Raw genomic sequence first — 144,179 nt, forward strand, 5'->3', positions numbered from 1 at the left:
TTCAAGAATTCTTATTGCTTCCCAAAACTCCAGTGTGTTACAATGAAGGGAGAGGGCTCTATTTATAGTTGAGCCTCCCCAAATCCAACGGTACAGATCAATTACATCAACGGTTAAGATTAAAGGATATCTACAAATTAAATCTCCAAGATTACAAGATCATATCTTCAAGATTGCATATCATATCTAAGATTGCATATCATATCTAAGATTGTATCATATCTAAGATTGCATGTCATATCTAAGATTGCATATCCTTAAAGATTATATTTTCATATGAGTGAAGCTTATAAATGGACATTAAATCTTTTCAAGTAATGGGCCATTCCGATTGGGCCAAATTATATGTTTGTAATTTCGTACTGGACTTGGACTTTGTTTTATTTTTATTTTTTTGGGGTTTATTATTTTAAATACTGGAATGGGCCGGGCAAAAATGGGCTATTACAGCTGCCCCTCTTTGCTCATTATCGTTTAACGAGAATAGAGCAAAAACTATAAAAGGACCCATTTTGCCCGGTCTCATCAGCTTCAAACTTCATGTTCCTCAATCTGCTCCTTGCAAACTTAGGATTATCATGTTGATGTTTTCAATCTTCTCTCCGTCAAATACAGAGATGTCAAATCTGCTACCTTCGATTCATTCCTTGACAATACAGAGATGTCAAATCATCTTGGATCTGCTTCAGCGTAAACACCTGAAGGTCAGATCTGCTATGTCTTCAATTTGCTCCTTGTAAACACAAGGATGCTAAATCATCTTGGATCTATTTCAATATGAAAATATCCGAAGGTCAGATCTGCTATGTCTTCGATCTGCTCTCCGTCGAATATGGAGATGTCAAATCTGTTTATTCAATTTGTTCTCTGACAATACAGAGATGTCAAATCATCTTGGATCTGCTTCAGTATAAACACCTAAAGGTCAGATCTGCTATGTCTTCGATTTTCTCCTTGTAAACACAAGAATGCCAAATCATCTTGGATCTGCTTCGATGTGAAAACATCCAAAGGTCAGATCTGCTATGTCTTCGATCTACTCTCCATCGAATATGGAGATGCCAAATCATCTTGGATCTGCTTCGATGTGAAAACATCCAAAGGTCAGATCTGCTATGTCTTCGATCTGCTCTCCATCGAATATGGAGATACCAAATCTGTTTCTTCGATTTGTTCTCTGACAATACAGAGATGTCAAATCATCTTGGATCTGCTTCAGTGTAAACACCTGAAGGTCAGATCTGCTATGTCTTCGATTTACTCCTTGTAAACACAAGAATGCCAAATCATCTTGGATATGCTTCGATGTGAAAACATCCAAAGGTCAGATCTGTTATGTCTTCGATCTGCTCTCCGTCGAATATGGAGATGCCAAATCTATTTTTTCGATTTGTTCTCTGACAATACAGATATGCCAAATCATCTTGGATCTGCTTCAGTGTAAACACCTGAAGGTCAGATCTGCTATGTCTTCGATTTGCTCCTTGTAAACACAATAATGCCAAATCATCTTGGATCTGCTTCGATGTGAAAACATCCAAAGGTCAGATCTGCTATGTCTTCGATCTGCTCTCCGTCGAATATGGAGATGCCAAATCTGTTTCTTCGATTTGTTCTCTGACAATACAGAGATGCCAAATCATCTTGGATCTGCTTCAGCGTGAACATCTGAAGGCCAGATCTATTATACTTTAACCTGTTACCCTACTGCTTAGGGGGTTAAGGCGCATCTTCGATCTACTCCACTACTGCTTAGGGAGATAAGATCCGCAATTTTGACCTGTTACCCTACCGCTTAAGGGAGATAAGATCTGCAAATTTAACCTGTTACCCTACTGCTTAGGGGATTAAGACGCTGAATTTTGTAATTTTCAATCAATCTTGCTACATTGTCCATTGGGGAATCCACCTGTAGAATTGATTTCCTGAAATTTATGCTTATGCCAAATAATTAAGATGCCATGATCGAAATGAGTCAAATGCTCCTAATTAGACATATTATGATGCAAAATGTTTATGAAAATAACTCCTATTTCGAACGTCATCACTCATTCATCTATCGAGCTTTCCACCTCGTTCTTCTCGACATATCAATCATACTCTCAGTATGCCTCGAATCTTCTCCATCAATTTGGTCACCGTACCATTCCCCAATGTTACGACCCACGAAGATGTTTATGAAATGATCCTTTCTTAAGATCAATATTGCTTAAAACGTCCAACCACCTTTTGGACTGAAGAAGAAAATCTCTCGAGTATCTCCAACCCATACATATGAGAATTGTGACAGCCCTAAATTGACCCTAGTCGGAAAGTGGTTTCGGGACCACTAAACCGAGTCATAAAAATAATTAATTGTTATATTCTATGCTTACTATGTGTGTGCATGCATATGTGGAAGTTTCATTCTCTAATTTTACCAATTTTGTGAGAAATTATTAAATAGGGATCAATGTGAAACATGGTGAAATATGATAGGCTAATTTTAAATGGCTTATTAGTGCATGTTAACACAAAGGTGGAGTTGCATGTCAAATAACCCATTTCTTAAGGTTAGTGGCCGCCATGACATGATGATGGGCAAAGAAAACATGTCCTAGACATGTTGGCCTAGTGCATTATGGAAGGAAATAAAGAAATGAAAAAAAAAAGGAAAATGATGAAGAAAAATGTGTGTATGGATACTCTTGTGCCGTGACAAAACAAAGAAAAAAAGGGAAGAAAATTGGTTGTTCATCCTTCCTCATTTTTGTTACAATTGCCATGACTTGAAAAGATGAAGGAATAGGGAAATCTCCCTAAAGCAAATCGGCATTCTTCTTTAGCTAGCAAGAGGGTGATGAAAACAAAGCTTGGAACTTAAGCTCTTCTTGGCCGAATGTAAAGAGGAAGAGGGGAGAAAGACTTTCGGTCATGGAAGGAGAAGAAAGCTCCAGAGCAAAAGGGGACTAAATCGGACAAAGGAAAGGAGAAAGCAAACGAGTAGCCGAATTGGAACCGTTCTACCCTACATAATGTAAGTCATTAAGCATATATTTGGTGTTGATGTAAATGACCATAATATATACGCAATTGTGTTTAAATGAGTTGATGTGTAAATGAAAATGTATGTGTATGGAATGATGCCATTGTTGAATGTATAAAGGCAGCAAAATGCATAAGGTATTGGTCTCGGCACTAAGTGTGCGGGTATAAATGGACACGGTGACAAGATTGGCACTAAGTGTGCGGGTTTAAAATTGTACAGCACTAAGTGTGCGAGTTTGATTATATAGCACTAAGTGTGCGAGCTGAAAATATATAGCACTAAGTGTGCGGATTCACTATATGCTCTTGCATTACAATTGGCACTGAGTGTGCGACATTATTGAGTTAATCCCGGACAGCGGATCGGGTAAGTACCTTGAGCTCATGACGAATAGGCAATACGTTCATGCTCGGGGTTGAGCTTGGTAAGCTTTAAATCTATGTGATGATTGCAATTGTATGATTGTGGTGTGAATGAGTTGGTGTGTAAAAATGCCTCAAATATCTTATTGTATAGAATATGAAATGTGGATGTATGACTTGGTATGAGATTGAACCGAAAGGTCCGAGGAATTATGGTATAGTTTCGATATGGATGAAGTACCTAGCCTCGTTTATTGTTTGATGTTGTGAAAATTTTATTAATGGATGGTTGATGAATGCTTATGACTTACTGAGTTATAAACTCACTCGGTGTTTTCTTGTCACCCATTTTAGGTCTCTTGGACTCGTATTGTTGCGTGCTCGGAACCGTCGTTGAAGTCATCACACCGGCTGGAAATCTTTTGGTATTGTCTTCGTAGTTGAACTAGGAGAACATTTGGCATGTATAGGCTATTATGTTTTGTTGAATTGTGGGTTGTAAACTTTAAGCCATGTGAAAATGGCCTATGTGGTCGTTGAGTGGGATGCTAGAACCTATAGCCACGAGTCTTAGAAACTTTAATTTTGATAAGGTGGCCATAATTTGTGTCATGTATGATGGATGATTTGTAAGGCCAAGGAAAGATTCATGAAATTGGCATAGTCTACTGCAGTAACTGTTGCAGACAGCAGCAGTGATATGAGATTGAAAAATCACTAAAAATAGTAGAAGTAGAATTAAATAGTGAATAAATTATTAAATTGAACCTTGATGAATCTATTTTCATATGGACGAAACGAAACAACCATATGAGCAGTATACTGAGGGATATTAAAGTTCTCGTGAAACAGGGCTAGAACGGTTTCTGGATCCCCTGTCTCGACTTTGAAAATTTACCATAAATTATCCAGAATGAATTAGAAGTCGTGCCTTATATGTTCAGATTCCCCTTTGAGTCTAGTTTCATTAGAAACAAACGACATGAGCATTGAAGCCCTGTAGGAGAAGATATCCAGGTCGTAATGCGTGAAGGTCAGTGTAGTCGACCCCTGTAACATGGGCGACTTTAACTAATAAACTGTACCAATTGGCCCGACCAAAAATTCTAGAAATAAATCCAGGGATGGATATATGAGTCTAGTTTCAGGAAAAATTTACGGAACTGATTTTCGAGTTCTGGAACTCGAGATATGATTTCTAAGGTGACAGTGACGCAGTTAGCTAGCCTGCCTAGAACAGAAATCAATTATTTCAAAGAGAGAAATAAGGGAAGTAAGCCCGGTAACACCACGTGGTCAAATCCGGTGACGGTCACGGGTTTGGGGTGTTACAAGAATTCCTTAAACAATTGTCTTGTTTCAGTTTCTTATATTATCTAGAAATTTCCAGAGTAATATGCAAAACTTCGTTTGTGAAGATATTTTAGTTCATCTATCATTATTTCAATGCTACATGCTTTATGAATAATGGGAGACAAATAAATTGATCCTGAGGGTAATTAGATTTGGACAAATTATTGGAAGGAATGTAAAAAATATTAACCTGAGAACATATCTTTGCGAAGAAAAAGAATCCAAAGATAGTAAATAGGACAGAAATCAGATGCCCCAAATATTGCCGCTTGAACGTCTATACACCAGCTCCATGAAGACTTTCTTGAGTTCAACATGTGTTTAAAAGATCCGAAGTAATTCATTGATGCCTCGATATGTAACATACTTCACTTCTCGTCGAATCCGGTATAGCAAGGTCACTGCATGACTTTCCAAATTTGAGCTGCCCTTTCGGGTTTAAACCCCTTTGGTCTCAAGGCGCCCTTTGCGGGTTTTCACCTTGGCCTCTCCATTTTTTTTTTTTCTTTTTTCTTTTTATTTTTTTCTCTTTTTCTTTTCTTTTTTTCTCTTTTTTTTTTTGAAATAGAAGTCCCAAAGTGCCCTTTGCGGGTTTTCACCTTGGCTTCCCTTTTCCTTTAGACAAAATACTCCTTGACCGAGTCCGAATTCACTGGATCAGATAAATTCTTCCTATCCATTTCTTGTCAAAATCAGTGCACCTCTAGAGAAAGCCTTCTTCGCAAGATATGGCCCTTCCCAATTCGGCATCTTTTTGCATGGGAAGGATCTCTTTCAGCACAAGGTTTCCTTTATGAAATTCTTTTGGACGAACCTTCTTTGTCATAAGTCTGTGTCATCCATTCTTGGTACATTTGCTTAGGATGAATACTTTCAAGTTAAGTTTACTAAAGGTATTCAATTCTTGACTCCATCAAAGCTTGGAGGAAAAATCTTGATTCATAAACCCATGAGAAAGGGATTGCCCCAGCAGCAGTCCTGGCTATTGTTTGTCAAACCCTACAAAAAGATAGTTCAATGATTCTCAGCAGACAAGAATGAAGTTGCTGACTTTATCCTTCAACTTGGAAAGCTGAGGTATAGGGATTACTCCCGGAACATACATCCACCATGACTCGATGATGTTTCTGAAGCATCCCTAATCTTCATAAATTACCCCCAACTGTGAGGCTACCAAATGAGCGTAGCAAATAGGAGCCACAAAAAATATGGCTGTGGTGCTCCTTTGATACATATAAGATAGAGAATAAACAAACTCTTGCAGATCATCAGCCGAAAACCCAGCCTGGTCTAAGAGAACAAGATAGTGGGTCTGCCTCATGATTCCAATCATTCCAGCATGGGTACCAAGGTAAAAATCATTGTTCTTTGGATGGCATACTTTTTTGTCAATAACAGTACCATGTAGCACATTGTCAGGAGATCCCTACTGAAAAAGCTTGGTATGATGGTTTTTCGTACAACAATAACCACAATCTTTAGGGTTCCACTTCTCGTCAAGGAACTTGTAAGCCTTAATAACTTGATCAAAACTTGATTGAATTGAGACTCGCTAACCCCATCCCTGAAAATAATGATTTGATCAGGCTTTCTCTTCCCTGAACTTGTATAGAATTCTAAGAAAGCTTCCTTCATGATACCGTCATCCACTTTGTCAGAAACTGGTTTTGAAGAAAGAATTTATCATTTTAAGCTTCAGAGACTGTGTACGACCTGATGCCTCATAGCTGGAAATCAATGGCCACCGCCTGGAACTAACCATCGCAGCTATTGATGGCATATCAGACTGCTCAGGAAAGCCAAACAATGCACCCATTACAAGGATGATGGTTGGAACCTTTGAAACAACTGGAATTGAAGGTGTTTGCCCAGTAGTAAGCATAGAGAGAAGCGGTAGTTTCTTATGCCAATTTTACCATCTCGGTCATCTTCGTAATTTGTTTTTTCTTCTTTTCTTTTCTTTTGGAAACCTTTGTTGTACTGTGGTATGGCGCATTATCTTTGAAAAGACTGCAAACTTTTGGCATTGTGCAGTTATATATAATCTTTTTTTTTTTAAAAATAGATGACTTTTGACTTTTTAATATTGGCATATGAAGCTATCTCCCCCTCTTAATGGAGTAGTTAGCGTCCACAAAGATGAGTCATTGTCAGCTTGAAACTTTTGACGAGCTCGAACCCATAACATACATGCCCCATAAGTCTTGACTCCTTTAAATTTGGCATTCATTGTACAACTTATGCGATCCCTTTCCATGGTAGACCAACAGTGCCCCAAAACCTCATGTTTATCCTGGCAATTGCAAATCCTCCTGCATACGTCTTTGGACCACATTTTTGAACTCCCATAATAGTCTTAACAAGGTCTTGTTTTGTCTCCTCAGCTAATTCCAATTTCGCAATCTTTCCTTCCTCTAAGGCTATATTTCCTACCACCATTTCATGGGGTAAAAACCATTTTCAACAAATTCAGAAACAAGTCACAATTTCTGTCACCTTCAAAGTACTGAGATTCCTCTAAACACATATCGCACTCAAAAGGAACTCTGAATCTGTAGTATCGTTGCCCGTGTCATTAATATCTAGGGATCTATGATAGGTACACAAAAGAATATACAAGGAATAAATGAATTCAAGAATGACTATTTACATGAAATGAAAATTTATAAAGAATGTCAAAGGTCAAAAGAATCAGAATGAAAGAATATTTACTCGGATAAATAATAAAAGTATGTTTTATTGAAAATAAAAATGTCTGAACATGAGCCCACTTCTCAAAAGAAATCTCATTACTCCTAGGCTTTAGAGCAACAAGAGTTTTCTGAATATTACTCCGTAAAATTCCTAAAGATTACAGGAAGTTCTTCTGTAGTCCAATTGTTTAAAGAACTTCTCGGTTCGTAAAGACGAATGCCCTCAAGGTTCCTTTGTTCAATCCCTTCCTCATGTATGACATTTATGGGATGATTTTCATTTCTAAACACCCCCTTCTCCGGGTAAGCTATCCCTCCTGACACAAAAGTCGGGGATAAGTAAGGGAACGTTGTTAATTCCCATTCAACTTCTTTTTCACTCAGCCGTGACCCTTTTCTCTCTCTCTCTTTTTCTTTCTCTTTTTAATAACTTTAACTAATTAGGGTCTTTTTATAATTTTGAATGCAAATGATGCAATGAAATGCTATAAGATGCAAATGAATGCAAAAGGTATCGATCTCGATTCAATCTCATTTAGAAAAATTTATTTAGAAAAAGAATATCTTTACATATAAATGGATTACAAATACGCTTTCGCCCTAATGCCTAAAGTTTTAACAACAAAACAAACTCTTGGCCACGATCAGATTGTAGCTTATATTGGTGTTCAATATGTCAGTCTGTGCCGCCAATGTCTGTAAATAATCAACTGCCTCCTGAGTTTGAGCTACGACCTCATCTGTGGGGTAATCCGTGCAGCTAAGGGCACCTCTTCCAATACCTGTGAAGTTGTTCTGATTATTTTGAGATAGATTAGTGAACAGGTAGGTATCTCGTTCTGTAGTGTGCTACCTTAAAATAATATCCTATATCCTCAATGTTTCTTGAGAGCTTTCAAATTTCTACCCATGCAAAGCATCCTGCCTCGGTACCTTCGCAGCATAGCTAATCTCTAAAGGTCTTTGTATGATACGGTCTTCTTTAATCACTTTCTTTCACGCTTACTTGAGCTATCTAGGCCATCGGGGCTTACATTTCCATTGTTTCTGATAAGTACAACAGTAAACTCAAGCTTGTTATTTGGTAGCGGTCCTATAGTAAATGAGCTTTTTACCATCATAGGCAAAATTCTTTCCATCCAACTCATTTTTGTAGGTCTCATGCACTCTATCAATCACTTTCCTTCCAATACCCTTACCATCCACATGGCAACCGTCTTCATATGAAAGAGAAATGCTATAATGGTAGAAGTGTCCATCAATACTCCCACACTCACTTTGAATTGCTCATCTATCCTCCTGTCAAGCAAATACTGCAAGTCCCCTTAGTTATTGTAGAACAACTGCTTGGCTTCATTACTCCATTGATCCCATATTTCCTTTAACTCCTGGAGATTATTTTGCGCCACGCTGATGCGAGTGTAACCCCATAATTCTGATGTGTATCCTTCAGCATTTCCTTTGACCATTTATGGACGTTAACGTTGCCCACCATTCTATCAAGAAGTCCGTTCTCCATAATAAAACTTTCTAACTTAGAAACTGATCGTGAATCGATACCTTTTAAATGCAAAATGACATGCACAAAAGAAAGAAAACAGTCAGTATCATATGATATTAATAAACACAAAGATAACCTAAGTATAATTCTATCTATATTGAGCTCTTACGGTTTTTCTATATGTGGTTTGTTTCTAAAGTTTGAAGTACCCGAACCAGCAGATTCCTCGATCCTCACCCATTATAGGCTCATTTGAATCGAGTTCAGTTCACGGGAATACATTTCTCTATGGTTACACGGAGATAAAAATCTCATGAAACCATAGGTATGGATGTATCCCGAAAGTGATCAACTAACCTGCACGGAGGCGAAAACCTCACGAAGGCGTAGCTTCTCATTCCCACTTAAGGGTGTGACCGCAATGGTCATGCAAATGCAATGCGTATCAGAATATAGCAACACATGCAATAATACAAACAAATGTAATGCAAAGAGGATTAAATTTTAAAATTTTTAATTTCTGACATTAAGACAAGAGATAATCAATTACACGGCTTGACTCTCTTATTAGTCCCCGGCGGAGTGGCCAAGCTGTCGAAACCATTTTTAAATCGAGTTTTGGAAAATGAGAATCGACTTTAAGAAAAACGAAAACGGGAGTCACCACCAATCTTTTTAAGTGTGATTGGATCACCTTATAAAATGTTTTGTTTTAAAACATTAATTTTGGTCTACGAAAGTCGAGAAAATGGATTCGGGAGTCGGTTAGGTACGAGGAAGGGTTAGCACCCTCGTAACGCCCAAAAATTGGTACCTAATTGATTATCAAGTGTTTTTAATGTCCGAAATTTGAAAGTTTTAAGATGCAAACCTCTTTTAATTAGAATGTCTCAATTTTGAAAATTAAGGCTCACTTATATCAAACGAGTCAAAACATCACATCCAGTAAGTTAGGACGCAACATTTTAAAACCTTCGAAACTAAGCTCGTCTTTCGAAAATTTCTATCTCGAAACAACAAAACATCATATCCAGTAAGTTAGGACACTATGTTTTGAAATCTCGAAATAATTGTTTAAGTTTTGAAAACTCAAAATCACTTAGAAGGGTGCTTGACTATTCGAATTCAACGAGAAAAGTCGCAACCCAGTAAGTTAGGGCACTACCTTTCTCGAAGTTTCCAAACATCAAGCATTACCTTTTAATTTTTTTAAAAAAATCTTGGACTATTATTTTTAAATGACGTTTTAGGATGACATATTAATGCATCATGAAGCATAGATGTACAAAATATTCTAACATTTCCATACAAACATAAATAATATCATTATGACAAAACTAAATAACATGAACATACGTTTAATGAAAAAATCATACTAGGGTAAATATAAGATAATAAATAAATAAAAACATGAGTAAACTAAAAGAAAAACATAATACATGCAAAAATTATACAACAATATATATATCATAAAATAGCATATAAAAGAAATAATTAAACATAGCATATAAAAAAATGAAACTATGCACAAATAAGATAAATGACATACACAAAAAAATGAATAAATAGAACATTTACAAATTATAAAAATATAATGCAATAGTTCAAAATACATGAAATGATAATATAATATATATATATATATGCATAGAAAATATATATTTGAAAATAAACTATATAAAAGGTTAAATATTATAATATATAAAATACATAATCAAATGTATAAAAGACAGGAAAAAATATACATATTTGAAAAATGAAGAAATTAAAATAAAAAAAGGTTGAAAAACTAAGATAGACGAAGAATAAAATAAGAACAAACCATAGAGAGTAATAACGCAACAGAGAGAGAAATTTGAATGAATGCTTTCAAGAATTCTTATTGCTTCCCAAAACTCCAGTGTGTTACAATGAAGGGAGAGGCCTCTATTTATAGTTGAGCCTCCCAAAATCCAACGGTACAGATCAATTACATCAACGGTTAAGATTAAAGGATATCTACAAATTAAATCTCCAAGATTACAAGATCATATCTTCAAGATTGCATATCATATCTAAGATTGCATATCATATCTAAGATTGCATATCATATCTAAGATTGCATATCCTTAAAGATTATATTTTCATATGAGTCAAGCTTATAGATGGACCTTAAATCTTTTCAAGTAATGGGCCATTCCGATTAGGCCAAATTATATGTTTGTAATTTTATACTGGACTTGGACTTTGTTTTAATTTTATTTTTTGGGGGTTTATTATTTTAAATACTGGAATGGGCCGGGCAAAAATGGGCTATTACAAACGTTATCAAATTGTTACATTTTTTATCACTCGAATGTTAACTTCTGTTAAAAAAATAACAATGCACCTTAATATAAAGGGTTAATAGCTAATTGCTCCATGACCTATTGTTAAAAAATCATTTTAATATTTTTAAAATTTTCTTAATAATAATTATAAATAAATAAATCGTATAAAACACCAATTGCACCAAGACAAAACCAAAAATTTAAAAGTTAATTTTACACATCCAATCTCATCAAAACACGGTTGAAATTTCACAAAAAAATACTTATTCACTTTGATCCTACTCTTTTTTTATTTTTAATATTAAAATATTACGGATAAATATTAAAATTTTTGTTGATTAAAATATATTTCTATTAAAATTAATAAATATATAAATATATATTAAAGAAAATGATTTAATGAGAGACAAAATTCGTCATAGTTCTATTTACAAAATAATTCAGACAATCGTTGTCGTTTTTAATAAAAAATTAAATGATGAATGCGAAAAATACTTTATTAATATTTAAATAATATAATTATTTTTATAAGAGAATGTTTGTATTCTCTCCTATGTAGAAGTATTTTTTAAAAGAGTCATAAATATTAAAATTTTATGTAAATTCATAAAAGCATGATATTAGAAATTAAAATGAAAATTAATGGTTCAAAAATTAAAATTAAATAAGATAAATTCCTTTTCTTAAGTAACATAAAATTTATAGAGACTAAAATAGTTAATATCATTAACATATTTCTAAAATTATATAATGTTTTAAATGGTGGGGACTAAATGAGAAAATTAAAAAGGCAAAAGCCATTGATAGAATAAATTAAGAACACTGAGGAGTTATTGTTGCAAATAACCCCTCCACGTTTCCCATATATAAAAGGCAATTCTTTCTTTTCTTTTCTTTTTTCTTTTTTTTTTTCATGTGTAATGGGATGTCACAAGTCGTTGTATCAAAGCCCATGACGAAATGCAAGCAAATTATCCCATGGAAATCAACTAATTAAATAGAACTCATTTGACTCACTTGAATTGGTTCAATTCGTGTAACACATGAATAAGTCCATTCACTTGAAATCTTAGTGGTCTAGTGAAACACCCTAATTAAACTAGAGTTATCAAGGTAATTATTGTAAATCCTAAAGGATAAAAATGTATAGAGTTTAAACCATTTAGGACTCTCATCTTATAGATAAACACTAATCTTAATCATCGATGTAATTCAATTTGTATTATTGGATCTAGGGAAGCTCAACTATAAATAGAGATTTTCCCCCTCATTTATAATCACTTCATCCGTTGTACAATATTATTGAGTTAAAGAATATTTTTTAGAGCATTTACTCAAACGCTTGTTGTACTATTATTTTCTTGTGGCTTTTCTGTTCGACTCAAGTCCATTTGTATTTCCGAGTTGTTTTTGCTTTATTTCGATGCCTTAGAGAATTTTTGGCAGAATTCTCACTTTTTCAAGAGTAAGGTTGATTTAGACAGATTAGAACAAAAAATAAATCGCCTAAGGCTGTACAATTTGTCAAACTAAAGTTTTATTCTCGTGATAGAATAGGGTAGTTGAAAAATAAAAAAGAAAAACTTAAAGTTTCCTTATTTTTTCCCTTGCTTCATTTTGTTGTCTTTTAGACAGGATTTTAATCAAATGTAGTAAATTCAAAATTTTCTATATTCAATACCTACTCTAAATAGTTGTTTGAAAATATTGTTATTAGTCTAATTTTAGAAAATAAATAATAATTAATTAACATATGCAATATCTTGAAAATGTGTGTTTACTTTAATTAAAATATTATTGTATCATTTATTACAATATTAGCATAACAATAATTGTATAAAATCAAACCCAGATCACTTTTGGGGCAGTGAATACCTTGACCACTAGGCCAACACGCGAGATTATTAAGTATATGTAGTATAATAATTAAATGGAATTTTGTGTAGTTATTAATGTTAATAAAATTATTTTTTCCATAATTAAGAATTATGTGTGTACGGTTCATAAAAGAGAACGCCTCAACTGTACATCAGACGTATTCACCTCTTAATGGGTAGTCGTACGTAAGGGTGAGCAAAATCTGATTCGATTCGAAAAACTCGATAAAAAATTCTAATTTTGAATTAAATAGTTCGAGGTATTTGAGTTAATCAAGTTATTCGGATCAACTCGAATAAAAAATTAAGTTTTTCGGTTTAACTCAAATATAAATTACACAATTTGAGTTATCTGAAAATCCGAATAAGAAAAGACAAAATTACGTCGTTTTGATAAATGTTTACTTTTTTAAAAGTTAAAATTCAAAATAATTAAGTTAAAAGGCAAAGCTACGTCGTTTTGATAAATGTTTACCCATTAAGTTAAAAGGCAAAATCATTATATTGTTTATGCAGTTAAATAATCTTGTACTTCGTCTACTAGTTAAATAATCTGTCCATCTAAACGCAACATTAAGTATCAATAATAGGATTCGTTAACTCGACTCTATTTGACTCGAAATTTTTTGACTCAATTCGATTTGATTCGAAAAAAATTCAAATTGAGTTCGATTGCTAAAATAGGATTTGTTAAATCAACTAACTCGAAAATTTTTGACTCGATTCGACTCGTCTCGATCGAATACTCACCCCTAGTCGTACGTCCCACATACGTTTGAAGCGCTTCCCTTCGTGAAATGTATACTACTCTCTGTAAAGAGGGATAAAACCTTCCCAAGAAGATTATACTTTTATTGAGGGACTAAATCGATATCTTTAAAAATGACACTACGAAAACTTTTCTCGAAAGAGTAAATATAAATATAAAATAACTATGAGAAAATTGAATTTAATGTAATTTAGTACCAATTTATGCCTCTTACAATCTTCAAAAGCCAATGTAACAACTAATTTTAGGCGGAAAGAGGTTTAGTTGATATGATTTTTTATAATTTCATGTCATAAATTTATCTTACTTTGTTTAAGATTCAATCATGACTACTTTTAAGATAATATTTTTAATATATATTGACTAAGGTGCCCTTTAACTTTTGATTAAAATAATTCAGACAACCCTTATTTAAATAATGTATGTGAAACATACTTTATTAATATTTAAATAAATATAATTATAATTATAAGAGAATGTTTGTATTCATTCATATATAGGGTGGCCTATTTACAAAGAGGAATAGACAAGGCTTTTTTGAAGGAAACGTGTAATTCGTTCACAACAATGAATAACTTATTCTCAAGAGACCATAACTCTTACGAAAAGATTGAAGAGTTGAATAGAGGCATGCCTTTCGAGATGTGAGTCATTCGATGACTACTCAGGTAATAGAAAATAGAGAACTACCTTCTCAAGTGATTTGTTATGCTGACTCGTGTACAAAGCTAGAGGGATATAATAAATTTAATTAAAAACACTAGGATCCACTTTAAATATAATTAAAAAAAATATTCTGTAGCGGAGAGAATTGAGTTCCATTTTAGAATTAAATTTTAATAATTTATGAATACAATAAAATAAATATTATTTTAACTTACATTTTTAAAACAAAGCAAGTATATTATTTCTCCTCATTTTAATTAAGAATAAAATAAGAGTGTAATCTTTAGGAAAAATAGAATTTTCTTGTACATTTATTTCATTTTAATAATTTAAAATATTAAAATAATAAAATATATAAATTTATATTATTATAATTAAATTTAAATAAAAATATTTTAAAAATTATTTAATTGAAATTTAGTTCGGGCGAACAAAAATTTAATTAATACATATTTAATATATTTTCACTTTTAATTTTTTTATTTACTTTAATTAAATCAAGCAAATTTATTAATCAATGAAATGAATATAACATCACAATTGTTTATTTAAAGTATAATCTCTTTATCTATTTCATGGTGCAATATTACTTTTGAATTTTTTCCACTTTTATGAACATATAAATTTATATTTAAATTTTAAATAATTTTAATGTAATATATCCAAATTAATGAATGAAACATTTATGTTATTAAATATTTTTTATAAAATTTTATGAAAAATGAGGTAAAAAGCTAGTACCAATACAAAAAAAAAAAAAAGTGAAAGCTTATATGGAAATATTAAGTTTTAGATTAGTGGTTTGAGTTTAAAAATGCTTTAAGAGACTCGATTTTAGAATGAAACTAGTTTTTTATCCGATGCGATGCACGGATTAGATTGTATATATCAAATTTAAAATTTTACATTTATTAGTTAAAATTTTATAATTTTTCAGTATTATGATTTGAAAGTAAAATAAATAATATAAATGTTTAATTTTAATTTTAATATTAAGATGATATATATTATGATAGATATAAATTAAGAAAAATAAGTTGATTAAAATAAATTTAAATTAATTATTGATATTCTTTAAAATGATTAGAAATTTAGAATTCTAAAAATGAGCTTATGATTTCACTGTTTTATATATTCAATATCCCACCACAATAAAACAATATTAGGATAATACTTTTAAGCTGACACTTTTTAAATGTCGGAATAGACTTGTCGACATACGTTTTAGCTAAATCTTTATATGGCATAAGGCAACATTTAATTTTTAATATTAAGAAGATATGTATTATGATAGATATAAATTAAGAAAAAATAAGTGAAAAGGATTATTCTCGTGAGTTTTTATACATAGGAAGGATTAGGTAATCTTAAACAAGAACTGATGCAAACTAATTATAACGGTAATTTGGGGCTGAAATACTTTCCTATCACTCTTGAATCTAATATCTTCAAGGCTTCCTCAGATTTAATGCAACTAGGTTTTTTGTATTGGCTCAATGAAGTTCCTTTGGACACAAAGTAATCCATTAGTGCCTCAAAACTTCCTTGCTTTACCACCCTAATCTCCACAGCTGCAATTATGTTCCTTTTCCTATAGATTTTATATGTATAATGCAATGACTCTTCCATTTTAGAGCAACACTCTACCATTATCTTTGGGTCAAGTTCTTTGCAATGGTTGCCTTCTTTTCCCTTGATCTCCCAAAATAAGACATAGTGACCTGGTGCTGAAGAAGTATCAACATAGCTAGTGTACTCGGTCAAGATGAATCCAAGTGGATCGAGAAGAGCCTTTGCTTCTGTCACAGCCTTGGAAAGGTCTGTTTCGCTTGTTTTTTCCTGATCAACACTGAGGATAACATTTTTCCTCTCCACAAATTGGAATTGAGGTGCATTATTGTAGAAACCACTCAACATAAGTACATCTCCAACTTTATATCGATATAATCCTGAAAGGAATACCATCAAACTAGATTAGATCATTATCTAACAGGTTACTGCAGGAACTAGGAAGCATAATTCAAAATCAGAACATGGCATTTGATTAATTGATTATATTCAAAAGAGGAACTCTTACCTGCACAAGTTGTAACAACTAGTTCATAACATTGGCCAGCCTTCACATTTACAAGATCAACAAGTTCAGTATCTTCATCGTTCCTCTTCATTTCAATAGATTCATCATGTTCATTTTCCACAGGAATGAATTCAAAGTAAGCCATGTTAGGGAGAAATGTGTAGGAGACATCACAGGATTTGCATAGAGGCTCTAAGTTAATCCCACAAATAGCTTCTGAGCAAGCATAAAAAGCTGAAACTAAAGGGAGCCCTCTGCAATAGAACTCGAGTTCTGCAGTATACTGTCTCATAACGCCAGTACAAACACAACCAATATACCTTGCTTTGGGCCATAGCTTTCTAATTATTCCTTCCCATGATTTACAATTACATATGTTCTCTATCAAGTCAGCCTGTTCTGGGTTAGGCTTCATGACCAATGATGCTGCATTCCTGCATCCTAAGTCGGTGATCCAATCGCTTAATCGACCTGTTTTTATGTCATAGCATAGCTCTTGCCAGTGATTTTCTAGAAACTTGACACCTCTTAGCACCGTAGATGCAAAGAGTGAACCAACCGTGACAACCTCGTCTCGTTGGATTAAACCAAAAAGTAATTGACAGTACAAGCCCTGGTTGGGGTCTGGGCAAAAGATGGTCTCAATGGGGCTTGTGTAAAGCTTAGGCAAAATGGTTCTAAAATTACTGTCGTTGTATATGCTCGTTGAGACAGATGCTGCCTTGAGGCCACTAGGAGTTTCAATCTCTGGTCTGGCAAACATAAGCTCCATTCTTTTACCGGCTTGGTTGATGTCACCAAAGTGCCTTTAAAATTAGACGGATAAAGGCAAATAGTTAGTTTTAGGGCTGGATTGCACAGTGTGATTTCATGAGCAGCTGAAAGAAAAACTAGAAGAAAATAGGGACGGGTTCCTTACTTTATCACAGGAGACTCGTACAAGCGACGAAATAACTCACAGTTCTTAGTAACTTGAGCAGTGACAGGCGTCATCTTTGGCTGCCCGCCTGAAGTCCCAGAGCTGCATTTGATCAAACAGATGATAGAACTATTAGAAGGAAGCAAACAATACCCCAAAACACACAGGAGCAAAGCAACAAATGCATGCTTGCCTTAGAAAGAACGCTGTAATGGGTTCAGCTAAAAGGATATCTGATGTCTCCCCATTAGCAATCCTATCTATGTAAGGCTTGAGATCTTCATAAGTAACTATGGGAACATTTTTCTTAAAGAGCTGCTTCTCGGTTTGACCATGGAGGAATCCCCTTAAATACTCTGTTCCTGCATTTCTACTTAGTATTTCCCCCAATACCTCGTCTTGAATTTGCCCAGCATTTGTGGTCAGTTCCTCAATCTTCTTCAACACACCTTCATACTCATTCGTTGCCATCAACTCTATTACTGATTCCCACACAGTTCCTCAATCTCCACAAATGCTAAATATATAGTACGTTATTTGTATCTAATGGGAAAATAGTTTATATTTATTTAAGAAAATTTAAATTATATTTATAAATAGAATCCATAACTGTGTATAATTATTAATTTGAATTGATAATAATCTTAAAAACTAATTGATAATATGATAAATAAATAGCCATTAATAGATATAATAATTCAAATTATGTTAAGAGTAAATACAAAATTTAATCCAACTAATTTAATATATAAACAAATAAAGGATTAAAAATTTTGACTAATTCAGTTAATATTTCAGATAAATTTGAATTAATCAAAATATTTCAATTTGATTAACGATTAAAAGATTAAAAACTTGATTATTTAAATTAATATTTATTCGATTTGATTAACTATTTGAATAACCGTAAATCTATATATATATATATATATATATTCATAAATGTTGAAAATTTTTTATAATATTTATATTTTATTTTAGCATTTTTTAATTATATTATAATATCATTTCTACACTATTATATAAAAGAAATCCCTTACTTAGGGTTTCAGTTGACACCTGTCCAAATGTCTTATTCATGGCTTATGTACTTTTTAGAGTAAATTACACTCGTAGTCACTAGAGTTGATTATGGGTCGAGTTGGGCTTAGATAATTTTTAGGCTCATATTTCGGATCTGATCACGACCCGAGCCTAGAAAGTAGGCCTAGAATTTTATTTGGGCACATATTAAATATTTAGCTTATTTTATTAAATAAAAAATTTTAAAATATAATAAATCAAGTACATTTAAAAACATAAATGATAGCAAAACAATTCTTAAAACAATATACAAATTTAAAATGAAAGTGAAATTAGAAAAATAAAGTTAAAAATTTAAAATGATTAAAAACAAAATAAAATATTTATTATATAATTCGAGCCGGGCCTGAGCAGGCCTAGACCAAAAAAATTTACCCGAGACTTTGCCTGTTTTCTAAACTGACCTTATTTTTTTATTCAAGCCTATTTTTTAAGCTTATATTTTTACCTGAATCTTCTTATTTTTAGAATAAGCCTTCAGGCTGAGCCAAGTGGCCTGACCCATAATCAGGTTTAATAGTAACTCAAAAACATGATCTATTCTATTCTAGTTAATTCAATTATAAACGAAAATGAGTATTTTCAATCATTTCCGCTGAACATATCCACGATATTACCCTACTTTTCCTATCATTAAGTCATAATTAATTTATTTTTAAAAAAAATATTTGATGTCATTTTTATGCCAGGCGATATTTTATGTATTTTTAAAAAAAATATGAGTATATCAAATTACCTAAAAAATATTTTTTAATGATGACATCAATGTATTAAGCCGCACTGATAAGGTTTAAGTTTTTTTTTTAATATAAAAAAATATTTTTTAAAAAAAATGTGGAAAGGAAACAAAAGCATGGGAGTCAGGAAAATCAAACTTTTGTTTACTTTTCAGCCTTTTATCTGATTTTATTTTTGGTTTTTCACTTTTGTAGATTAAGTAAAAAGAAAATCATTATTTTCTTATCAAACCCGAATATTTACATTTCTTCGAGTAATTTTTAAAATATATATTAGTATTGTTTGTCACAGTGATGACATTAAAAACTAAAATTAATTATGATTTAATGATTGAGAAAAAGTGAGGTGATGCTGTCAACATGTCAAACGGTATCGATTTAAAATTGTTAAAAATATCGATTATTGTATATAATTTTTACATACTCATTTTAGTAATTATTTATTTTTTCCATTATTTTGTCAAAGAAACCCCAGTAATTATATCTGCAAAAGATTTTTTTTAAAAATAACAATCAAATTTATCCATAAAATTTGATAAAGTGTGTTCTAATTAAGGATATTATACAGAGTTTTTTCCCGCTAATTTAATAAGAATTATTTTATTTTATTTTTATGAACAATTCTCTATTAATTAAAAGAATGATAATAAAATAAAATAAAATAAACCCAAACAAAGGAATATTCTAGTAAATCATAAAAACAAATTGTCTTTATCTACAATTAATTTGTGTGACATATTTGCTTTTGTAATAAATTTACGAATTTCCACAAACTTCTACAATTAATTTGGTCAAATATCTTGAAATAAAAATTGAGACAAGTCTCGAATTTCCACAAACTTCTAGAATAAATAAAATAAAATTTTATGTAGGATAAACTACATCAATTATCCTTAAATTTTATTTAAAATTATATTTCGGTCATCCAACTTTTAAAAATTTTATAATAGCCACTAATATTATCAAATTATTATATTTTTATCACTCAGTTGTTAACTTTTGTTAAAAAAGTAATGTTGCACATTAATTGAAAGGGTTAATAGCTAATTTGATCATGAGTTATAGTCAATTAAAATTTTCTTAACAATAATTGTAAAAAATTTAAAAATCCTTAAAATAAATAAAAGAATTTATATAAAAATCAATTGCAGCGAGGAAAAATCAAGAATTTAACAGCTAATTTTTCAGCATCCAATCTCATAAAAAATTAGTTGAAATGTCACAAAAAATACCCATTCACTTGATCCTACATGTTTTTTTTCATTTGCTTTGTTGCGCTATGCTCTCTTCATTTAATCTTTCTTTACCCTTTTTTTCATGTATATCTGTGTTGGCTCTGTTTTTCTCAGATCATTAAAAATAAATATATATTTATATTTTATTTATAATTAAAAGTAAAATCTTGACTTGAAATTTAAGAAAAAATAGAGGGTTTGGAGAAGAAAAAGAGTAATTTGTATTATAAATTTAAAAAAATCCAAAATTTCAAAAAAAAATTGAAATTTAACAAAGACCCGAACAAAATAATAGAACATTTTGCTCTTCTCTTTTGCCCTCTTCTTTCTTTTTTTCTTTATAATTATCAGAAAATCTTACAAATAGGTCGTTGATGATAGAACTTTTTATGATGCTTAATAATGAAAGCAGTGTTGCAAACCTAGATTTTACATCTTGAAAACTCAAGAAGCAACAATCGATCTAATAGTAAAATCTGAATATTGCATTGATATGTATTTTGTTAGTGCTTTGAGAAATAAAATAAACAAAATTTGCAAAGCAATTTCTGGGTATAACAACATGTTGTTGATTTGATTGAAGGTGTTCATCAATGGTAGAAAACAAATAGAGTTTAGTTTGAAAATTTTAATTTTTTATATAATAAAATTTGCAAAAAATGTTAGTTTAAAATTTTTTAGTTTTAATTATAAGAATTTTTACATTTATACATATTTAATTTTTATTTTTAAAATTTATGATTTTTAATTATTTTTATAAATTTTAAATAATTGTTAACCTAATATTTTTTTTTACAATTATTGTTAAGAAAACATTAAAAATATCAAAATGATTTTTAACTATACCCAATGACCGAATTAACTATTAACCCATTAAATTGCAACGCTACTTTTTTAATGATAGCCAACAAATGAGTGAAAAAATTGTAACTAATTGATAACTTTAGTGACTATTATGTAACTTTTAAAATTTTGGTGACTGAAATGTAATTTTAAACAAAATTTAGGATAGTTGGTGGAATTTACCCTTTTATATAAGATAAAATTTTATAATAGTAAATAATATATCATTATTCTTATTATATATATACATATATTTATGACATCCATATTATCCACAATATTTTACTTGACCAGGTATATTATTTTATTAGCTCAAAGGTCTATTATATAATCAAAAGATATTCTAAATAATCTCATCCATCAATTACAGTAATATTAAACTAATGCTACTTTTTTTACATATATTGTAATTAAATTTTATTATCGATCATGTATATTAATACAACCAAGTGACATAGATAAACACGAAAATATAATTTAGAAATTACATGCATAATGTGATGTGTAATTACATGTGATAAAAGGAATCATTTCATGTGAAAAAATATTGCTATCATATATTTTTTTTAATTAGTTTACGTAGATTGAATCCTCACTTCTCGGCATCTTGCTGATAGAAGATTACTCTTGGCTTTCCTTGTCTTAACACATGCAACTACAAAATCACAAACACTGCGTAATCTGTATAGGCATAAAGTTAAATTTGTTGATGGGACACTTATCCGAGACCTCGTTTGAACTTATAGAGGGTTTGAGTAAAAATATTAAATTTGAAAAAAAAATTTGGACAAAAAACTAAATTCATTTAAAATATGAACCAGTCTCGACTTGAACATTTATTTGTAATATTTTATATTATGTTATTTTTATATATTATTAATTTATAACACATAAAAATTAAATCTACACTAATATATAACATTACTATATATAAATGAAAAATATGAACGGACTTAAAAAGGATTTAGGTTAACCATTTACAAATATAGGTAGATTTTGGAAAAAAAATTTAAACCCATATTTCAAGTAAAAACTTGGGCCTAAACTAAGTTTGTTGATAGCTAGATGAGTTTTCAAGTATCTTATTTTTCTTCGGTTAGTATTTGGTACATTAACAATTTTTTTTCTATTCCACAAATAGTTTTAAAAAGTTATCATATGTCTTCTTCTTCTTTTTTAAAAAAAAATTAGTTTTTAATAATTTACGATACCTTAATGGGACGCTTGTCAACTCCTTACTCCAGCTTGTAAAGTCTAAAAACTTCACAGACTATATATCAAATATTATTCTATTTTCCTTTGTACAAATTGATACTTATTTTACAATTTAATTGCAAACTTACATTGAGTCTTTCATTTATTTTTTGATATTCGCTTTCACACATTGGGGTTTGCTGAGGGACAATCTGACTCTTTCGGGGACACTAGTCCTCAACAATGGAAAATATCATCTCTCAAGGAAAATCATTTTGTTCCCTCTTGATATGTCGTAATTTGATACGTCAAATTAGGCATTCTAGAATACTTAATGAGTTTGTTCTCAAGTAATTTACGAGTCTCTTTTTATGCCTTTCATTATTTTTTAGTTTCCAGTATTACTAATCGTTTTTATTTGGTTTTACTCATGTTAAGACCTAAATTGACGAAATGGTGTCATTAAGAATCTAATAATGTGCTTAAGTTATGTAGGAGATGACAATGGCCAAACCTACGTTTGACATGGGTGTCGCGACACTGAGCTTCCATTACCTCGAAGGTGAAAGGCTTCAACAAGAAATAAACCTAGAGCAGGCTGTCGAGAGTGTCGCGACACTAAGTGTGTTGTGTTGTAACATTGAGCCCAAAGTCGCTACACCAAGCCTCCAAGGTCGCAATATCACTAATGGTTGTTGAAGTGAAAAAGTCATGGCCATTGTCGAGAATGTCACGACATCGAAAACCTCTAAAGCCAAGAGTGTGCCACTATCAAGGGCATCACAACACTAAAGCTTGGATGTTGTGACGCCGCTGCTTGACAAGGTGAAAAATACTACAAGAGTAGTCTTTTTTCCAACAAAAACCCAAGTCAACCCATAGACTTCAAGGGCAATTTTGTCAATTTTAGGGTTGAAATTTTGTCTATATTAAAGATGTTTTGGCTATTAAACTTAAAAGAGCCACCTTTTAATCTTTTTAGTTTAGTAGTTATTCTAACCACCATTTTTAGATTTTAGTTCTTTACTTTCCTGAGCTTAGTAGTTATAGTTGTTCATTTTATCAGTTTTTACTATAGCTTTTCTTTTCTTTGCACTTAGATACATAAACTCTACTTTGTATTTTGATTTTCATTGAAGTTCTTTAATATATTTCAACCTAATTAACTCTCAAAAGTGTATAAATCTCAGCTTTAGTTATGTTTTCTCTTTCATTGTTGTTGCTATCTTCTCCAAAGAACCCATCAGCAACCCCTAAAATTTCTCTAACCTTGTTTTTATGTTTTCTTTAATGAATTAATTGAGCATGTACTTGGATGATGTTGTTGTGTTGGTGATGGATAGTAATTAAATTTTATGGTGGTTGGTTGATGGAAATGTTGCATATTTAGTTTTTGGGTCAAGGACTAAAACGTAAAAACTAGACTAAATCGAATAAAATTCAAAACATAAAATTGACAGCTCTAGGTGAACAATTAGATAGGTAAGACCGAGAGGAGAACCTATTGGGAACCAATTCAATCGTCCTAATTTAGTTTAGTAAAATCGAGAGATACTTGGACTAAATCATCTAATTGGGTAAAATGATGACCGAAAAGTAAAATTGAACCAATTAGGAGTTTGAAGCCTTTAGATCCCTAATCCAAGAATTATGCCACTTTAGCTCTTTGAATTGATTTTTGTGCACTTTTGATTGTTTTGCAATTTAATCCTTTTAAGTGTTAGTGCAATTAACCCTTGATAATGATTTGTCGTAATATAATACTTAGTAGTGAGTAACTAGCTAAACTTCTTGTTTGCATGTATTTTCATTGTTGATCACCTTATCACTTGAACTCTCTTGAATTTAGTCCTCGAAAATATTTCGTATTTTATTATAACACAAAAAATTACAACTAACTTATCACACTTGCAAATAACCATTACGTTTCTGATTGTATTTCTGGTGCAACTCTCAAGGATGCAACTTCTCAATGTGTGCATAAATTTCATAAACTTTGAAATTGATTTTGTATTTGTATTTGTGCTGCCTTTAGTTGAGTGTTGCACGTTAAACTTGCATCCAATAGAGTTAAAAACTTTTTATGTTATGAATGCTAGATTGATGATGCTTTGTTGTAGGCACTAAATGTTTCAACAATATATAATAGATGCTTTTGCAAGTGTCATGAGACTAGAACTTTAACAAACCACACGACTTTAGACAATTCTTTTGCTTCAAATTTATCTAAGTCAGCTTATCTCTCAAAAATAAAAAATTTCAAGGAAAATTCTTGAAGACATCAAAAATAAAGCGAAAACAACTAAAAGACAAAAGAACTTGAACCGAACAGAAAAGCCACAAGAAAATAATAGTAATCTCAAAAGTATTCTCTTACTTTGAATAGAATACAAGAAATGATTATAAACGAAAGGGAAAGTCCCTATTTATAGTTGAGCTCCACCAAATTCAACCGTACAAATTAATTTACATCAACAGCTGAGATTAATGCATATTTACAATATTAGAGTCCTAATAAATTTAAACTCTATACAATCTTGTCCTTTAAGATTTACAATTACCCTAGTAAATCTAGTTTTACTAGAGTATTTCACTGAATCACCAAAACTTCAAGTCAATAAGTTTTCTCCATGAGTTCCACGAACTGAACCAGGTTAAGTGAGTCAAGTAAGTAGTGTTGACATGAATTCCACGAGTTCCATGAATCCATTAACATGAATGACCATTTTGGTCGAAAAACAGAATAGTTTTTCCTTATTGCCTATTAACCTTAGAGCAGTGTTGACACCTTATCCTTCTAAAACGGAGGTATGACATTTCTTAGATACCTGATGGTTTTATTTTCAAACAGAGGTATGCCATTACATGGAGAGAATTTTAAACAGAGCACAAACCTATTTTCCGATAGCTTTGCACTTCAACATCAATTGTGGAAGTATGTTTTGAAGGCATTGCATCTGCGGCAGCATGTTCTCTTGCACAACACTTAGATTCCAGTAATTCTCTTTCTTCCGGTATTACTGGTAAAGTGATTTCTTGTGTTTCCATCATCCTTATTTTAGATAAGGAGTCTGCTAATTTAGCTTTCACATCCTCTTCAGCTGATGGGATTTCCAATGGCAATATCCTCAAACCTTTCGGTGTTCTTCTCATTAGGGTCTGTAATAGTCTGCTTGGTAGTCTCTCAAACCAGAAATATCAACAGGCACTCTTAGTTTAGGCTGCAAGTAGTAAGCAAAGGGTAATTTATTGCTTGGAGAAAAAATAGAAGCAAAAATCAGTCCTCCACTTATGGCCTTGAAGTGATGAACTTACTCTTCTCAGTTGTTTAATATGTATATTGATCAAGTATAAATGTTGTTAGCAACAATATTTGGTGCACCGAAAATTTTCTGACTGAACTTCATAACAATAAAAAGAAAGAATTTTGATGTTCTCACCCGATTTTTAGTTGCATTTTTGCAGTCCATGTATGAAGTGTCATCGCAGACATTAGTTACATCCTTAAGCACTGCCCTTCTTTTAGGCTGAAGACCAACAGTGGCTCCAGATAATGCAAGTCGGGCAAATTTTGACATCCTCCGGCTACTCTACATAGTAAATGCAAGAGAATTCATCATATTGAATCATAAGTGCACATAAAGCTTCTACTCATAGAGAGAAAGCTTTCCTCAGCCTGCTACATATTAGCAGGATACTTCAATGCATGATAAGATAAACCGTCTTGTGTGGAGTATGGCTACTCTGCAAGACAAAATGCAATGAAATGAATTTAGTGGCACTGTACAATTCAATGTACCTCCAAACAGTTCACTGCAACATGCTTTAGATAAATCACCACTTGAATCTCAAAAGTACTTACTTCTCACAACTCTCTTGGCTTTCAAGATACAATGGTCAACAGTTGAAATGGTACGCATATCTGGCTGTATGCCCCTCCTATACATTTCCTCAAAAAGATTTAAAGCCCTTGCTAAATATCCTCTTTTACAATAGCCAGATATAAGAGTCATATATGTCGCATTATCTGGTTCTAATCCTGATTCAATCATTTGATCGAATATCCTAATTGCATCCCAAAGATTGTTTGTCCTACAGTAATAATCAATCAAAACCGTATAGCAAACAACATCAGGTTCTATTTCCTTGTCCTTCATTTCCCTCCAAAAAGTTGAAGCATCCATTATCTTCTTGTCTTTGTTTTGTGGTGCATCAGGACTGGAAAGAGATACCAAATTTAGTTTCAAATGGCTGTTAATCAAGACCGTATAAGTGATAACATCAGGTTTAATTCCTCTTTCATTCATATTATTGAAAAGAAGCAAGGCTTCCTGCAAAAGATTCATCTTGCAGTAGCCACTTATCATTATTGTGTAGATAACTAGATCAGGTGTTTGCCGTCTCGCAAATATTTGATCGAACAACAATTGGGCGTTTATGCAATTTCCTGCCTTAAAAAATGCACCGATGAGTTGACTGTACATTAGTTTGGTAGGTTCAACATTCAAATCAGACATGACCTTCAGTAACATAAGAGCTTTGTAATTTTCACCATCCTTGCAGAGACTACTCAGCAGTTTTGAGCAAGAAGCCTTCCTCACCAGAAATCCCTGATTAGCCAGCTTAAGAAACAATTTAAATGCTTTTTTTGTGAGTCTTGATTCAATATAACCATCAACTAAGGCAGCATCATTTTCAAAACACTTGTCTGGCAAACTATCTAAGAAATCTTCAGCTTCGCTAACCTTACCACCTATGCATAAACCTTTGATGATCATGTTGCGCATGACAATCTCACACTGCAAACCTTGTTTTTCTGCATGATTCAAAAGACCGATAGCCTTTCGTGCATGGCCATTTCGAGCTAAGCCCCCTACAAGGACATTGAAAGAAACAATATCAGGCTTGTGACCATTCTCCAACATCTCCTTGAACAAGTTCACTGCGTCTTCAACTTTACCTTGAAGACAATATCCATTGATTAAAGTGGTATAGTTAATAATATCAGGAGAAATCTGTTTACCCTTCATCTCATCAAGTAATTCTACAGCTTCTTCCACTTTACCTGCCTTGCAGAGAGCATCAGCCACTACATTATAACAAACCTCATCAAGAAATATCCCGAAGTTCGTAAACTTCTTAAATTGATTTACAGCTTCAAAATCCCGGCCCATTTGACACAGGCTTTGAAGAATGTAGCTCAAAATCACACAATTCGTTTTGATACCGTTTGACATCATTTCATCATGAACCTCCAAAGCTCTGTCTATATTACCGCATTTGCAGTATCCTCTGATCAAAGCACCATAAGGAAACGTATCAAGAACAATACCATGCAATTCAGCCTCAAATAAAACATCTGCAGCTTCTTCCAATTTCATCTCATCGCAGAAGCCCTTAATCACAACATAATAAGCAAAGGCATCATCAAGAGGAATCTTTGACTCCCTCCACGCTTTAAGAACTTCATAACCAAACTCTGTTCTTCCATGCATACAAAGCCCTTCGATATAAGTTGTGTAAGCAACAGCATTCGGCCTAACTCTCGCTTCATCCATCTCTTGAAAAATGCCAACAACTTTCTCGAAATTGCCCTTCCTGCAAAATGCCTTAATCATAATGCCATAAGTGTAATCATTTGCCTTCAACCCAAGTCTCTTCAACTGTTGATAAACAGCTATAGCCATATCCACTTTCCCACAACAAATCAAACGATTCATAAGAAAATTACAAGAGAATATATGTGGAATAAATCCCCGCCTTTGAGTTTGAAACAAGATATCAATAACTTCATCAAACATTTCAACACTAACATATGCCTTCACCAATGCATTGGACAATCGAACCAAAAGGTTTGAATCTTCTCCCTCAAGCCCCTCTTCAAGAATTTCAAACAAATCCATGACTTTAAAACCTAAATGTTTCTCTCTCCCAATGATTTCCAACAACACCGAATCCAATTTCCTTTCCCAACAGCACTGACACAATATTCTTATAATTGATGCATATGTACAAACATCATGAGAAAAACCATCTTCTTTCAATCGATTAAAAAATGACAAAGCCTTATCAGGTTGTTCTCTCAAAGTATTCAAAGTTTCAACAACTTCAACTCTATGTAATTCAAAGACTCGGTTAACGAAATGATTCATATTTGGGGTACCAATGATTTCTTGCTCATCTGATGAACTGGATGCTAATTGGTCAAGAGCATAGTGCATCTGCGGTGAAACAAAAATAATTACAACATTCTCAATTTCAATACATTACAAACTCGTATCTCTTACTTCTTGCTTCTCAAATTAAAAAAAGAAAAGAAAAGAAATTGCAATTAGATGCAATATATAAGAAATAAAATGAAAATTGTAAATCAACTTTTATAAAAAAAAAATGTAACCTTATTATAGATAAAGTACATAATACTACTTTTAATTATTAGAATTAAGTCATATTGTTTAGTTGTTTATCCATTTGTATTCAATTATGATTTGGCTTTCACTGTTTAACTTTTAATTTGAGTCTAGCCAACAGCCATGGGAGAATCGTAGCAAGAAAAAGAAAGAATCCTAAGACAAGCCCAAATTTCTTTCAACGATACTTAGCTCATAAACGTGGAGAAAATCACATTTTAAACAAAAACAAAGGGAGAAATGAACAACTGAAATACCTCTTTTCTGGCAATAGGAGAGAACTTTGAAAAGCTCCAAAGTGCAGGTCGTGTCTTCCACAAGGATTGCCCCAACATCTAATCAATCAAAAAAACAAAAAATCAAAATCAAAACCCAACAATTAAAACGTTGAATTATTGCCCAAAAAGTAAAAGAAGTCAGTGTGTACCAGAAGCTGAAGAGCTCGGTCGCAAGGCTGGTATTTTAAATCAGAAACTTTGTTTCAAAGATAAAAACTTTGGGATGCTTTGACTGAAATAGTTGAGGAGATGAAGATATAAGGTGTGTTAAGGGAATGTGAGGTTCCCAGGGTTTTGTCAAGGTTTTGAAATGATATGAACCGTCTGCAAACTATTTCCAAGGGAACTGTTATTTGTTAGCCGCACTAGCTAAAAAAGGGTGACAAAACATTATGATTCAAATTGAACCCTCATAAGTTTGGGCTTAATTTTAGGGCTTAATTTTAATGAATGTCTATCCAATATACTATTTAAACTTAGGGTTTAATATTTGGCAAAAAAAAAAACTTAGGGTTTAACATGTTATATGATACTTGAATTTTGTTTCAATGTTTAATTTAGTTCCTGAGGTTTTTTTCAATTTCAAACTTAAATTTGGCTTTAATATTCACTTTGGTACTCAATATATGCTCTAGTACTTAATTAGAAAAATAAAGAGTTTGAACCTTATGTGTTAGTCTAATAGTTAGGGTGTTCACCACCACATAGATGACCTAAGTTCGAGTTACGCTAATTATGTTGCTATTAAAGAACTTGTAATGCATATAAATCTTAAAAAAGAATTTTCTTTTTTAATTTTTTTAAATTTTAATAGGGACTTGTAAAATTCTCGGCTTTAAATTGTCTAAACTAGTAACTTTTATAGTCTTTCACAAAGTGCTCATAGACATCAGCGGATTTGCCATTAAACTAATGGCTTTTCTTTTATGTGTGTATTAAAAATAATCCATGAAATTAAAAGAGAACCGAAATATTGTGATTATGAACCGTGGAGGGTGTTGCAAAATGATAATTTTAAATGCTTGATAGAGGTGCTCATGAATCTAGTTGAATCGGGTTTAAGTATGATATTAATATATTTTATGTTTATTCAAGTTCGGTCAAGTTAGAAATATGGACTTAAAATTTTATTTAAACCCGTCCATATTTACAAAAGATTAACTCAAGCGCATTTTAAGCTTGTCCATATTATTTTTTTAAAAAGAATATTTATATTATAGTATTTTAATATTTAATAGTTTTATATTTTTTTTATTTATTGAATATTTTATATAATTATTTTAACATTATTTTAATGTTTACATTAGAGTAATATTATATATTTAGTATGAATTTATTTTTAATGCGTTTTAAATTACATAATATATAAAAATAACGTAATATAAATTATTAAAAACTTAAAAACCGACCTATATTTTAAACGGTCTATTTTCTTTGTCCAAGCTCATTTTCTGGCCTAATATTTTTATCCAAATTCTCTCAAATTTAGGACAAAGCTTCGAGCATGGGCAGATAACCTAGCACTTGAACTGGTGTAGTGCTCAGTAAATTTCAACAATTTCTTAGTTCTCAACCCATTTTAATTTCCAGAAATTAATCACTTTCAACAATCTTTGATGTTTAGATGAGTGTCTGAACATGTTTGTACTTCCAATCTCGACAAAGAAAAGGGATCATTCGTATTCAAAGTTTTCATGTTTACGCTTTTCATATATTGGTATTTCTGATAATTTTCATGTGATGCCCTAAATAAAAGACATTCGATTTGATTCAATTTTCGTATGATAATAACTAAATAAATTAACTAATTTATACAAATTAAAATATAATCCAACCAAATAAGATCAACTATATTTACCGGTTATTAAATACAAGTGAGTCCAACTATAATGATGAGAGGAACAGTTAAAAACGCATACTAATGAGGTTACATTGCCTGGAACATTGGTGAAAAAGTTCAAACTAAAATTCACCATATGATCTAGGAAGACATTTAATTAAGTATAAAACATGCTAAGAAACAGTTCCATCGAAGATTCTCTATTAATTCATCTATTTCTTATTCTTATCAACACTTTCATTCTCTTATTTGAAATCCTATTCAATCTTCACAAACACTACAAAAAGGTCTCCATTTTGATTCATAAAATCATTAACCCAAAGCCACTACAGCAAAGAACTAATACTAGTCGATAACAAAGATCCTGACATATATACTGTTCACTTGCATGTTACCTTTGTGAGAATATGCGATGTGCATGCGTCGACAGTTGGGAGAAAGAGAGCTAAAGCTTGAAGCCGAAGGTGCGTTGGTTTAGGGCGTGAAAGACGATAATAGTGAAGCTGTGGAGGACGAAGAGATTATTGATCTGATGAAGTACGATGGTGGCGGACGAACGGTGGGTGTGTCGGGCTGTCGACAGTAGAAAGTTACCGGGTTTGGGAAATTAGGGATTATATCTGGATGTTTTGTTTTTACTTTTTAGGGGTTTTTATTAAATTATTTATGTAATATAAATTATTTTATAATTAAATTAATTGTTAATTTACTATACTTGGGTTGAGTCGAGTTTATATTTAAAATTTTGAGGTTGGGTTTATATTATGAATTGGAGTTCAATGTAAAATTAATTATTAATTTAAAAAATCCAAAAGCCTAATCAGATGAGTTTAATTGGTTAAAACAATTTTTTGCACACTCTATGCCGCGAACTCAATCCTGACTCATCCACGATCAGTCTTTAATTTCCTAAAAAATGGTAATCATTTGTTTCCCCATAACTACCTTCCAAGCTACGTCCATAAAACAAATAGCACCCAATTGTAGGTGCAATTTCACCTTCGGCAACCTTCCAGGGACCAACAAGCATATCAGAGCTGAGCATTTGTCATTTTGACACATTGATTAACAAGAACCCATAATTAATAACAAATCTTCAACTTGAAAGATCATACCACTGACACTAATTTAAAATTCCTTCATACAATAGCTATTGACAATAATGTTTTCGGTGGAGAAAAAAACCTTGAATGTGAAAATAAAGAAAATATAAGAAATAAGCATCACAATCACTCTCCAGCTACAAACATCCTATTAAACAACATAGTTGAACGATACATGGAAAGGAAGGAATAGAGCATCAATAGTTTGCCCACTACCACATCCAGAGGGCCATCATCTCAATGGTTGTGGAAACAAATGAAAGCCATAATAGTACATCAAGATCAAAGTACATCCTCCTTCAGTGATCCCACCTTCAACACTTTCCCCATATAAACCGGACCTTGATTTCAATTTTGACACAGGACACGAAAAAGCCAAGTAAATGAAAATGTAACTCACCATCAAAGAACTTATAAAACTTAGAAGCACTTCCTGTGGACAATGGATGGACCGGACTCATCATACTCGCCCTTGGAAATCCACATCTGATGCAACAAGCAAAGCCATAATGTCAGTTTGGACAAACAGCTTACAAAAAGTGTAAAACATGGGCCAAATATAAGCAAAAATATTTCACCTGCTGGAAGGTGCTGAGTGATGCCAAGATAGATCCTCCAATCCAGACACTGTACTTTCTCTCTGGTGGTGCAACTACCTTAATCTTCATGCTGCTAGGAGCAAGGGCAGTGATCTCCTTGCTCATTCGGTCAGCAATACCAGGAAACATAGTTGAACCACCACTGAGCACAATGTTACCATAGAGATCCTTCCTGATATCAACATCACACTTCATGATAGAGTTATATGTAGTTTCATGGATTCCAGCAGCTTCCATCCCAATAAGAGACGGCTGGAAGAGGACTTCTGGACAACGGAATCTCTCAGCTCCAATGGTAATGACTTGCCCATCAGGCAACTCATAGTTCTTCTCAACAGAAGAGCTGCTCTTGGCAGTCTCCAGTTCCTGCTCATAGTCCAAGGCAACGTAAGCAAGCTTCTCCTTCATGTCACGGACAATTTCCCGTTCAGCAGTGGTGGTGAACATGTAACCTCTCTCAGTAAGAATCTTCATCAAAGAATCAGTGAGATCACGACCAGCAAGGTCTAGACGGAGGATGGCATGTGGAAGGGCATACCCTTCATAGATTGGCACAGTGTGAGATACACCATCACCAGAATCCAGCACAATACCTGTCTATTTCAGAAAACCAGTGTTTAGCTTGATTAGTTAAGAATGATCTATAAAATTGTGAAAAATTCAGAGATTTCTGTCTTAACAAACCTGTCGTCCGACCACTGGCATACAAAGAGAGAACAGCTTGGATGGCAACATACATGGCAGGCACATTGAAGGTCTCAAACATGATCTGAGTCATCTTTTCTCTGTTGGCCTTGGGGTTGAGAGGTGCCTCTGTGAGAAGCACTGGGTGCTCCTCGGGAGCAACACGGAGCTCATTGTAGAATGTATGATGCCAGATCTTTTCCATATCATCCCAGTTGCTGACAATACCATGCTCAATGGGATATTTCAAAGTAAGGATACCTCTTTTAGATTGTGCCTCATCTCCTACATATGCATCCTTCTGACCCATCCCAACCATAACACCAGTGTGTCGGGGTCGGCCAACAATACTGGGAAAAACTGCCCTGGGAGCATCATCACCAGCAAAACCAGCCTGTACAATAAGGAAAAATCAGATCAACAATGATAAAATAGTACATTTTTCATAAATAAATAAACAATAACGGGGGGAATATTAACTCAAGGTCTAGAAATCAACTAACCTTCACCATTCCAGTTCCATTATCACAGACAAGGGGTTGAATCTCCTCAATATCGGCCATCTTTTACAGTGTACTGTATTACAAACAAGGACTGAGATCGTCGGTGAAGCAAAAAGAACTTGCAACCGGTAATGATAAACAAAGTCTTACACAAATCAAGTCATATTTTCTCTAAATTGAAAAAATTGAACATTTAAAGTCAACATTAGGGATAGCAAAACTTAATCCATCTACAGAGTTAGCACCGATCTGCTCCGTACAAATTCTTTTTTCTTTATTTTTAAGTGGATGCTGGCAATGGAGTGATGAGCTTTCGTAAATGCATGGTTCGCTCTATCCCACCTCATCTTTTAGAATTATTATTTTGCACTTAAAATTTTTCAATGTAATTTTCTTTAAAGCAATTATAGGTATAACTTATATCAAAGTAGCAGTATGGACAGTTTTAACGAAAGTAGATATAACAATCCCAACTTCGCTCCATTGTCATTCCCGATCAAGTAGAGGCGCAACCAAATTCAGTCAGTTCAAAAGTTAGACAACATTCAGTCGACAGCATCTAAGTAAGCTACTGAATCAATTATCAAAGAAATAAAGATCAAATATTAGAACATAATAAACCTCAAAAATAGAATATTCGAAAATCAAGCATTGAACGGTAGAAGTTGGAAGCGCAACTAAGTTCAAAACTCATGAGATCTAAAAATTAAAATAGGAAATGTAATGAAGCAGAACAACAAGGTAAGTGCAGATCCATACAACAAAGAGAAGCAGATCAAGCTAAATCTAGCTCTAGAAAACCGGTAGAAACTTCTAGAAGCCTGGATCTCAGTTCTATCATCAACAAAACATCAAAATCAACAGATCGGTCGCTTTGAAGTCAAAATCAAAAGCCAAGTAAAAAGATTTACCTTAACAAGAAAAGAACCACGACGCTTTGGTTTTCTTTCTATCTCTCGTACAAGGTCGATGCTGGTGGTAGAGACGGAAATGGATATATATAGAGAGAAGAGTAAGGAAAAGGGGAATGTTTATATAATGGGTAATTATACTTAAAAAAAAAGAAAAAAAAAAAAAGGAGAGGTATGGAAATTTTTGAAATTTGAAATTAAATAGTAGGAGTAAGAATATGGAAATCTGAAAATGAAATCATTTCCCGCACCATGAGAAAAGATAGGGTGACCTGTCTGTCTGACAGTTTCTTTTTTTTTTTCTCTCACTCCAGCCCCATGTCTCTCTCGATATTTTTAATTTTAAATATTATGAAATTAAAATTTTGGTTAAACTACGTCTAAGGTCACTAATTATTTATAAGTTTATATTTTTGTTATTTAACTTTAAAAAATTATTAAATAATCACAAATTATTCAAAAGTTATCATTTAAGTCACTAAATTATTGAATTTTTTTTATTTAAGTCACTATGCTATTAATTTTTTTTTTTTTGAAGTTCAGTTAGCGAGCTTCAAGTGACGATTTGACGATCAATATAATAGATTACAATACCTATCAATGAGTAAAAAAACATACCTAAAATTTAAATTAATCTGACTGCTGGTGTTAAAGATAAGAGAAGAAAGGTATTTTTCATGAAAAAGAAAATTGAACTATAAAACAGAATGAAAATAAGAGCTTTTAATTGGTGTATGTGGTAAAAAAAATTGGCACTGTAAAACGGAATGAGAATAATTGGACAATTTAGGTAATCCAGATTAATCATTAATTCCGTAAACATTTTTGGGTAATAATTGTTACCAAATTTTATTGTATCTCTTCATCTCCCTTAAAGTAGAAGTAAAATGCTTAATGCGTCATTAGTGGTTGAACACTTGATTACAAACTTCACACATCCTCAATGTCGATAAATTATTCAACAAGCTTGGTCTACCCCTTTTCCTGCACGTTGATGCGGAAAATTAAAATCTCTGAATTTGGAACAAAATCGTATTCGGCAATCTCACTATCCAACTGGAAACAAAACTACGTCTATTGCAAGACAACCCAGATTCTGAAAACAATAGGCAACAGGAAAAACATCTTACAACGGAGCTACTGCAACTAGAAGATCAGGAGCACATTCATTGGGCGTAGAAGGCACGTTCCACTCAGCTGATACAAAGAGATGGAAATATTAAATCTTTCCATGTAATAGCCAATCGACGACGAGCAAAATATCGCATGGTGGGACTATATGACGAACAGGGCACTTGGATAACGAATCAATTCACCCTAAAATTATGGCGGTCAGGAATTTCTCGCATCTATATATATATATATGATAAACTTGTCTCAGTAACTCGAGACGAAATTCAAAATTTTCTAGGCACCCTACCTCTTCCGGTTATCCTAAGCAATACTCTTCTTTAACTGAATGCTTCATTTAATGAGGCAGACGTCAAAGAAGTGGTATTCCAAATCCATACGACCAAAGCACCTGGAATCAATGGGAAGGCAGGATTTTTCTATTAGAAGGATTGGGAGATTGTGGGTCCATCAATGATCCAAGCTTGCCTCAGTTTCTTAATTTGGGGCATATTCTAAAAGAATTCAATACAACACTCATTCCTCTCATTTCAAAGGGCCAACAACAACATCGTTTCTCTAATTATTGACCAATAAGCCTTTGCAATGTAATATACAAGATTTGGTCAAAAGTGTTGGTTAACTGTCTCAACTGATCATGAATATACTCATCACCTAGAACCAAAATGCTTTCATTCAAGATCGTAGCATTATGGATAACATTATTCTGAGCAACAAATTACTTCACACAATCCGAAATAAGAAAACAAGGTAAAAGCATTTTGACAACACTAGAAGTATATATGTGCAAAGCTTATGATTGGATTAATTAAGACTTCCTACTTTGCATAATGGAACAAATGGGTTTCAGTAATCACCGGAGACAACTCATCCTTCAATGCCTCAGCACAGCCTCATACCAAGTTCTCATTAATGTTCAAACCATAGTTGTATTCAAACCACATCGAGGACTCTGAAAAGGTGATCCACTATCTCTATACATATTCCTCCTATGCCAAAATGTGTTATCTTTAATGCTTCTCCAAGCAGAACAGTTAGCACAAATCCCGGGTATTCAAATTAGAAAAAACAATCAAATCCCGGGTATTCAAATTAGCAAAAACAAGCCCTTTATAAACTACTTACTATTTGCAAATGATTCCTATTTTTTTCTTTTCTACCAATACCCACACTGCCAAGGCACTCAAAACAATATTGAAGACATATTGCACATTCTCGAGCTTATCAATCAATTACAACAAGTTTGATGTTTTCTTTAGCAAGTCCGGAAAGCCTAACTAGAAGTAATTGATAACTGGTATTCTTGGAGTCACGCGCAAGTATGTGTGAGATTTGCTACTCTGAGTGTAGTATATTTGTTTGTAAATTTATAATTTTTTCGAATAGATTAATTAATAAAATAAATTTATTGATTACATTAATATATTTTGTATGATTGTCCTCAAATAGTTTTTACACGCAAAGCAAAATGGAAGCAATGTTACTCATTAGTTGTCTAATGTTTAAACTAATACTGAGCAGCATCACATTGTCAGACCATGATATGGAAAAATAATTTATATTAGTAGACAAACCTAAACATGTCCTTAGTTTAATTGGAAACGAGCAACCTGATTAAAAAATTAATATGTTATCTATCAAGTCTAATTGGGGAGATGTTTTGTCTTAGGCATAAAAGGAAATGATTCCCAGAAGATAGAGACTTAGATGTGATTAACTAGATTGACAATATATCAAACTGAACCCAAGAAGAATAGATCCTGAATTCGTTTATGAATTTATTCACTTGTGACGGTCATAGTGTGGTATACCTAAATCCTGAGTGGATGACGAACTATGATGCATGACTCGTACACTTTCATGTAAGTACAAGACTAAGTTCAAATAGATAAGAAACAAAAAAGTTGGTGCATTGAATGTACAATTTTTGCAATATATAGTGTCATTCACAACAGTGAAATTCATAACTCGAAATATGGGTAAATGATATCCTCTCATTGGCATTGCATGGTTGATGAAAAGTAAACGTGGTCATAGGTTTTTCGTCTTTGTGATGAATGACATTTCATGAAGGAAGATGTAAATGTTACAATGAAATAAAATAGGATCATATTGGGAGAACGAATATTATTCTAAAGAGATTAAGGATATCCTATAAAGGTAATACACTTATTATTAGGCCATTAGATGAACACTAATTAAGTTGCTTTCGTAATAATATGTCACTAGGGAGAGCTCAGTCACGAGACTATAGTGAAATAGCTTCGTGGCTAAATGAGTTTATAATTAATAGGCGAAAAGTTAAAACTTAATTAAAAATCGAGTCCCTCCACTGGCTCGTTAAAACCAAAAATGAATTGAATGTTGAATCAAAATGAACAGAAGGAATAGAAATGGAGAAATGGAAGATATTTAGAAATGATTATGGTTTTCTTCGAAAATAAATGTGGTCTTCTCAAAATGGAAATAGAAATAAAAATGAAAATGAGAAATGATTCATTTGCAAATGAATATAGATTTCTAAAAAATGATAAGAAAAATGAGTTATGTTTTGTGCTGTTTTAAAGTTCGAAAATAAAAATAAATCATTTGGTCATAATGAATAAGTTAAACGATTAAATATTAAATATATTTTCTCGAAATTTTACCCGGTAAAATCGTCATAACTTTACCAGAGGTAAAATTGGGATGAGAAAATTATTTGATATATATTTATTAAAGTTTATTTTGAAAAAAAAAAAATATTAGGTTGAATCAAATTATAAAGTATTAAGTTAAAAGTTCAGGAAGTACTTATAATTGACCTGATATGAAAGAGGCCCAAAAGCCCCTTATGTTAATAAGGTGGACAACAAACCCTAGTTAATATTAATTAATGTTGTCGCCACCTATACTCCTAATTAGAAAAGAAATTCATTTTTCTATTTGAAATAAACTTCTATAATTCAATAAGAGTTCTACATTTTTCTTATAAACAGATGACATCGGTAGAGTTACAAACACAACTTTAAAATATTGTTATTTTGTCGAAAAATAGAAAAAATATATTATTAACTATTAAATATACTTTTTCAGAATAACAATTATGTCTATTTCTATTTGAGAAGAGAATTTTTGTTTTCACAAAAAAAAAAATTATTTCTAGTTTCTGTATTTGATTCGATTTGTTCGAGCCCACATTTGAAGCAATTCGTGTTACGATAATAATGAAGAAGATTGTTTGGTTGAAAGCGAAGAACAACAATGATCTATCTATATGAAACACATGTACAAATTCAACTTAATATTTATTGCTATAAATATCACAAATCAAATCGATTTTTTTAAATTTTAATTTTTCGCTATGTAAAAAATTTATTTTCAAACCGGATTTTTTCCTAGATTGAACTTGGAAAATTCCTCCGGATGCCAATGCGCTCCATCACAAACAGAAAAGAGTTCTACCATTCCTCAATAGACCAATACAAAATAAACTTGCTGGATGGAAATAGTAAAATTATATTGAATATTAGAAATAATACAAATATTTTAATTATGATTTAATTTTTTAATATTATTAAAAATTATTAATGAAAAATATCATTCTTTTAATAGGTTATTTTAAAAATATTTTTATTATATTTGAATAAAAATTGTAATTATATTTAACAATTTGAATAATAGATTAAAAATTAATTACAATAATTAGAAATACATTGTTTAAAAATTAATTAAAAAATTAAATACTTAAAAATCACATGCATATATATAACACTAGAAACTAGTGTATTATAAAATGTTTGAATTTTATTTAAATTTTATTGTTAATTATGAGAAATTTTTATTTGATTATATATTTTTACAAAAGAATTTTTAGCTCGATTTTTTTACAGATTTGGAAATCCAACAAATAATGCAAGTACAAACTCAGACTTTTATTGTGGATTCAAGTATTAGACAAATGGTAGAAAATTTTAATTTGCATTTTTTGAGGATTTTGATATTCGACAAATTAACTCATAAATTTTAAATATTTTTTAATTCAATTTGAATAATTCAAAAGATATGAATATCCAACCCACTATTATCTCTAGATATGAGATAAAATATCAAATCTTCGAGAGCTTTTTTTTTATTTAGGTATAATGTCAAATTTAGCCTTCAATATTATCATTTGTCAATTTAACCTTTATGTTTTTAGCTAAATTTGATTCTTAACATTTTAAAAAGTTAAATTTGACTACCAACCTTTAAAAAAGATAAATTATTATTTATTAACGAAAATACGGGCTAAAACGTTAAATTTTTAAACATTGCTATTTTTTATGAATTATATATTATTTTAAATTTTTTCATAAATTTTAAATTATTTGTTGATATGACATATAAGACATATAGTGTAATGTCAATATGAAGTATAATGTAGATTGCCATGCAAGTTGTCATGCCATCATAACTAAAATATTAATATTTTAGTTAACATTTCTATTTAAGGAAAATGATTTAATTCTTTTTAAAAAGTGAATAATCAAATTTAATTAAAAATAAAATTAAAATTAAAAATTCACATTATCCTTATTATAAATATGCAAAAGAACATATTATATATGTAGAGAAAAGAAACATATTTTTTTTATTGTGCTAAGTGCTTATAATCACTCTAGATTTATCGTACTTGAGTTGTGACAAAATATTTTATTGATGTTGAGATTAAAACCTTTACTATATTGATGGAATTTGTCCTTCTCAACCTACGACGAATATTTATTATTTTTTTCCTTAAATGATATGATTTCATTCATTAAATAAATTAATAAATTTACATATAAAAAATTGCAAATGGTTTTCTTTTCCTTCTTTTGTGGTGGTTATAATTAACTTTGCTGGAAGTTGGATGTTATTTTGGTACCTTAAAACTAACGATTTTTGAATGACGGTTGGTTGTTTGGTCGGTGATTGTTGCCAGCTTGGACCATATATATACCTTTAACTTTTTCTAGACATAATATAATAATATTATTATCCAAATATCAGTTAATTTTTGTTAAAAAAAACACAAATGAAAATGACTAGGCACATAAACATGTCTATGTATTTAATTAATTATTTATGTTATCTTCACTAATTAGGATGAAATCAATATAACATTTAAAAATTAAGAGTTAAATTTGTTATTATATTAATTTTCCAACTACTAAATCATTTTCTTAGTGCAGTCAATGGAAATAGACAAATAAAAAAATTTCGATTAGTTAGATGACCAATTTAAAAAATTATATTTAATTTATAAAAAAACTCATAATTGGGTGACCTGTATTTATCCAAAATTAAATTGGGTTAGAGATGATATTGGATATAGAAGAATTTATAATAATATGTTTATTTCTTTTAAGAATTGATTAAATGATATTAATTTATTGGTCCATAAAATATTAATTTTAGGATATTTTATATAAATTATCCCTATATTTTTAAATAAATTTTATAATTATTAAAAATCAATTTAAATTTTGTAAAATAAATTTTAAAAAATAAAAGGCTCAATTTAATTTATTTTCTTAATTATTTTAAGAGATCTTGATTTTTAAATTATTTTATGAGAGCTTTTTCAGCATTTAAGCTTTAAAATTAAAAAAAACACTAATTAACCTTCGGTTTGATTTTTATATTTAATTCGGTTTTGGTTAAAGTTTCAAAATAAATTAAATTACTATATTTCACTAAAATTATCCAAAATAAATAAATAATTTCATTTAAATCCAATTATAAATTAAAATTTCACACACACAAACACTATTGACTCTAGTCCAATAGGTCAACCGCTTTTAAATCTGGTTTGTCATTTATGGGCTGGAAAGACTCTAGAGAACTAGAAGGGAAAAAGGGCCCAGCCCCCATGTATCTGCAAGAGAATGCCGAAGAACCCTTCCAAAATCCCCTGTCGCTACTGCCTATATAAAAATATTAGACCCTTTCCTGGGTATCCTTAAGGGGGGGTGATAGGCGAGGGCTTTGGCTTCGGTTGCGGCGGTGATGCGGAGAGTGAGAAAGACAAGTGAAGACAACACTGGAAGCGGCCAGAAACATGTAGATGAAACCAAAAAAATCTGAGGGAAACGTGATGTTCTATTTTCCAATATAGTTTTCAATCTGAATTTCGATGGCTGCTCGTGTTTCTTCTTCTTCTTCCTCTTCACTTTCCCTTAATCAACTTGGCCTTCCCTCAATGCCTCCTTCCTGGACCTTGTGATGTTTGCCTTTTCATAGCTCTGAAGGTTCAATTTTCTTCTTCTGTCCTTCTTCCCTCCTTTTTCTGGTTTTCTAATTCCAATTTGGTTTCCTTTTTTGGGTGTTTTAAAGCTCCTTTAGTCTCTAGCTATGTTTGCTTCATTTTTTTAGCTAATCGCAAAATCCAATAATCTTAGTTTAAATCAAGGTTTGAACTGTTTTAATATGGGCGGTGCCCTGCTCCATACATGCTCAAGGACTAAAGTGAATAGCTTTTAAGAGTGATTAGATTACCAGCGTTTATAAATTTGACTTACTCATCAACATTTGGAAGCTTACTTCGATAGTCTAGTGCTGTATTATAAATTTATTTATTGGTATAAAATGTGGAATTGCAGCCTGCCTTTTAGGGTTTTGGCCTTTTGTATTTATACCAAAACGGCTTAGATAAATCAGTGTAGTGAAGGGTAAATATTACATGTGAAAATGATTAAGAATGTTTTTATGTACATAGTTTTAGTTGTCCCTGTGAAGCTCAATGCTTCTATCTTTGTTATTTGGGGTTTTAAGTATGAGTGTTTGATGCTGATGTGTCTAGCATGAGTATGATCATTTTTTTGTAAGTTTTTCTATGCCTTTGATGTGTCATATTTACTCACCATTCTTTTTAATACCCGTTGGACATGGGTGCTTCAAGAAAAATGAAGTCTTGAAGCAATGCAAGGTTAGATCATGCTATCTATGATGGACTGCCATAGCAATGCAGGTCTAGAGCGTGTTTCCTATTATTGACTATAAATGCATTTGTGGGAGGGATTTGGCTTCCCACCATTTCTTTTTTGTTCATTACTATCTGATACATGTTTAACCATCATTCACAAGATTTTTATATTTAATAAATGTTGTTCCAATAGTGTCGGAAGCGTGTAAATTATTGTATTAAAAAATCACACAAAGTTCAATTTCTAGGGAAGAGAGGTGGATCAGAAGTATTTCTTAAGTACCAAGTCTTTCTTTAATCAGAATATCCCTTCTATCGTAATTTAATAGCACAATTAAATATTATTATTATACCCTTAAATATTGAAAGAAAAATAGTACAAGAAAGAACACAAGAGTTTTAACAAGGTTTGGTAAATTATACCTACGTCCTTAGGCACTAACATCAGATGATAACTTCACTATCTCTAAAATATTACAAACAAATAGAATTCTTTAAGAATTCTCAAATGGGAGAAGAGAGAAAACTAAGAAAGAAAGAATGGTTGGGATAATTTGAAATGAGTAATGAGAAGGCCTATTTATAGTTGAGGTTTAAGGATCAAACAATAAATAGCCCATTATCTCAAAGATCAAAAAGAAATTATCCCATGCCACTTTTTCAAAATTGATGGCTGCCATTATTGTTTGTCTATCTCTCTTAGTTTTCTCTCTTCTCCCATTTGAGAATTTTTAAGGAATTCTATTTGTTTGTAATATTTTGGAGATAGTGAAGTTATCATCTGGTGTTAGTGCCCGAGGACGTAGGTATAATTTATCGAATCTCGTTAAAACTTTTGTGTTCTTTCTTGTCCTATTTTTTTTCAATATTTGAGGGTATAATAGTAGTATTTAATTGTGCTATTAAATTACGATAGGATGGATATTCTGACTAAGGAAAAATTTGGTACTTAAGAGATCATTGTGATCCACCTCTCTTTCTTGGGAATTGAACTTTGTGTGATTTTTAATACAATAATTTACACGCTTCCGATTCTATTGGAACAACAAGTGGTATCAGAGTCGAAGGTTAATCGTAGTATGCTCTGTGGTTGCTGTTTAAACTTATCTTCCATATCAGAAAAGATTTCCTTAGGTATATTGAAAGATTATGGAGAAAACGGACGGTTTAAGAGCTTCAACATTGTCCATGTGGACAAGACTGACAATTGCAAATACAAGATTTGCCGTGGAGATCTTTGATGGCACGGGCCATTTTGGTATGTGGCAAAGTGAGGTTCTAGATGCCCTTTTTCAGCAGGGTCTAAACATTGTCATTGATGAAGAGAAGCCAGATGATGTACAGGAGAAAGATTGGAAGGCGATCAATTGGTTGGCATGTGGCACAATTTGATTATGCCTTTCTCGAGAGCAGATGTATGCTTTTTCAAAAGAGACTTTTGCAAATAAGTTGTGGGTGGCACTTGAAGAAAATTTTTTGAAGAAAAACAGTCAAAATAAGTTTTACTTGAAGAAAAGGCTATTTCGCTTCACTTATGTCTCAGGTACCACAATGAATAATCACATCACCAAATTTAATCAGTTAGTCACTGATTTGCTAAATATGGATGAGACATTCAAAGATGAAGATTTGGCTTTGATGCTGTTGGGGTCACTTCCTGAGGAGTTTGAGTTCCTAGAAATTACTCTACTTCATGGCAGGAGTGATATATCTCTAAGCGAAGTCTGTGTGGCCTTATACAGTTATGAACAGAAAAAGTAGGACTAACAGAAAAACTCAATCAGAGACACAGAAGCTTTAGTAGTCCGAGATCGTTCATACACTCGGAGAAAAACTCTAAATGGGAGATCAAAGTTAAAGTCCAGACTTGAAAAAGATGAATGTGCCTTTTGTAATGAGAGTCCATTGGAAGAAAAATTGTCCAAAGCTGAAGAATAAGGGAAAAGCTGTTGTAGATGCTTGTGTTGCAAACCAGTGACTCTGAACTATCACTGTTTGCATCATCATCGTTCCATTCAGATTAGTGGATATTGGATTCAGGTTTGTACCTATCATATGTCCTCTAATCGGGAATGGTTATCTGATTTAGTAAAACTAAATGATGAGTTGTTTATATGGGCAATGACAATGCTTGTAAAATTGTTGGGATAGGTTTAATCCAATTAAAGAATCAAGATGGATCAACTAGAGTTTTGACTGATGTTCGGTACGTGCCTAGTTTGAAGAAAAATCCCATCTCATTGGGAGCCTTGGAATCCAAAGGTTCAGTTGTTATTATGAGAGAGAGGATTTTGAAAGTGACATCTGGCGCACTTGTGATATTGAAGGGCATCAAGAAAAATAACTTGTATTACTACCAAGGTAGTATGCTTATTGGAGCGAGAGGCTATTTTTTCGGTAACAAAGAATTGGACTCAATGCAGTTGTGGCATATGAAGTTGGGACATGCTAGTGAAAAATCCTTGCAAATTCTAGCAAAGTAAGGATTGTTGAAAGGTGCAAAGGCTTGCAAATTAAAATTTTTGAGCATTGTGTTCAGGAAAGCAAAGAGAGTGAAATTAAGCCTCGCTATCCATAATACAAAAGGTATTTTGGAATATGTTCACTCAGATGTGTGGGGGCCTTCCAAAACACCTTCGTTGGAAGGAAAACACTACTTTGTTACTTTTGTTGATGACTTTTCCAGAAGAGTCTGGGTGTATACCATGAGAACTAAGGATGAAGTGTTTGGAGTTTTTCTTAAATGGAAAACTATAATCGAAAACCAGACTGGCAAGAAAATCAAGCAGCCTAGGACGGACAATGGAGGAGAATATAAAAGTGATCTGTTCTTCGATGTGTGCCAAGAGTATGGTATTATTCGACACTTCACAGTTAGGGATACACCACAGCAGAATGGGGTGGCAGAGCGTATGAATCGAACGTTGCTGGAGAAAGTTTGATGTATGTTGTTCAATGCTGGGCTGGGCAAGCAATTTTGGGCTGAGGCTGTGACATATGCTAGCCATCTTGTTAATCGTTTGCCATCATCTGCATTAGAAAGGAAAACTCCTATGGAGGTATGGTCTGGAAAACCGGTTACAGATTATGATTTCTTACATGTATTTGGATCCACTGCTTATTACCATGTGAAGGAGTTAAAATTAGATCCGCGGGCAAAGAAAGCTCTCTTTATAGGAATCACTTCTGGGGTAAAGGGATTTCGTCTTTGGTGCTTAGACACAAAGAAAATGATCTGTAGCAGAGATGTTACTTTTGATGAATCTGCCACATTGAAAAAGGTAGCAAATGAAGATATTCAGACAAGCGATACTCCACAGCAGGTGGAGTGTACTCCAAAACAGGTGGAGTTTGAGCAGATGGGGATTTGTCCAGTTAATAAGTTTAATTTTCCAGCCACAATTGAGGAATTAGAGGTTGAAGAGGTTCTGACTCAAGAACCGTTAAGTACACCGTAACCGATTCTTGCGATTGCAAGGTCACGGAGAGAAATTCGTGAGACCGCCGATTATCGATATGGTAGCCTACGTCATTCCCGTTGTTGATGATGATATTCCTATCACTTATAAAGAAGCAATGCAAAGCTTAGAAATTGACAAATGGAAAAGTGCTATGGATGAAGAAATGCAGTCTCTCCGGAAGAACAATACTTGGGAGTTAGCGCAATTACCGAAAGGTAAAAGGACAATCGGATGCAATGGGTATTTGCAAAGAAAGATGGATCTCCTAGCAAGAAATATGTTCGCTACATGGCAAGATTGGTAGCTAAAGGCTACGCTCAGAAGGAGGGAACTGATTATAATGATGTATTTTCCCCTGTTGTGAAGCATTCCTACATTAGAATTTTGTTAGCCTTGGTAGCACAGTTGAATTTAGAGCTAGCTCAACTTGATGTAAAGACAACTTTCTTGCATGGTGAGTTAGAAGAGGAGATCTATATGACTCAGCCCGAAGGATACAAAGACGCTAGTGGTAGAAATTGGGTTTGTAAGCTGAACAAATCACGATATGGATTGAAGTAATCCCTGAGGCAGTGGTACAAGCGATTTGATAGCTTTATGAGAAGGCAGAAGTACACAAGAAGCAAATATGACAATTGTGTGTATTTGAAGAAGCTGCATGACGGATCTTTCATTTATCTACTCTTGTATGTCGATGATATGTTAATCGCTTCGAAGAGCCAAAAAGAGATAGATAAGCTGAAGGCTTAGTTGAATCAAGAGTTCGAGATGAAAGATCTAAGTGAGGCCAAAAAGATTCTCAACATGGAGATAAGTAGAGATAGACAGAGAGGCAAGCTTTGTTTGAATCAGAAGCAATATTTGAAAAATGTATTACAATAATTTGATGTAAATGAAAACACAAAACATGTAAGTACCCCACTTGCTTCTCATTTGAAACTTAGTGCTCAATTATCTCCGAAGATTGAAAAAGAAAGAGAATATATGGCAAAATCCCATATGCTAATGCAGTTGGGAGTTTGATGTATGCGATGGTGTGTACGCGGCCTGACATTTTACAAGCTGTTGGAGTTGTGAGCAGGTATATGCATGATCCTGGAAAAGGACATTGGCAAGCTGTGAAATAGATTCTACGATATCTTCGAAAAGTCGTAGACATTGGTTTAGTTTTTGAACAGGATGAAGCACTTGGTTAGTTTGTAGTTGGATATGTTGATTCCGACTTTGCTGGTGATTTAGATAAACGTCGTTCAACTACGGGGTATCTGTTTACTCTTGCGAAAGCCCTAGTGAGTTGGAAGTCTACTTACAGTCTACAATAGCTGTGTCTACTACAGAGGCAAAATATATGGTAGTTACAGAAGCTGTTAAGAAGGCTATTTGGCTTAATGGATTGTTGAAAGACTTGGGAGTTGTTCAAAGTCACATTAGTCTATATTGTGACAGTCAGAGCGCTATTCATTTAGCGAAAAATCAAGTTTACCATTCAAGAACCAAGCATATCGATATAAGATACCACTTTTAAAGTGAAGTCTTTGAAAATGAAAATTCTACTTGAAGACTCAGGCGGCAGATAATCCCGCAGATATGATGACCAATGTGGTAACAACAATCAAGTTTAATCATTTTTTGAACTTAATTAACATCCTGAGAATTTGAGCACCTTCAGGTGTATGGTGCTCGAGAGCGCATTTGTAGGCATTACAAAAGATAGCTTTATCGAATTTGGGGAGTTGAAGGAAGTGTGTGAAGATGTGATTACCCTAATCAAATCTTTAAGGTGAAGATTGTTAACATTAATGGCAGACAAACAATAATGGCAGCCATCAATTTTGAAAAAGTGGCATGGGATAATTTCTTTTTGGTCTTTAAGATAATGGGCTATTTATTGTTTGGTCCTTGAACCTCAACTATAAATAGGCCTTCTCATTACTCATTTCAAATCATCCCAACCATTCTTTCTCTCTTAGTTTTTTCTCTTCTCTCATTTGAGAATTCTTAAGGAATTCTATTTGTTTGTAATATTTTGGAGATAGTGAAGTTATCATCTGGTGTTAGCGCCCGAGGACGTAGGTATAATTTATCGAACCTCGTTAAAACTCTTATGTTCTTTCTTGTCCTATTTTTCTTTCAATATTTGAAGGTATAATAGTAGTATTTAATTGTGCTATTAAATTACGATAGAAGGGATATTCTGACTAAGGAAAGACTTGGTACTTAAGAGATCATTGTGATCCACCTTTCTTTTTTGAGAATTGAACTGTGTGATTTTTAGTACAATAATTTACACGCTTCCGACTCTATTGGAACATACCTACGTCCTCAGGCACTAACACCAGATGATAACTTCACTATCTCCAAAATATTACAAACAAATAGAATTCCTTAAGAATTCTCAAATGGGAGAAGAGAGAAAACTAAGGGAGAAAGAATGGTTGGGATAATTTGAAATGAGTAATGAGAATGACTATTTATAGTTGAGGTTCAAGGACTAAACAATAAATAGCCCATTATCTCAAGGACCAAAAAGAAATTATCCTATACTACTTTTTCAAAATTGATGGTTGCCATTAATGGCTGCCATTATTGTTTGTCTGCCATTAATGCTAACCATTATTGTTTGTCTGCCATTAATGTTAACAATCTCCACATTGAAGATTTGATTAGGGTAATCATATCTTCACACACTTCCTTCAACTCCCCAAATTCGATAAAGCTATCTTTTGTAGTGCCTACAAATGCGCTCTCGAGCGCTATACACCTAAAGGTGCTCAAATTCTCAAGATGTTAATCAAGTTCAAACAATGATTAAACTTGATTGTTGTTACCACCTTGGTCATCATATCTCATGGATTATCTCGCCGCCTAATCTTCTAAAGTAGAACTTTTCCTTTTCAAAGACTTCTCGCACAAAGTGATATCTTACATCGATATGCTTGGTTCTTGAATGATAGACTTGATTTTTCGCTAAATGAATAGCCCTCTGACTGTCACAATATAGACTAATCTGACTTTGACCAATTCCCAAGTCTTTCAACAATCCATTAAGCCAAATAACCTCCTTAATAGCTTCAGAATCGCCATATATTCGCCTCAGTAGTAGACATACCATCAGAGATCGTAAGGTAGACTTCCAACTCATCTGGGCTTTAGCAAGAGTAAACAGATACCCCATAGTTGAACGACGCTTATCTAAATCACCAAAGAAAGTCGTAATCAACATATCCAACTACAAATTGTCCAAGTGCTTCATCCTCATTAAAAACTAAACCAACGCTTCACGATTTTTCAAGATACCGTAGAATCCATTTCACACCTTGCCAATGTCCTTTTCTAGGATCATGCATATACCGCCATAACTCCAACAAATACCAGAAATGTCAAGCCTCAGACACACCATCGCATACATCAAACTCCCAACCGCATTAGCATATGAGACTTTTTCCATATATTCTCTTTCTTCTTCGCCTTCTGAGATAATTGAGCACTAAGTTTCAAATGAGAAGAAGTGGGTACTTACATGTTTTGTGTTTTGTTTATACCAAAACATTGTAATACCTTTTTCAAATATTGCTTCGATTCAAACAAAGCTTGCCTCTCGCTCATCTCTACTTATCTCCATGTCGAGAATCTTCTTCGCCTCACCTAGATCTTTCATCTCGAACTCTTGATTCAACTGAGCCTTTAGCTTATCTATATATTTTTGGCTCTTCGAAGCGATTAACATATCATCAACATACAAGAGTAGATAAATGAAAGATCCGTTATGCAATTTTCTTCAAATACACACAATTGTCATATTTGCTTATTGTGTACTTCGCTTTCCGATAAAGCTATCAAATCGCTTGTACCATCGCTTTGGATTGCTTCAATCCATATAGCGATTTGTTCAAATTTTATAAACCCAATTTCTACCACCAAAGATCTTTGTATCCTTCTGGCCGAAGTCATATAGAACTCTTCTAACTCACCATGCAAGAAAGTTATCTTTACATTGTTGAGCTAGCTCCAAATTCAACTGCATTTACCAAGGCTAACAAAATTTAATAGAGGAATGCTTCACAACAGGGAAAATACATCATTATAGTCAACTCCTTCTTCCGAAGCAGTAGCCTTTAGCTACCAATCTTGCCATGTAGCTAACATCTTTCTTGCTAGAGATCCATCTTTCTTTGCAAATACCCACTTGCATTCAATTGCCCTTTTACCTTTCAGAATTGCGCCAACTCCCAAGTATTGTTCTTCCGAGAGATCAGATTTCTTCATCCATGGCGCTTTTCCATTTGTCACTTTCTAAGCTTTGCATTGCTTCGATAAGTGACAGAATATCATCATCAACAACGGAAGGGCGAGGCTACCATATCAAGAATCGAGCAGTTCACTAATTTCTCTCCGTAGCCTTGCAACCGGTTTTGGTGTACTTAACTGCTTCTTGGATCAAAACTCTTCAACCTCTAATTCCTCCATTGTGGTCGGAGAATTAGACTTATTAACCGGGCAAATCCCCATCCGCTCAAACTTCATCTGTTTTGGAGTATACTCCACCGCCGTGGAGTATCGCTTGTCCAATATCTTTATCTCGCTACCTTTTTCAATGTGGTAGATTTATCAAAGATAACATCTCTCGCATGCATCATTTTTTTTGTGTCTAAGATTCAAAGACGTAAATCCCTTTACTCCAAAAAGTGATTCCTATAAAAGAGCTTTGCCCTCGATCTAATTTTGACTCCTTCACATGGTAATATGCAAGGATCCAAACACATGTAAGGAATCATAATCAGAGCCGATTTTTCGCACCATACCCATAGGTGTTTTTCTTTCTAATGCGATGATGGCAAACGATTAATAAGATGGTCAACAGATGTAATAATTTCTTTAGCCCAAAATTGTTTGCCCACCCAAAGATTGGACAACATACATCGAACTTTCTCCAAGAATGTTCGATTCATACACTCGCCACTCTATTCTCTGTGGTGTAGCCCTAATCGTGAAGTGTCGAATAATACCATACTCTTGGCACACATCAAGAACGGATCACTTTTATATTCACCTCCATTGTCCGTCCCTAAGCCGCTTGATTTTCTTTCCACCGATTTTCGATCATAGTTTTCATTTAAGAAAAACTCCAAGCACTTCATCCTTAGTTCTCATGGTATACACCCAAACTCTTCTGGAAAAGTCATCAACAAAAGTAACAAAGTAGTGTTTTCCTCCCAACGAAGGTGTTTTGAAGGCCCCACACATTTGAGTGAACATATTCCAAAATACCTTTTGTATTATGGATAGCAAAGGTCTTAATTTCACTCTCTTTTGCTTTCCCAGAACATAATGCTCGCAAAATTTTAATTTGTAAGCTTTTGCACCTTTCAACAATTCTTGCTTTGCCAGAATTTGCAAGGATTTTTCACTGGCATGTCCCAACTTCATATGCCACAACTGCATTGAGTCCAATTCTTTGTTACCGAAAGTCATAGCCATCGCTTCTAATAACTGTACTACTTTGATAGTAATACAAGTTATTTTTCCTAATGCCCTTCAATATCACAAGTCCGCCAGATGTCACTTTCAAAATCCCATCTCTCATAGTAACAACTGAACCTTTGGATTCCAAGGCTCCCAATGAGATGGGATTTTTCTTCAAACTAGGCACGTACCGAACATCAGTCAAAACTCTAGTTAATCCATCTTGATTCTTTAATTGGATTGAACCTATCCCAACAATTTTACAGGTATTGTCATTGCCCATATAAACAACTCCTCCATTTAGTTCTACTAAATCAGAGAACCATTCCCGGTTAGAGGACATATGATAGGTACAACCTGAATCCAATATCCACTCATCTGAATGGAACGATGATGATCCAACCAGTGATAGTTCAGAGTCACTGGTTTGCAACACAAGCATCTACAACAGCTTTTCCCTTATTCTTCAGCTTTGGACAATTTTTCTTCCAGTGGCCTTTCTCATTAGAAAAGGCACATTCATCTTTCCCAAGTCTGGACTTTAACTTTGATCTCCCCTTTAGAGTTTTTCTCCGAGTGTATGAACGACCTCGGACTACTAAAGCTTCTGTGTCTCTGATTGAGTTTTTCTGTTTGTCCTTCTTTTTCTGTTCATAACTGTATAAGGCCGTATAGACTTTGCTCAGAGATATATCACTCCTACCATAAAGTAGAGTAGTTTCTAGGAACTCAAACTCCTCAGGAAGTGACCCCAATAGCATCAAAGTCAAATCTTCATCTTTGAATGTCTCATCCATATTTAGTAAATCAGTGACTAACTGATTAAATTTGGTGATGTGATCATTCATTGTGGTACCTGGGACGTAAGTGAAGCGAAGCAGTCTTTTCTTCAAGTGGAGCTTATTTTGACTGTTTTTCTTCAAAAAATTTTCTTCAAGTGCCACCCACAACTTATTTGTAGAAGTCTCCTTTGAAAAAGCATATCTTGTTTTTGAGAAAGGCATGATCGAATTGTGCCACATGCCAACCGATTGATTGCCTTCCAATCTTTCTCCTGTACATCATCTGGTTTCTTTTTATCAATGGCAATGTCTAGACCCTGCTGAAAAAGGGCATCTAGAACCTCACTTTGCCACATACCAAAATGGCTCGTGCCATCAAAGATATCCACGGCCAATCTTGCATTTGCAATTGTCAGTCTTGTTCACATAGACGATGTTGAAGCTCCTAAACCGTCCGTTTTCTTCATAATCTTTCAATATACCTAAGGAAATCTTTTTTGATGTGGAAGATCAGTTTAAACTGTAACCAAAGAGCATACTACGATTAACCTGCGGCTCTGATACCACTTATTGTTCCAATAGGGTAGGAAGCGTGTAAATTATTGTACTAAAAAATCAAACAAAGTTTAATCCCCAGGGAAGAGAAGTGGATCACAAGGATCTCTTAAGTACCAAGTCTTTCCTTAGTCAGAATATCCCTTCTATCGTAATTTAATAGCACAATTAAATACTACTATTATACCCTCAAATATTGAAAGAAAAATAGGACAAGAAAGAACACAAGGGTTTTAACGAGGTTGATAAATTATACCCACGCCCCTGCACTAACACCGGATGATAACTTCACTATCTCCAAAATATTACAAAGAAATAGAATTCCTTAAGAATTCTCAAATGGGAGAAGAGAGAAAACTAAGAGAGAAAGAATGGTTGGGATAATTTGAAATGAGTAATGAGAAGGCCTATTTATAGTTGAGGTTCAAGGATCAAACAATAAATAGCCTATTATCTCAAGGACCAAAAAGAAACTATCCCATGCCACTTTTTCAAAATTGATGGCTGCCATTATTGTTTGTTTGCCATTAACGTTAGCCATTATTGTTTGTCTGCCATTAATGTTAACAATAAATGGGTTCTACACATTTGAATGTTGATGATTAATGTATTGGATATTAATGGATGAAAAAGTAATGGATTGAATCTTAACCCAATTGGCGGGAATTCGTTGTCAGACCTCTTGACAACCAGGATGGCAATGTCAGGCTTACATATTCTGTAACTTCAATTAAAATACCATTAAAACTATTCCATCTACTTGTTAAAACCTCACATTCAACTTAGTGTAGGGTTTTAACAGGTAGCTGGGAACAGTTTTAATTGTAGTTTTAATGTGAGGTTTTGATGGTTAAGATGGGAACGGTTTTAATTGGAATTATTGAATGTGTAAGCTTGACCTTGCGCGAGGTCAGGCCTGACAAATTCATGACAAGTTCTATGTGATATACATTCTATAATAAAAATTAAAAAAGAAACATATTTTGGGGATTTTCCCGAGATCATTATTTTGATAAATTAAAAAATAGCAATTTTGTAATAAAAAAAGTCGAGCGAGTGATTCTAGGAGTTATTTTTATCATAAATTTTTTTTTATTGTCGAAAGTACTTACTTTTTTAGCAAAAGATATTCAATTATGGATCCTTTTATTGGTGCTTTTGCTTTTTCTAATAAAAAAAGTGAAGATAAATTAAATAGCAAAAGCACCAACCAAATGGAATCTAAGGATGGACACGTCTAAATGACAACCAAGCAGCCTTTGACAAACTCAGCTTCAGCACCTTTTATATGTAAAGCAATGTCAGCTTATATGACCCCAACATCTTTGAAATACTGTGATGTTAGCTGTTGTTTCAATATTTATGAATTATGACCCCTAATTTTAATAGCACATGGCTACTAGCACTTTTGTGACAATGAAAGGTTATGCTGTGCCCTATGTCAGCTGCACAATCAAGCCTCCTAACTCATTGGATTGGGTATCTGTATGTTATCAATAGCAGTGGGCAAAATCATCCACAAGAGAACTGCTTATCATTTTTATGCTGTTAATTTTTTGATGTATTAAATCATAAGCCATAGGTGTTTTGTGCTCCAATGTTTAATATTAATAACTTTGCCTTTGCTTTACTGTTTGGTTCCATGCCTTTTTATTAGCCTTTTGATCACATGGGAAAGGACATCACCAGCTATGCAAATTGTCATGGAGCACATGTTCATATATACAATGATGTTGGTAGCCTTCAAACTTGCAAATTAAACTACCTACTGCCACCTATGAGTCTCAACAATTGCATTCTTGTTTGTACAATCTAATTTTGGTTGCTACATTCCTTTCAGTATGGTGTGAGCTTGTGCTTCACCGCTTGAAGCTGTAGTGCTTTATGCATTTGGTCTTCGTTCTGCGATGAAACTATTAGCATCTCATATGACTGTTTGAAAACTTGATGTTATACTTTCTATGACTCCATCACAATTTACAACTAGAAATCTCTCTATTATAGTCACCAAAGAACCTTACCTTTCTTTCTATTGCCGCAACCTCCTTATTGCTTTCATTCACTCCTATTGCTACTGTAGTTTGGAGTACTTTTTCATAATGAACCATATTGGTCTATTTCACCATTTTGAGTAACTTAGCCTCTAATGAAAAACCTGACACCAAAATCTTGCCTTAGCCTCTACTCCTGTCTGAAGTGCTCCAAGTTCTTACTATAGAAAACAGCATGATGACATCCATGGTAGGCCGAGGAAAGCTGCATGGATTGACAAATTTATTCAATCTGGGCCGGACTTTGTGTATCTGGATTGACAAAATTTCTATATGCTTAAATTCTAGTATTGTCTTATGGGACCCCTTCTCTAGCTTGAGCTTTTCAGTTTTTGTAAGGTTGCATGCAGCCCCATGTAGTTTAGGTTCTCTACTGGTTTTTTTATCCAGGGAAAAGGAATCAGAAATACATTATTAAGAGTGCAATTATATTGATGTCTATTGTATGTTCTTTCTGACTATGGATTATTTATCTGCATTGCATCATGCCTAAGGTTCTTTTTGGATAATATTAAATATGAAATACTTTATTATTGTTCTCTTTTTACCTCATTGTTATAGCTATAAACTGATGTTAGCTGCAATGGAGGCAATGAATAGGAAATACAATTTTAACATGAAATTGCATTGTCAATGACATCCCTACCTCACTATTTACAGACAACATTGGGTCTCTTTACAACTAGGTTTATTTTGGTATTTGTATAAATATTTTGTTACATCTAACTTCATTATTGAAATTGATAACTAGGTCTATTTTGGTTTGACTTTGATTTTTGTTCAGATTAGACTTGAGATTGTACCACGTCATTAAATTTTTACAGTTTTCAATTTCATGAAGCAAAATGATCTAGTTATTGAGTTCAAGTATTAAAGTAGACAAAAATTAGATGTATTAAATAAACTTAGTTATTAAGTTAAATTGTAAAAATTACATTTTTATTATTATACAAAATAGTTTTAATGGGTATCATTTTTATTTTATGTTTTAAAACTAACGTCATAATTTTATTTGAGCTTGTTTAGAAATGAGTTGATTTTAGGTTTCTCTTGTTTTCTATTGGTGATATATACTTTTTTAAGGTAATATATAACATAAAATGTAACCATTTTAAAAATGCGTCTATTTTAAAATTTTAAAACTAATATATATGAAATTAGACATTTTAAAAAATTATTAAGAAAACAACAATACTATAATTTAAAGAAAAATAGATTTTAAATTCTTTAAAAAATAATTGGGCTTAAATTATACAATTTGAGATTTTTATTTTGAGTTGGTTGAATTTAGATAAATGTAAGATATGCTAATATTATAAATGGGTTTAACTCATAAACTTTTTATTTTTATTTTTTAAATAGATAATAATTTTAAATATTGTATTTTTTAATGGTTGCAAAATTCAAATAGTTATATTTATGTAACTAAACTTAGACAAATATAGATATTTAAAAACTATAGATTTTCGATTGATTATATTTTGGGTAAATTATACTAATAGTCATCTAATTTTGATACAAGTGGTAAAACAATCACTTTGATTTCAATTTAATCACTTAATTTTTGAAAAATAACAAATCATCCATTTTAACTATTTTCTATTACAAACGTAACAGAAAGATAACTTGTCATCTCATTGTGTAAATGACCCCAATTTAAAACCCTAGTTGGGTTGGGTAGTAAAAGAAAAAGAAGCAGAGAAGAAAAAAAGAAGAGGAGGAGAAGAAGAAGAGAAAAATTCTAGAGTTGTTCAACAACAGCATGAGGTTGTGGATTGTGGCGACCGCGGTGGGGCAGGCTTCACAAAGAACAATTCCGGTGATGGGAATGGTCAAGAGCTTTTCTTTGTCGTATTTGGCCAAATGCACTATCTTAGGTCATCTCATTTCAGGTCTTCTTCTTCTAGCCATATTGATAGCTTAGACCATAGAGTATTCGTACCAAATGCTTTGGACGTAGAATCTGCGATGGTTTAGGGATAAAAGGATGCGGTTGTTGCTATCACAGTTGAGTTTGAATCGATGATCGCCACATTTGGGAGGTTGGGTTGGTAATCGAAAATGATAGCTCATTGCGACATTTCACAAACAATTGGGTTGCAGTAATTGTTTATGGTTTTGGCGACACAAGATTGGAAGCTGTGGTTTGGCGACATAACAATGGCAACCATGATGGCAAAGATTGGAAGTTGTGGTTTGGATTTTGGCATGGCAGATTCTGGATGGGGAGAGATTGGAAGGTAGAGAAGAAGACAAAGAGATTAATGGTAGAGTGAAGCAGATCATCATATTTGAAAATAGTGATTGTTGGGATGGAGAAGAAGTATAAACATATTGGGTCATTTACGCAAAAAGTAAAAATATTAGGCCATTTATTAAAAAATGAAAAAAGGAAGGATGAAAAAATACAGTCACTCAACTTTGCCTGATCTAATGTGGCAAGTTAACCGGCCACATCAGCTGTCTATGACGAAAAATGTTAATGGGTGACTGATTTGTCACTTTTCGATAACGTTAGTGATTGATTTGTTATTTTTCGAAAGTTAAGTGATTGAATTGAAATCAGAGCAACTGTTTTAGCAATTGCACCAAAATTGAGTGATTGTTGGTGTAATTTATGTTTATATTTTTAAAAATAAGTAAAATTTTATTCAATTTTTTTATAAATCTCAATTCATTTTGCTAATCTAATATGGAAAATTTTTATAGTGGAGTTTTGGTTCAAATATGGGAAATTAAGCTACATAAGTGTCACCACTTTTTGATTGACAACTCATAATTATTCCTAAATTTTCTCATTTATACTTAATAATTCCATCATTTTTTACTAATTTATTATTAACTATGGAAATAATCTTTGAATTAGTTTACAAATTTTAAATAAAATTTGTTTTTATTAAAGAATATAAATGTCATAATAAAACCCTAAAAAGGTCATAGTAAATTTAAAAAAAAGTGTAATTTTCAAAATAAGTAATAAGCCAGATTTAAGGATTATTTTCTAACCTACTTAATACAGTTTTGAGTTTTTACTTGGTATGATAATTTGGTATGAAATTTTATTTCCTATAAATATGGTGAGTAAGAAATTACAATCTAAGTCTACGTACATTGACACCACCATAAAGCAATTAGAAGATGTATTGTCATATTTTGAAAAATATAGAGATGAAGACTTTACTTCTAGTATGAATATTGCACTTGATATGAATGTAGAGCCTACCCTTGCAACAAAGTGTCGTGTTATTAAAAAAAATAATTTGGTGAGAATAATCAAGAGGATGAAGAAATTCAAGCGACTAATAATTTAGAGTTGATTATTTTTTAGTTATTGTAGACATGACAATTACTTTTTTGAAGAGCAGATTTGAGCAACTAAAAACATTTAAAGGTATTTTTGGGTTTTTGTTTGATTTAAACATGTTAAAGTCATTGGATGAAAAGAATTTGAGAGAATACTGTCCTACTTTTCACTCTACCTTTTCTCATGGTGATTCATCATATGTTGATTTATATGATCTTTTCTTTGAATTGAAAGTGTTGCAATTTACTTTACCAAATGAAGTCATGTCAGCCACTGAAAGTCTTGAGTTTGTCAAATTTGCATATTGCTATCCGAATGTTTCAATTGCTAATAGAATTTTCTAACAGTCCTTTTGACTGTGGCATCAGTTGAAAGAAGTTTTTCAAAGTTAAAGTTAATCAAAACCTACTTGAGGTTATCAATGTCACAAGAATGGTTTAATGGTTTGGCAATTTTATCAATCGAGAATGATTGTTTGGAAAATATTAATGTTGATGTTATCATTAATGATTTTGCATCTCAAAATGGTCGTAGAACCTATTTTTTTTAATGATTTTTTGTGTTTTTGTAGTTGATGACATAGGAGTAGATTGAATGAAAAATATATATTTTTTAAATTTTGTTAGAAATTTTTTTTATTCTCTTAATGTCATAAAACGTGTTATTTTAATGAAATTACTAGTGTATGATTTTATTTTATTGTATTACATTTTATAATTTTTTTAAAAGGGCCCAATTTATTATTTTGCCTAGGGCCCAAAAATGTCAAGAATGAACTTACAAGGAGTTGGGGTTGTATTACAACAAAAGGGAAGGCTAATAGCATTTTTTAGCAAAAGCTTGGGAGTTAAACATCTAGCTCTGCCAATTTATGAAAAAGTGATATTGGCTATTTTACTAGCAGTGAAGAAATGACATTCATATTTGGTTGGGAGGTCCATTTTGATAAGAACAGACCATCAAAGCCTTAAATTCTTATCTAATAGGCTAGCTATCACACCTTACCAACAGAAGCAGGTGACAAAAATGTTGAGATATGACTATTCCATTGCATATAGGAAGGATTCCTTAAACACTGTGGTTGATGCTTTGTCTAGAAGATCACATGAACAAGAGGGCCAACTATTTCAATGTGTGGTCAGCACTATTTGGTCTGGAATGTGGGATAGAATTGTGAATTCTGTGTTGGTTGATACTAAGTTACAACACATGATCCAAGAATTACAACAACCACCCCATGCTCACTCCAAATTTCTTGGGATGGCACAATTTTGAGAAGAAAGGGTAAAGTAGTTGTTAGGAGCAATGCCGACCTTAGGAGGGACCTTTTTTAGTACTTCTATGCTGGAACAATAGGTGGCCACTCAAGAGTACATGCCACAAGACACAGAATCTCAATGACTTGTTTGGGGATGTAAAAAACTGATGAGGAATATCCAACATGCCAAAGATGCAAAGTAGATTTATCAGCTTCTCCTAACCTCCTTCAATCCCTTTCTATTCCTGATAGGGCTTGGGTTGCTATTAGTATGAATTTTATTGAACGATCAGGGGCGAAGCTAGATTTGTTAGGGGTGGATGAAATTTTAATCTTTTATAATCTATATCTTTATAATTTTTAAAGGATTAAATCAAATTTTTTATAATTTTAGGGAGGCCAAAGTGCAATTTTACCTTTACTAATTTAAAATTTTTAAAAATAATTAAGGGCCTAAATAACAATTTTACATTTTAGGGGGGCCAGGGCCCTTACCAGCCCCTTAGATTCGCCTCTGCGAATGATTACCTATTTCCAAAGGAAGAAATACCATACTGGTGGTTGTTGATCGGTTAGCTAAGTATGGACACTTCGTAACACTATCTCATCCTTTCATTGTAGTGATTATTGCTCAAGAGTTTTTGAGTCAAATTTACAAATTACATAGGGCTCTTAAATTTATAATTTCCAACTGAGGCAAGATATTCATCAACACCTTTTGGTAGGAGCTGTTTAAACAAATGATGACCAAATTACAGTTATCTACTGCATACCCTCCCCAAACAAATGGTCAAACAGAGATGCTAAACAAATATTTGGAGGGTTATTTGAGGTGCATGACAGGAGAAAGACTGAGTGATTGGGTGAGCTGGTTACCCTTGGTTGAGTGGTGGTACAACACCGCATACCACACTACAATACAACCTTCCCCTCATGAAACACTTTCTGGTCAAGACCCTCTCTTACACCAACCATATTTAGTTGGTTCCTCTCAAGTTGCCACTGTAAATCTTAGCTTGCAAACAAGGGAAGCGGCCAGACAACTACTCAAATTCCATTTGAAGAGATCCCAAGAGAGGATGAAATAGTTGGCTAACAAAAAAAGGTCTGAAAGGGAATTTCAAGTGGGGGACTTAGTTTATTTGAGGTTACAACTCTAGCGACAACATTCTATTAGGAGGGTGATAAGTAAAAAAAACTATCACCTAAGTACTTTGGCCCTTATCGTGTCGAGGCTAAAGTTGGCCAAGTTGCTTATAGATTGACCTTACTTGCTGGGTCACGAATTCATCCTACATTTTATGTGTCACAACTGAAAAAGCACATTGGTCAAGCCCCTCACGCTTCATTGCTACCTTTGGTGGCAATTGATGGTGGTCCTCTGAAAATACCAACTAAGATTGTGGATAGACGTATGGTAAAAAGGGGAAACCAAGCAATAACCGAAGTTTTAGTGGATTGGACGAATACCTTTCCTGAAGACTCTACGTGGGAAATTTCAATGAGCTTCGCCAAAAATATCTAGAGTTTGATCCTTGAGGACAAGGATCAAGCTTGAGGAGGGAGTAACAAAAAATATATAAAAAAAAAATACAACTCATAAACAGAAATAACAAAATTTTAAAAGACTGGACCGTTGCCATTCTGCAACATTTTGTTCCATATCAGTTTTTTTTTCATTTCAACGAAATCAAAATATTTCATTTCCTTTAACTTCCTCTAATTTCATTGACATAAAAAATTGTGTTTAAATTAATTTATGATTTTAACAAAATTAATAATGAATTTATTTCATGATCAACATGTTAGGTTTTTTAGGGTTTTTAAGTGAAAATTGTTTGAATTTTTCAAAAATTTAGAAGGAATTTTTAAAATTAATATTTATGATTATAATAAATTATAGGTAAATTTTTTTCTTTGTGCACAAAATATTAAATATAAATGCAATGAAACATATGAATAAATTTAAAAATCACTTTAAATTTTAGTTTTATAAATTCTTATTTATAATAATATAATTTATATACTTGGTAAGTAAATTAAAAATGTCAAAAATATACTTTATTATATGAACTATTTTATTTTAAATTAAATAGAGTTACAAAATTAATTGTATTGCACATGTTCATTTTACTGTTAATGTTCGAGATTTGTGAGATTCAAATGCGTCTTACTATTATAACCAACAAATTATAACCAACCATTTGTTGGTTATTCAAATAACATAATTTTTTAGCTCATCTAAATAACATTTTGTTCTTTATTTGTTATTCAAAATATGTTCTTATTTTTATTATTGAAAGAAATTTCATACAACTAAAGTATTATGAGTGGGTTTTAGCTTTTACACTAAATCATGCAATAAAAGATTTGTTGAGTAAATTTTTTTAGTATCTTATTAATGGGAACATTCGGTATTTATAGGGGCGAAGCCAGAATAATTTTTTAGGGGGGTCGGATGAAGTTTTAATTTTTTATAGTCTATATCTTTATAATTTTTAAAGGATTAAATTGAATTTTTATAACTTTAAGGGAGGTCAAAGTATAATTTTACCTTTACTACTTTAAAATTTTTAAAAAATCTTAAGGGCCTAAATAGCAATTTTATATTTTAGGGGGGCTAGGGGCCCTGCCAACCCCCTAGATTCGCCATTGAGTATTTATACATGCTATTACTATTCACGATATGACCTTACTGTTCATGACTTGACCTCACTATTCCTAGGACTGACGTTCTAAGCGGAACTCAGCCATGCTGGATACGTTTTTCACTCTGGGTTACTTGCCAGACCATGTGGTCTCCCTTTTGCGAGCTCCTTGAGTATATATGAACCGAGATTGCAAGCTTCCCTTGGTTCGTGCGAGCTCTCCTTGTGAGCTAGGTCAGCGAGCTCCCCTCGCTTTCCTCTCACGGCTTGCCTCACACTTAATCGTCTGGTGGGACCTATTCGAGTTGCGGGTAGGCGACCCGAATCCTATCTAAGATTCAGGCTGGTGATCACTGGTATATAGGGATTTTTGTTAATATAATAAATACTTATCCAATTTTACATGATTTGAGCATGCATTCTTTCTTAAGTCAATGTTTATGCATAAATAATAGATTCGTGGTTGGGTACTTCTGTTTTATTCTAAAGTATACATTTTAATTTGCTAATTTGTCATTATTTCATATATTTCAACATTACTTAAAGTTGATTACCAAATTTACGATATCAGTCCCTATATCATTAACTAAACTTTAAAAAGGTTTTTACAAGTCTTAAAAATAATAATTTAAAAAAAATAAAAACACGAAATTGTTGAGTATTTTTGTGTATATGTCTCTTGAGGCTAATTTTTCTATTTATATAATACGGTTTCTGGATGTGACGTTCTAAGTAAGTCTCTATACATACCAACACATATCTTATTTTAAGATTAACATTTATACTCTAGATGTGAGTTCGCTTACATAATGACATGTATCGTCCAAATATTGGTTTCATAGGTAGAGAGGTTAAAGAATCTTGACAACTTTCTTATTATATTATTACTACGTATTTTTACCTTAGTCAATCAAGTATATTACGAACTTGCGGCAAATGACTTGTTCTGTTGAATTATTGTTTAAGTAATTTATTTATAAAATAACTTACAACTTGTCGTTGTAGTATAGTGGTGAGTATTCCCGCCTGTCACGCGGGCGACCCGGGTTCGATCCCCGGCAACGGCGTGATATTTGTTTTTGTCATTGGTATCCCTTTTTGACTTTGGTACGTAGGCCTAAGCAAATCGAAAGCTTTCTACCCCTAGCAGAAGAGTGTTCCATGCAGAATGGAAGCTTGAGGAGTCAACAATGGAATGAAGATAGGTTTGAAATGGGGACAAGTGAAAGAAATAGCTGGGAAATGGCATTGGGACAGGCGTTTCTTTTGTCATTGAATATCCTTGATGCAGGTGAATCTACTGGATTGGCTGATGACGGGCGTTGTTGTCATGCCATTTGGTGTTGGACACCTACTGTACATACAGGGGGATCTGCTTCTGCTCTATACCCAGAGGTATTTTCAATGTTTTCCTAATTACAGTAGCATATAGGAGTGATGGAGCTTTTCTACAGTTTGGTTGTACCCAATGCTCAGCTTACACACTCTTGTTGTTCAAGTAAGTTTCTATTTCAATACTGATGAACCCTCCATCCAAATACAACATTTGCAGAAAGAGATTAATTATTCATAGGTGCTGCTCAAATCATATTTAATCTGCTTGATTTTACGGCCTAACAATTGTGACATTATTAACCATATGAATATGTTGTCATGAGATGTACTATGTATTGCATCTCTGATTTTGCTGTAATTTTGTTTCATTCTTCACTTTATTCACTCTTATTTTTCCCCATAATAACAAGCCTAATTCAATCAATAATTCGACGTCTTTTTGGTGGTACGAGAAGAAAATATGTATTTGATTCCTGTATTCTAATCAGTGATTTCAAATTATACTAAGTTGAGATGATAATGGTTGACAACTAGGATACTACTATGATACAATAAAATGTATATAATAACTTATTGTAGGCTTAAGGGTAAAAAATGAAAAAAAAAAATAATTAAGCCATTAAAAAAAGTGCATTTTATTGAGTTCTTAGTAATAATAATAATAAATCAATTGATCATTTAATAGTTAAAAGTGCTGATGTAGTCGACGACAACCACCAGAAGATGCCACGTAGCATGCCAGAAAAAAAATTAATTATTTTTAAATTATAAAGAAATTTTAAAAATAATTAATAGAAGTTACATTTGAAATGAACCAAGGCACATGATTGTCCTGGTTCATTTGATCAGGATAACTATATGTCCAGATTCGTTCTAAATGAATTCCGTTATTAGATTCAGGGACTAAAAGTTATATTAACCCATTTCTTTTTTGGGATAAAAAGAAATTTGTCGCCTTATTGGAGCCCAAAGAGAAGCGAAAAGGAAATCAGTCCACAACCCGCAATAGATTTAGAAATAGGGTTCGATTATAAAATCTCCTTAACTTACACTAAAATCCTCTTCATTCCTCTACCACCCAGCTGAAGAGCAACACCTCTCGCTGCTCTTCATTCTTCTTCTCTCTGAGGTCACCATCTTCTCTCAACTCTTAATCATATTTGTTATGGTGTTTGCCATTATCAACTCGCTATCGGTTGTCCGATTGAGGCTGACCTGATCCTCTTTACTCTGATGATGATAGCTTGCATAGTTCACTTACATGAGTTCGCACATGGAGGGTTCACATCTTTGTATGGGCTCCCATATGGTGGGTTCGTATCATCATGCAAGCTAACCCACACCTGAAGAACACCTGTTAATCTTAGAATAAAGTATGTGTTGGCATGCATGAGAGCCAACCTAGTACGTCACATCCAAGAACCCTATCATATAAATAGGGAAATTAGCGCCTTTGAGAGACATAACACAAAAACATTCAACAGAAATATTAATAATATTATAAATTAGATATTATTATACAAAAATAAAAAATTTGTATAAAAATGAATAAATATTATATTCTCTTCATCCCATTTGAAAATTGTATAAAAATGTTTATTTGTTAAAAAAATATAAAATATAAATTGCATTATGAACCCATTCACATACTTTTTACAAAATTGGTACCTAGCTGATTAATTAGTGTCTTAGTGTCGAAAATTTGAAAACTTGAAAGAATTTAAAATACGATCCCTCTTTGTATTAATGCTAATTTAAAAAACGATTGAACAAATTAAAACGAATGTTAAGGACTCTCTCATCTCGAAGTAATAAAATATCATGCCCAATAAGTTAGGACACGACATCTCGAACTTTGAGACTGAGCTTGCCTTTTATTTAAAATTAATGTATTTTAACTTCTTTTAAAAGGATATTCGGTTAGTTAGGGTGAACGAGGGAAATCGAAACCCAATAAGTTAGGGCACGTTTCCTCGAATTTTCGAACACCGAATATTGCCTTTATTTGCGAAAAATCTTATTTCGAGGTAACGAAATGTCATACCCGGTAAGTTAGGGCACCACACCTCGTATCTCCGAAAATAAGCATTTTTAAAACTCGTATTGTGATTTAAAAGAATATTCCGTTATTTAGGTAAAATGAGAAGAATCGAAACCCAGTTAGTTAGGGCACAATTTTCTCGGAATTCCAAACACGGAGTATCGCTTTTTATGAAAAAAATTGTTTTCTTCGGGGCAAGGTTAATATAACATAAGTTGCAATAAAATGAGATAATAAAGAATGCGTAAATAAATTCAAATTTTGATATTGACGGGCATAACAGAATAAACATAGAAGCAAATGTGAATGATAATAATAAGAGCTGAAATAAAATAAATGAAGAAACGAATAAAAATAGAAAAGGAAATAATAATTAAGCTAAAATATTTGAAATTTAAAACGATATATGAAGATATATATACATGTATAATGAAGTATATACAAATATTAATAATAAGTATAATAGAGGTAAAAATAATTATAACATGTACATGATATGATATTAAGAAATATAATATAGTATTAAGAATGTATACATAGTATATGTGCTAGGAACAAAATAACAGTTAATAATACTACATAAATAGATATAGTAATAGTATACATATAATATAGTTATTAAAATATATACGTAAGGTAATATAAAAAAATAAAAAGTATATATAATATAGTACTAAAGATATATACATAACATATAGAAAAATACAATATTTAAAGTATATATATATACGATACACATATATTTAGAGATGATAATAATGTTAGAAAACAACCATTAATGATATTACATAAGTATACATACATATATATTTTAAAAATAAATACATGATGATATTAAAAGTATGTACATAATATATATATTAAAATATACATACTATATAAATATATATATATATATAACACTTAAAAAGAAGAAATATACACAATATAATATTGATATATAAATATGCGTAATATGGAGCATAATACATATATATTTAAAGAAAACATTGGTGACATACAAATACATTAATAAAAACAATAATATTAAAACTATTAATAATACTATACAATATATATAATATATATATATAAGTAAGGATAATAATAATGGGACACTAATAAACAAAAATATAATAATAACAGTAATAAAATACAATAGCATGAATAATATTAAAATTAAAGTAAAATAATGAGAAAAAGTAAAGGAGGGACGAAAATCGAAACAAAAACGAATCACTACAGGAAAATAGGGCTTTAGCGGCGTTTTATCAAAAAATGCCGCAAAAATTGTAAAACACAGAGCAATAGCGGCACTTTTGTTAAAACGCCGCTAAAAATTGAGCATTAGCGGCGCTTTTGGTGAAACGCCGCTAAAGACTAGAGCATTAGCGGCGCTTTTGGTAAAACGCCGCTAAAGACCACAGCATTAGCAGCGCTTTTGGTGAAACGCCGCTAAAGACCAAAGCATTAGCGACGCTTTTGGTAAAACGCCGCTAAAGATACCAACTAGGTTCTCATCTTAGTCTCACTATTTTAAGGTTTATGGATTATGGGTTTAGGGATTATGGTTTAAAGGTAGTTTAAGGGTTGGGGTTTAAGGTTTAGGTGTTAGGGGTTAGGGGTTAAGGGTGAGGGGTTCAAGGTTCATGGTTTAGGGTTCAGGGTTTATGTTTTAGGGTTTAATGTTTAGGGATTAGGAGTTTAGGGTTTAGATTAGTTAGTGTTTTTTAATTATATGATAAATATTTTCTTATATAATTATAAAAGAGATAGTATTAATTTTAAAATATTGAATTAATTATCATTATATAAATATTTTCTTATATGCTAAATGTTTCTTTTTCTAACAATGGTTTAGTGTGCAATTGTATACATGAACTTTAATTTGATCCAGTTCTTGTAAATTATTAACACAATTATTGATATAACATCATTTTATATTTATATATTGCATACATAAATATTTATATTTATCCAATAGAAAAATATATTGATGTATTTATTTTTAAAATTTGTATGATTAAATCAAAATTAAAGTTTTAACTATACATTTAAACCACAATTAGAATTTCACGTCTACAATTACACATTAAACCGAAATTCATATATAATTCTAAGATGTATCTCTATTAAAATTTAGGTGTATACATATAATTAAATGCCATTTATATAAAAATCTAAACAACTAATGCGGACCATACTTAGAAGAATAATACTTGTATTATTGTGTCATTTTGTATTTTTTAATTCATCGATTTCATTTTATTTCATTAAAGTTTCCTTTTGTATTTTATATGATAATTTAAAAATTATAAAAATCTTCATAAAAATTTAAAAATAAAAATAAAAACTTAAAAATTTAATATTTTAGTTCATATTTTAGTTAAAAGTTCAATATTCAAAATTTTAAAAAATTCAAAAAATGATAATGTCAAGACAAAAAATTTATAAGAAAAATAGAAAAAATATGTTAAAAATGAAAAAAAAAATCAAAATTGAGCAATAATGGCGTTTTTGAGCAAAACTGAACTATATTTTATTAAAAACGCCACAAAAAACTATTATTTTTTATCCCGTTTTCAAAATCCCGCTCACAACCAAAAAAAAAATTTTGGTTACCCGCTTCTTATCTTCTGTCTCATCTCCTTTTACTCTCAATTTCTTTTTAACGATAAACGCTTCATTAGAAACAAATTTCTTTTTACTCTCAACGAACGTGAGAAGCTTCTCGAAGACATGGAAAACAAGATCACTTATCTGCAGTCTGTTATATCCACTCTTAAGGTTCAATTCTTAGCCAAGAAGCTTTGCTTTATTATTATTATGTTTTCAATTATTTTCAGTTATTGAATGTCTTTCCCTAAAGAAGCGTAGATTGAAGAGTACAGTGTACTAAATTAGGTTTATTCGGCTATGAATTTTAATTTCTATATTATGTTAATTGCAGGATGATTCATTACTTGCTGATGAAAAGCTTAAGGCTCTACAAGAGGAGGTTCGTTTTAAATGGTTTAATATAAATATAATCCCTAATTCCATTTTTTTCTACTATTGGATTCCTTGCCTGTAATGCTTGCTTTATTTGCAATATTCATCTGACTTGAGTAGTAGGCCTCGTTTTCCTAGGTACGTTTGCTTTGGGATGCTTGAGAAAACAACTTTGAACTTCATGTTTTGGAGTCAAGCACGGGACACTGAAGATAGGGTGGAAGTGTTAATTTAAAAGTTGAAAAGGTCAACATTGTGCATGCATTAATTTTATTTCGTGTAGAGACTCGCTAGTGAATGTTGAATGACTAAGCATTTCTATGTATTATTATGACCTTTATCAACTGAAAGAATTTTGATCAAGAACAGCAAAAATGCTTTAAAGACCGTCCAATAAAACTTTGTTTTGTTGATTTTTAAGCCCATCTCATCTTGCTACTTCAATGGATGCTTTACAAGGTTAGCGACAAGGATTTTTCAGTCTCTAGTATTTTGCCGATCAAAATGGTTAAATTTCATGGATGTTATTTGTTATGCCATAAATGAAGGTACTTGACATACCCAATCACCCATGCATGAACTAGTGAAGTGAAGCCTGAGAATAGAGGCTTATGTAATCAGTCCCTGTTTTATTTGATTCCTCCTTTTTCTTTCCCCTTTTCCTTTGTCCAATTTTTTCTTCCAAGTGAGTTTTAGAGAAAGATCCAATTGTAAGGGTATCAGATAGGAGAGTGGAGATAGGAATAGAGAAGATTGTAGCAAGATTTCTTTTCAAAGGAATGACTCCTTGAGTGCTTGGGGATTTAATTAGATGGTTAAGTTCAAAACCAAGGAGTCATTTGGTTCACTTGTTCATGTTTTGTTAACTAGTTTATGTCTTGTTTCTTAACTTTCATTTGCAATGAATGGTTAAAAATATAAAATCAATGATATAAATGCTATGAAGGGACAGTTCAAACAGAGAATCTCAGCTATCATTGTTCCATTACAAGCTTAGGTTTCCCTTCTTTTTGCATTCATTTTTTGGGGGGTTTTTGTATTTTTCTCTGGTCAAATTAGTTATAATTCATCAGCATGTACGTTTGACGGCCAGTGATTTCAGGGAAATTTTCGATATGTACTTTATATCAACAATTAAAGAGGTTAACAGGAGAGATAATATCTTTGCATTCTTCTCTGCAATTTGTTCATGGATTTTTGTTGGGACCTTTCAGTTCATTCTGCATTGATATCGAATTTCTTCATGTTATTTGAGACTAGCAAATATGGTGGTCGAAATTTGCAAGAAAATTGAGTAGACCAGTCTCCTGCATTAGTTAGATCCTCCAAAATTCTGTAACTTACTAAGAGTTTCACTTCATCAGTCCAAAAGCTTAACTGCTCGTCTTTCTTGTACTGGCTGCGTTAGTTAGATTCTCAACCGGTTGCATGGACTAAATGTGACACCGACTAATCATCTTTCTTGTTCACTTTATCTTGTGTGGTCTTTCTAACATTGCAATTCTATATTCATTTATCCTGGGCCTCTTCTCATCCTTTCCCATTTCCATTGCCATGTTGATGTCATCTCATAAAATTAATCGGGAAAAAGAAAGCATTTATACTTCACGGTTTGCCATCTATTTTAGGGAGAAATAAGAGCTGGCGATTAGCCTTCGAAACCTAGCTTGTCTTTCCCAAATCCTTTTCCGTTGTTTCCATTCGTTGATACAGGGATGTGCTGGAGCACTGTAACACCCCAAACCCGTGACCGTCACCGGATTTGAACACGTGGTGTTACCGGGCTTATTTCCCTTATTTCTCTCTTGATAATATTTGATTGCTGTTCCAGGCAGCCTAGCTAATTGTGTCACTGTCGCCTTAAAAATCATATCTCGAGTTTCAAAACTTGGAAACTGATTCCGTAAATTTTCCCTGAATTTAGACTCATAAATCTATCCATGGATTTATTTCTAGAGTTTTTGGTCGGGCCAATTGGTACAGTTTATTAGTTAAATTCGCCCATGTTACAGGGGTCAACTACACTGACCTTCGCGCATTACGACCTGGATATCTTCTCGTACAGAGCTTCAATGCTCATGCCGTTTGTTTCTAATGAAACTAGACTAAAAGGGGAATCTGCACATATAAGGTACGACTTCTAAATCCTTCTGGATAATTTATAGTAAATTTTCAAAGTCGTGACAGGGGACCCAGAAACTGTTCTGGCCCTGTCTCACGAGAACTTTAATATCTCTCAGTATACTGCTCATATGGTCGTTTTGTTTCATCCATATGAAAATAGATTCATCAAGGTTCAATTTAATAATTTATTCACTATTTAATTCTACTTCTACTATTTTTAGTGATTTTTCAATCTCATCTCACTGCTGCTGTCCGCAACAGTTACTGCAGTAGACTATGCCAATTTCATGAATCTTTCCTTGGCCTTACTAATCATCCATCATACATGACACAAATTATGGCCACCTTATAAAAATTAAAGTTTCTAAGACTCGTGGCTATAGGTTCTAGCATCCCACTCAACGACCACATAGGCCATTTTCACATGGCTTAAAGTTTACAACCCACGATTCATCAAAACAAAATAGCCTATACATGCCAAATGTTCTTCTAGTTCAACTACGAAGACAATACCAAAAGATTTCCAGCCGGTGTGATGACTTCAACGACGGTTCCGAGCACGCATAAATGATACGAGTCCAAGAGACCTAGAATGGGTGACAAGAAAACACCGAGTGAGTTTATAACTCAGAAGTCATAAGCATTCACAACCATCCATTTAAAAGTTACCACAACATGAAAACAATAAACGAGGCTAGGTACTCATCCATATCAATACTATACCATAATTCCTCGGACCTTTCGGTTCAATCTCATACCAAGTCATACATCCACATTTCATATTTCACATACTAACTCATTTCCACCACAACCATACAATTTCAATCATCACATAGATTTAAAGCTTACCAAGCTTAATCCCGAGCATGAACATATTGCCTATTAAATGCGTGAGCTCAAGGTACTTACCCGATCTGCTGTCCATACTCAACTCGATGGAGACACACCCTCCATATAATTGTTCGATCGGAGATACATATATATAGAGTACGCACACATAGTGCTTAATACTTGATTTCGCACACTTAGTGCCATGCGATTTAAGCCCGCACACACAGTGCCATACCCTTCGAGCTCGCACACTTAGTGCCATATATTTCCAGCATGCACACTCAGTGCCATATATTTCCAGCATGCACACTCAGTGCCATATATTTTCAGCATGCACACTTAGTGCCAATCTCGTCACCGTACACACGTATTGCCCGCACACTTAGTGCCGAAAGCAACTTTCTACACATTTCACTATTTCTTTTACATTCAACAATGTCATCATTCCATACACATACATTTTCATTTATATATATATATCATCTCATTAAACACAATTGCAACGATTTTACAATCATTTAAGCAATATCAAACATGTGCTTAATGACTTACCTTGTTTGGGGTAGAACGGTTCCAAATCGGCTACTCGTTTGCTTTCTCCTTTCCTTTGTCCGATTTAGTTCCCCTTTGCTCTTGAGCTAAATCAAACAATTTACCTCTCCATCAAACACAAACATACGGCATTCACATGCATTATTATGATTATTGCCGAATACTTAACACAACTAAGCTGAAAATTTACTCAATCTCATCTTAATTTATTGCTACTTATTTGTCAAAATTTCCAATACAAGGTATTTAACACCTATGCCCATTTATACCCCATATGGCCGAATGCTTCATTCATTACCCAATTAACCATTCAACAAATTTTAAACCTCATTACCACCCTTTTTATGTCTAATTGTTTAAATACCCTCAAGCTCATTCACAAGTACTATTATACATCACATTGAACATTAATCATTTTGCAACATGAATTCTATAGCATGGCCGAATACTCATACACACACACACATAACAACAAGAACTCAATGGCACAAAATTTCCTTTTTGTTAAACATTCGAACTCACTCATCTCCATGCTTTCATCACAACAACATATTTATCATTTCTTCATACCCAAATCATCATGTGCAAACATATATACACATATAGGTGCAAGGCCGAATTTCAAGGTGTTCATAACCATCCAAAACACAAATTTTAACTATCATGCAAGAAGCATAAACCATGCTCATGAATGCACCATGGCCGAATACATCACAACCATACCCTTTCCACTTCGGTCATGGTCAAACAAAGAATTCAATGCCCTACTCAAGAATACTAAAAAGAAATTTCAAGAGTAGTCAATCCATCATTACATGGATCATTAGCAAGCTTCTCATTTAGCATGCAATGGCTTCAACACAATATCAACCTTGGCCAAATACCATTTCCATGGCATAACAAGGATTTGAACCATGGCTAACATGAACATCAAGTTAGCAACTAAAACATGCATGAATCTCATGACACAACCTCATACATACCTTAATCTTGGTACAAGTATGGCCAAATCTCCTTCTAGATCTCTTCTAAACCAAAAGATGGTGCAAAAATCCTACCTTCTTCCTTAGTAATTTCGGCCAAAAAGGAAAGAACAAGGATGAACAAATTTTTCTTTTCTTTTCTTTCACTCACGGCACAAGAGGGGGGGGGATGGATGAGCAAATTTTTGATTTTTTTTTGTTTCTCTCCAACATCTTTAATTTTTTATTAATTAACACATCATGCATTAACAAAACATGTTTCAACATGTTTTCTTTGCCCATAAACCATGTCATGGCCGGCCACTAAGCTTCCTTTGGGGAGATTTGACATGCAAATCCCTTATTTTTGCATGCATGATTAACTAGTCATCACACATTTCCCCATCACACTTTCAAAGTTTACTACTAGGTCCTTTCTAGTGAAATTCACCTTTATAACTCTAAATCAAAACAAAAAAAATGTCACACACAAACTAACACATATCATAGGCATCAAAATAAATTTTAAATTATTTTTATGCCTCGATTTTGTGGTCCCGAAACCACATCCCGACCAGGGTCAATTTTGGGCTGTCACAAGCACTGTGTTGTCGTTAGGATTCTAAGAAAGTAAACCTTTATCGATGGAAAACCGTGTAACGTCAAACGAAATTTATATATTCATCATTTTCAGTTGATTTTCTGTATTATATTTTATATATACAAGTAATTGCATTGTTAATAAATTATATTATTTGAGGGTACTTTTAATATTTTACTATATGCATATAACAATGTAGTATAAGCTAGATGGATCTCCCTCTTTAAAAAGACCATAGAAATCTTGGTTGTTTTTGCAAATTTCATTATATGCCAACAAGATTGAGAAATGTGATCAAATTGTGATACATTCACTTTTCCTTGTAGGTTTGATGGTCGAGGATCTTGATGGTGATTGGGACTGTGTGCAAACTTTAGGTGAATCTAGCAAGTACTAAGCCTAGAGCTCTTTCTATTTGTTCTGTTTCAATTCATTTTCTTGTTCATTGTATTGCCGATATGTACTTTTATATGTACCTATTAAGTATTGTGGTGATGTCTTTGAAATTTGTATTATACCTTAAAGATTTTTGTCCACTAGTTTATTAAGTTTTGGACTACTAAAACTCTTGTTCCACTAGTTTATGGTCATGGTCGGGGACTCGACTTCTGCTGCAGATGGTCTTGAATGCAAATTCGGTGTGAGTTTCAGATATTTTATGTGCAAAAAAGTATTAGAGTGCCTTATGTTTGTATGTTAGTTAAGCAGATTATAGATAGAACTGCAGAGGATCAACTAATTAGTTGATCAAAAACTACACCTAGTTTTGTAATAGTCTACTTGCATATTTGCATATATTTAATAATAATCTCGTGTCAACTAATTATTCTATTTTTATTTAATTGTTTTGTTTTCAACCTTTTATTTTTATTTGAGTTGAAAGAAGAAAAAATGAATTGTAATTTTGACTTAGAAAATAGAATATTCATTAGCGACTTAATCAATTTAAATAATCAATGTTGATATTTCACATGGAAATGGATATTCAAATATTATATTTTACATGGTTATGATTTAAGTCCTTATTTCATTTAAGTAACTTCATTATAATATCTTATTTTATTGATATCTTTATATTTAATCTAATTTTATTATTTATTTTAGTTTTGATTCTAAATTTTTATTTTTATTTTAATATTTAAGATAACTTGAGTTTTAACTTTTGAATTTTAATTGTGTTATTAATTTATTATTTTAAATTTTAAATTTAAATTCATTAATTTTTGTATTTAGTTTTAAAGTTAAAATTTTAATAGAAAATTTAATTTGATAATGAAATTTAATAGAATTTTAATAGGAAATATTTATATTTATATCATGGATATTATTCTTCTCAATATTTTGATAATGAATTTTAAACTTTTATATTTTTCATGACTTTTATAATATTTTATTTTTTAAATTTTATGACCTTTAGCGGTGTTTATGAAAAGCGCCGCTAAAAGTCCTGGTCTTTAGCGGCGTTTTTTAAAAAAGCGCCGCTAAAAGTCCTGGTCTTTAGTGGCATTTTTTTTCGAAAAAACGCCGCTAAGTTTTGCGGCGTTGCATATAGCGACGTTTTTTGCGGCGCTTGGGAAAGCGCCATTAAAGGCAAAAAAAAAATGCCGCTAAAAGTCTATTTTCCTGTAGTGAATTTTGGGGCGAATTTCAAAGAGAATAAAAAAGAAAACGATCAGATTGCAACATGCGCGCAATCTAGAGGTACTGAAAATGCAATATTCCCCCATTCTAAAGTGCAGCGCGTGGCCGAGGACCAAATTGAAAAGCGGGACAAAATTCAGGGCCGAATTAAAAGTAGAAATAACTTGATTGTAGATACATGAAAAAGCGGAAGGGCTAAATGCGCAAATAACCCTTCCGCTTAAAAAACAAGCAGATCCTCTCCCCAGGCAGGTCGGGTCACGGGTTCCCTCCCCAAAACGACGTCGTTTTGCGTCTGGGGAGGGAACCCCAAAACGCTGCCCTTTTTTTAAGGCTATAAAAGCCAAGTTTTTTGGGCAAAATTCATTTCTGCTATCCTCCTTAAAAAAAAAAAATCAGCTACTCTCTCATTCCCTCTCTCTCGCCCTCTAGCCGGAGTCAAGGTCCGGCGAACAAGCCGGCCACCGATATTTTTTTACTTTTTTTTTGTTTTTTTTATGTAATTATGATATATGTGTATATGAGGGTAAACAAATTCGAAAATAAAAAAGAAAAAAATAAGTAAATAGAAAGGAAATAATAATGATGTAATATCACCTTTTGTTTTAGATTTCGATTCTTGGTATTTCAACTTTTATTTTCCTGTTTCTTTGGTGTTGCTAAGATCTCTGCTTTCGTTTGTGTTTTAGATCTAGAAGTTGTCAAGTGCTTTTTGTATTTGTTAAGAAAAAAATGTCGAATCTGTACAATGGTTTTTGCTTGGCTTTTTATAGCCATTACATGATTTTTATATTTTTGTTGTCCTTTCGTTTTAATGGCTTGCAGGTGCTGTGGCGGTAGATTTGACCTGTCAGTGGAAGCAGAGGCGGTGGCCAGGCAAGTGGTGATAAACTTGACATGGGCGGTTAGGCTAGGGTTTTTATTTTTGTTTTAGGTATTGGGCTAGGGTTTGGACTTAAGTTTGGATAGTTTTATTTTTTGGTTTAGTGGGCCGGGTAGGAATGGGTTTCTACAACCCTCATTTGTAATTATTTTTTTGTACTTCTATTTTAAAATATTTATTTATATTCTAACTCTATTTAATTTAATTTCACATATTTTTCATTTCTTTCAACTTAGTCACTAATTTAAAGTCCTATTTTTTATTTAAAATTTATTTTTTTAAATGTTACAAAATTTTAAATACATATATTTTAATAAATTAATACAAAAACTCATGCATCGTATGAAAATACAAATTAATATTATTTATATTTGAGTAATTAATTATGTAATGAGTAAGAAATCACATCACAAATAATGTGAAGAAAATAAATAACAAATTCAGGAGCATTAATTTCTTGTGAATATAGTTGAGACATCATTCGAGGCTAATATTTAATACTGCCCACACTACATAAATGATCTTTAGTTGCTTAACTATCATCTTCATGTAATATAAAAATACATTAATTAAGCATTCTTTTACACACATGTGAACATCCATCATCATTGTTCATGTGACGTTGAGGTTATTTTAATGAATATGTACAAAAAATCTATTAAAATAATATTTTCTTCACATGTAACTAAAATATCTGTGTTTTATTTTCTTATATGAAAGTTGAAAAAGTGTTATGAGTAGTTTTAGATATTATATTAAAAATATTAATATCTTATTGATACAAAGTAAATAAGGGTGGAAGACAAGGTGGAATAAGGAGATCAAGGTGATGCAGTGGAGATCGGTTCACTTGTAGAGGTAAAGCGAAAACATAAATGCTCGAAATAACCCTGTGGTATAAAAAGGGACGATCTCTTACCCATAGTTTTCCACGGTATTTATAGGAAAAAGTCCTATTGTCCACCGGTATGATATTGGCTAGATAAGTGTTTGATCATGTTAAATGCGTAATGGGTAATTATTGACACGTATTATGGAGTACTATGAGTATGAGGTAATTAGCCTTAATAGACTCTTCATTGTTTTGGAAATGTGTTCACATTACGATAATGTTCTCCTATAAACATGAGTGATAAGTTTTGTTTGAATCCAGTTGGATGATTGTGTTTAAAGGGTCAATACAGAGTCAATGATGCCTTTTGGGCTTGACATGTTTCTTTTGGTGGAGGGGTATGACAATAGCCCTTCCTAATTGAACGGGAGGCTATAAAGTGACGTTGCGTGAGATATTCTCTGAGAGTCTCTTAAAGACTTATCTAGGCTGAGAAGATGAGACACCATCGATCAATTGTCATAAATGCGGCGTTCTTCTGAGGAGTATTGATCATGATGAGGGGTTATTGGTTATGAGGGATAACTGAGCAAATTAATAAATTGCTCCCTTGCTGTGTCTTAGTCTATTTTTTCATTTCAAAAAAAATTGAACAGTAAACAGCCTCTTCTTTTTATCAATAAAAAAAATTAATTAAGTCGATGCAGTAGAGTTCATTGCTTATATAAAAATGTAATTTACATAATATATATTATGAACAGAAGTAGGGTAGGAAAAAGATAGCTTGCAATCGGTTACTAATGAGGAGCCTAGCTAGTACATATCATGTTCAAATGAACGGACAATTACTAAGAAATTTAAGCTGATAGCAAGGGTTCAACTAGTATATATGTTTAAGCTTCAACACATATGATACAATTAAACCAACAACAACAGAAAAGGGGCTAATCTAAGCTAAGCTAATTGACCTATAGCTATGTATGAAAGATTCAGGAGCTATGGGTGGTATGGTCAGAATGGTTTGTTGCAGTGAAGAAGGTGGTTCTGACGAGCTTGCCTCTCTACTCCCCACAATCTCTTGGCATGTCTCGATGAGGCAGTAACGACATTTAGGGCATGATGAATGGGAGCTTAGCCACTTATCTATGCAACGGACGTGGAACCCATGATTGCACTTGGGTAGAAGCCGCAACCGGTCACCCGGTGCGAAATCCGAGAGACATATCACACACTCAGAGTCCAACCCTGACAGTTTCAACTCATCGGAGTAGTTTACTGTTGGAAAGGTATTCAATGCTTTTGGCTTGACCCCTGTGTTAGCTGAGGCAGTGGTGCTGCTGCCTCCGGATTCTGAGGTCAATAAACACAAGCACCTAGATGTACACTTAATGATGGACTTCAATCCAAGTGAGCAAATTAAGGCACACAAGAGGAACCACAGAACCATAACAACAAGGTTTCCATTGAAGGTGATGTCAGCAGTAGTGTAAGGATGTGAAGAATTGTGGTGGTTTTCCGGGTTTGGCAGCAGCAACCTTCTAGAGTGGAATTCTCCTACAAAATCTTGGATAAATTGAGTGGTAAAGGCAATGGACATAGTTTGGCAGAGTGAGTTTAGGTTCAGCTTAGATGGTTAATTTCGTATTCAAAAGCTGTATCTGCACAAGGGAATTTTATAGTGAAAGGGTGAATCAGGGCTTGTAGATGTTTGTCCACTGAGTTGATGAAGTTCATCACAATGGGCTTTCTCATCAAACTGGATCCATCCAACCTATGTGTTGGACCCATTTTCAGGATTTCTGCTAGAACCAGGAAGGAGGCATGAAGCTTACTAGTGCAGAGAGATAATACGAACACATATATTATTTTTAATTCATCATCAAGTGGTCATTAATTTTAACCTTAAAACCCTTTTTAAATATAATTTTGTTGTAATTTACTTAAAAGAGATGTAAATGCCAAAATTGTTTTGAGTCAGACTCAACTCAAATCCTTGTATGAATTCTATTTAGCTGTTTACTAGTCATTTGTCATAAAGGAAAAAGAATCAAAGGCTTAAAATGTAGTTTTTAACTTGGGTGTTTTGTATTTGAGATCGAGTTGTGTGATCTAAATACTGTTAAAAAATTAATGAAAAGATAGGGAGATTTATGGGGCGAAGACCAAGGGTCGAATAAGATGTTTCAATTTTACTATATTGTTTCCATTAGACTTTGATTAGAATAAAATTTTTAAACTTATAAATAGATGTAGCCGTCTTTTTTTTTGTATCATTCGAATTCAACAATTAGTGAATTTTTCTTCTTCTTTACCCGTAGTTTTTTCTGAAAAGGTTTTCACGTAAAATCGGTGTGTTCTATTTTTTTCTCTTTCTTTACGATTCATTATCATTACCAATATTCAATTTTCACCAACTCATATTTTTTTAAATTAAAAAATATTCAATTATTTAATGAAATTGATCAGCTCTGTTTCTTGGGCTGGGATGACGGAGGAGGTGAAAAGAGAAGATAAAAAAGATGAATCTTGATTTTTGATTTATTTTTGGTTAAAATATTTAATTATGATTTTTTTTTGTATTTTAATGATTTCTATATATATTTATTTTATTTTTATAACTTTTTAAAGTTAATATATTTTTACAAAAGAAAGACAAGTGGCACAATTTGATTGGTTATCAATTTTTTAACGTCGTTAGTAAAATAGACTAAAACTCTAACAAAATGATATTTTAGGTACCAAACAGAGAAAAAAAAGTTAGGTACTAAATTAAAAAAGATATACTTTAAGGATTAAATCATGAACTAAGCTTAAAAAATGATATATGTATTTTATCTCTTAAAACAATAGTTTCTATTCTTATGCTTTTTCGATAAATAAAAATTGAGTAATTCAAGTGAGGTGTAATGAGACATTAGTATCAGTAAATTAATCGAATTCAATTTAAAAATTAAATTTAATTCAGTAATTATCAAATTGAGCTTAAGCTTAAACTATTAATTTAACCGACATAATATTTAAGAATATACAAATTGGGATAACAAATTAACTAGAATATATGAGAATTAATAAACATTGATAGTAAATTTTTTGGTGAGCATTAACATTTATTAATGTTGTTCATTTATGGACTATAAAATGTAATATCTTTAAAAGAGAATTGAGATACTTGTGTCCGTCAGTATTATCGGTCCCTTTGATTTTTCAGATTTTGATGTGTGTAAATTGTATTAAAAGAAAACAAATAAATATTAAGAGATTTGATGTCAATAAAAAATTAAATGAACAATTTTTCATAACATTCATAAACGATTTTTCGTGGTGTGGCTACCTTATGAGAAATCACAATAACTTGGTCTAATTAAAAATTATAATGTTGAAGTTAAAAACCAACTCGTTAGAAGAATTAAATGCATTAAATATGACCATGATGATAAGTTCTGCCACAAATATAATGGTTCGGTTTAGGTGAACAATGTCTTGGACTATTTGTTAAATTCCTGGAGGAAAGTGGTATTGTTCCATGGTACATTGTGTTGGGTTTACCCACTATGAATGTTGTTGCTAAAAGACAAAACAGAACACTTGAGTACATGGTAAGTTATACGATTAATCATTCTACCTTGCCTGAATCACTTTAAGGAGAAGCATTAAAGATCAAACATATATAATCGATAGAATTCCAACTAAAACAACCAAAAAAACCTCTTATGAGTTTTGGATGAGTAAAAAGCCTAGCTTAAATGATTTGCACATTTGAGGATATCTATTTGAAGTTAGAGTTTTTATGGTGTAATAGCTCGTTTGTCAGTGGTGTCAGAAGCAGTGGTTTCAGGACCACAAATCCTACGAGTGAGTTCGTAAATATTATTAATTAATATTTATGAGTCAAAATAATATTATTGAAATTTTGATTTAATAAATTTTGTTAATTGAAAGAATAATTAGGTTCAAGTGGTATGTCCTTAAAGTCAAGTGGTTTTAGAAAATGAGGTATAGGACCTCGTTTTTATAAATCGAGTCGTAATAAAATATTTACGGAGTGTTATTAGGGTCATATTAAAATTTAGTTAAGAAATTTTAACGTTCAAATAGTTAATTTAGCGAAAAGAACTAAATCGTAAAAATTATAAAAGTTAGTTTTAATGGTTAAAAGGTGTTAAATGGCTAATAAATCAAGGTACAAGGGCTTAAGTAGCAATTCTTCCATATTTAAAAGGCATACACGGCTAATACTATTTTTTTGGTTAATTATATGTTATAAATTAATAATATAATTAAAAGAAAAGCAAGTTAAAAGAAAAGAAACAAACATATCACCTTATTTATTTATTTATTATTATTTTTTTTATGTTGATACTTTTCAAACCGATAAAACACCATTGGAGAAGCCAAGGAGTTTCGGCAAACGTTCTTCATAGTTGTGTTTTTTAGCTTCGCTTTTAAGTTATTTTTATGTTTTTGAGATCGATTTAGTTTAATCTAGTTAGCTTGGGGTCAATTCGTAAAATTATTAAAAAATTAGGGACTTGTCATGAATGAATTGGAAGTGTTTGAGAACTTAGTTGATAGATTATTAAGGTTGGTAGTTAAATATAAATATTTTGTTAAGTGATTTTTGATAATTTTAATGTTTAGGGGCCTATTTAAGAAAATAGAAAAAGTTCAATGAAAATAGGGTGAATTGATGAAAGATATGAGTTGTATTGAACCCCTAGGAAAATCGGCTAGTAGAGTTTCTCTTTAAAAGTGATTAAATTACACGTTTTGACTAAATTGTATAAAAGGTAAAATGTCGGGGTAATTTTGTAAAATGATAATGGAAGGACTTAATTGTATTAAACAACTTATCTAAGTGTTAGAATTGTATTAATTGAATGAAATATTATTATCTAGATCAAGAAACGCAATAGTTGGAATTAAATTGAGGAAAAACTAATTTATTAGATTATTCATCGGCTTTGTTTTTGCAACCGTTTTAGTCGAGGTAAGTTCATATTTCAATTAAAGTAGTTCATTTAAATTATAGAAGTGAATTAATATCTAAATGTACATATTTATGAATTAGTGATTGGATTACTTTATTTGAGAAAAGGAAAAGACCATGATTAAAATATATCATGACAATAAATTCAAAAAGGAAAGACCATGGTTGAAATATACTATGGCATCATTTCGGGATTGTGTAAGACCTTGGTTGAAAGTGTAACAGCCCATTTTTAGTGAAATTGGAGCAATAATTTCGGGACCACAAATTCGAAGTTAGAAATTTTATTTTATTATTATTATATTACCAACATCATGATAAAAGTGCCTTATAAAAATTTCGTTAAGAAATTTTACCATTTACATGCCTAATTTGATAAAAAGGACTAAATAGCGTAAAGTGTAAAAGTTGAGTTCTAATAACTAAAGGTATTAAATAGCTATAGAACTTTACTATATTACAATTTTACCCATACGCTTCCAGACACCACTGATTCAATTCTATATATTTTTGGTGTGCTATTTTATACTATAAACGATAACACGTTTATAGGGGTCAAATATCTCTAGAAATTTATCATATTAATAAAATCCTATTTAGATAAATATTAAATTAAATTTAATATCTCATATTAAAATTGAATTAATAAAATACTATCTAGATAAATATTAAATCAAATTAAATATTAAATTCATTAAAACAATATGATATTTGGAATACCCACTAGGAGCCTAGTTTTTTCACTGCTCTGTTGTCGAAGAACCACTGTCGCCGACCACTTGTCGATAGTCGGATCGCTTCCGTCGCAACCACCATGCCTGGTGGTGCTGTTGTCGATGCTACTTCCCCTGACACCTCTAACCGTTGTCATTTTGCATAAATGGGTCTGGCCGGTTCGGCTGCTATAGGTTTAGTCTTGGCCAGTGATTGCCTGACCAATCCGGTTCAGCTATTGGTTGGACCGTCGACCCAATTTCATACACATGGCCCAATTTAACCAGTTTTGGGTTCGGTCTCGGGTTTTGGATTTCATGTTCAATTTTTGATATCAGGTCTAATTTTTTTTAAATTTTTTCAAATCGAATCGAGTTTTACTTACTCTTAACTTAGTTGGTGACATTATTTTCTTTGGTTTTGTTAGTTTTCCTTTATTGTTTTTTATGTTTGTGTTTGTTTATGCGTGCCAGTTAGTTTCTATTGTAAATGATTGGAGGATTTATTTAATGAAAACGTTGTTTTATAAAAAAAATAATTTATTGATGGGCCATATAAGATAAATAATATCTTGTTAGTGAAACTAGGCGTATAAAATCATCAGGAAGATAAAAATAAACATTAGTTGACGTATAAATGTGAAAAATTAGTGTTTAAAATATTTAATCGATGCAATTTTCAAGTTTGAGAGTTCAATTAAGTAAAATTTTCACAGAGAATCATATAATTCTGCATTGAAATATTTTTATGTAAATTTATACACAACTGCCTAAATATATGCTTGAAAGTTTGAATTCTAAATTTAGCAAATTCTCTCATTCCCATTTCCCAAATACAATTTTTTTTAACAAGGAAAAGGAAAAAAGTAGAAATTCTTTCCATATCCATAAGAAAAAGAGATTAGTTAGCAAAAGTTGGAGACGTCTCTTATAAAAGGAAAAGAGGTTTCTTAACTGATCTCATACATACAATGTTCTCTGAATCGAATCAAGATCGTTGAAACATGAATCACACCATATTAGAAATTGTTCCCAAATTTCCCTCTTGTTTTTTTCCTTCTTTTGTGGATAAGCTGAAAGTGAAAGGCAACCAGGAAACGCGATATTACTAAACTCTTAAAGGGTACTGTGTCCCCATAAAAAAATGCCAAAAAAGAGGCAATGAGATTAAGGTTTTGAGGGCAACTAACCCCTTCCAGTATTTTCTCTGCACTAATTACTTGCCAGCCCAATTAAGTAGAAAAAAGGTTGCCTGGGTTTGACTTCTCCCCACCTCATTGCTTTCTTTAATGCCCTCTTTTTTCTTTTAAGATCCTTACTTGGCAATTCTAACCAGAGTTAACATTAATTATTTAGCTTTAGTTGCTTTGTTAGATATTGTTTCTTAACAGTATAAAGTGCTTCTAAACTACTGATTTTTCCCTTCTTTTTATATAAAAATAATGGTTCCTCTTTGCCACTGCCACATTGGATTTCCCTTGTGCAAGAGACAAAAATCATCATACTACCAGTTGAACTTGAATATTTATTTTGATCCAATCACTGGATTTTACTCGATTAATTTTTTAATAAAAAAATTGCAGTGCATGTTTTACTTCACTCTTCGACAAGCCGCACGCCTGCAGTACATGAATCTTGAAGAAACTAGTTGACAGTTTCAATGGTAAACCGATAAGTGATAACTACTTATGCTTTTCAACCTCTTAAGATGGTATTATTAATAACCACTTCACCAAAATGCACAATTTCTAGTTCACTTCTATGTTCATGGTTTCCTGCATCGACACAGGCACTTCCTGGCTACAATTATTGGTCTTTTGGTCCGTTTCAAGCAGGCAGTGCCGGCATGTAGGGCATGAAGAATGTGAACTAAGCCATGTATCTATACATAGAATATGAAATCCATGATTGCACCTTGGCAAGATCCGCAGAATCTCCCCAGCAGCAAACTCGGACAAGCATATGGCACAAGTGGTGTCTAGGCTCAACTCAATTGCATATTTTACTATAGGGAAGGCATTTAAGGCTTTCTGCTTAACTCCTACATTGGCTGACTTGGTTGAACGGTTACCAGATTCGGCAGCAACAGAACTTGGGCCTCTAAATGAACACTTGGCCATACAAAGCAACCCACAAGAGGAAACGATGGCGCAAATGAGGACTAAGAGAACAGTGGATCCATTTGCATGGAAGTAGTTAATGATGGAAAACTTGTGTTCTTGAGCTGGGTGGTAAAGAAGTTTTCTTGGATGGAAGCTATCAAGCAACTCTAGGGGGAAATGGGTGGATGTTGTTGAGCTTGTCATATTTAATTTGCTAGTGTTTTTAGTTGAGATGGTTGAAGGAGTAGGTTCAATTGAAGGATTATATATATACATGAAAAGAAGTTAATTAAAAAAGGGGTTAGAGCCATTATATTTTAGGATTAAGGGGAACCAAGTCTATCTTACAATATTTCTTGTGGATAATTAGTTCATTCACTCATTTAGGACTTTCAACCCCCACTATGTCTTCTGTGGTTCAATAGATAAGTCCATTTTAATATTGCTCAAAGGTCAATTCAACTTTCCAGCAGCCAAAAAAGGTAGCACGTGGCAATTTCCACCTCTCCATGGAACATCTAGTCACTAGCCGGTATTAAGGATCCAGGAGCCATGAAAAATATCTTGGGGAACCAAGGAGGAGATGTACACGCTGCCATGAAAAATATCTTGGGGGATCAAGGAGATAGACTCACAGCCATGTAAAATATCTTGTGCACCCAGTGCAGTTTTCAAACTAATAGAAAGGAACTTGTCAGCTGCGAATGGCATTTTTAAGTCTGAAGGAATACTGAAGGCATTTGTCTCAAATGGTTGCCAAAGAGTACTCAAATGGACACCCTTTAGTCCTATCGTGAAGGCTAATACAGTAAGCATCATATTTATTCTTGTTGTCATACAACATTGAGAGGTACAACAGGGTGGACGTCAAAATATCTTCACACATTTATATACAATTTTGCAAACTACAAAAAGCTTCTAATGGGCTCAAACAAGTGCCTCATATTAGGGGTTAGATTGATTGATTCGTACATTGTTACAAACCAGTTGAATTAATTTTTTCTATTTTATAATAACTTATTCAATTGAACTAGACAACTTAATTAAATTAATCGAATCGAGAGTTGATGCTCTGATCAGTTCAAGCAGACAAACAATGGCTCATGTTTGTTCTTTGCTATGCATGTGGTTTAGGGGAATGTTGAATTTTCTCTTTTTAAGGCTACTTCTTGATATTGGAGATGACTCGCAAGTATCTATTGGATGCTTAAAATAGGATTGCTAGATGAAAATCCTGTACTTCTTACACCAACGGCTAGCTTTCTACCATTGTCATCATTGTTAGGTGTTCCCATTGAGGATATGCTATAGGCATTAGGAGCATAGTTGGAGCCTTACGGTACATGTGCCCAACTAGACTTGATATTGCCTCTAGTGTGAACAAAGCAAGTCAATTCATGCTACAACCTCTTGACGGTCGTTGGTGTGTCGGTAAGAGAATCCTAAGTGATGGATGCTCATCATGACGATATTTGAACGGCCGATCAGCATCAGTGAGGAACGTTTTGAGGCAAATTTCACTTTCAATGTCACTACATTGCTGTTTGGATGGGATTGGCCAATGCAATGAGATTCTTCAAATCTCAGTGAAGGATCGTCGAGTTAACTGGAGCTTAATCCTTCGGTCTAGCACAGTGAGACTGAATTTTTTTTTTATTTGACGAAAATTCCCATACTTTTATTTCTTATGTTACTATATTTTCCTGTATGAAAATAATATTTCGCATTGTTATAAAAATTGAATTAATTATAAATAAATAAATTTAAAATATTTATCATTTAATATAATAAATAATTTAAAACGATCATATAATTAATTAAAATATTTATAAAAATATCATAATACATATTCATATTTTATGAAATAAAATTAAAATTCCCATATTTTAATAATTTCATAAAAATAAAATAATTTAAAAGAATTCTATATATATCATTTTAATATAATGTAAGGTCTTTAATAGTTATTTTTTACAACTGTATTTTAATTTAAACACATACTCCATGGTTCATTTTAATCTCATTAATTTATACTTTCATTTATATATTTCTTATTGTTTTATTTTACAATTTATTTATCTTAGAATTTTCCTTTATATATATTCCTATGTTTCACAAATTATATGATGTTTAATTTAAAACTATTATATATACATATACATAATTTATATTCTAAGCATATATTATTGATTTCATATTATTTTCTTTTAAGTCTATTTATGTATATATATATATACAATTTCTTAAATCTATTTATGTATATAATTGGTTCATTTTAAGAGCCCCATTTTAAATTGTATATTTCATTTCTTTTAAACATTTTTATATATTAGTTGTAACAGGCCCAATTTGTTCGGCCCGTTATAAACCAAAATTAAAAAATAATAAAACCAAATAAAACTCTAATATTAACCGTCCAAATATTACAACCCCAACAGCCCAAACAACAAAAAACCCTAACGTTCCGATAGGCCCAAGATCTAAACAAACTTCAGCCAAAAGAGGGAAGCAGAAACCCTAGGTGTCGTTTGCCCCCATGTGCCTCGAGCGCACCGCCCGCGCCTGGTCTCGAGGCCTGACCCCCTCTGCTCGGCCTTGCACCAACCCCGTTGACCTCCTAGCAACCTGCGAAACAGAACAGAAGCAAAGTAGAGACAGAAACAGAAGCAACGTGACAGACAAACAAATAGTACAATAGAGAACAATAGCAAACAGTGACGGAAAACAGTGTAATCAGCTATAAAGCCACCAAAAACCGAATGTAAAAGGGGGGATTTTTGAAATAAAAAAAAATCAGATTGAAAGCAAAAAACTCTCAAGATAGAAAGTAAGAATCCTTTTAGTATTTTCTTTTTATGCTGCACATCTATTCACAACATAGCAAGTATATATTGATACATATTTTAAAATAAAGAAATCGCTCACCTCGTGCCTGCGGTCGGAGTTTGGGCAGCCAAACCTTCGAGTTTCGTCGGAAATATCACCGTCCCGGATAGGGAGGCGAAGGGCCTTAGTTTTTGTTCTTTTCTCTTCCATTTTTTGTTTTTTGTTTTTTGGAGGGATTCGGGGTATTTTTCCTTTAAATCAGGTTTAAGGAGGCTGAAATCGGCTAAAAAGGGGACTTTAGGAACGTCGGCCACCGTATAAGGTGGCAGATAGGCGACGGCTGCGCAAAGGCTAGGGTTTAAAACCCTAGTAGAGAAAAAAGAAAAAAGGGGTTTCGAAAGTTTGTTTTATTTTTAAAAAAAAGAGGCTGAAATGATTTTTTTTAATTTTTTTTTGGTTTAAATAGCCGTATAAAACGACAGAGTTTTGCACCGCCCTCACACCTCAAAATGGCACCGTTTGGGGGGGAAACTTGCGACCCGACTCGATTAATGGGGGGATCTGCGTGTTTTAAATCCCAAATGGGACATTTTCTGTTTTGATCCTCCTGTTTTTCTTACACTTTTCAATCAGGTCTTGGAATGTTTTTGTATATTTTAAATCAACCCCTATAATTTTATTTGTGTGTCATTTAGGCCCTCGGGTAAAACGCTGCGCATAGTGGCCTGAGACATTTGCTCCTTTGCTCCCTGGCATTTTCAACGTGTTGCGAATTGGTCCCTTATTCCATTTTTGTTATTTCGAATGCTTACCTGAAGTTTTATTTAGGTTCCAATTTAATCTTTTTATATCCTTGCATTTATTTTATTTTAATTTTGGACCCTAAACTTCATTTTAACTACAATCAAGTCCTTATTCTTTTAAATTTGGACTCTCTTCATTTATTTTACCCCGTTTGTTTATTTAGTTATTTATTTTAAAGATGATTTTATTTAATGTACTGTTTAATATTTTATTTATTTATTTAATTGATTTCTTTTAAACCAAATTTGTATTAGCTTTTATTTATTTATTTACTCACTCTTTTTAAATTAGCTTATTTATTTTATTTTTGCCCTAGTTATTGTCATTTTACTTCCCTTTTATTTATCTATTTACTACATTTCATGTACTTTCAAAATTTAGATTTATTACATGTACTTTCAAATTTAGATTTATTATTATTGTTGTTATTATTATTGATATCATTATTATTTGCATTATTATAAATATTATCGTTCATGCATATTAACTTTATGATTTATTAATATTAAGGCTATATATGTTATATTTTATGCATACTATCTGTTGTTATGAGTCACGTATATCCTTATGAGTCACGTATGACCCTTTTCATGTTTTAAACGATTTCTTTTTTAAGTATAATCAAATAATCTACTCGTATATCATTTTTAAATATTTCACCATATATCATTTTTAAATATTTCACCAACTTTCACCAAAATTCATAATAAAGGGATTCTTAAATAAAGACAATATTCTGTGTTTTGTAAATTTGAGAGATCGTGGCCTAGCGTTCTGAGTTTCGATTTTTCTCGTTTGATTCAAAAGACCAAATAACCTTTTCAAATTAAAAAGCATGAGTTTTGAAAAAGACAGGCTCATTCTCGAGGTTTTAAACTGTCGTGTCCTAACGTGCTGGATGTGACATTGTATTACTTCGGGACAAGAAGGACTTTAGCATCCGCTTTGATTTATTCAAGCATTTTTGTAAAATTAACATTAATAAAAAAGGAGGATCATATTTTTAAATTCTTATAGATTTTCAACTTTTGACGTTAAGACACTAATTAATCGATTAGGTATCGATTTTGGGCGTGTCGAGAGCGCTAATCCTTCCTCATACGTAACCGACTCCCGAACCCGTTTTTCTGAATTTCATAGACCAAAAGCGTTGTTTTAATAAATAAAATCGTTTATTAAAAACAACAACTTTTTGAGGTGACCCGATCACACCTCATTAAAAAGAATTGGTGGCGACTCCTCATTTTCCTTTTCGTTTTCAAAATCAAAGTCGACTCCTTTTTCAAAAAAATGGTTTCGACATTAGTACATTATTCGTATTAAGTTTTTCATTTTATGTATATTATCTATATTAAACTAATGTTTTTACTTAAAATTATTTTGTCTATTACTTATCTTAAATTTTCTTCTTACATAATACTCATTTCAAACTTCGTTTATATATTATTTTGCATATTATTTATTTCTATTTTTCGATCTATTTCAAATTTTTATCCATGTTGCTTATTTTAATTTTTTATACAATTAATTTATTTTTAAATCATTTTATATTTTGGTGATTTCAAACTTCCCATTTTTCACATTATTTATTTTAACTTTATTCACCTTCATTTGAAAGTTTGTTATGTTTTATTTATTTTAATTTGAGTTACTTCTCATTAATTATATTCTTTAGTTTTCATTAATGTTTGATTATAAATGTTTGTTTTCCAAGATAGGATTATTATTGTTGTGTATTTCAAATTGTATGGCCATATTATTATCCTTGTCATCCATTTGTATAATGTTGTATTCATAAATTATTTTATGCATGTAAATTATGCTTTTAGGTCTTGCTATTGTATCATGATTTTAATTCCCACTTTCGCCCGATATCGATTGTCTTTTACCCCAAACAAACCAAGCAAATACATTTTTTTTCACCGCTTTCATAATCACTCTCATTTAAAAACCTCTCAAAACAAGGAAATATTTCGTGTTTGAAAATTCGAGAAATCGTGCCCTAACGTGCTGGGTTTCGATTTTCCTTTTGACCAAATAACTAAATATCCTTTTGAAATTTCATCCATGTTTTCTTGAATTAAAAAAAATAATGTAATATTGTGCGTTTGGAAATTCGAGAAATAATGCCCTAACGTGCTGAGTTTCGATTTTCTGTTGACCAAATAGCCAAATATCCTTTTAAAATTTCAATTCATGAATTTTAGAAATTATAAGATGACCTTGGTATCGAGGTTTAAAATATTGTGTCCTAACATGCTGGATATGATATTTTATTCCTTCGGGACAAGGGAATCTTGGCATCCAATTCAAGTATAATCAAACATTTTCAAATGGCATTGCATTTTAAATCTTTTTAAAATTTTGACATTAGGACATTAGTTAATCAATTAGGTACCAATTTTGGGCGTTGCGAGGGTGCTAATCCTTCCTCGTACGTAACCGACTCCTGAACCCGTTTTCTTGAATTTCGTAGACCAAAATCAATATTTTAATAAAATATTTTATTAAGTGATCCGATCACACCTAAACAAAAAGAATTAGTGGCGACTCCATATTTCGTTTTAAAGTCAATCCCGTTTTTTCAAAATTAAAAAATGATTTCGACACTAATCATCACAATTCAATTTCATGTAGCTTTTGATATTGTCGATACGAAGGATCAACAATGAAAAGAATGAGAATAAGGGATGAGATTGATTCACTCATGTAAGGCAGAGAGCCATCAAAGAAAGAGGAGGAGGAGGAGGTTGAAGAAGGTAGAAGAATGAAGATGATGGAATTGATCCCCTTTGTGCTCATGGGTTTATCTAGTGGATTACTCCTTGTCTCGTAATGTCACGTGGTGGGCCATATTGGTAGGTCAAAGGTTAGGGATCAAGGGTCACTAGCCAAATGAGCATCATTGGTGTGAGTATTTTGACATTATGGTACGTCTTGCATGATCTTACCTGTGTTCTAGGTTGTCTTGTAATTCTGACATCATAATTACATAACTAATGAGTTGGCTTGCTTATTGTATGGACCATTAGTGGAGGAATTTTCATGAGTGGCTGTGAAGGAAAGTTTCTAGAAGTCCAGAAAAACAGTCCTATTAGGTGTAACAGACACTAAGATGCAATTCTAACCAGAGTTAACATTAATTCCTAATTTATTTATTTTGCTTTAGTTTCTTTTTCCGGACATCATTTCAGGGGCGTAGTTAGAAGGGAAGATAGTGGCCTTAGCCTCCTTAGCTAAGAGGTATAATATTCCTTTTAGTTATAAGGTAATCAATTTAAAATTTTTTGAACAAAATTTTTAACTTTGGCCAGCTAAATTCTAAAATTTTATTTTGACCCCAAACGGCTGCATCATTTCTCATTGCTTTTCATATTTAATCACATCTCTTTGCCATTCCCACATTGCATTTCCCTTGTGCAAGAATGATCATACGATCTGTTGAATATTTTGCTCCAATCACAGGATTTTTGTTCCATTAACTTTTAAGAATTTTCAGTTCAACCGACACTTTGTTGCTTGCAATTTCGTTAATGGAAAATTGTGTTCCATAATTAGTTCTATGTTCCAGTAGTTGCAAGCTTTGCATAGCAGCCACATATGAAATTAGTCATGACTTTCAACTTCTAAGACGGCATTTCTATTAATCATTACACCAAAACCGGCTTAGTTTCCCCCCTGTATTTATGTACAATTTCAGTTCTCTTCTACGTTAACGTTGATGATGCTTTCTTGCACCGGCAGAGGCTGTTCCAAGGAACCTATCGGGCTGCACTTATCGGTCTTTTGATCTATTTCTATCAGGCAGTGCCTGCATGTAGGGCATGAAGAATGTGAACTAAGCCAAGTGTCGATACATTGAGAATGAAATCCATGGTTGCACTTTGGCAAAATCCGCAGACGCTCCTCAGCAGCAAACTCCGACAAGCATATGGCACAAGCGGTGTCTAGGCTGGTTAGTTTCAACTCGGTCGCGTATTTTATGGTAGGGAAGGAATTTAAGGCTTTCTTCTCAACTCCTTTATTAGCTAACTTGGCTGAAGGGTTCACACCAGATTCAGAAGCAACAGAACTTGAGCCTCTAATTGCACACTTGACCATACAAAACAACCCCAAAGAGGAAATGATGGTGCAAATGAGGACTAAGAGAATAACGGCTGCATTTGAATGGACGTTGTCATTGATGGGGGAGTTGATTTGTTGAGCTGGGGAAATTGCAGGGGATTCTATTGGGTGAAGAGAGGAATGTAGGAGAAATTTTCTTGGATACAAGTCTTGGGAGAAAAGGGTTGATGTTATTGAAGTTGTCATATTTAATTTGCTGCTAGTGTTTTTAGTTCAGAGGGCTGTAAGGAGTTGGTTCCATTGAAGGATTATATATACATGAAAAATAATTAATTAGAAGGGGGCTCAGAGACTTATATTTTAAGATTATTAACATTTTTTCCGCCCACGCTTCGCGTCGGGTTTAGTATATGTTTACTAAAAATTTTGAAAGTTAAACTATGTTTTTTCATAGGTTTAGAATTTGGTCTTTTTATTTTTATCAATTCATTTATTTTTGAATTTAAAACTTTAAATCTAGTTGTTACGAAAGTTAAAAATTTTCTGTTAAATTCACTAGTGTAATATTTTAAAATTAAGAAAAAATTACTTAGTAGTCGTGTGAAATAAAAATATTAATTATTTAGATTAATGAATGAGATTATAAAATTAAGGGATCAAATTATTTCAAAATTAAAATATATAGATTAAATATCAAAATTTAACATATTATAGAGGTTAAACTAGAATTTTACTAAAATCTTAGAATGTAAGGAAAAAAAGTAAAGAAAACCCAGGAGAAAAAGGAGGAATGTGTAGATTTAGAGCATTCAAAACTAATTAATAATATTATAAAAGTATAAGAAACAAATTATATATTAAAAATTAAAAGATAGAAATTAAATATCAAATTTAGACATATTAAATTAATGAAAATGAAATTTAAATTTTTTCTACAATGTAATAAAAAACACCACTATATACACCTAAATCATCCCTTTTAAAAGGGGTGAGCAAAACTCGATTTGATTCAAAATTTTTTTTTTTTTGAATTTTGAGTTAATCGAATTGATTTATTCGGAATTCAAGTTTCAAGTTCGAATCGAGTTAAATTTTACCATTCGAATAACTCTAATAATTTGAATAACAGATTGGTGTAAATACCCTATTGGTTTCTGTCAAATTTGAAAAATGAAGAAATTGATCTCTCTCAACAAACAATATAAAAATTCAAAATAATTATTTAAATCCAAAATATTTATAAAAATTTCAAAAATAATTCTATATAAAAAGTTTAAAATTAAAATTCTCTAGAATAACAATTTTAGGGACTTAAATAAGTTAATAATGATTCAAGTTTATCATACTATGATTCAAGTTTATCATACTAAAATATTTTTTATTTTTTTGAAAACAATTTTAAATATATATGGTTTCAAATTTATTGCTCTAAGATGAAATTAGTTATCTTGTAACAAGACTTTAATTTGACATGTTTAATTTTTAATTTCACTCGATTCAATTCGACTCTACTCAAATCGAAAAAAAATTCAAATCGAGTTAGAATGATAAAATATGACTTATCAACTCGATTATCTCGAAATTTTTTTACCAGATTCGATCAAACAGTCACCCTAGTATTGAATCAAAATAAAAGAAATAAAAAAGTGTGTGAACAAGGAGACACGCGGCAGATAAAAGAATGTAAATTATAAAGGTATATAGATAGATATAGATATTAAAGGAATAAAGTGTATCTCGAAATATTTCTTTAGGGTAATTTACTCCAAGATTTTATTTAGGACTTTCAACAAGTTGGATCCCCACTAGGTCTTTTGTAGTTCAATAGATAATTCCATTTTTTAATATTGCTGAAAGGCCAATTCAACTTTCCAGCAGCCAAAAAAGGTACGACGTGCTAGTTTCCACCCACTGCTTCTCTCCATGGAACATCTAGTCACTAGCCGGTGCCTATTTTACCCGGATTTGCCAAGTATTACAGGCACAACCGCTGAGGAATTCTGAAATCTTGTGAAGAAGGGATGTTTCAAAACTTGATGAAATCAAAGCACCAAGCACTGCCCTTATAAAACTATATATTTTGAGCCTTAAAGGATAATATGATAGGGACAGTACTAGTGGAGTTGGTTTCTAAGCAGCAAAGTTGCTGCATAAACAAAGTACAATTTGCAGTCCTTTTTTCTTTTCGGCTAAGGCCAAACTTTATATATATATATATATATATATAGATATAAACTGGGTTACTTTACTGCTATTACATAGTTATTGGATCAGCTTCTTGCATGCTGTTATGCAGGCCAGGTTTACAACAATAAATTAACATTACTTTTACATTCGACGATTAATTCATCTTAGCTGTCAAACTAGTACAAGTTACTTGCACTTAAATAAGATATCAGTTTCCAAAACCCCAAGTTGTTTACTTTGTTTATTTTGGTATCAGATCAGATCAGATCAGATCATCATCTTTCAGCCATACAAGTAGTAGGATAATCTGATTAACAAGTCAGGTTTTACTAGTGCGGCTAAGATTAGAGCTGGATGATATATGAGATCTTTGGAAAATACTCATGCTATTTTTAATTGTCAAATTGGTATTGCATGAAAAGCAATATAAGGGTTATAAAACAGGTTGATCTAATCTAATCTATCAAGGGTTGTTACTATATAACATGTAAAGTACTTTTGACACAGGAAAAAAAGTGAAAAGAAAAGTGGGGGAGTCCTCTTTGTTCACTTTTGTATTATGTTTGAATTTTCATATACAGGTGATAGATCAAGGATAGGCTAATTTCAAAGTTAGGCACTTGTTTTTGTTTCATACCAGATACACCACTAAATGAATCCATATCCTCTGACGCACGAAAGTTGGGAAAGGAATGACTGGAAATGTGTGTGTAATACTACACATTTACAAGTGACTTGGAACTGCTACTTGAAAATTGAAATGATGCTATTTCTAGCCAAATTTGCAGTAGAATTTCCAACACTAATGGTCTTGTCTTCTATGTGAAAAAACACCATACTATGATTGTTAGCTTTTTGTTGTGTTTGAACTGCAATTTTTTCAAAGAAGGATACAAGGATACAACACCCAAATACACATCAATCTATATAAAATCATCATGTTAGCATACACACTTCCAAAGCCTCACGTCATACATGCCTAACTCTTGTAGCTGAGTGTAGTTTATGCACTGTTTAGGTTTTTCACCAAAACAAGTTGACTTTTCAAGACGAAATTTCCAACTTAGTATAGAAGTTAGGTTTTTTTTGCCGTCAATTAGGTTACCTATTATACAATTATTTTTCGGGGTATTAAGTTTACATGATTTATTTAAAATTTATAATTCAATTTAAATTTTCTTACATATAAAATTATTATCTTTAGCCTTCAAAATTTATAATTTTATTTCAATTTAATCTAAAATAGAAGTAAATCAACCAATAAATTAGCTTAGAAACTAGTAAACTAGCTTTTGGAGTTATATATATATCACATAAATAAACAGTAATTTATCATATGGTACATTAATTCCAACAATTGAGCATGAGGGTGTGGAAGATGGCACCTTGAAACACTTTCCAATACTTCAAGGAAAATGGAGGAAACTTAAAAGAGAATGAAGTAAAATAGTGGTTAGGTGAAGAAGGTAATTAGAATAGAGAAAATACCAAAGATTATACTTGACTTTTGTGGGGCTGACCTGGAACTTGGGGCCCAAGGAAGCATGGGATTGGGTTTTTCCTCGTCTTTTAGATGACAACTTAGGTAGAATAATGTGCACTCTTCGCAGCATGGTGCAATTGTTGAAAGTTAAAAACTAACTCGTGGCTTGATTTACTGCCGGGCCAACTATTAATTGTCAATGTATTGTGCCCTTTGATCGATATAGTTCTTAGTTTTTAAATTATTATTATTATGAACTCGTATAACAGTTTAAAAAAAATTAATTAGTCCATCATGGCAAGTTATTGTTCACCGTACATACTCCAGTAATAACAGTGGACTTGATTCAAAGAAATCTTCTGTTTTTAAAAATAATTTCCCCTTCCTATATGCTAAATAATTCTTGACAAAAGTGTCGTCAAATTAATATGATGGATCCAGGCATGCAACTTATCTTCATGAATTCATATTTACATTTTGAGATAACTTTATTATATACAGCCAATGTTTTTAGCATCTTATCTCTGTTTGGGTGCCTTGGTTTTACTGTTGGAATTAGCATTTTGGTGAAGTACAAACGGGGTCTCCATGATACGGTTAATGTTTTCTCTTTTTGCTTGGCTTTTGGTGCCATTCTTTTCAGGCATTTCTAATAACAGTTTTGCAGTGATAATTACTTTACATATTCAATCATTTTACTTGAATTTTATAATTTTTAAGAATATTCGAATACAAGTTGACAGTATGGTTTTCCATTTCCAAAATGAGCTTCGCTCGTGGAATATAACACCTTCAGAATCAGATCAGCTAACACCCCTATAATCACGTGCCATACCTTCAGGTTCCAGAGGTTGAATATTCATAATGCTGTCCTGAGCTGGAACACATGATTCCAATGATCTACTACTTTGGTTACATCCCATGATCTTTTGGCATGTTTCAAGCAAACAATGCCTGCATTTGGGGCATGATGTGTGTGATTTAAGCCACTTATCAATACAACGAACATGAAATCCATGGTTGCATTTCGGTAGAAACCGCAGGCCCTCGCCAGGTGTAAACTCCGACAGGCATATCACGCATTCCCCGTCCAGCCCCGGCAGATTCATCTCCGCTGAGTAATTCACCACGGGGAAAGTCTTGAGTGCCTCTGGCTCGATTCCTTTATTAAGTATTGCAGCTGAAGTGTTGTTGATGGAGTCGGAAGCCGACCCGTTGGAGCACCTTAGCAGACATTTGATAATTAAGTTTAGCCCCAATGAGAAAATTATGCCACAAAAGATGACTGAAAGTACCATGCAAACATTTTGGTCTAAACTGGTATTCTGAGGGTAAGGAGGAGGAGCTGATGGTTGGTTCGATTGTTTGTAATAAAGCAGTAATTTTCTGGAATGAAAGTTTCCAAGAAAATTCTGCAATAGTTGGGATGAAGTAGAAGAAGTTGAAATTGAATACATGGTTTCCAGTAGGTTTGCTGAGTTTGGATGAAATTTGTTTGGAAGAGCAGTCAAATGGTGGAGATTATATATAGCGAAAGTTGGAAGGCTTAAAAGTAGTGATCAATAGGTCATTGCCTTTTTTTTTTTTTTTACTCTTTTGGTAGCTAGATATGAGCATGAGAATCTAATGATCCTCTCTGCCTGTTTCCAATTTCACTTCACGACCCACTAACTAAAGAAAAAGACAATCCAAAATATTCCACTGGATTTCATGTTCAATCTTTTTGTTAGTACTGTCACCAACCTTAGGACAAATAGCCTAAGTGGAGGTACAAGGCATAGCACACTGTGAGTAGGTGTTATTCCCTACCCTGGACACAGGGACAAAAATCCTAACGATCTAACTGGCAATCAGCAGCAGCCAACACAAACCGGCCAAAACTCCAATTTCCTCCGTGTTACTTGTATAAAACATATCCTCCATAGTTTTCTTTAATGAAATGTGAAGACAAAAATATATAAAGTTTTCACCATATATAAAATTCAATTAGCCCAATTATGTTAAATTTTTAAAAATTTAGAGATGACATACAAATCTATAATCTTAGAGTTATCCATGATACAAATCAATAATCTTCCTTTTAGCCATCAACGGGTTTTTGTATTAATTCTTTAAATGAATGAGGACAAAAATGGTATGTGAGCTGCAAGCAGCTTTCAATTTTCAACTTGACATAAAGAGACCAGTGAAAATTTTGAGAAAAGATTGTATGAAACAGTGACGCCACGTTATCTGTATCCCTTTCTAATAATTTTATGTCACATTAGTATTCTTATTTTGAATTTCAAGATTTTATCCTGAAAAAAATCAAATCCAAATTAAAATACTGAAATTTAGGATAAAATCTTGAAATTCAGGATAAGAATACTGATGTGGCATAAAACTATTGGAAAGGGATACGATGATGTATGCTATCGCTTTCATACAATCCTTTCGAAGAGAAGGATTGTATGAAACGGTGGCATACGTCATCTCGTATCACTTTCTAATAGTTTTATGCCACATTAGTATTCTTATTTTGAATTTCGGGATTTTATCCTGAAAAAAATCAAATCCAAATTAAAATACTGAAATTCAGGATAAAATCTTGAAATTCAAGATAAGAATACTGATGTGGCATAAAACTATTGGAAAGTGATGCAGATGACGTGGTGTTACTGTTTCATACAATCCTTTCCCGAAAAGAGAAAAGATTGTACCAAACAGTGACGCCACGTCATCTCTATCCCTTTCCAATAGTTTTATGCCACATTAGTATTCTTATTTTGAATTTCAGGATTTTATCCTGAAAAAAATCAAATCCAAATTAAAATACTGAAATTCAGGATAAAAATATTGATGTGGCATAAAACTATTGGAAAGGGATACAGATAACGTGGCGTTACTGTTTCATACAATCCTTTCCCGAAAATTTTAAGGTGTGGCGCAATTTTATCTTTTCCAACTCAACATAGTTTTTTCATCCAAATGGTTTTGTGCTGCAATTGCATTGATGATAAACAGTCATCCAAAGAAACCCTAACGACTTATTCTAATATAACCCATGAAAAGAGGTCATAAACACAAGATTATAATATTATCATGGAATATTTTGTGTTGATTGATATGAAAATTATTGTATGAGATATGTTTGATTAATCAAATAGAATTGCCAATTCAAATCATAGTTTATCATGCACTAAATGAAGATTTAATTATAAAATACCAATTATGCAATTGATTTTCAAAATTATTAAATTCTATTTTTCTTTTTGAAAATGAGGAGATTATTGAAAGAACGATAGATTATATCTCTTATTTTCTAAAAGTCACGAAGTTTCCTATAAAAATTATTGTAGAAATTGTTTATAGAAATCAATATTTTGTTTTACATTCCTTAATGCTCAATGAATTGATTTCATCATTACAGGACTTACACAATCATTGAATTTTATTATATCCCGTAATTCTTTTGCACATCAACATATATAATTATGATGAGACAAATAAAACTGCCTTGAAACCTTCGATAAAACATACCATGATGTCCTTTGACTCATAGCTATCAAGGACATGAACTGTATACCGTACCATGTTGTCTTTTTTCCATGAATCTGGAACTATGAATCTCCACTTCTGCAACAAGTAACTATTGGCACAGCCGCGCTTGAATCCTGGAATACTCTATATTGGAAGAAGATATGTTTAAAAACTTGATAAAACTAAAGCACCAAGCACATTAATGTTAAAAAAACTATAGTTTTTGAGCCTCACAGGAGCATGATAGGGACAGTAGTGGAATAGGTTTCTAACCAGCAAATGGAGAAAGTACAATTATCAACTGTGTATTACATAGTTATTCGACCAGCTCTTGCATGCTATTGTGCAGGCCAGGTTTACAACAATAATTGATGACTAATTCATCTTAGTTGTCAAACTAGTATAAGTTACTTGCAATTTTTTTATATACATACGGTGGGTTGTTATCAGAAATATTATACAGCCTGCAACTCAATGCTATCAGATCATATCAAATCTTTCACCTATGCAAGTAGTCTAATAATCTGATTTCTTTTAATAGAACTAAAATAAACCAGCTTTTACTAGTGGCTGCGATTAGAGCTGGATTATCTACAAGATCTTTTGAAAATACTCATGCTTTTTTTGTAAAAAAAATTGCCAAATTGGTACTTCATGGAAAGCAATAAATGGTTAAAAAAGGTTGGTTTGAATGTGTCATGGTACTAAGTTATTGCTTTAGAACCATCTATATAACCTGTAAAGTACTTAATACACTAGAAAAATATTATAGATTTTGGACCAAAGTTGTCAAAAGAACTGTGGGGACACTTCCTTTTTACTTCTGTTATGTTTATTTTCATATACAACTGATAGATCAAGGATAGGCTAATTTTAAAGGTAGCACTTGTTTTTGTCTCATATTGTTGTAACATCTTAAAAATATTGAAATTAGGTTGCTTTTAGATGGTGGTGAAACTAGTTATTGTAGTAGTGTGATTAAAATTAATGATGAAGTATATGTTAAGATTCGAATGTAACCATAGTAATGAAAATGACTATTAAAGATATTAAATTAAAATATATAATAAGTTATCTTTCTTTGTGTGTGAAAAATTTAAGATTAAGATCTAAAAAATTATTTAAAAAAATAAAACCCTAAATTTTAATTGACTTAAACCTTAACCTCACCCCTATATCTTATTCTAGCCATTTTCCCCTAAAATCAAAGTATTAAACTCTAGATTCTAAATCATAAAACCTATTTTAACAAAAAGAACACCATCAACGTGCGTTATTTTTATTTGCTATTTTTATTTAATTAATCAATGCGGCAAGAGTTAAAATATTGTTAAAGAGAATTGATTTAGTGTTAGAAAATACATAATACTAATTAAAAATTCTTTTAAAAATATGAAGTGACATGTTTTTATTGAATATATAAAAATTAGTTTTTGAAATCATCAATAATAAGGATACTCTATGTTACCTTGTTCTATGCTCTAAGTACTTTTTGGATTGGGATGTGCTCTACCCTCAGACAGTTGATGAGCCCTCCTTCTCTTTGATGAGTATCCTGCACATGGTTAAAGCACTTGAGACCGTGTTTGGATGCCAAATAGGTAATGGCATGACTGCTAGGTTTGGGTCCGACTGATGGGGCTTTGAGGATCTTGATGGTAATTCGTTGAAGGCTTCTTTCAATGGCATTTGGGATGGTTTGGTGAGCGAGTTGTGGAGGTGTAACTTTTGTGTGTGGGACAGAGATCAAGTGGAGGAGCTTTATGGCAATAGGTTGTGTGATCATATTTGTGCCTTACCGACTATTCAACATGGTCCACTGGATCCAATTGTTTAGTTTCACAACAAGTCCGAGTGCTATTCATCAAAATCTGGCTATTCTTGGCTTATTTTTAAGAAGATGGGTTATGGGCCGCACTGCTTATTCGGGAGGACTATCTGGAAACTCCATGTGCTTTCCAAATCCGTATCTTTGCATGGAGGGTTGGTCACAACTTACTCCCAACTAATGTTAAAATGGCCTCGATTTTCCATGACTTCGATCGCACTTGCCATCGATGCGAAATTGGGAATGAAAATAGGCCCGTACGGTTCTTTCTTTTGGTAGGCTTGACGGACGCTTACTTGATTCTCCCTTTGAGAGTGGTATTGATCGGCTTGAGGATGTCACCTGCTTATTGGATCTTAAGGCATTTGAGAATCTCATCACGATTTTATGGAATATTTAGAATGGCCATAATAATGCTCTGTTTTGGGGCAAGAAGGATGATGCTTAGGGGGTTTGGGAGTTGGCGAGGACTTTGGGGGATGATTTTAGGATCCATAATCTATCGCATGCCCCAATGAACCCCAGTCCCTCTAGGTCCCATAGGTAGATCAAGCCCCCAAATAATGCCATTAAGATTAATATTGATGCGGAGATTTTTGACTCGGTAGTTGGAATCGGGATTATTGCGAGGGACCATGATGGTTTTGTGTTAGAAGGTTGTGCAGTCTTTTTGGACCATAAGATGTATATTGAATGGGCTGACGCAGAAGCCTTAAGGGAAGGGATTATGTGGGCTCGTAACAACATCACAAGGGCTTTGTTCGAGACCAATTATGCAAGTTTAGTTAATCAATTTAAGTCTCGTCGAGAGGACATTTCGATCTTTGGTTTTTGATTGAAAGAAATCTTCGGGTTATTGGAGTCTTTTTCATCGATTTTAAGATTGAGTGGGTTGCTTGTTTGAGCAATAGAGTAGCTGATAGCCTTTGTAAACTTGCTATTAACAAACGTTGTACCTTTCCTTTTAACATGGAGTATCCGCGCGATATCCATGGGCTTGTACTTATTGATGCTTGTTAATTCGAGATAGCGACCTTTAGGCCCATTTTTGATAAAAAAAACTTTTATTAATTAAAAGTGGTGACTATTCAAATACATCCATTTGAATAGTTATTTATTGTTAATGTACGAGCCCAAATTTGCCCGGCCCTTTATAAAACCCAATAATAATAACAAAACCCAAAAATTAATAAGTCTAATGTCCAAATTGCAAACAATTAGCAGGCCTGAATTACCCAACCTAAGCCCAAACTTCACCAAACCCACTACACTACCCAACTACAACCAAGTAGGCCCAATCTACCAATGGCCCAAACACAACCCAAAATCCCTAACCCAACCTCTATTGGCCCAATAAGCCCAAAACATTAAGCCAACTCAGAAACCCTAGGGTTTCTGAGCCTCACTCGCGCCGTAGCCACCACCCGAGTGCCTTAGAGCGTACTCCGCCCGAGGATCGACGCCCCTTGCACGGAAGTGGAAACTCCCTCATCCGTTGACCCTCTATGGACCTGCAAACATGGTAAAGAAAGGAAAACAGCAAAAGCAGAGCCAAACAGTAGCAAACAATAGATTTTTTTTTGTATTCGGCTATAAGAAGCCTCAAACGCGAAATATTGTATTACACATACGATTTAAGCAATAAAAAAAAAGGTTGAATCTCATCTTATTCTTTTTCCTGTTTTCTGTTTTAAACAAAAAACAAAAAGAAAAGAGAAAAGGAGACTTACCCCAACCTTGGAGTCGTGTCGTCGGAGTTCCTGCTCCATCGTTGAAACCAACTCCCATAGAAAAATGATATCTTTTCTCTTGGGTTCATAGGCTAAAGGAATACGGCCTTCGAGCGCTCCAAAATCGGGGTCAAACAACCCCTTTTTGTAGACGCTGATCACCACCTACGGTGGTTTCATGGCGGCAGCGATGATGGGTTAAGAAACCCTAGCCGAGAAAGAAAACGGGGGGGCTGCTCTCTCTGTTTTTGTAGAAGAAAAGGAAAGAAAATAAAAAAAATGAAAAATTTTAGTTTAAATAGCAGTGCAAAACGGTGCTGTTTTGCACCAAAGGCACCAGCACTGAAACGGCACCGTATGAGTAGACCCGAACGCGACCCGGCCCGATCCATGGGGGGATCTGCGTGTTTTACCCATTTGGGTTTATTGCGCGTTCGGTCCTTCTATTTTCAGGGCGCTACAATCTGGTCTTCATCGGTTTTTCTATTTCTTTTAAATTTCACCGCATATTTTATGTCTACTTCAGTTTAGTCCATCTTGAAACGCAGCGCATAGGGGCTAGGGATAATTTCCTAATCGACTCTTCATGTGCTTCAGCGTGTTTCAACTAGGTCCCCAATAGCCCATTTTTATTATTTATAATTTTTCCCTTGAATTTTAACTTGATCTTAGCCTAGTCCAAGCTTGTTAATTTATCTATTAGTTTATTTATTCAGTTTTTTTTTGGAACTGTTTTAGTTTTATTTATTTTAAGTTGTTTTATTTTAAATCACTTCATAATAATGTACATTGAGATCAATTTTGCACATTTTTAAAATATTATTCTTTATTATTATTATTATTATTATATATATTTATTTATTTATTTTTAAACTATCATACATATTTTTTTGGAGATTATACATGTACCATTTATTTTACGCTATTATATATAATACTTATTGTCGTAACCATTTTTTGGAAAACGGGAATCGACTTGGATTTGAAAATGAAAATGAAAAAACGGGAGTCGCCACCAATCCTTTTTTATGAGGTGTGATCGGGTCACCTCAAATTAATCATTTTAATAAAAGTTAAGATTTACTAAAACGATAATCTCTGGTCTACGAAAATCAGAAAATGAGTTCGGGAGTCGGTTACACACGAGGAAGGATTAACACCCCCGATACGCCCAAAATTGGTACCTAGTTGATTAATTAGTGTCTTAATTGTCGAAAATTGAGAACTTGAAAGACTTCGAAATACGGTCCCTCTTTTGTAAAATAAACATCAAAATGTTAAAGACATTCTCGTCTTGAGGCAACGATACGTCATATCCAGTGAGTTAGGATACGGCATCTCGAACTTTTGAGAATGAGCTTGCCTTTTATTTAAAATCGATGTATTTTAACTTCTTTTAAAAGGATATTCGATTAGTTAGGGTGAACAAGGAAAATAGAAACCCAGTAAGTTAGGGCACGTTTCCTCGAATTTCCGAACACCGAACATTGCCTTTATTTGCAAAAGATCTTATTTTGAGGTATCAAAATGTCATACTCGGTAAGTTAGGGCACCACACCTCGAAGCGTCGAAAATAAGCATTTTTTTAGACTCGTATTGTGATTTAAAAGAATATTCCGTTTAAAATGAGAAAAAATCGGGACTCAGTAAGTTAGGGCACGATTGCCTCGAATTACTAAATACGGAATATTATATTTATGAAAGGATTATTTTTGTTGGGTAAAGGATGATATAACGCAAATTTGTGAAAAAAGAAATAAATCATGATCTTAACAAGCATAATAATAAATGAGTAATATGAATGACAAAAATGAAAGAAATAAACAAGCTATGTAATTGAAGAAGAGAATAATAGGTAAAAATAATAAAATGATAAAATAAATAAGAAGAATAAGAATAAGTAAAAAGGAAACTTAATAATAAATCGATAAATAAATAAGTAATATATAAAATACAAAAACAATAACAATGTTGACAAAAGGTAAAAATGTATTAATAAAGATAATAAAAATAATATGCTAATAATATAATAGCGATGATAATAATAGTAGTAAAAATAAGGGTAGCATAATAAAATAAAAAAAAAAAAAAAATAATAGTAATAAAATAATAAAGAAATAATAGTAATACTAGTAGTAGCCGTAATAAAGTAATAGTAATAAAATGGTATTAATGCAAATAATGATATATATATGTATAAAAAATAATGGTAGTAAAAAGGTAATAATACAATGATAATAGTAATTACGAAGATGATGAATATTAATATTACTATGTATAAATATATGTTGAAAATAAATATATGATAATATTGAATGTATATACATAACATGTACACGAATTGGGATAAATACATATAACTAATAACACTAACGATATATATATAATATACAAAACAAAATATACACAAAATATATTAAAATATATACATAATATACGTAAAATATATGTAATGTCTAAAAGAATAAATATACGTAATAATACTAATACATATATACGTAGTATGGAGTTTAATGTATATTAAAAGAATACATAAAAATACATAAAATAATAATATTAAATTATTAATAATACTACATAATATATATATATATTCATAAATATTAAGTAAAATGATAATGATAGGATGCTAATAAGTAAAAAATACAAACATAATAATAATAAAATATAATATTATGAATAATATTAAACTCAAAATAAAAATAAAAAATGGATGAATTTGGATTGAAAATAGAGTTTTTAAGGCGAATTTAAAAGAAATAAAAGAGAGGGGGACTGATTTGAACACGCGAGCAAATAGGAGGGCCGATCAGGAGATTATTCCAAAGCCTCAAAGCGCACCATTTCGACGCGGACCATAGTGAATCGAAGGCCGAAGTCATGGGGCCAAATTAAAGACAAAAGTAGAGGAAAGTGATCCAATTGTAGGAGGTGGGAAAAGCAGAGGGACTAGGGGCGTAAATATCGCAAAGACAATAAAAACACGCGGATTCCAGGGTAAAATGGGTCGGGTCCTCGGGTCAGCGCCTAAACGGCGTCGTTTTGGCGCTGTGAGTTGAGGCCCAAACGTGGCCAGTATTATGTCACTATATAAGCCCAAATTCTTTAAAAAATCAGTTTTTCTTTTCTAAAAAACAAAACTGTTTCTCTCAATTTCTCTCATTCTGTCTCTGCTTCTTGGGACCGGTCTCTCTGCCGGACGGTCTCAAATCCACCGCGTCGTCTGTTACACGGCCACCGCATACAGTGGCGGGAGATCGAAAAAGGTAAAAATTATATTTTTTTATTTTTAAAGCATATATATATGTATATGTGGATAAAATAGGTTAAAAAAAGAAAGAAAAGGAAGATAAGGATGAGAATCACCTTCGGCTATTAGCTTTTTTATTCTCTATTTGGACTGTTTTATGCTTTTGATGTTGCTAGGGTTTCTGTTTTGCTTTGTATTTTTTTTTTAAAGTCTAATATTGTTTCTTATTTCACAAAAGGCCGAATGTACAAATGGTTTTGGATTCGGCTTTAAATAGCCGTTTACATGCCTTTGTTTTTTAATATCTGTTTATTCTCTACATTTAATGTTGCAGGTGCAAGTGGGGCGGTGGCACAGTGGCGGTTCTTGCAGGCGTCGGTGGTGGATGAGACAGGGAGGCAGCAGCTAGGGTTTGTTGTTCTTTTCGTTTTAGGGTTTGAAATGGGCTGCTGTAATTAGGTAGGTTCTGGTTAGTTTGGGTCTGGGGTTGTTTGGGTCTTTAGTGGGCTTCTGTTGGGTCTGGGTCTTGGTCAAACGGGCCTGTACAGCTGCCCCTCTTTGCTTGTTGTCGTGTAACGAGAATAAAGCAAAGATTCTCAAGAAAGACCTGTTTGGCCCAGCCACGTTGAGTCTTGACTTTCCTTAGCGCTTCTTTCCTTCAAGTATCTTCAATGTGCTCCATTGCAACTTCAGATAAGACCTGTTTATTTAGCTTCACTCCGTTCCACTGCATTTTTAGGGAAATAAGATTTGCTATCTTCAGTCTGCTCTGCTACAATTTTTAGGAAGATAAGACATGTGACTTCAATTAACTCTACTGAAACTTCAAGGGGATCTGTTGTGGTTGGATCAACTCCACTGCTGTTTCAGGGAAAAGACATTTGATTTTCAGCCTGCTACCTTACTGCTTAGGGGGTTAAGGCTTGTCATCTTTGATCTGTTTCCCTACTGTTTAGGGGTTTAGATCTGTAAATTCAACCTGTTACCCTACTGTTTAGGGGTTTAAGGTTTGAAAATTTGGCTTGTTACCCTATTGCTTAGGGGGTTGAAGCCCATCACTTTCGATTTGTTTCCCTACTGCTTAGGGGGTTAGATCTGTAAATCTTCAGTCTGCTCCACTACGACTTCAGGGAGATGAGACTTGCTGGATTCGATCTGCTCCACTGCGACCTCAGGGAGACAAGATCTGTAATTTTCAGCCTATTACCCTACTGCTTAGGGGGTCAAGGTCTGTAAATTTGGCTTGTTACTCTACTGCTTAGAGGGTTAAAGCTCATCATCTTCGACCTATTTCCCTACTGCTTAGGGTGATAAGATCTATGAATCTTCAGCCTGTTACCCTACTGCTCAGGGGGGTAAGGCTTGGTGGTTTGAATCTGCTTCACTACAACTTCAGGAAAGCAATTGATCTGCTTCCCTACTGCTTAGGGTGATAAGATCTATAAACTTCAACTTGTTACCCTACTGCTTAGGGGGTTAAAGCTCGTTACCTTTGATTTGTTTCCCTACTACTTAGGGTGATAAGATCTATATCTTCAGCCTGTTACCCTAGTGCTTAGGGGGTTAAGGCTTGTGAATTCAACCTGTTACCCTACTGCTTAGGGGGTTAAGGTTTGGTGAATTCACTGATTCTAGGAACATGACCTGTAGAATTAGTTCCATGTATTTATGCTTATGCCAAAGAATTAGGATGCTATGATCAAAATGAACCAAATGCTCCTAATTAGATGCGTTATGAATTATCTATAAATGTATGGGTGCAACATGTTGTGAGCGTGAATCCCTTTTAATGCCATTGCTCTTTGTTCATCAAGGTTCTTTCACTGAAATGGTACCCTGTCTTCTTGTTCACCTCAAATTTTGAATAGAAAACCCGAAGAGGTAGTCCCAATTTAAACTCTTTCTTCTCAAATGCCTCCAATCTTTGAGTTTGGTTAGTTCTAAATAATAGTCCTGTTTCAGGTTCCTGTACTATTTAAAAAATTTCAGAGTAATATGCAGAACTCTTTTTGCGAAAATGGCTTTAGTCCATTAATCATCATTTCAATGCAAAATGCTTGAAAAAGATCATAACAATGACAAAACTGAAATTTATCAGAAACAACGTTTGAAGGGAATAGATTAATCACAGTCAACAAACATTTCTGGAATACAAAATGAATGAAAGGGAATAAGTGCCCCAGATATCGCAGTGTGAGCTTCTCTGTACTAACTTCTTGAGGACTCTCTTCTTGCCCAATATGTGTTCAGGGGATCTAGAGTACCCTTGTAGATGCCCCAAGATGTAACACCTCTCCTCCTTTGTTGATTGAGGTATCATAAGACTACCGCATGCCCCACCTTTGATCAAAATTTGAATCGCCCTTTACGGGTTTTCAATTCAAAATCCATTTGGTCTCAAGGTGCTCTTTGCGAGTTTTCACCCTGACCTTTCCCTCCCCTTTTTTTTAGGCGAAGTATTTCTTAACTGAGTCTGAATTCACGGGATTGGGTAAGGTCTTACCATTCATTTCGGCCAATATCAATGCTCCTCCAGAAAAGGCTTTCTTTACCACATAAGGTCCTTCCCAATTAGACATCCATTTTCCTCTGAAATCTTTTTGTATGGGCAGGATCTTTTTCAATACTAGGTCTCCCTCGTGGAATTCTCTGGGACGAACCTTTTTATTGTAAGCTCGCATCATTCGCTTTTGGTACATTTGACCATGACGGATAGCCCTTAGCCTCTTTTCTTCAATCAAATTCAACTGACCATATCGGGACTGGATCCATTCTGCTTCATCTAACTTTACTTCTGACAAAACTCTGAGGGAAGGAATCTCGACCTCGATAGGTAAAACCGCCTCCATTCCATAGACCAATGAGAAAGGCGTTGCCCCGTTAGAAGTCTTGACAGATGTTCGATAAGCATAGAGGGCGAATGGAAACTTCTCATGCCAGTCTTTATAAGTCTCAGTCATTTTCCCCACAATATTCTTGATGTTTTTATTAGCTGCCTCAACTGCTCCGTTCATCTTCGGGTGATACGGTGACGAGTTGTAGTGTCTGATCTTGAATTGGCTGCAGACATCCGCTATCGCGCTGTTGTTCAAATTCAATGCATTGTCAGATATAATCCTTTCTGGTATTTCATATCAACAAATGATTTCCTTTTTCAAGAACTTGCTAACTGCCGATTTAGTTACATTGGCATATGAAGCGGCTTCCACCCACTTGGTGAAATAGTCAATGACCACAAAGATGAAACGATGCCCATTTAAGGCTTTGGGCGAAATTGGCCCAATCACATCCATGCCCCATATCGAGAAAGGCCATGGAGAAGTCATGACATGTAGAGGTGAAGGAGGCACATTAATCTTGTCCCCATAGATTTGGCATTTATGACATCTTTTGGCGTAGTTAATACAGTCTCCTTTCATGGTGGACCAATAATAACCAAACCTCATAATTTGCCTGGCCATTGTAAAGCCATTAGCGTGTGTCCCACAGACGCCCTCATGGACTTCTTCCAAGATTTTCTTAGCCTCAACGGCGTCTACACATCTTAACAGTACCTGATCCTAGGCCTAGAGCAATAAGTGTGTTTTGGGCATTACTCTGAGTTAGTTCTAAAGACTACAGGAATCTCTTCTGCAGTCCAATTATTCAGAACACTTCTCGGCTCATAGGGGCGAATGCCCGACAAATTCTCTACCCCAGTTCCTTCTTCATATATGGCGTTGATGTCCAAACTCTCCATCATTCCTTCCACGATTTCCTTTCTCGACGTCTTCCGCTCGGAGTGAATGACCCCTCCAGACACAAAATTCTTCGATATATGGGGAAAGGTCATTGGTTCCCATTCGATTTCTCTCCCGCTCAATCGCGTTCTCCTTCTTTCTTGCTTCTTCTCAAGTTCCTTCTTTCTTTGTTTCATGTCCGGCTTAAACCCTAACCCAAAACGGTCTTGTTTGTCCTTCATCATTGGTACATTAATCCTTCCCTAGAGGTATCTCCCGAGTCCTCTTCCGGGTAGGGCCCCTTTTCCAACAGTTAGTCATACTCCCATTCTTGTAGTCTCAAATAACCTAAGCATTGGAATCCTATTTCCTTCGGTAATGAATGTCGCGTTCACGAACTCCAAAGATTGAAAAGAACACTTATTGCTTCGTCATTTACCTCTAGATATGGGGCATCACTGGTTATTGCTACGATGATGTCTTCTTCAGCATTGATCGTTATTAATCGACTTTCGGTTACCAATTTCAACTTCTGGTGCAGCGATGAAGGGACTGCCCCTGCTGAATGTATCCATGGCCTCCCCAATAGGCAATTATACGAAGGCTTAATGTCCATGACCAAGAAATCTACCTCGTACGTGCTCGGCCCGATTAAGAGGGGTACTTCAATTCTCCCCATTACCTTCCTTTCCGTGCCATCAAATGCTCTCACTACACTTTGGCATGTCTTCATATGGGAACTATCCACTGGCAACCTATTCAGCGTAGATAGGGGTAGGACATTCAGTGCAGACCCATTGTCAATCAATACCCCCGGTAACGTGTACCCTTTACAGCGAGTCGTGATGTGCAAAGCTTTAGTTGATCCTAGGCCCCCTGGCGGTACCTCATCGTCATTGAAGAATATAAAGTTGTCGGCACTTATATTGTTGACTAAGCGGTCCAGTTTGTTTACAGAGATTTCGTTAGCAACATAAGTTTCATTCAGCACCTTCATCAATGCGCCGCGATGGGTTTTGGAGCTTAAGAGTAAGGCCAGTACCGATATACGAGCTGGCTGTTTGTGTAACTGTTCTATGACACTATATTCACTGTGCTTTAGAAATTTTAAGAATTTTTTTGCTTCTTTTTCAGTCACTGATTCATTAACGGTTAGTTCAGGTCCCGTCGGCTTCTCTTTCTTTTGCTCAATTGCCAATGATTTTCCTTTAACCTACTCGAATTTTGTATTTGGGGTATAACGCCTTCCGCTGCACTTATAAAAACCCTCGTCTTGAATTTTATCTGATGTATTAATCGGGGTCTCCCCCCGGGAATGTCACATTGCAGCTATAGTTCCACAGTACTTTTTTGCTATCTTTATAAGGGAAAACAACGGGCTTCTGGATCACAACCTTTGACGCAACTTGTGCCCTGGCTTCATTCATTCTCGGACGTGATATGATAACCACTGGGTGGTTGGCTTTGTAAACACCCTTCATCGATCCTTCTTCGGAGGCACACACATCTGTTTCTTCCGGGCTCCTAACATATTCGAAGAATTCCAGCTCCTTATTATCCATCAATCCTTGTAACAAAGCCCTAAATTCGCTGCATTTCTGAATCTCGTGATCCTCTTGATCATGGAACTCACAATAATTCTTCGCTTCTCGAGGTCTGACCCTTGAATTCTGTGCTATCAACCCTCTTTCCACCATTTTTTTCCAAATTTCCTCCAACGGGATATTCACTTCTGCAATATTCATCTTAATTTCTTTTCCCGAACTCTCGATTATCACATTTATTTCCTTATCCCCATGGTTAGGTAATGGATTCTCTGCACTGGATGTATCATCAAATTTCACAATCCCCATGTTGATGAGTCTTTCAACAAATTTCTTGAAAGTGGTACAGTTTTCTATCGAGTATCTTGTGGCTCCCGCATGGTATTCGCATTGGGCATTTGCGTCATACCATTTGGGGTATGGAGGTTGCATTGGCTTCAGATAGAAGGGAGACACGACATGTGCATCAAATAAACTTTGGTATAACTCCTTGTACGTCATTGGAATGGGCGTAAATTGAAGTTTCTCCCTATTTTGTTTTGTGTTGGGCTCTTGTCTGGGTGGGCCCTACTGTCCAGTAGTTGTCGACCTTGGTTGGCTTACGGTGATCGATTTCGAATATGAGCTCACATTATTCACCTCGTGCTCTTGCTTTCTCGGAGCTGACCTCTTGGCGTTTTCCCCAGCCTCTATTTTCCCACATCTTATGGCATTTTCTATCATTTCTCCAGACATTACTATGTCCGAAAAACTCTTGGTTGCGCTACCCAGCATGTGGTTAATAAAAGGTGCCTTCAGGGTATTGATGAAGAGCATAGTGATTTCCTTTTCCAACAGAGGGGGTTGGACTTGTGTGGCCACCTCTCTACATTATTGGGCGTACTGCCTAAAGCTCTCATTCTGCTTTTTCTCCATATTCTGTAAAGTGATTCTATCAGGGGCTATGTCTGCCACATGACCGTACTGCTTCATGAAGGCTTGTGCTAAATCTTTCCATGAACCGATCTAGGCGCGACTCAGTTGGTTGTACCATCTAGAAGCGGCCCCAACCAGGCTTTCTTGGAAGCAATGAATTAATAGTTGGTCATTATTGACATGGCCTGCCATTCATCTGCAGAACATAGTGATGTGAGCTTCGGTACAGCTAGTCCTGTTATATTTCTCAAATTCCGTAGATTTGAACTTGGGAGGGAGTACCAGGTCCGGAACCAAACTTAATTCCTTAGCATCGATTCTACCACGATAGTCGATGCTTTCCATTTCTTTAAATTTTTCTTCTAACCATCTACACCTTTCTTCAAGCTCTTTCGGGAGTTCTACCCTTGTCTTTTCCGTTTTTGTTACTTCATCGAGATTGAGGACCACAGGGTTAGTCGGGTTATCTCCCAGATTGGAGCCCTAGCCAGCTTGATAATTCATCAGTGCCGAAACACTGACCTGAAATGGTTGGGGTTTAATTGTGACCGATGGCCTTCTAGGGTACATGTCAAGTTGTGTCTGAACATCCGCTGGGGCAAAACCCGGAAGGTAGGTAGGATCTTCATTATCATCTCCCACATTGATCAAAAGGCTTTTCCCTTTTTCTAATCCGCCAGCCAATAGACGAGTTAATTGGTCTATCATGCTTTTCTGGGACTCCAACATCTGGTCCTTCATATCTTGCTGGATTTTGGCAAGCTGTTCTTGCATACGTGTTTGTAATTGATCATGCATCTCTTTTTGCATTTGTTCCAATCTCTCTAACCTTTGGTCCATTGCTCTTGTTTTTCCTCTTGTACCGTAATGATGTTTTAGAGTAACTGCCATGATTTTTAGGGTTTCTTGTGAGTTTTAGTGCGTATGATGCAATGCTGATGCATGAATGCAATGAATGCAAAAAAGTGTTGATTCCAATTCGATTTCATTAGAGTAACTTTTCTAGAAAACAAGTTTCCTTACATAAAATAGATTACATATAAGGCTTGGCCCTGATACTTAAGGCATTGACCTGCCTAAGAAGCCAAGCTAGTTCTCGACCTCGGTCTGATTCTGACTCGTATTTTAAACTCAGCACATCGGCTTGTATTGCTAATGTTTGCAAGTGATCAGCCGCTTCTCGCACCTGAGTCAAAACTTCGTCCATGACGTAGTCCCTGCTCTTGACTTGGTCTTGAGATTGATGAAGTTGCTCCTTCCATCGCTCGTTATTTACTTCAAGGAGTTCAATCTGAAGTTCATGATTTTGCAGTGCTGTTTTGAGTTCTTCTATATTCTCTTTTAATTCTTCAATTCTGCTCTGACTAGCTTTCAACTCGATTACAGAGTTACGCGAGCGATACTGATACAATGACCTCTCTAACTCTGATACCCGAATTCTTAACCCCTCTTTCTCATTCTGGCTTTCTACCAAACTTCTTTCCAGAGCACCTTCTCGAGCTTGAGCATCGCGAAATTTTTCTTCCCACTGGTTGGCTTTGCTTTGTTCTTCTTTAACTTTATGTCGCCACTGTTCGGATGTTTTTCCTAACCCAGCGGTTCTCATTAATCTGCGCAGCTTCTTATAGTCCGTTTTCAAACTGTCCAAGTCCTCTTCAGCCTTGTTTTTCCCTTTTCTGAGTTTTTCAGCTTCTAGTTTCTGGACATTGACATCTAACCCTAACTGCATCTTTTCTTCTTCCAACTGCTCGATCCTTTTTTCTAGCTCCAGACTCTTTCTCTCGAAATCTTGCCTGATGATTTCTAGCTCAGATAGGATTACTTTTATGTGCTCTTCTATCGACTGAGGATTCCCTTGATCTGATGTAGGGATGTTGTCGTTAATCCTCTGATTCCACCATCGGTCGTACTTAGGAGTAGTCATGGGATTGGCAGCAAACTTCTTCATTCTACGAGTCTGGTTCCAGGCATTTGATATCTCGCGAACTTTCTTTTTGTAATTATTCCCTGTGAACACGAACTCGCATTGGGCTAACCCGTATGTTGGTGGTGTAAATTGTTTGGATCTGTACTGTCTTAATGCAAGCAGAGGAGCATATCCGACAGCTCCCCATACTCCTAACAAGGGAACCCAATCGAAATCTCCGCATCGGTATAATATTTCATCAGGAACCATCCACGGGGCTCTCCATTCAACATCTTCTTCTTGCAAATTTTGGAGAACCGTCATCCAATTTTCTTTTGTAACATCATCTTGCCTCGGCGTAGCCACTAACTCTTTCAGCGGAGAGTAATTTTCAGAGAAGATACGATACGAGACCTTTTCCACTTTCCAAAAATGGCTGTGGAACCAAGATAGCAAGAGCTGTACACATCCAATAAATCTCTCTTCACCCGCTCTTCTACAAGCATTTAATGATCTGAAAGTTTCAGCCAAGATTACGGGTACAGGTGTAGTTCCTTTACCAAGCCTGTTAAAAAGGTCGGAAACAGCCTCGTCTACATGTCCTAAAACTTTTGGGAAGATGACCAATCCATAAATGCTCAAGGCGAAGACATCTACCCTTTTCTTTACGTCGGGGTGCGCTAAGATTAGATCCTTCAGGTTCCTCCGAGGAATGCATTTACAATCTCTTTTTTGTTTGATCCGGGTTGTCACCCACTGTTCGCTCATCCCTGTGATGTTCATCGACTTTTTGAAAATCTCGGGACGTTAGCAGTGTCCGCATAAATTCATCAACTCAATCTTTGGACAATGAAGCAAGGTCGTGTATTCTTCTATAGTAGGTACCAAATTTACTTTCCCGAAAGTGAAGCAACTGTAAGCAGAATTCCAATATTGGGCAAGGGCTCGAAACAAGTGTTCATCTACCTTGACATCGAGCAAATAGGGTAAATCACCGTAATGACAATAGAATAGCCGTTTGACCTCGTCATCCCACTGACCCCAAATTTTTTTCATCTCTTGGAGATTATTCTGAGTTACGCTGGTCCGAGTAAAATTCTATAACTCTGACACGTACCCCTCAGTAAGACTGTCACCTTTCTCTTGTTGTGTTGTCTCAGCCCATATCCAGACAGCCGCGTTGTCTACTACTTTATCAAAAAACCCCTTTTCCATGATAAGCTATCTATTTAGGAACCGAATGATGAAAATGCCATGCAAATACAATCAAAGTAAAACAAAGCAAGTCAGTAATTTATACACAGTTCAAAGCAAACAAAGAATAATAAATATAGCACTTGCTCAGGTAACCACTAGGGTTTCGGAGCGGCTCTACCTAGGATGGGTTCTTAAGGCTCGCTACATGGGGTTTGGTTCTAGAGTAAGGGTACCTGAACCAGCAGATTCCTCGATCTTCACCCATTATAGGCTCATATAGATCGAATTCAGTTCAGGGGAATACATTTCCCTATGGCTGCACGGAGATGAAAATCTCACGAAGACATAGGTACAGATGTATCCCGAAAGCGATCCACTATCCTGCGTGGAGGTGAAAACCTCACGAAGGAGTAGTTTCTCACTCCCATTTAAAGGGGTGTGACCACAGCGGTCATGCAATGCAATATGCAAAACCATTTAAAGACTCAAACCAACGCAGCAGGTATTGTATCATAAATCACAAAAAATAGCTGATAAAATGCAATGAAAGGATCGTATTTCAAAACCAAATTTTCAATTTTCGATAAAAAGATAAAAGTTAATCAACTTGTGGCTTGACTCTCTTATTTGTATCCCCAGTGGAGTCGCCAAGCTGTCGTAACCATTTTTTGGAAAATGGGAATCGACTTGGATTTGAAAATGAAAACGAAAAAAGGGAGTCGCCACCAATCCTTTTTGATGAGGTGTGATCGGGTCACCTCAAATTAATCATTTTAATAAAATTTAAGATTTACTAAAACAAGAATCTCTGGTCTACAAAAATCAGAAAATGAGTTCGGGAGTCGGTTACACACGAGGAAGGATTAGCACGCCCGATACGCCCAAAATTGGTACCTAGTTGATTAATTAGTGTCTTAATTGTCGAAAATTGAGAACTTGAAAGACTTCGAAATACAGTCCCTCTTTTGTAAAATAAACATCAAAATGTTAAAGACATTCTCGTCTCGAGGCAACGATACGTCATATCCAATGAGTTAGGATACGGCATCTCGAACTTTTGAGAATGGGCTTGCCTTTTATTTAAAATCGATGTATTTTAACTTCTTTTAAAAGAATATTCGGTTAGTTAGGGTGAACAAGGAAAATCGAAACCCAGTAAGTTAGGGCACGTTTCTTCGAATTTCCGAACACCGAACATTGCCTTTATTTGCAAAAGATCTTATTTCAAGGTATCAAAATGTCATACTCGGTAAGTTAGGGCACTACACCTCGAAGCTCCGAAAATAAGCATTTTTTTTAAGACTCGTATTGTGATTTAAAAGAATATTCCGTTTAAAATGAGAAAAAATCGAGACCCAGTAAGTTAGGGCACGATTGCCTCGAATTACTAAATACGGAATATTATATTTATGAAAGGATTATTTTTGTTGGGTAAAGGATGATATAACGCAAATTTGTGAAAAAGAAATAAATCATGATCTTAACAAGCATATTAATAAATGAGTAATATGAATGACAAAAAATGAAAGAAATAAACAAGCTATGTAATTGAAGAAGAGAATAATAGGTAAAAATAATAAAATGATAAAAATAAATAAGAATAAGAAGAATAAGTAAAAGGAAACTTAATAACAAATCAATAAATAAATAAGTAATATATAAAATAGCAAAACAATAACAATGTTGACAAAAGGTAAAAATGTATTAATAAAGATAATAAAATAATATGCTAATAATATAATAGCGATGATAATAATAGTAGTAAAAATAAGGGTAGCATAATAAAATAAAAAAATAAAAAATAATAATGGTAATAAAATAATAAAGAAATAATAGTAATACTAGTAGTAGCCGTAATAAAGTAATAGTAATAAAATGGTATTAATGCAAATAATGATATATATATGTATAAAAAATAATGGTAGTAAAAAGGTAATAATACAATGATAATAGTAATTACAAAGATGATGAATATTAATATTACTATGTATAAATATATGTTGAAAATAAATATATGATAATATTGAATGTATATACATAACATGTACACGAAATGGGATAAATACATATAACTAATAACACTAACGATATATATAATATACAAAACAAAATATACACATAATATATTAAAATATGTACATAATATACGTAAAATATATGTAATGTCTAAAAAGAATAAATATACGTAATAATACTAATACATATATATGTAGTATGGAGTTTAATGTATATTAAAAGAATACATAAAAATACATAAAATAATAATATTAAATTATTAATAATACTACATAACATATATATATATATATATTCATAAATATTAAGTAAAAATGATAATGATAGGATGCTAATAAGTAAAAAAATACAAACATAATAATAATAAAATATAATATTATGAATAATATTAAACTCAAAATAGAAAATAAAAAAAATGGACGAATTTGGATTGAAAATAGAGTTTTTAAGGCAAATTTAAAAGAAATAAAAGAGAGGGGGACTGACTTGAACACGCGAGCAAATAGGAGGGCCGATCAGGAGATTATTCCAAAGCCTCAAAGCGCACCATTTCGTCGCGGACCATAGTGAATCGAAGGCCGAAGTCATGGGGCCAAATTAAAGACAAAAGTAGAGGAAAGTGATCCAATTGTAGGAGGTGGGAAAAGCAGAGGGACTAGGGGCGTAAATATCCCAAAGACAATAAAAACACGCGGATCCCAGGGTAAAACGGGTCGGGTCCTCGGGTCAGCGCCTAAACGGCTTCGTTTTGGCGCTGTGAGTTGAGGCCCAAAACGGCACCGTATTATGTCACTATATAAGCCCAAATTCTTTAAAAAAAATCAGTTTTCTCTTTTCTAAAAAAAAACAAAAATTGTTCTCTCAATTTTCTCTTAGCCCCAGGTCTCTGCTGCCAGACCGGTCTCCGTCCACCGCGCCGTCCATCGCGTCGGCCACCGTACACGGTGGTTGGAGATCGAAAAAGGTAAAAAATTTTATATTTTTTATTTTTAAAGCATATATATATGTATATGTGGATAAAATAGGTTAAAAAAAGAAAGAGAAGGAAGATAAGGATGAGAATCACCTTCGGCTATTAGCTTTTTTATTCTCTGTTTGGACTGTTTTATGCTTTTGATGTTGCTAGGGTTTCTGTTTTGCTTTGTATTTTTTTTTTAAAAGTCTAATATTGTTTCTTATTTCACAAAAGGCCGAATGTACAAATGGTTTTGGATTCGGCTTTAAATAGCCATTTACATGCCTTTGTTTTTTAATATCTGTCTATTCTCCACATTTAATGTTGCAGGTGCAAGTGGGGCGGTGGCACAGTGGCGGTGCTTGCAGGCATCGGTGGTGGATGGGACAGGGAGGCAGCAGCTAGGGTTTGTTGTTCTTTTCATTTTAGGGTTTGAAATGGGCTGCTGTAATTAGATAGGTTCTGGTTAGTTTGGGTCTGGGGTTGTTTGGGTCTTTAGTGGGCTTCTGTTGGGTCTGGGTCTTGGTCAAACGGGCCTGTACACTTATTTTAAGTTTCCTATATGTCATTTAATCACATTATTTCACATGCTAATTATTTTAAATTCTTTTATTAGATATTATAAGCTTCTTTGTCATTATTTGTTCTAAGAATTCATATATTACCCATATTAAATTGTTTATATATATATATATATATCTTTTGTATATATTATTCATTTTAAATTTACTTTTCATTTATTATCTACATTACACTCCTTCATGCCATCTTCAAATATTTTATAAATTCTTTATTTTAGGTTGCCCTATATATATTATTTTGTTATCTTGAATATTAATGGCTTCTAATTGTTTTATACCATTTACTTTAAATCGTTTTTATAGTATCTATTCTAAACTTGTTTTTCCATACCTATTATCTATTTAGAATTGTCTCATTGTTTATTTAAATTGTTATCTTTCATTTTATTTCTTTTCGATTATTAATGTGGGTGCCCAAATTACTTGTGTTATATGATTATTGCCATTATGTATTAAAGTTCTTTATTCATATTTTCATGTATTCGTGATTCATTATTATGACATTCATTCATAAATTATTATGCCATGCTCGATATTGTCATTTATTTTCATTTCATTAAAGTCATTTCAAAGACCATATAAATGGTACATTCGTTTTATTCAAAATAAGGTAATATTTCGTGTTTGGAAATTTTGAGAAATTGTGCCCTACGTGTTGGGTTTCGATTTGTCGTTTGACCGAACAACCAAATATCCTTTTTAAAATTTCAAAACATGAGTTTCGAAAAATATGAGATGATTTTGGTATCGAAGGTTTGAAATATCGTGTCCTACGTGTTGGATGTGATATTTTATTTCTTCGAAACAAGAGAATCTTAATCGTTTCATACTATTGCATTTTTATTCAAGACTTTTTTTTAACAAGGCAATATTTCGTGTTTGGAAATTTCGAGAAATTTTGCCCTACGTGCTGGGTTTCGATTTATCGTTTGACCGAACGACCGAATATCCTTTTTAAATTTTCAATGCATAAATTCTGGGAATTATGAGATGATTTTGATATTGAAGGTTTGAAATGTTGTGTCCTACGTGCTGGATGTGATGTTTTATTTATTCGAAATAAGAGAATCTCAATATTCACTTCAAGTTATCTAAACATGCATAAAAAATGGATCGTGTTTAAAAATTTATTTTAAAATCTTTTCAACTTTCGACATTAAGACGTTAATTAATCGATTAGGTACCAATTTTGGGCGTGACGAGGGTGCTAACCCTTCCTCGCACGTAACCGACCCCCGAACTCGTTTTCTCAACTTTCGTAGACCAAAATCGTTGTTTTAGTAAACCAAAATGTTTTATTAAAATGACCAAACTTCTTAGTAATCCGATCACACCTAAACAAAAAAGATTGGTGGCAAACTCCCAATTTTCGTTTTCTTTACAAAATATAAAGTCGATCCCTGTTTTTTCAAAAAAAATAGTTTCGACAGTTAAGAGAGCAATTATTAAAAACATTTAGTCAGATAGCTATGTCTATATTAGCACATGAGATTTCTTCTAAGAGTTGGATTTCATTTGAAACAAATTTTCCCATGTTCTCCGTGCCTTTTCTAATATTCATAAATTATTTGATAAAGGATCACTTTGGAAATTTTGAGAATTTGGATATTAAAACTTGAGTAGTAAAATAGTTAGAAATGTAACATTTATGACAATTTCTCAAATCTATATATTTGTTAGTAATAAATTTGAAATTCTTAAAATATTGTTAATTCTGACAAAACCATGATTTTATACTTTTCAAATATATATCATATCAAATCTCAACTAGTTTGTTCATAATGTATGTATTTCATTCTTACTATTTACCTAATAAGTGAAATAAGGGCTAAACTAAGGGCTGGTAGGGTGCTCAGTCCCCTAAAATAGAAAATTTTTTATTTAAGCCCTTTGAGATTCTTAAAATTATAAATTAGTAAAGGTAAAATTACACTTTACCCCTAAAATGATAAAAATTGATTTAATCCTTTTAAAATTATAAAGATAGAGGCTATTAAAATAATAAAATTGTGTTTTTACTATCGTAAAAATTACAATTTAATTTCCGCCCCCTAAAAAAATTTTCTAGCTTCTCCCTTGAGTGAAATCTAAATCTAAAATTTCAAATCTTTGTTCCCATATTGAGCATCATAAAAATTGATATCTTGTAATACTTGAATTGTTTTTGTCTATCCGAAACACAAATAATCATTAAGTTTTATTATATTATTGAGACTCATTTACTTATAACTCTTTTTGCACACAAAAATAAACTATAAAAATAGAACAGAACTTTAACTATATCGACTTGATACATACTTATATTGGTCAATTATTCAATACTGTTCCATTGTGTGCTCACAAATTGAAAAATTTTGAAGCCGACACAAACATGAGTTATCACTAAATGAATCCATATCCTTTCACGTGCAAAGGGTGAGAGGGAAGGCAAAACTCAATTATTGGAAACTAATAAAAATATTTCTTGTTTATGGAAAAACACTGTTAACTATTGTTTGGATTTTGATCTACAATCAATCCAAATATTTAATGTGCTAAAGTGTAATATATATTTTGTTAGGTTTTTCACTTTACAAGCTAACTTTTAAGATTGAGTTTGAGTTTCTTTAATTTAGTATCAGAGTTAAATTGCATTTTGAATTATTTTAAAAATTTATAATTCAATTTAATCCTTCTTAATATATTCCATTAAATTCATGTGAACCAATTAACAATCTAGTAGTGGAGGCAAGTTATTGCTTTTCTAGTTTAGTGAAAATCATTTCCCCTTCCTATATGCTAATTGTAAACAATTCTGGTTAATGTAGTGGTTCTCATGGAGGATATGTTTACTTGATCAATGTGTTCTAGAAGGCATCACATTGGTTTTATTCTTTTTATTTAAGAGCCAAGTTTCAAGGCATTAATAGAAAAGGGTCCCTTTTGAAAGATGAAACATGGAACCAATTGAAAAGATAAAGCATGCTATTTTTTTTACTTAAAACAATGAGTGGGGTAATATATTCTGATAAGATAATAGAAGCCAAAAGTTGCTTTAGCCAACAGCTTTGTCAATTATTTTCATGCATCTACATCTATGAAATTTCAGATCCTTTTGTTTTCTTTTTTCTAAATAAAAGACCTGCTGGATGTCAAGTTGCTCAATACGATGGGTTCAGGCAGTTTATGTTCATGTGAATTCAATCTTGGGAAATCAATATTTAGATAAGTTTATTAAATATAGCCACTGTTTTCAGCATCTTTGCCTTGGTTTTGTTGAAATACAAATGGGGTCTCCATGATACGGTTAATGTTTTGAGTGCTCCTAGTTTTGTCTTTGTATTCCCTTTTTGCTTGGCTCTTGGTGCCTTTCTAATCAGGCATTTTTATCAACTCTTGCGCACTAATAATTATTTGAGTAAATTACATCAAAGTCACTGAACTATTAATAATTTTAATTTATGGTCATTTAATTTTAAAAAATTATAAAATAGTCATTAAATTATTTAAAAGTTTTTATTTAAGTCACTCGGCCTCCTCTATTTTTACCACTGCACCAATTGAAAGTTCTACTTCTACTTTTCTTCTATAGTTTAGTTTCTTTTAATGAAACAATCTTTATCAAATTGAAGAGGAAATGAAGCAAGTTCTTTAATTGCATTTAAAAATTGAATAAATCATTATCGAATTGGTTTAATTCAACTCATAATTTATATAAATATCTTCCAACAAAGAATTCGAGTTTGAACAACAATAATGTTATGAAGTTTGGTTTGCTTGATAAATGGAACTTGCGAACAACATTAAAGTTGTAAATTGGGTGCCTTTCAAACTCCAAAAAGAGCTTCGCTCATGGAATATAACGCCTTCAGATGGAGTGGCAAAGGGATTTCCAGTTTCGGCCAAAAGAAAAAGAATTATATCAGCTAACCCCCCTAATATCACGCGCCACACCTTCAGGTTCCAATGATTGAATATGCACAATGATGTCCTGAGCTGGAACACATGATTCCGGTGAGCTACTTTGATCACACCCCATGATCTTTTGGCATGTTTCAAGCAAACAATGCCTGCATTTGGGGCATGATGTGTGCGATTTAAGCCACTTATCAATACAACGAACATGAAATCCATGGTTACATTTGGGTAGAAACCGCAGGCGCTCGCCGGGCGTAAACTCCGACAGACATATCGCGCATTCCGAGTCCAGCCCTGGCAGATTCATCTCTGCCGAGTAATTCACCACAGGGAAAGTCTTGAGTGCCTTTGACTCGATCCCGCTATTAACTGTTGCGGCTGAAGGGTTGTTGGTGGAATCGGAAGCCGACCTGTTTGAGCACCTTAGCACACATCTGATTATTAAGTTTAGCCCCAATGAACAAACTATGCCACAAATGAGTACTGAAAGCACCATGAAAACATTTTGGTCTAAACTGGTAGTCTGAGGGTAAGGAGGAGGAGCTGATGGTTGGTTCGATTGTTTGTAATAAAGCAGTAATTTTCTGGAATGAAAGTTTCCAAGAAAATCTTGCGAAACTTGAGATGAGGAGGTTGACATGGTTTTTTGAGAGTTTGCAGACTTGGGATAAAACTTTGCTTGGAAGACCACTCAAATGGAGGAGATTATATATAGAGAAAGTTGATATGAGCATGAGACTGAGAATCCAAAAGTATTCTGCCTGTTTCCAATTTCAATTTTGGACCCACTAACTAATAAAATAACAAAATATGCCCTGGATTTCAGGTTAAATCATTTTTGTTTGAAATAGATCGTTGCCCCAAATAATGTGATATACTTTTTTTAAAAAAAAATTATTAAATATTATACTTTGGATTCCTAAATTATTAGGACTTAAATATAGTAGTTGGATTTTCTTTTCTATAAGCTTAAGTCTTTCTGATTTAACATAATTTTAGAAGGGTAAATTATAAAAATAGTCATTTTTATTTGTCTCAGATTACATTTTAGTCACTTATGTTTGAAACGTTACGTTTTAGTCACTTACGTTACCGTTTTGTTACGAAGTGGTCACTCTTCTGTTAAGCTCTGTTACCTTCCTAACGGCAGTCCTACGTGACAGTCCAAATGGGTTTTAAATGTCAATTTAGATGTCCAGTTGTTGGGATAAAAAAAGGTTTTTAATAAAATAAATTTAATTTGGATTGCCACATAGGACATCTAAGTTGGCACTTAAAACCTATTTGGACTACCACATAGGATCACCATTAGGAAGGTAACGGAGTTTAACGGCAAAGTGACTACTTCATAATAAAACGATAACGTAAGTGACTAAAATGTAACATTTCAAACATAAGTGACTGAAATGTAATTTGAGACAATCAAAAATGACTATTTTTATAGTTTACCCATTTTAGAATTCTCTAAATTCAAATTTTAATCACTTTTTCTTTTTTTCTTTTTTGGGTCATTCAGTATATAATATTATTCATTGAACATTGCTATTTTAGTCTTTTCTTTAACTTTCATAGTTGCTTTTAGTTTGGGTCCATAATTCTTATACAAGCACTGTTGGCATTGTTGGTTCTTATCCGATCACAATTAGATTAGATGCCATGATCTCCCACATCAACTGTGTGACTCTTTAGAAGTATGGTTTGTTGAAAGTGGGTATTATTTTTTATAATTTTTATAAAGAATTTGAGTGCTTTAACAGGTAAACAGTTCAACATGTTAAGTTTATCTCGTAGTTTGAAAATTTAGATCCTGTATGGCACACAATTACTTATTCTATGAAACACAATAAAAGTTTAATTACTATAAAAATTGTAATTCTTTAAATGTGTTTGGCTAATAAAGTGTAATAACATTGTAATATTTCTCTATGTCATGTTTCGTATTACAAATTGTGATAACATTTGTTGGGTTATTCCACCTCTTTAATATTTAACATAAGCTTATTTTCATCATATATTAGTTATTGACCGAGTTCATCATTATCAAGATCTCTTTATTTCATTCACTCTTCCAAGTATGAATTATCCTAAATCCACCTATGAATAAAGTTATGAAATATACAATATGTTAGTACGATCCAACTATTTTTTTATGCTATACTAAGAAGATGTTGTAGATTTAATCATAAAACTTATATAAACTTAATTTTGAGAAAAATTTATATTAGGTTATAACCCTATTATAAATTAAGTAAAAAATAACATACAATTTATAATATACAATTTTATAAAAAAGTTTTTATAAAGTGACCAATAACTTTCATAACAATTTTTATAAATAGTATAATTTTTATCGTAACTTTAGAAGATTATTTTTTATAAATGAGTTATGATAAAAATCTATTACGTTTTTTACGAATAAGTATATTATTTTATAATATATAACACGAACACATAAAAATTTATTTACATAGTTCTTAACCATAACTTTTATAAATAAATATATTATAACACTTTTATAAAGTTTAAATTATTTTTATAATAAATTTTTTACCATAACTTTAAAAAAATTAGGATTTAAATAATATATATTTTGTTATAACTTTATAAATACAAATAAGTTAATTTTATAACATATTCTGTTTACAATTTATAATATAATAATTTTTGGCTAAGAATATATTTTTTACAATTGGACGTAATTATTCCAATTCTCATCCTTCTTCTAAGAATTAATCCAATTACATCCAATTCAGTGGGATCCACTACTTACAATAGTTATCCAAATATGTCACTTTATGTAATTACATACAATTACACTCAAATCTAATTATTAGGTGGCTTTTCAAATACTACCTTATGGGTAAAAACACTATCCATGGAGCTATAGGACAGGAGTCCTATATGTTATAGGACACGTATTCAAACCTCACCGGGCATAAATGTTCACATTTCTTTGGTAGGTGGTTGTACACCCATGTACGATTACCTCTTCAAGAATTTGGTGAGGCGAACTCACTTTGTTGAACTCATCGCCTCTTTAGGCACTCAAATTCTCATGAAGTAGGGAGACAAATCTTCCATGGAGACAATATTACTAACTCGTTGAGGGTTTTGTCGACTCCCATTAAACGATATTTCAAACTGGAAATGAACAAAGCATTCAATAAACTGTTTATAAACAATTTATTTTTTATTCATTTATCAAGCTAAATAAATAAACATGAACAAAATTTTATAGCTTGTTCATTAAACAGGCCAAACAAAAACAAAAACAAAAACAAAACTTGTTCACTTCATTTATATTTATGAAGAAGTTTACTCATATTCATTTAAAGCTCGTTTATTATTTTATGATATGCTAATAGAATTATTCTTGCTTGCTTATTTTATTTCTTTGTTATATGATTATTAATACTTATAGTTGATTATTTTATATTTTTTAAAAAGATGTATTTATTTATTTATCTTTATTTATTATTCATAAATATTATTCATGAACATAATTAATTATGTATTCATGAAAAATCACGAACACATTCGTTTAATATTCATAAGCATGTTTCATTTAATTTAAATAAAAATAAATATATATAATTTTAAATAAAAAATATAAACACAAATTTTAAAATTCTTAAACAACATCAACAAGCTTAAAAATAAATACACAAACATAAAAAAAAAAACGTATGCTGATTCCATTTACAATCCAAAACATGTATGAATTTCCAATCTATGAATCTCCACTGCTGTAACAAGTAAATATAGGCACAGCCGCACTGAAATTCAGGAATCAATGGAAGAAAAGATGTTTAAAAACTTGATGAAACCATATCACCAAGCACAATGTTATTAATATAATATAACATGATAGAGACAGTAGTGGATGGTGATAGGGCCAATAGTGGAGTTTGGTTTCTAACCAGCAAATTAGCTGCTTGGAGAAGCTACAATTTGCAGCTATGTATTACATAGTTATTTGACCAGCATATCCTGTATGCTGTTATGCAGGCCAGGTTTACAACCTTAAATATACAATAAATTACAGTGAAAGCTATGGAATCCTGCCACATGTTGCAATTCATTGGCATTATATAAGGTATCAGTTTCCAAAATTTCTATCTTCCTTAATTTCTTTAATTTGCTATCAAATCAGATCGTTATCTTTAAGCCATGCGAGTAGTCTAATAATCTGATTTCTTTTAAAAGAACTAAACTAAAGCAGCTTTTACTAGTGGGATTATCTATGAGATCTTCAGAAAATACTGATGCTATTTTTAATTGCCAAACTGGTACTTCCTGAAAAGCAATAGAGGACTAAAAATGGTTTATCTGAATCTGTCATGACACTGCAGTTATTACTTGAGGGCCATCCATATAACATGTAAAGTATTTTATATAAGAAAAATATTATAGATTTTGGACAAAAGCTGTCAAAAGAACAGTGGGGACTTCTTTTTTATTTTATGTTATGTTAATATTTTCATATACAATTGATTCAACACGATAGCGGATAGACTAATTTTATATTAGTCGCCTTTTTTTTCCTTAAACACTTTTTTAATATTTATAATATTTCGATAGTTATTAACAAAAGGTTATAAGTAACTCAAAAGTTATATTTTGATGTATTACCGGTTGCAACTTATTTTGTAACTGTATGCAGTGCAACTTGTTTATTTTGTACTTGTATGTTTTTACTCGATTATTTTGATTATTTTATGGCATCTTTTTTAAAATATTAAACAGTAATTTTTTGAGATTATGATTGATTTGATCGAATAAGAATATTTTAAAAGAGTAGTAGTATGGTCTACTTACATTAGTTAAAAGATACTGCAATTGACATCTTTCTTGAGTAGAATGAACTCATATTCTCAGTATCCTATGTCAAGAAGCCGGTGCTAGAATTTTATGCAATTCGCTAAAAGAATATCACTAACAAGAATGATGGGCATTATATGCAGGCTTATGTGTGTGGGCATTTTTCACTTTTAGCCCTAAAACAATCAATAGTTTCCTGCATCATCATAGAGAAGATTGTTACGAAGTAGCCATTCATGCATTGGCGAACCTAGATCACACAATTGCAATCTCATTCAAGACTGCGAGCTCATCAAAGTTGCGAAGTCTCCAAAAGTGCGAGCTATGTTAGTCAAGCTTATATATGCGAGTCTTTACTTGCCCTGAAACAATGATAAATGAAATCAGCCAATGAAGAAGCAAGTTGAATTAATCAAGTTCCAAGAATAGTCAAGTTGTAATTATTTTATTATTATTCTCAGCTTATTTAAGCATTATTGTTCATGTAAACTTTGTATCAGTTTTTTAAGCAATGAAACAATGGATTACAAGTTGATTTCTCCATTTTTGATTTTTTTTTGCTTCTGTTTCAACTCTTTCGTCATCAAATATCTAACAATTGGTATCTAGAACCACTTATCTTTGAGGATCTGTTTCCATAAAAATGTCTTCTACAAGCTTTTCATCACCTCCACCCCTTGTTTTCACAAGTGAAAACTACCATACTTAGGTAGTAAAAATTAAAACTTATCTTCAAACCTTTTATCTTTGGGAGGTCGAAAATGTTGAAATAGAACCACCAGTTTTGAAACCAAATCCTACACTTGCTTAAATGAGACAATACAGTGAGGAATGTGCAAAAAAGCAAAAGGCAATGTCTTGCCTACAAAACGGTGTTTCATATGCAATCTTCACAAGAATTATGGCTTGTGAAACTCCTAAACAAGCTTGGGATATGCTCGAGGAAGAGTTCCAGGGTTCACAGAAGACAAGGCAGCAACAATTGATAAATCTCAGACGAGATTTTGAAAACCTTAAGATGAAAGAAGCCGAGACTGTAGAGCAATATTCATATTGAATCATGGTAGTGGTAAACCAGATAAAACTACTAGGGGACCAATTCGTGGATAGTCGAATAGTTGAGAAGGTGATTATTGATCTTCCATAAATCGACGTGTTCGACACACTTAAAGAGCGTTTTCTCGAGCAAAATAGAGTTTTTAGTATAGTTTTCCGTTATTTTTGTTATTTTAATATTTCCAGGTAATAAGTCAAAATATCTCCTTTTTGCCTCATTTTGGCCCAAGTTGGTCGATAGTGTCATTGGGAGTCCTAACTTGTGTTTGAGTGTTGTATAGACGTGTCAGAGGTAAAAAAAAAAAAAAACGAGCGAGAATGGCATCTAGGGTAAGGGTATTGCGATATCCAACCCTTAGAATCGCAATACCTTTGACAGTGTAGAAGACCAATGAGACCCTTTAGTGATATCACAATATCCTTTTTGGGTATCGCGATATCCACCTTTCAAGGAAGATCCCAAGTTCAACACTTCCCGAGATATCGTGATATCCTCATATGGGTATTGCAATATTGCCTTCGTCAAGGGGACAAACTTGGACAAAAATGATAATTTTTGTCTACCCGGTCAACCAATCACACAAGGTCCGTGTAGGAGCATTTTTTACATCAAAAAGTCATCAGACCACCCTTCAAAACAACCAAAAATTATTGAGGAGGAGAGAGACACATTCTAGCTTAGCTTTAAGTTTAGTTTTCTCTAGGTTTTCTTTAGTTTTTTCTGCACTTTTCTAGGGATTTTAGTTTTTCTCTTCTTCTAGATTAAACTTTATTTTCTGCACTTACTTCTTGTTCTTTTTGTTCTTGATGTTAGTTAAGTTAGTTGATGTCCATGAAACCAACTAAAAATTCAACTAATTAATAGTATAGCTACGGTAAGTAAAGATATCCTTCCCACAAAGACTAAAAATACTAATAATTATTGTATTTCTATTATTTAACCGACAAATTGGAGAGTTTGATTAAAATTAAAATTAACTAAATTAATTAACTAAATAACACGACAAAGAATGAATTAGGAAAACAAACAATTAATAACCAAGAAGCGAAACAATACCCAAGAAATAATCCATCTAGATTTCACTTGTCATTATCAATCTGAATTAAACAATTTCTTCACTTAGTACCTTGATCCGTCAAAATCCCTAAACTATGCTAATATCTCTTTCGAGAGTAAGAGCAATTGACTCTTTGTTGATTAATTACAATTTCTTTCTAATTAAAACCCATATTATCGCATTAACTTGTTTTATGGATCCCCTTATTTGACTCTAATCTGGTAGATTTATGTCATCCTATTTCTAGGATTGCATGCAACTCCACTCAATTATGCTAGATCTACTCTTAAATAGGGTCTATTCCTCCTTTGATTTAAGCACATCAAACATGGATTAATTGTCTAAAAATATTCAACCAAGAATTAAGCACACATAGTTGAAAATAGAATTCAAGTATTTATTGCGTAAAACAAAAATCAAAAGATATAATTCATCATAGGGCTCATTTCCCTTAGGTATTTAGAAAATTAGTTCATAATTGCAAATTTAAGGTTTGGTATGGTTCCAAAACCCTCTGTCTCACACTTAAGAGTGTTTGGTTGCTCTTGTTTTGTTCATATTCTAAGGGAGAAAAGAAACAAGCTGGACAAAAGATTGTAGCCATGAATTTTTATTGGATATTCCAGTGTTAAGACAGGTTATAGAATTTATAACCTTTTCTCTAGGAAGGTGATTATAAGTAGAAAAAGTGAAATTTGATTAAGGGAGAAACTAAAAGTTGAATGCATCAGAGAAGGAGATGGGCGAATAGGGGGGACTGGAAATAAATCAACAACCCACTAGAGATCAAACTAAAATTGACGCAATTGATGAACATTCAATATGAGGGACTAGGTTGATCACTGATGTCTATCAAAGGTGTAATTTGGTGAAGTTGGAACCAATTACCTTCAAAGAAGCTATCTAAGAAGCTGTATGGTGAAGTTGTATGAAAGATGAAATCACTATGATAAAAAAATGAAACATAGGAGCTAGTAGATAGACCAGCTCACAAGAAAGTGATTGAAGTTAAATGAGTGTTTAGAACCAAGATGAACCCCTATGGATCAGTTAACAAATATAAAGCCAATTTGGTTGAAAAGGGGTTTAGCCAGCAATATGAAGTGGATTTCACCGAAACCTTTGCTCCTAATGTGAGGTTAGACACCATAAGGTTGCTACTGACTTTTTCAGCTCAAAAGGGTTGGAGGATATATCAAATGGATGTAAAGTCTCCCTTTCTAAATGATTTTTGAAGGAAAAAAAATTATGTCGAGCAACTTCAAGGGTTTGCAGTACCTAGGTGCGAAGCCAATGTGTATAAGCTGAAGAAAGTATTGTGTTGCTTAAAACAAGCACTAAGGGTGTGGTATGAAAAAATAGACAATCATCTAACATAAATAGGTTTTGAAAGAAGCATCATTGAACCTACATTATATGTGAAGAAAACTGGTAATGAAATACTTCTCATTAATTCATTATATGTTGATGCTTTACATGTGATTGGCAGCAATAGTGAACTAGTAATTGAATTCAAGGAACAAATACAAGTTAGTAAAATGACATATTTCCTAGGTCTGGAAAGGAATTAAGCTCGAAATACAATTTTCATAAACCAAAAAGGGTTTACAATGAAAATTCTATAAAGATACAACATGGAGAATTGTAAATTGGCGAGCACCCCTATCACACAAGGTGAGAAGCTCGCCAATAATGAAGATGTTGAAAGGGCTGATGAAACAAACTATAAAAGCTTGGTTGGATGCCTGCTTTATTTGACTGCATCCAGATTTGACATAGTGTTCGTTGTAAGTCTGTTGTCAAGGTACATGCAGTACTGCAATGCGTACCACTACAGAGCAACAAAAAGGGTTTTGTGACACATAAGAGTAACTCTAAGCCATGGAGTGAAGTTTGTAAAGACTGAAATTGTCAAACTATATAGGTATTCAGATAGTAATTGGGTTGTATCTACTAAAGATATGAAGAGTACCTAAGGTTATTTCTACACTCTAGGATTGAGTGTGTTTTGTTGAAGCTCAAAGAAGCAAGAAATAATGCCATAATCAACTACTAAAGCTGAGCATGTTGCAACCGCAGTTGCTATAAATCAAGCTACCTAGTCAAGAAAACTATTGAATGATTTGAATTTAAAACAAGAAGAAGCAACATAAATTAAGTGTGATAATCAATCTATTGTTGCAATTTTAGAAAATCCAATGTTCTATGGAAGACCAAAACACTTTAAAATAAAGTATCATTTTGTGAAAGAAGTGGAACAAGCCAAAGAAGTAACTTTGGTTCATTGCAGTTCTCAAGATCAGTTGGCTGATATTCTAACAAAGCTTCTTTAGAAGATGAAGTTTGAAAAGTTACGTTATGATATTAAGGTTCGCAACATGGAGGCCAATAAGGAGTGTTGCGAAGTGGCCATCCAATTGCGAAGTGGCCATCCATGCATTGGCGAACCTAGATCGTACAACTACGAGCTCACCAAATGTGCAAGTTTTACAAAACTGTAAGCTCACCAAATGTATGAGCTCAGCCAAGATTGCGAGCTTATCAAATGTGTGAGCTCCCCAAAACTACAAGCTTATCAAGACTGTCTCAAAAAATGTGAGCTATGTTAGGCAAGCTTATACATGTGAACCTTTACTCTACAAGTTGCCAACTTGCCCTAAAATAGTGATGTTTTTTTATAAAATGTTCTGGTTGTTAATTAGACTGAAATCAGCCAATGAAGAAGCAAGTTGAATTAATCAAGTTCAAAGAATAGTCAAGTTGTAATTATTGTATTATTATTCTTAGCTTATTTAAGCATAATTGTTTATATAAACTTTGTATCAATTTTTTTAAACATTGAAACAATTGATTACAAGCTAATTTCTCCATTTTTTTATTTTTTATTTTTGCTTCTATTTCAATTTGTCTTCATCAAATATCCAACAAAAATAATGATAAGTTTGTGTGTGACTATGATCACCTTGCTTCCTAACTCAGCAGCAAGCTCAAATCCACATAGCTAGCTTAAAAGGCAAGACTTTAGAACCTCAGAGCTTGAACCTACCTATGTTGCACTACAAGGAATTGGCCTCCATCCAAATAGTGTGTGGTTGTCAACAAAAGGATGGTTGCTCTTTTGTATAAGGTAGTTTCATTTATTCCAGTAGATTTTGGTAAATTAATCTTTGATGAGGTTATCAAACACATAGACTAAGAACACCAGACAAATGCTACTTTTTTTGTCATTTATCTATTAGATCTTGCTACAATAGACGAAATACATTATGTAGGAAAATGAAGTTCCTGATGCTCCATAAGCTGAATTGAAAAATTCTACAAGTGGAATAGAGGGAAACATGTAGCTGTAGACTCTCATATTGAGGCTGTAGTGTAACACCCCTCACCCATGGTCAATGCTGGAATAGGATTACGGAGCATTACCGGACTTATAAAACAATTAAACCTTCATTTCACATATGTTTTCTAATTTCATACAAATTATCATTCAATAACATTCACATTGTCCCTAATATGAGCCTACGAGGCCCAAAACATGCATTCGGGGTGGTTCAGGTCTAAATCGATAGCTCAAGAAATTTTTACAAAACTTAGAAAATTTTCCAAACTACAAGGGACACACACCCGCTTGGCCCGGCCGTGTGTCTCACACGGTCAAGAGACACGCCCATGTCCTTACCCATGTCCAAACTAGTGAGAATACTGACTTCAGTCACATGGCCAATCACATACTCATGTGTCTAGCCCATGTGCCCTTCGAAGTAACCACACACGCCCATGTGTCAGGTCGTGTACTAGGCCGTGCCAATCCTGTAGGGTATACTGACTTATGCCACACAACCGAGTCACACACTTGTGTGTGAGGCCGTGTGGAGCATACTAACTTGATTTCTATTTCAACACCAGGGGACACACAGCCGTGTAACCTGACCGTTTGTCGCACATGGGTGAGACATACGCCCGTATAGACAAAAATAGGCTATTTACCAAGCCATCTTGCCACCCTAAACTTGCTGACACCTACACAACCCGAATGGCACAAATCATAGCATAACTAGGCATCCAAGACAACAAAAAATATAGCATAAACATGCCATTTCAATACCATTATTCAAAATACACACAAGTCACAAAATAGGCCATTGCACTATACCAAATTCACATATACAATTCAATAGGTTAAGCATTTCTGAACATGCATTACTATGCTTACATTCATAAGCATATATCGTCTCTAATAATCACCATTTAACATCCACAAATACCAACCATCAATAAACATCACAAACCAACCTCAATCACATAACATAGTCCATATGCACACATATATAAACATAACCAAACCAACCAAGTTGAGCCAACTCTCATGGCTATATATACAAATCAAAACATAGACATTTACAAACCAATTCAAATGGAAAAACTCAATACCCAACTATATATTAAAATAACCATAATCCTATACATGCCATATGACCAAAACTTAGTTTCAAAAGTACCAAAGTGATAGTTGGATAGTGTGACAAAGTCTCTGGCGATCCCCGTATCCGAGCTAGCTTTGATATCACTATAAAACACGAAAAAATAATTAATTTAAGCTATAAAGCTTAGTAAGCTCGTATGAAAATAATAAGCAAGTCTCACATTCATTTATCATTCAAATTAAATGACATAATATGCAATAATGCATTAATCTCAAGCTAACATGAACTTAACCACATACTTGATCATAAACTCACAACTTCCTTTGATTCATTGCTTATATAAGTTTCCAAACATACTTGTACTGATACATATCTATTTCTCACCATTTCACATCTTCAATATACCCGTTGAACCATTCGGAATAAAAGTCGTATACTTGGAAGTCTCACACCCTAGGTGCCAATATCATGGCCCAAAGGCAAATCAATGTAACTCGCACCCGAAGTGCTAATATCATGGCCCGAAGCCAAATCAATGAAGCTCACACATGAAGTGCCAATATCATGGCTCGAAGCCAAATCAAAGTAACTCGTACCCGAAGTGCTAATATCATGGCCCAAAACCAACTCAATAAAGCTCCTAATGACATGCCCTTCGTATCCTAATTTATTCTTAAGGTTCAACAGGGATTTCTAATGCCGAATCTTCATCGAATGTGTCCGTAAGTTTGTAATTCAAAATTCATGCAATATCAAAACATTTAAAACAAAAATATAGCAATGTTGATTACATATGAACTTACCTCTGACGCGAAAACGACGAAATAGGTTGATTAGTCAAGTACTTTGTTTTTCCCCCGATCTAGATCCGAACTTTACTTTTCTTAATCTATATAATATCAAATTTGGCTTATTTAATTATCTCTCTATTCAATTTAACCCAAAATTCACATTAAGGCACTTTTACACTTTTGCCTCTAATGTTTCACATTTTTACAGTTTAGTCCTTATTTCATAAAATCACAAATTCATGCAATTTAATACCATCCCATGCTAGCTGAATTTTTATAGTGCAGATATCAGCCCATATTTTTCATTTATTTCACATTTTAACCACAAAGTTTCCACATTTCACAATTTAATCCCTAATTTGCATTTTCACTAAAAATCACTTAACAAAACTTGTATAACTAACATCAAACATTCATAATCTATCATTAAACATCAAAATACTCATGTATTCATCAATGGAAATACTCTCAATCTTTAACAATTTTGCAAAATAGTCCCTGGGCTAGCTAGACCTAGTTGCAACGATCTCAAAAACATAGAAATCATTAAAAACGAGACAAAAATTACTCACCAATTTAAGCTTGAAGTTACCGAGCCCTAGTAGCTTCCATGAATCATTTTCTTTTCTTAATTTTCGATTGAATGAACATTAGAAGATGATAACCTTTATTTTGGTTTTATTTATTTTATGCTTATTAACATATTTACTTAATTTACCTTAGTTATATAACATAAAAATCACTTAATGCATGTCCATACCTGTCCACTTATATTTCAAATGGTCTAATTACAACATAAGGACCTCCACTATTTAATTTAATAGCCATTTAGTATTTTTAACTAATAGAACAATACTTTTGCACTTTACGCAATTTAGTCCTTTTTATCGAATTGAACACTTAAACAATAAATTTTCTTAATGAAATTTCACACAAACATATTATCATTCTGTAGGAATTAAAATAAGCATAAAATAATTATTTTGACCACAGATTTATAGTCCCGAAACCACTGTTCTAATTTGACTAAAAAAGGGCTGTTACAACTCTCCCCTATTAGGGATTTTCATCCCCGAAAATCTTACTAGAAAAGAGGTTAGGGTACTGTTTTCTCATAGCTTCCTCGGGTTCCCACGTAGCCTCTTTGACTCCGTGTCATTGCCAAAGTACTTTCACTAAAACTACATTTTTCTTTCTCAACTTTTTAATGTCCCGAGCCAGAATTTTGATCCATTTTTCGTTGTATGACATGTCGGGTTGAATTTCAACATCGGAGAAATTACGTATGATGGATCTGATCTATATCGGTGTAACATCGACACATGAAATAAGTTGTGAATCTTTTCTAATTCTGATGGTAAAGCTAGCCGATATGCCACTGGCCCTATTTTTTCAATGATCTCGTACGGCCAGATTAAACGCGGACTTAATTTACCTTTACGACCAAATCTAAGGATTTTATTCTGTAGAGAAACTTTCAAAAATACTTTGTCGCCGATTTGAAATTCAATGTTTTTTTATTTCAAATCCGCGTACGATTTCTATCGATCTGAAGCTGCTTTTAGACTGTCGCGAATTTGTTTCACTTTTTCTTCAGTCTCTCGGATCAAATCAACTCCACGAATCTTTTTCTCACTTAACTCGGTCCAATACAATGGAGTTCAGTATTTGCGACCATACAAAGCTTCGTAATGTGCCATCTTTATGCTCGATTGAAAACTGTTGTTATACGCGAATTCAACCAATGGTAAATATCTCTCTCAGTTGCCTTCAAAATCTAAAACACAACAACGAAGCATATCTTCAAGAATTTGTATTACCCTCTAAGACTGACTGTCGGTTTGCTGATGAAAAGCGGTACTAAAGTTCAACTTCGTACCTAGAGCTTCTTGCAACTTCTTCCAAAATCGCGATGTAAACCTCGAATCTCTATCTGAAATAATTGAAACTGGCACCCTGTGTAATCTAACGATCTCAGAAATGTACAATTCAGCCAATTTATCAAGTGAATAGTTTCCACGTACTGGAATGAAATGTGCAGACTTTGTTAGTCGATCTACTACAACCCAGATAACATTTTTCTTTTTTGGAGACAGAGGCAAACCCGATACGAAATCCATCATAACTCTATCCCATTTCCAATTTGGTATCATCACCGATTGTAGTAATCCTGAAGGTACTTGATGTTCTATTTTAACTTGATGACACACCAAACATGTCGATACAAATTTTGAAATGTCTTGTTTCATACCCGACCACCAGTATAGTTGTTTCAAATCATTATACATTTTGGTACATCCTAGGCGAACAGATAAACAACCAGGTGCTTCGTGCAAAATTTTCTGTATAAGATCTAGATCTTTCGGTATGCAAACTCTACCTCGGAACAATAAGCAATCATCGGATCGGATTTGATAGTCTGAATCACTTATCAACTCACATTGCGCTCTTTTAGCTTATAACTCGGTGTCACATTTTTGAGCTCTACAAATTTGCTGAAGAAAAACCGATTTAGTTTTCAACTCTTCTAGAATTGACCTACCATCGGACAAAGTTAGTTGAGTATTCATTACTCTTAAAGCAAACAGTGATTTTCTACTCAAAGTATCTGTGAAAACATTTACTTTTCTCGGATGATAATCAATCACTAACTCATAATCTTTCAACAACTCTAACCATCTTCGTTGTTACAAATTCAGATCTTTCTAAGTCATTATATATTTCAAGCTCTTGTGATCGGTAAAGATGTGGCACTTTTCACCGTACAAATAATGTCACTAAATTTTCAATGCCAAAACAATAGCGGCCAACTCTAAATCATACGTCGAATAGTTTTTTTCATCCGGCTTTAACTGTCTGGAGGCATAAGCTATGACTTTTTCTTCTTACATCAAAATGCAACTCAAACCATTCAATGACGCGTCGCTGTAAATCACAAACCCTGTACCCAACTCAAGTTGAACCAAAACTGGTATCTTAGTTAACAATGCTTTTAACTGATCAAAACTCTGTTGACATTTTTCTGACCACTCGAACTTCACAACTTTTTGGAGCAATCTAGTCATCGATTAGTAATAATCGAGAATCCTTTTACAAAATGTCGATAATAACCAGCTAACCCCAGAAAACTTTTGACTTCAAATACATTTATTGGTGGTTTCCAGTCAACAAATGCTGAAATTTTGCTCGGATCAACTCTTATACCTTTCGTTGAAACAATATGCCCAAAAATTTGACTTCTCTGAGCCAAAACTCACATTTACTGAATTTAGCAAAAAATTACTTATCTCTCAAGGCTTGTAATAAAATTCTCAAATGCTCGGCATGCTCAAACTTATCTTGTGAATATTTCAGAATGTCGTCAATGAACACAATAATGAATCTGTGTAAATACGGTTTAAAAATCTGATTAATCAAATCCATAAAAATTGCAGTAGCATTAGTCAATTTGAAAGGCATAACAAGAAATTCATAATGTTCGTACCTCATTCTGAATGTAGTTTTTGGCACATCCGAATCTATAACTCGTAACTGATAATAGCCAGATCTCAAATCAATCTTCGAAAACATTGTTGCCCTTTTTAACTAATCAAACAAATCATCTATTCTCAGTAATGGATACTTGTTCTTTATTGTAACCTTATTAAGCTGATGATAGTTAATACACATTCTCATTGATCTGTCTTTCTTCTTTACAAACAAGATCGGCGCACTCGAGGGCGAAAAAATAGGTCGTGCAAAACCTCTATCTGTTAACTCTTGCAACTAAGATTTCAACTCTTTCAATTCTATCGGTGCCATTCTATACGGAGCTATCGATATTGGTGAAGTTCCCAATACTAACTCAATAGCAAATTCAACCTCTCTGATTGGTGGTAATCTAAGAAATTCTTCTGGAAACACATTCGGATACTCAAAGACAACTGGCACTGATTCAATCTTAGATTTAGACACTTTTGTATCCAGCACATACGCAAGTTGAGCTTCGTAACCTTTTCTCACACGTCTTTGAGCTGACATAGACGAAATCACAACAAGCAATTCACTTGATTCATCTAATTCAATTCGAATGATTTTACTATTTTGACATTTCAATTCAATAGTCTTTCATCTACAATTCACATCAGCATCATGTAGCGCCAACCAATCCATACCTAGAATTACATCAAACTCATCAAATGGTAATAGCATCAAATCAGCCGAAAAATAGTAATCCCGAGTTATTAAAGGATAGTTCTTGCAAACTTTATCAACTAGAACATACTTGCTTAAGGGATTCGATACTTTAATAAAAAGCTCAGTAGACTCAACAGGAAAATTCTTACTAGACACTAAATTCATACAAATATACAAATGAGTCAATCCAGGATCAATCAAGGAAATCACATTAGTGTCATAAAGAGAGAATGTATCGGTGATAACATCAGGTGACGACACTTCTTTGCGGGCGCAAATAACGTAAGCTCTAACAGGTGCTCTCGCTTCAGATCTTACAATCGATTCTTTTGTCAAGCCTCTACTACTGGTCATATTTCTCGCATTTCTTGGTGGACTCCCTCTAGTGGTTGTGTTACTCGGTCTTGTATTCTGAAATTTGTCTTTTTCATCCAATTCAGGGCAATCTCGTATGAAATGATCTTGCAAACCACATTTGAAGCAAGCTTTATTACTTTTATTCCAGCAATCTCCAAAATGTCGTCTCCCACACTGTTGAAACTTGGGTTTACTGTTTCTCACATTGCCAACACTCGATATTGATGTAGATTGAACTTTAGAACTTGAGTATTGTTTTCTACGATCTCTGTTCAAATACCCAATTGAAGCATTTGGACGAGTGTATGAATCTCTAGATTTCTTTGACAAAGATTTATATGGCGTATTCATCTATCTTTTTCTTGAGTATCTAGCCTTTAAATCTGCTTTTCTCTTTTCTTTGCTAAGCTCCTCGACTTAGCAAGCTTTATCAATCAAAACAACAAATTCATTTAATTCTAGAATTCTAACTAGAAGTTTAATATCCTCGTTCAACCCATCAATGAACCGTTTGTACATGATTTATTCAGTAGAAACATACTCCCGAGCATACTTACCTAATCTTACAAATTCTCTTTCATACTCGGTCACAGTCATACGGCCCTATTTCAATTATAGAGATCGAGAAACCTTTGAGTTATGTATTTCTTCCGGAACTCAGTTTGAAAGAATTCTCAGGTAACTCTTTCTCTCGGTACCACTGATACTAGAGTATTCCACCACTGATATGCAGTGTCCTCCAAAAGTGGTACAACATATTTTAAAAACTCACTCGGTGTGCAGGAAAGTTCATCTAATACCCGAATAGTGTTTTCAAGCCAAAACTCAGCTCTCTCAGGATCATCGTCAACAGTAGCTCTAAACTCTTCGGCCTCGTATTTTCGAATCTTATCAACTAGTAGCTTATTCTGTCCTAGAAGTTCCACACTTTGAGAGGTTATGGGAACCAGTTGGGGATTAGGTAGGGTGGAGGTTGTTAAGTAGCCGGATTTGTATTAACAAACTCTGTGAACCACTCATTCATCATTTGGAAAAAAGGCTTCTTTAGCCTCTCCTCCGTGACTATTCGATACGTGTCTAGATTCAGATGGTGCTACCCCTTGAGCGGGAGCTGGCGTATTACTCTCAACATCATCAGCTACAACTCAATTGATATCCTTTTACTATACGAAAACATGTTCAAATTGTCAAAAGTCATCAAACTATCACAGATTATATATGGCATGTATAGCTAGACTCTCACATACTCTATGTTAGTCCTAGAATCGACTAAACCGTAGCTCTGATACCAATAAATGTAACACTCCTTACCCGTATTCAACGCTGGAATAGGGTTATGGAGCACTTCTGGACTTACAAAAAAATTAAACCTTCATTTCACATACATTTTCTAATTTCATGCAAGTTATCATTCAATAACATTCACATTATCCCTAATACGAGCCTACGAGGCCCAAAACATGCATTCAGGGAGATTTGAGACTAAATCGATAACTTAAGAATTTTTTACAAAATTTAGAAAATTTTCCAAACTACAGGGGACACACGCCCGTGTGGCTCGGCCGTGTGTCTCACACGGTCAAGAGACACGCCCATGTCCTTACCCGTGTCCAAACTAGTGAGCATACTGACTTAGGTCACATGGCCAACCATACACCCGTATGTCTAGCCTGTGTGCCCATTGAAGTGGCCACACACGCCCGTGTGTCAGGCCGTGTACTAGGTCGTGCCAGTCCTCTAGGGTATACTGACTTATAACACAAAGCCGAGTCACACGCCCGTGTGTGAGGCCGTGTGGAGCATACTGACTTGATTTCTATTTCAACACCAGAGGATACACGGTAGTATAACCTGATCGTACGTCACACACGGCTGAGACACACGTCAGTTTCTTTGCCCGTATGGACAAAAATAGGTTATTTACCAAGCCATCTTGCCACCCCAAACTTTCTCACACCTACACAACCCAAATGGCACAAATCATAGCATAAATAGGCATCCAATACAACCACAAATCATAGCATAAACATGCCATTTCAATACCATTGTTCACAATACACACAAGTCACAAAATAGGCCATTGCACTATACCAAAATCACATATACAAATCAATAGATTAAGCATTTCCAAACATGCATTATTATGCTTACATTCATAAGTATATATCTTCTCTAAAAACCACCACTTAACATCCACAAATACAAACCATCAATAAACATCACAAAACCAACCTCAATCACATAACATAGTCCATATGCACACATATATAAACATAACCAAACCAACCAAGTTAAGCCAACTCTCATGGCTATATATACAAATCAAAACATAGACATTTACAAGCTAATTCAAATGGCAAAACTCAATAACCAACTACATATTAAAATAACCATAATCCTATACATGCCATATGACCCAAACTTAGTTTCAAAAGTACCAAAGTGATAGTTAGATAATGTGACAAAGTCTCCAGCGATCCCCGTATCCGAGCTAGTTTTGATATCACTATAAAACACGAAAAAAAAACAATTTAAGCTATAAAGCTTAGTAAGCTCGTATGAAAATAATAAGCAAATCTCACATTCATTTATCATTCAAATTAAATGACATAATATGCAACAATGCATTAATCTCAAGCTAACATGTACTTAGACACATACTTGATCATAAACTCACAACTTCCTTTGATTCATTGCTCGTATAAGTTTCCAAACATACCTGTACTGATACGTATCTATTTCTCACCATTTCATATCTTCAATATACCCATTGAACCATTCGGAATAAAAGTTGGATACTTGGAAGTTTCGCACCCTAGATGCCAATATCATGGCCCGAAGCCAAATCAATGAAGCTCGCACTCGAAGTGCCAATATCATGGCACAAAGTCAAATCAATGTAACTCGCACCCGAAGTGCTAATATCATGACCCGACGCCAAATCAATGAAGTTCATACCCGAAGTGCCAATATCATGGTCCGAAGCCAAATCAATGTAACTCGCACCCAAAGTGCTAATATCATGACCCGAAACCAACTTAATGAAGCTCCTAATGACATGTCCTTCGTATCCTAATTTATTCCTAAGGTTCAACCGGGATTTCTAATACTGAATCTTCATCGAATGTGTCTGCAAGTTTATAATTCACAATTCATGCAATATCAAAACATTTAAAACACAAATATAGCAATGCTTATTGCATACGAAATTATATCGGACGCGAAAACAGTAAAATAGGTCGATTAGTCGAGTACTTTGTTTTTCCCCCGATCTAGATCCGATCTTCGCTTTTCTTCATCTATATAATATCAAATTCAGCTTATTTAATTATCTCTCTATTCAATTTAATCCAAAATTCACATTGAGGCACTTTTACACTTTTGCCCCTAATGTTTCATTTAGTCCTTATTCCATAAAATCACAAATTCATGCAATTAAAAACCAACCATGCTAGTCGAATTTCTCTAGTGCACATATCAGCCCATATTTTTCATTTATTTTACATTTTAACCTCAAATTTTTCACATTTCACAATTTAATCCCTAATTTGCATTTTCACTAAAAATTGCTTAACAAAACTTGTATAACTAACATCAAACATTCATAATATATCATTAAACATCAAAATACTCATGTATTCATCAATGACAACACTCTCAATCTTTAACAGTTTTGCAAAATGGTCCCTGGGCTAGCTAAACCTAGTTGCAACAATCTCAAAAACATAGAAATCATTAAAAACAGGAACAAAATCACTCACCAATTTAAGCATGAAGTTTCCGAACCCTAATAGCTTCCATGAATATTTTCTTTTCTCAATTTTCGGCTGAAAGAACATTAGAAGATGATAGCCTTTATTTTGGTTTTATTTATTTTATGCTTATTAACATATTTACTTAATTAACCTTAGTTATATAACATAAAAATCACTTAATGCATGTCCA

At 33.2% G+C, this 144,179-nt stretch overlaps 9 protein-coding genes, 1 long non-coding RNA gene and 1 other non-coding gene across 17 annotated transcripts in view; 1 reads left to right on the top strand and 10 right to left on the bottom strand.

Annotated features, from left to right (window-relative positions):
• LOC108460616 (indole-3-acetic acid-amido synthetase GH3.17-like) overlaps positions 1-36 on the bottom strand; it is a 4,723-nt gene extending 4,687 nt beyond the window's left edge. Inside the window, exon 1 of the mRNA XM_053026923.1 lies at positions 1-36. This exon is cut by the window's left edge and continues 46 nt beyond it. The gene's annotated coding sequence lies outside the window, so the exon portion shown is untranslated.
• Positions 37-15,814: 15,778 nt separating this feature from the next.
• On the bottom strand, positions 15,815-18,109 carry LOC108460643 (indole-3-acetic acid-amido synthetase GH3.17-like). The gene is made up of 4 exons (XM_017760212.2): positions 17,748-18,109; positions 17,555-17,656; positions 16,636-17,441; positions 15,815-16,507 (listed from the first exon to the last, which is right to left on the bottom strand). Exons 1-4 carry the CDS (start codon positions 18,023-18,025, stop codon positions 15,951-15,953), a joined length of 1,743 nt encoding a protein of 580 aa, XP_017615701.2. The 5' UTR covers positions 18,026-18,109; the 3' UTR covers positions 15,815-15,950.
• Positions 18,110-25,046: 6,937 nt separating this feature from the next.
• On the bottom strand, positions 25,047-29,748 carry LOC108460641 (pentatricopeptide repeat-containing protein At2g26790, mitochondrial). Of its 5 annotated transcripts, XM_053026928.1 has the most exons (6): positions 29,484-29,742; positions 29,314-29,391; positions 26,509-28,867; positions 26,087-26,390; positions 25,541-25,867; positions 25,047-25,290 (listed from the first exon to the last, which is right to left on the bottom strand). In XM_053026928.1, the coding sequence occupies exons 2-4, from the start codon at positions 29,389-29,391 to the stop codon at positions 26,386-26,388; spliced, it is 2,442 nt and encodes an 813-aa protein (XP_052882888.1). In that variant the 5' UTR covers positions 29,484-29,742; the 3' UTR covers positions 25,047-25,290; positions 25,541-25,867; positions 26,087-26,385. The 5 variants fall into 5 exon arrangements, with proteins under 5 accessions (XP_052882888.1, XP_017615699.1, XP_052882886.1 ...); XM_017760210.2 differs by having other exon boundaries at positions 25,047-25,867; positions 29,484-29,748; XM_053026926.1 differs by having other exon boundaries at positions 26,087-28,867.
• A 2,521-nt stretch (positions 29,749-32,269) lies between these two features.
• LOC108460342 (actin-7) lies at positions 32,270-35,177 on the bottom strand. 3 transcript variants are annotated; one of them, XM_017759796.2, is made up of 5 exons: positions 34,975-35,177; positions 34,064-34,136; positions 33,561-33,954; positions 32,856-33,469; positions 32,270-32,763 (listed from the first exon to the last, which is right to left on the bottom strand). In XM_017759796.2, the coding sequence occupies exons 2-5, from the start codon at positions 34,121-34,123 to the stop codon at positions 32,698-32,700; spliced, it is 1,134 nt and encodes a 377-aa protein (XP_017615285.1). In that variant the 5' UTR covers positions 34,124-34,136; positions 34,975-35,177; the 3' UTR covers positions 32,270-32,697. The 3 variants fall into 3 exon arrangements, with proteins under 3 accessions (XP_017615285.1, XP_017615287.1, XP_052882890.1); XM_017759798.2 differs by having other exon boundaries at positions 34,064-34,154; positions 34,975-35,107; XM_053026930.1 differs by lacking the exons at positions 34,064-34,136; positions 34,975-35,177 and having other exon boundaries at positions 32,856-33,473; positions 33,561-33,768.
• A 28,373-nt stretch (positions 35,178-63,550) lies between these two features.
• Positions 63,551-63,622, top strand: TRNAD-GUC (transfer RNA aspartic acid (anticodon GUC)). Its single transcript has one exon. It is a non-coding gene; the product is annotated as a tRNA-Asp (tRNA).
• A 14,574-nt stretch (positions 63,623-78,196) lies between these two features.
• LOC108460010 (RING-H2 finger protein ATL78-like) lies at positions 78,197-78,968 on the bottom strand. Its single transcript, XM_017759396.2, has one exon. It carries the CDS (start codon positions 78,922-78,924, stop codon positions 78,277-78,279), a length of 648 nt encoding a protein of 215 aa, XP_017614885.1. The 5' UTR covers positions 78,925-78,968; the 3' UTR covers positions 78,197-78,276.
• Positions 78,969-84,551: 5,583 nt separating this feature from the next.
• Positions 84,552-85,362, bottom strand: LOC108458765 (RING-H2 finger protein ATL78-like). Its single transcript, XM_017758163.2, has one exon. It carries the CDS (start codon positions 85,331-85,333, stop codon positions 84,776-84,778), a length of 558 nt encoding a protein of 185 aa, XP_017613652.1. The 5' UTR covers positions 85,334-85,362; the 3' UTR covers positions 84,552-84,775.
• Positions 85,363-87,416: 2,054 nt separating this feature from the next.
• LOC128291464 (uncharacterized) lies at positions 87,417-88,383 on the bottom strand. The gene is made up of 2 exons (XR_008281256.1): positions 88,055-88,383; positions 87,417-87,754 (listed from the first exon to the last, which is right to left on the bottom strand). It is a non-coding gene; the product is annotated as an uncharacterized LOC128291464 (long non-coding RNA).
• Positions 88,384-92,085: 3,702 nt separating this feature from the next.
• Positions 92,086-93,103, bottom strand: LOC108460105 (RING-H2 finger protein ATL78-like). The gene has a single exon (XM_017759476.2). It carries the CDS (start codon positions 93,068-93,070, stop codon positions 92,456-92,458), a length of 615 nt encoding a protein of 204 aa, XP_017614965.1. The 5' UTR covers positions 93,071-93,103; the 3' UTR covers positions 92,086-92,455.
• Positions 93,104-97,177: 4,074 nt separating this feature from the next.
• LOC108460093 (RING-H2 finger protein ATL78-like) lies at positions 97,178-97,985 on the bottom strand. Its single transcript, XM_017759466.2, has one exon. The coding sequence runs from the start codon at positions 97,949-97,951 to the stop codon at positions 97,298-97,300; it is 654 nt and encodes a 217-aa protein (XP_017614955.1). The 5' UTR covers positions 97,952-97,985; the 3' UTR covers positions 97,178-97,297.
• A 25,340-nt stretch (positions 97,986-123,325) lies between these two features.
• On the bottom strand, positions 123,326-124,253 carry LOC108459658 (RING-H2 finger protein ATL78-like). The gene has a single exon (XM_017759059.2). It carries the CDS (start codon positions 124,189-124,191, stop codon positions 123,556-123,558), a length of 636 nt encoding a protein of 211 aa, XP_017614548.1. The 5' UTR covers positions 124,192-124,253; the 3' UTR covers positions 123,326-123,555.
• Between the last annotated feature and the right edge of the window lie 19,926 nt (positions 124,254-144,179).

Source organism: Gossypium arboreum, chromosome 4 (assembly GCF_025698485.1).
Source record: "Gossypium arboreum isolate Shixiya-1 chromosome 4, ASM2569848v2, whole genome shotgun sequence".
Taxonomy (NCBI): Eukaryota; Viridiplantae; Streptophyta; class Magnoliopsida; order Malvales; family Malvaceae; genus Gossypium; species Gossypium arboreum.

Excerpts from the sequence above, each read along its gene's own strand:
- LOC108460010 (XM_017759396.2), bottom strand. The coding sequence starts at position 78,924 with ATGTCCATTGCCTTTACCACTCAATTTATCCAAGATTTTGTAGGAGAA.
- LOC108460105 (XM_017759476.2), bottom strand. The coding sequence starts at position 93,070 with ATGACAACTTCAATAACATCAACCCTTTTCTCCCAAGACTTGTATCCA.
- LOC108460641 (XM_053026925.1), bottom strand. The coding sequence starts at position 29,391 with ATGTTGGGGCAATCCTTGTGGAAGACACGACCTGCACTTTGGAGCTTT. Across the intron at positions 28,868-29,313 it reads CTCCTATTGCCAGAAAAGAG|ATGCACTATGCTCTTGACCA; the intron begins GTATTTCAGTTG and ends GTTTCACCGCAG.
- LOC108458765 (XM_017758163.2), bottom strand. The coding sequence starts at position 85,333 with ATGACAAGCTCAACAACATCCACCCATTTCCCCCTAGAGTTGCTTGAT.
- LOC108460342 (XM_017759796.2), bottom strand. The coding sequence starts at position 34,123 with ATGGCCGATATTGAGGAGATTCAACCCCTTGTCTGTGATAATGGAACT. Across the intron at positions 33,955-34,063 it reads ATGGAACTGGAATGGTGAAG|GCTGGTTTTGCTGGTGATGA; the intron begins GTTAGTTGATTT and ends CTTATTGTACAG. Across the intron at positions 33,470-33,560 it reads TGCCAGTGGTCGGACGACAG|GTATTGTGCTGGATTCTGGT; the intron begins GTTTGTTAAGAC and ends TGAAATAGACAG.
- LOC108460643 (XM_017760212.2), bottom strand. The coding sequence starts at position 18,025 with ATGGCAACGAATGAGTATGAAGGTGTGTTGAAGAAGATTGAGGAACTG. Across the intron at positions 17,442-17,554 it reads TACGAGTCTCCTGTGATAAA|GCACTTTGGTGACATCAACC; the intron begins GTAAGGAACCCG and ends CTAATTTTAAAG. Across the intron at positions 16,508-16,635 it reads AGTTGTTACAACTTGTGCAG|GATTATATCGATATAAAGTT; the intron begins GTAAGAGTTCCT and ends TATTCCTTTCAG.
- LOC108460093 (XM_017759466.2), bottom strand. The coding sequence starts at position 97,951 with ATGTATTCAATTTCAACTTCTTCTACTTCATCCCAACTATTGCAGAAT.
- LOC108459658 (XM_017759059.2), bottom strand. The coding sequence starts at position 124,191 with ATGTCAACCTCCTCATCTCAAGTTTCGCAAGATTTTCTTGGAAACTTT.